Source organism: Hevea brasiliensis, chromosome 3, assembly GCF_030052815.1.
Source record: "Hevea brasiliensis isolate MT/VB/25A 57/8 chromosome 3, ASM3005281v1, whole genome shotgun sequence".
Taxonomy (NCBI): domain Eukaryota; kingdom Viridiplantae; phylum Streptophyta; class Magnoliopsida; order Malpighiales; family Euphorbiaceae; genus Hevea; species Hevea brasiliensis.
Window position 1 is genome coordinate 40,278,655 of NC_079495.1, and position 144,179 is coordinate 40,422,833.

Genomic DNA, 144,179 nt, shown 5'->3' on the forward strand with positions numbered 1-144,179 from the left:
CATGTAACTACTATATATGAGAAAGTCAATATTTTGACTTAAATGACTAAATGAATAGTAACCTTACATGTTAAATATAAATATTCAAAAAATAACTTTGTAATATGCCCTAGTAGGCCTAATGTGATTGGTTTGGATAGGCTGGCATGCCAATAGGGTTCTAATAGCAGTACTGCGTATGATGTATGACTCCATGCCATTCTGTGATATGATAGCCTATGACTATACTGATTATGATGTTATATTTGGCTTTATGCCTTATTGCTTTTATGGCTTATTAGCCATTCTGTCTGCATACCGGGAGACACATTGTGACCGATGGTGTGATGGCCCGAGGTACCTGGTACCCAGTGCTAGTTTACTCGTTTATCCAGTCCGGTCAATTTGTATAGGTTACTTGGGCATGGGAAAGTATAAATGTAATTGAATTGATTATTAAAGGAAGTAAGGAAATTAAATATCAAGATAAATAACAAGAATTATTACAATAAAATGAGGCTCAAAATCATAAAAAAAATGATTAATAAAAATGCTAGAACGAATTAAAATGAACTGGACTGATGATAAAAACAAAAAAAAGAAGGTTATCTATTATTGAATGCACTGGAAACTTTAATTATTATGAAATAATTTAAGATAACCTAGAAGGTATTGAATTAAATGATACAAAAAGATTAATATTAGAAATATAATTTAAATAAATGTTACAAATGTACCTTTCCTAATAATATAAAGTTAAGAATAATGCTATTAGAATATTAGTATATTGTATATTCTTACTGTAATCTTATGAACTAAGCACCTCCAAAGAGGACTAAATTATGATAAAAAAAAAAAAACGGATATTAAATTTTAGAAACCTTACTGAAGCATAGTTAGATCTAAATTTTCTGAACCATGTTTTGTTTCCATCTGTATTTTGTATCTTATTTTCTTGTTATATTATTGCACCACCAAGCTGCAATGCTTAGCACGATGGATTTGTTTCCTCGCGCAGGTACTGAAGATAAAGCCTAGTGAATATTAAATAGAGATTTTGGAGTTCTGATCTGCAGAAGTTTCAGAAGTGTATAAGTTTATCACCTCCTCAGCAATGCATGTAGATAGGGCCCATATAAGTTATTTTATGTATTTTGCATATTAAGTAAATTATGAACTTGTGTAATTAGTTTATAAATCATGTAATTTATGAAATTTGAAAATTTTTACATATAAATTGACTATGGATGGAAATGTATGGAAATGATTATGAAATTGAAATATGTGGATGAGATTTGAAATATGAGATAATTATGAGAATGATTGATGAGATAATAATGATTAGCATGGATAAGATTTTATTGTGAAAATATTATTGAAATTTTCAAACAGGTGAATAGTAAAACACGTCAATCGTTAATAAAATAGGGAAAACTCCGTTAATTTCTCTATAGAAAAATAATTGATATTAAAAGATAATAATTTGAGAATGATTAAGGGAATAAAGTAAAATAAGATAGGGTGCTCCGGCACCAAATGTAGCATGCCTTGCCCGGCTACACTGTAGTCGAATGAGGGGTGTTACACGATATGCAACCTAGTGGGAAGGTGCAGTCCTCGAAGCTAGGGGCCCTAAACCTGGGAGAAAATTCATGAAATAATTTTTAGGACTCTAAAGAAGAGTCATTGAGGTTTCAATGGCATTAGAATTCCAAGAAAATGCTTAGAAAAATTTTTAGATCGATACAGATGATTTTGGCTCAATAAGCTAAATAGAGGGCATTTTGGTCATTTCGTCTTTAGAGATGATTTTTGGCCAACTTGTCCAGTTAAATAAATAATTGTTATGACATAAAATATGAATAAATATTGCTAAAAATTTAATTGAAAATGAGTAGAAAAGAAAAGAAAATAAAAGAAAGTGAAAGAAAATTTGGAATTATGACATCATATGATGTCATTAGTGTGCTCTCCACCAATCACCATTTAACAACACCATTAAATTCATTTAAAAAGGGGAAAAAGAGTAAAAAATGAAACACAAATTATGCTCACTTTCTTCTCCATTTTCAGCGGCCTTCATTTTCTCTCTCTTTTCTCTCTTAACCTCCATTAAAGCTCCCTTGTGAGCTTGATTTCCCCCTTCATCCCACCATAAAACCCTATCATTATGTATGAAAAAGTTAACAAATTGAGTGAATAGTAACTCCAAAAACATAAGGAATAATAAAAGAAATTAAAGAAGCCATTATGATTGATAATATATAATATGATTAGTGAATTGTGATTTTTGAATTTGAGTGACCCTAGAACATAGAAGAATGTTTTAAGTACAATGGTGCATGAGAACCATTGATGAGAATTGTGATCATATGAATTATTAAATGAATATATAAATTATGAAATTTGTTATGAAATAATAAAGTCATAAAACACAATATATTAACATTTAATGGTACTATATGCCCATGTATTACCTAGACACGTGTGTCAGATTGGATAGATTGGCATGCCAATAGGGTATTGTTTTAGCAGTACTGCAAAAGGCTTTATGCCTGTATTCATGGCTTTATACCTGCACTCATGGCTTTACGCCTGCACTCATGGCTTTATGCCTGCACTCATGGCTTTTATGCTCGATTATGTGTTATCATGGCTTTTTACCCATACTTACTGCATACGTGGTTGACGTTTTGCATTCTATGGTATTACGGCCCGAGGCACCACGGTGTCCAGTGCCAACGACCCGTTATCTAGTTTAGTCAGCCTGTCATAGGTAACCTGGGCAGTGTAAATTATTAAAATTATTGAAATTATTTAAGCATATTAGCAAATAAAATTATTAGAAAGTATTAAATAAAATGTGAAAAAGAGATTAACAATAGAAACATAACAAAAATACAATTTGCACAATCGTAGACAGACCTCAAATACAATACTCCTAGAAAAAAATGTATATTAAATATTATTACTGTAAGACTATAAACTCGGTACTTCCAAAGAGGAACGAATTAGCATATAAGATAGTTAATACTAGAAATGTCATTTTAAATCAAATTAATACTTGAATATTTACAATGCTTGATTCTTTATTTGTATATATTATTTCTTGTTATATTATTGCACCACTAAGCAGCAATGCTTAATGCAATGGATTGTTTCCTTCACGCAGGTACTAAAGATAAAGCCCAGTGGATATGAGACTGGGATCTTGGAGTCTGGATCTGCAGAAGTGTCAGAAGTGTATAAAGTTGTCATCTCCTCAGCAATGCATGTAGATAGGGCTCACAAAAGTTATTTTATGTATTTATAATTAGTTATTATGTTGAAATATAAATTATGGAATTGTAATTAATTTGTGTATTATGTAAATTATAAATTATGTAATTAATGGAAATTTGAAAATTTTGATATATTAAATGAGCATGAATGAATATGCATGGTAATGAATAAGAATCGAAATGTATGGACACTATCAGAAATGATGAGCATGGATGAGATCTTTATTTGAAAATATTATTGAAAATTTCAAATAGGTGAATAGTGAATCACGTCAATATTTAATAAAATAGGAGAAACTCCGTTGGTTTCTCCTAGAAAAATAATTGATATTAAAATATAACGAGATCAAATTATTAAAGGAATAAAATAAGATAACATAGGATGCTCCGGCACTGAATGTAGCACGCCTTGCTCGGTTACACTGTAGTCAGGTGAGGGGTGTTACATTTATTGGTATTAGAGCACGGTTTAGGCATTCCTAGGCATCGATAGATAGAATAAATTTGTGTGCATAACATGCATTGCATTCATATGAGTCGAGATGACACTAATGCAGATCCATTTTCTTTAGTAAGGTGAAGAAATAAGGAAGTAGTAGCTCCTCAACTATTTACACCGGGTAAACTTTGAGGACGAAATTTAAATTAGAGGGGAAGAGTTGTAACACCCTCACTGTAGCAATTCCGTACATTCTACTGTTCCGGTGACCAGTGTCAATCTAGACAGCTAGAATGTCAGGAAAATATTTAGACCAGAATGAGGATTCATAAATAACTCAAATAATGACAAGAAAAATTTAGGAAAAATTTTAGAAATAAAATACAACCAAGTTAAATGAGCCGATGCCCTAGCGATGGAAAACCAAGTGGAAAGTTGCGGTCCTTGCAGCTAGGAGCCCTAAACATGGGTGAAAATTCGTGAAATAATTTTTAAGACTCTAGAGAAGAGTCATTGAGGTTTTGATGACATTAGAATTCTAAGAAAATGCTTAGAAAAATTTTTAGATCGGTACAGACGATTTTGGCTCAATAAGCCAAACGGAGGGCATTTTGGTCATTTCGTCTTCAGAGATGATTTTTGGCCAACTTGTCCAGTTAAATAAATAATTGTTATGACATAAAGTATGAATAAATATTGCTAAAATTTTAATTGAAAATGAGTAGAAAAGAAAAGAAAAGAAAATGAAAGAAAATTTGGAATTATGGCATCATATGATGTCATTAGTGTGCTCTCCACCAATCACCAATTAACAACACCATTAAATTCATTTAAAAAGGGGAAAATGAGTAAAAAATGAAACACAAATTCTGCTCACTTTCTTCTCCATTTTTGTGAGCCTTCATTTTCTCTCTCCTTTCTCTCTTAACCTCTATTAAAGCTCCCTTGTGAGCTTGATTTCCCCCTTCATCCCACCATAAAACCCTATCATCCCTTCACAAAAATTGATCCTTACCATTATCACAATATTTGGGCAGCAATTGGAAGAGGACAAAGTGAAGTTATACCTTGGAAAAATTCTGCACTCAAAAGGTTAGTGCCATATCTCTTTCTCCCTCTTATTGTTTCATGCTAAGACATCAAATTCAACTAAGAATTTTGGAAAAAGAAAGCAAAATATGCATGTTATAGCCACACTAAATTCCAGCATCCCTAAGGTACTATAGGGTTTCCATGATTCAAGTGAATTATAATTGTGTATTGATGTCATTGAATATGGTTTTGATGAATAGAACACTTGAATGTTTGTTGTTTGAGCAAATTGAAATTGTGGAGTTAGGGTTTGGGGAAAACCTAAGGTTTGCTCATGTTTTGGTGAATAGAAGTTCTAATGGTCAAATTAGTGACCATTTGGCTATGTATAATGAGAAAATGAAGTGAATTATGGCTTTAGAATTGAGGTTGGGTGTGCTGCCTTGAGTGACCTGTAAGGCTGGATGTGAGTCCAGCAAGTTTGGGCAGTTATAACTTGAGTTATGTTGGTTCAATTGGTGTAAGGCCAATTGGACATGAAATTAGACACATAATGGCACAACTTTAATACAGGAACCTTGTCCAGAAAACAAATTTAGGATGCCCTAAAAATTAACCAAATCCGGGTAACACACATTCTGCCTGGGCAAAATGACCAAATGAACAGTGTTCATTCATTTGGTCATAACTCATTGTAAAAATGTCCAATTGACCTGAAATTTATATCAATGGAAAGCTTAGACAATTTAAAACAACTTTTATGGAGAACAAAAACTTAAATTTTGAACCTAACCAATTGAAATTTCTAGCCCAAGTTATGACACTAAATCTGGCAGAAACAAATTCTGTCCAGAATTTCTAGACAAGACCAATCCGGCCAGTTACGGTATTTAGACCATAACTTGAGTTACAAAACTCCAAATGGAGTGATTCAGAAGAGAATTAAAGAAGACACATAAAAGAACAACTTTCATGAAGAAGGTTTTGTCAAAATTCTACTGTAACAATGACCAATGGAACGGTAACCTTAAGGCATGAAATCTGAAAATTTTGAATAACATAAAATAAGCTTTGAAATGGTATTGGCAATCAATACCAATAAATCTAGAATCCAAAATGTGGTATAATTATGTATCTATAATTTGTATATATATTATGTACGAAAAATTTAACAAATTGAGTGAATAGTAATGTGTGAATAGTAATCCCAAAAACATAAGGAATAATAAAAGAAATTAAAGAAGCCATTACGATTGATAATATCTAATATGATTAGTGAATTGAGATTTTTTTTAATTTAAGTGACCCTAAAACATAGAAGAATGTTTTAAGCACAATGGTGCATGAGAACTATTGATGAGATTTGTGATTATATGAATTATCAAATGAATGTATAAATTATGAAATTTGTCATGAAATAATAAAGTCATAAAACACAATATATTAATATTTAATGGTACTATATGCCCATGTATTGCCTAGACACGTGTGTTAGATTGGATAGATTAGCATGCCAATAGGGTATTGTTTTAGTAGTACTACGAAAGGCTTTATGCCTGTATTCATGGCTTTATGCCTATATTCATAGCTTTATGCCCACACTCATGGCTTTATGCCCGCACTCATGGCTTTTATGCCCGATTATGTGTTATCATGGCTTTTTAGCCATACTAATTGCATACATGGTTTACGTTCCACGTCTCATGGTATGACGGCCTGAGGCACCGTGGTGTCCAGTGCCAATGACCCGTTATCCAGTTTAGTCAGCCTGTCATAGGTTACCTAGACAGTGTAAATTATTGAAATTATTTAAGCATATTAGCAAATAAAAACATTAGAAAGTATTAAATAAAATGTGAAAAAGAGATTAGCAATAGAAACATAACAAAAATACAATTTGCATAATCATGGAGAGACCTCAAATAAAATACTCCTAAAATAAAATGTATATTAAATATTATTACTATAAGGCTATAAACTCGGTACTTCCAAAGAGGAACGAATTAGCATATAAGATAGTTAATACTAAAAATGTCATTTTAAATCAAATTAATACTTGAATATTTAGAATGCTTGATTCTTTCTTTATTTGTATACATTATTTCTTGTTATATTATTACACCACTAAGCAGCCATGCTTAGCGCGATGGATTGTTTCCTTCGCGCAGGTACTAAAGATAAAGCTCAGTGGATATGAGAATGGGATCTTGGAGTCCGGATCTGCAGAAGTGTCAAAAGTGTATAAGGTTGTCACCTCCTTAGCAATACATGTAGATAGGGCTCACAAGAGTTATTTTATGTATTTATAATTAGTTATTATGTTGAAGTATAAATTATGGAATTGTAATTAATTTGCATATTATGTAAATTGTAAATTATGTAATTAATGGAAATTTGAAAATTTTGATATATGAAATGAGTATTAATGAATATGCATGGTAATGAATAAGAATCGAAATGTATGGACACTATAAAAATGATGAGAATGGATGAGATCTTTATTTGAAAATATTATTAAAAATTTCAAACAGGTGAATAGTGAATCACGTCAATATTTAATACAATAGGGAAAACTCCGCTGGTTTCTCCGTGGAAAAGTAATTGATATTAAAATATAATGAGATCAAATTATTAAAGGAATAAAGTAAGATAAGATAGGATGCTCGGGCACCGAATGTAGCACGCCTTGCTCGGCTACACTGTAGTCGAGTGAGGGGTGTTACAACCCATCTATAATGTAGCCGAGCAAGGCATGCCTGAGCACCTGATCTTATCTGATTTCATTACAGTTCTTGATATATTTATTCAAAAATGGTTTAGGCACTAACGTTGTTTATTAAATCTCACTAGTGTAGTAAATATCACATATTTTCCATATTCACAATTTCAATCTCATTCATATTCAGAATCAACTCATATATCAAAATGTTCAATTCCATTAAGTAATAAAATTTGTAAACTAATTACACAAGTTCACAGTCTACATAGTAAATCACAGACTTATTCAATACAAATTCTTAATTTGAATTACAACATGAGAAATAATTAAAATATAGAAAATACATTATATGCTTAATGTGAGCCCTATCTACATGTATTGCTGAGGAGGTGACAACCTTGTATTCTTTTGACACTTCTGCAGATCTGGACTCTAAAAATCTCAGTTGAAGTACCTGCGCGATGGAACGTGAGGAAACAATTCCATCGCGCTAAGCATTTCTACTTAGTGGTGCAATTGTATAAAAAGAAATCATATATACAAATAAAGAAAGGATAGAGCATAATTTAAATATTTAATAATCAATTTGATTTACTGGAATGTTACTAGTATTAACCATCTTATATACTAATTTGTACCCCTTCGTAAATGCCGAGTTTACAACTTTACAGTAATAATATTCAATTGTGTTTCTATTGCTAATCCTTTTTCTCATTACATTCAATTCTTTCTAATGTTTTTAATTGCTAATATTCTTAAATTTATTTCAATCAATTACACTGCCGAAGTAACCTATGACAGGCTGACTAAATTGGATAATGGTAACTATGGCTAAGAAGCCACCAGAATGTCAATGATGTAATCAATGGCTATGGCTAAAGCCATGATAATAGATACAAACATTACGGCTAAAATGCCATCAGACAGATAATTAGATAATTTAGCATACAAGCCTCAGTAATACAGGCATAAAGCCCTACGTATAAAGCATGAAATATAGGCATAAAGCCTCACGCATAAAGCGCTATGCAGTACTGCTCAAACATTATCCTATTGGCATGCCAACCTTTCCAATCTGACACACGTGTCTAGGCAATACATGGGCACATAAGTACAATTAAACATTAATAGGTATTATAGTATCATTATTTAATTATAAGTTTTAATTACAAGTTGTCACACTTGATTCTGTTCCTAGTGGGAACATGGATTTCTAAGTCATAATTGCATAATTATTGCATTCCTTATACATTCATTATGTCATTGTATCATATCAGATGTTCAGAAGTACTATTGTACTCAAAACAGATTTCCTCTCTCTGAGGATGAGGACTAATGTCCTATGCACACATTCAGATGTTTTATCATGTCATTCTATTACTATTCACATCACTAGTCAACCATAAATGTTGAGCTTTTTATACACACTAGGTGAATTGGTTTTAATGTCACTAATATGCTCCATTTTTCATTCCTCACATGTTGGCAAATGTTGCAAATTTCACTTTTAGGCTTTATTGCATAGTATTGTCAATTTTTCAGTTTTGGTATGCTTGATTGATCCAGCTAAATGTCCTTTTTCCCTTGGTTTTTAGATTCTGGTCATATAAGCAAATTTATAGATCTATGTCTTATTGAATTTTTGCCACTGATTTCATGTCATTCTGAGTTGTATAGACCAAGATATGGTCAATTTACTAAATCTGGACAGATTGCATTCTCATTACAAATTTAGATCATTTTTAGGTCAATTTCAATTCTGGCAAATTTAGTACCCTAACTTGGGCAAACAATTTGACTTGGTTCTGGTCATTTCTAGGCATTGGTGTCTTCATAAGAGTTATAGCTCTATGTCTAATCTTTCCATTGCTATAAATTTTAAGTCATTTGGACCTATTTTGAGTGAGTTATAGTCAAATGAGTGACTACTGTTCATATGGTCAAATTCTAGGTTGCAATGGTTCTGGACAGTTTTGATACCTCAACTTGTGCAAGCAATTTAACTTAGTAAATGGCATTTCTGAGTTCTGTAATCTTCACCAAAGTTGTAGCCCTATGTCTAAGCTTTCCATCAGTATAAATTTCAGGTCATTTGGACCTGTCTATAGGGAGTTATAACCATTTACGTGAATACTGTTCATATGGTTAAAAATTTTGGGTTCACTTTTTAGGTCATTTTCTGGACAGAATTTTGGCAAGCTTTCTACATGAAAGTTGGTCCATTTCATGTCTAGTTGGTTTATTTTTTGTCTAGTTTTGCCTCTAATTGGCCTCATACCAATTGGGGTCACACAAATTAGGTTATGACTCAAATTATACACTGCCTTAATCAATCACACAACCTACACACAAATTGCACTTCCAATGTTTAATCCTTCTTCACCCAAACTGCAATACAGCATTCATATCACTTCTAATCTCATTCATCAAGTCTCAAATTAGTCAATTCCTAGCAGTATACATAAATCCTCAATATGCAATATACAACCTTAATTCAAGTAGGCAAAATTAACGTCTTAAACATGGGATTAAATTAGCTAATACCTATACTTCAATTAGCCATATACAATACATTTTCACTGCTCCATCAATACCATAATTCACCAAGTAATTTCATAAAATTATCAACCTTCTAAGCTCATCAAGGCTGCCAAAATTTACTACTTGTCCTAGGTCTTTCACAATTACTCAAACCCTACCTCAAAACATCAACATTAAACATACACATGAAATAATCTTTCTAACCCATGTAATACCTCAATTAACATCACAAAACACCTCTTTTACACATGAATAAATCAAACTCTAAATTCTTCCATGGCTATCAAAAATTGTACACATCAATAACTCATCAAAACCTTCAAATTTCTACACCATTCAACTCATCTCAACCTTAAAATAAAGTTTAATGAAGCAAGGGATGAAAAACTAACACTAACCTCAACTTGAGCTTGACAAAACCTTGAAATTTTCTCTTCTTTTTGCTGCCTATATGTTGCCCAAGGTGTGGTGATCAACTTTAATGAAGTGAGTTAGAAGAATCATAGCTTGAAGATGGACCATTGAAGCTTGCATGCTTGGCCGGCCATGGAGGTTTGGGAGAGAATTTGATTTGGGCTTGGAAGAAGAATGAGGAAGATGAAGCTTGTTTAGTGGAGAAATCTATCCTTAAATGACCTTATATATGTCCACAATCCCCCACTAACTTAGATTAATAATATTATAATTAAACTTTTAATTATTCTAATTCATACCCCTTAATTTCTCTTAATTTCATTACATTTTTAATTTCCTTTTTCATGGGGTTCCCAAAATTTAATACTACTTATTTTTAATGGACATTTAGGTCAAAAGTCCACTCTAAGTGTCAAATGACCAAAATGTTCCTCTTCGAGTTGCATTTACTACTTATTTTTAATGGACATTAAACTTCTTGAACTGCCGAATTCCTAAATTTTCATTTTTGTTTATATTGACTTACTAAATTTTCTTTCACATTTCCAATGTCAATTACACCTCAGTAGACCTTTAATTAGGTCCCGAAAATATTCCCCTGGGTTTTTCGCAATCCAGGACTAGTCAATGGTCATCACCGTAACTTCTCGATACGGTCACCCATCGCTACGGGCTTGTCTCGCTTAACTTAATCACATTTAATCTCTTTTATTTTTCATTAATTTTTCTCATCACATATTTCATTATTTTATGCTTCTTCACTGTCAATTAAGTATAGTTCTAGACATTCTGACTTTTCAGGGCAGACATTAGTCATCGAAATAGTGGAACATACGGACTACGTAAAGTGAAGATGTTACAAGAACTCTTATTGACTTTAATTATTAGCTGAATTGGTATTAAACAATCCGCATCAATTTAATAACTGCTTTAAGAATAAGAAGTAGTTAAGCTGAACAATAATTTATAAAGCATAAATCATTTAATTCACCTTATTGTTTTCTTAGGTTATTATCGAAAACTTAGATCATAATCAATAAAACCTAATTGCTACTCACATTCAATCTTATACAATAATTACAGATTATGAAGATGAACTAGCAATTGATCACATCAAACAATTGACTAATAGGCCTTTTTAGCAAATCATTCAATAGATAAAAAACAATTAAATCAGGAAACAATAGATATTTAAAAAGGCATAATTTAAATTAAGAACCTGATCTCACAAATCATGCATAAGAACTAGAATCCATTGAACTGAATTTAGAACTTAGCCACTCATGTTCATGGCTTATAGAAAATTAAAGAAAAATAAAGAAGAAATCTAAAAAGGGAATGGAGAATGAAGGTCTTCTATGGTGTTCAAAGGTCTGAATGGTGTATTTTGGCTTCTGCCCAAAGATGGTCTTTATACTAAAAAACCTAATCCAAAAATAAGAGCCAAACTTAGAAAAGTTTTGAAATTCAAAAGATATATTCTCTACTTTGCAATCATGGCCATTATTCAGCCACTTTTCTTTCGAATCTGTCACTGTCTTCTTCATGAAAGTTGTAGCCCTATTTCTTAGCTTTCCAACGGGTGCTCATTTACCCAAATCTGAGGTCTACAGCCCAAGTTATGGGCCAAAAACTGAGACTAGTTTTGACAGAGTATCCAGCCCATAATGACGACTTCATTACCATTTTTGACAATTAAAATGGCCTCATCTCGCTTCCAGCCCTTCATAGAAGTTGTAGAGGTGGTTCTTAAGGTTCAATTGGACTTGGGCTTGATTCATTTGGACATTTGGAACTCTAAATACAAAATAAATACTAAAACTAGTCGTGACACATCAAGTCTAGGATTTTATATTAGATTCACAACTAATTTTGAGAACCTTAGAGACTGATCTGGGCTTTGGTTCCTCTTTGTCATTTGTAGTGCTCTGACTTAGCTTTTCAACAAATTAAATATCGTTGCATTCGGAGACCTATAACTTCAGAAACACTTAAAAAATACAACAAAGGTCAAATTAATGCAAATGCTGAAAATTTATCTATTTAACATAATTATTCCAACAACTATCTAGAACTATGCCTAAATGATAATTATACTTTAATCAATTGAATTAGACATAAAAACACACTAGAAACACTAAATGTGATGGGAGTAAAATTAATAAATTATGCACTTATTACAATACATTCATATAAAGGCATTAGAGATTGCTAAATGTACATGTGCTTATTTAAGTAAAGCAATTTTTTGCAACTGATGTGGGTACAAATGTTTTGGGTTGGTAATTTGCTCTTTGCTAGATATTGATACATACAATGAATGTTTGACTTCTTAGCATTTTGATGAGTTATTAATATGTTAATCATTTTAAGGTTGTCTTTAAAATTCCATATTTTCAATTCTTGTTATACCCAAAATGAAAATACTTCTCATATTCATTTAAGTTTCTCTTTGCTTGAGGACAAGCAAAGTGTAATACCCTTATACTAAGTTGTTCCATAAATTTTACTATTCCGAGTACTAATGTCTGTTCGGACAGCTAGAATGTCTGGAACCATACTTAAATCACATAGAAAAGCCACAAATTAAACTAATAAAGATTAAATGAGGTTAGAGGAAAACAAAAGAAATAGAGTACGAATAAGTGAAATGAGCCTAGGTTCCCGGTGATGGGTGACCTACACAGCAAACGATTGTAAGTTCAGTTGCTATCCGAAATTCGTGTGGGACCCTATAGAATCCTTAACTGATGATTAATGAAGAATCATTGGAAAATATGAAATCATAGAAATAAAAAGGGAACAAGCACAATTAAATGAATCAAAACCTAAGGACTCATCGGGTATTATAGAAAAAGATGGATTATAACCCAATGAGGGATATTTTGGTCAATTCACTTTAAGAGTTGACTTTTGACCTAAATATCCATTAAAATGAGTGAGATTAAAATATTGGAAAAGAATTAAATTATGGAAGTGTGTAGGAAAATTAAATGGGACATGGAGATAATTAAGTAAATTGTTATAATTATAATAATTATAATTTAAATAATTATTTAAAATATGTGTATAAGAAGACAAAATACATAAAAATCAAATAAACTCTTCATCTTCTTCCTCAATTGCCGATTCACTCTCTCTCTCTTCCTTCCCCCATTTTTCCTCCATTGTTAAGTAAAATTGAGCTTTGAAACCCCACTTTTCTTCCATAAATCCCATACCAAATTAGTAGAAAACCTTAAATTGAGTCTTGATGAGAAGATTTGAAGAAAAAGGAACCAAGGAAATTGAAAGATTTTGAAGTTTGAAAAAGCACCATTAGAGGTAAGTGTCTTACAAGCTTTAATTAGTTACTTATTTATTGAATTAAGTTTGATTGTGGGGAATTGACTTGAGAAATTGATGAAAATCTTGCATGAACACCAAGAGGGAATTTCGGCCAAGATGAAGGGAGATAGGGTTTGATGGTTTAATTAAATTGAATATAAATTCTAGTGTTAAATGAAGTGTTCACATGAATTGTATGGTTAAAATTGCTTGAAATTGCTTGGAAGTAGAAGATGGAGAACTTAGGGTTTGGTGAAATTAGGGCTTTTGTGGTATGAAGTGAAATTAGGGTTATTGATGATAAATTATGGTCAACTGAGGTGTATTGAATGTGAATTAATGTTGGTTGGCGAAAGGAATTAATGAAATAGGAGTGTAGTCAATGTGCTGAAATCTGGACACTTGAGTCTAGTGTGTTTAGAAGTCCATAAGTTGAGCTACACTACTCCAATTGGTGTGAAACCAATTGGAAATGAAACTAAAGACATAATGCTCAAACTTTCATGTTTGGACACTTACCTAGAAAATGACCATAGGGAACCTTAATTAGAGCTTGAATCCAGGTTACCAATTCTGGACCTAAAAAAATTAACCAAATGAACAATACTTAGTTAATTAAGCATAACTTACTCTAGGAAACTCCAGTTTGGGTAATTCTAGAACCTATGAAATCTTGAGACATAGGAGAACAACTCTTATGAATATCATAAAGTCAATTTATGACCCTATCTTAATCAAATTTCTAGATAAAATTAGTCTAACAAATCTGCCCTGATTCTGGATTGAACCTAAAAATGTGTGTAATTTGTCATCTAACCAGTTTTGGCAAAATTGCCATAACTCAAGCTACACAACAAAAAATTAGGTTATTCTAGAGCCAAAATAACCATACGACATAGAAATACAAATTTCATGTTTTGACCTAAACCTAGTTCTTAGGGAAAAGTAGGGAAAATGCTGAGTTAAATCAGGAATGCTAAATCTGAAATCCTGCACTTCAACAAAATTGTCTTATAACCTGTGAATGGTTATTAGACCATAACTTCCTCTAAAAAACTCCAATTGAAGTGATTCAAAATGATTTAAACATAAAACTTTGTTTTAGGGACCTGGTCCAAATTTTGAGCATAGGATGCTCGGATATTGAATGCAAGTTTAAGGTAAAAATTTGGAAAATATGAAATTGCAGGGTAAGACACCTGAAATAGTGTTTAGTAATTTAGCCATAAATTGAGATCCAAAACTTCAAATTAAGTGATTCAAAAAGAAAATTAAAGCTAAGACATAGAGGAACAACTTTCATACAGATTACTTTATTAGATTTTGATTGAAACTAGGTTGAAATTGGGTTCTAAAGTTAGGTCTTAAATCTGCCTTAAACTTAGAAATTATTAAATTGCATGGTAAGTTAGGAAATTATTTGATTAGCTATTAGTAAAGGTTAGAATGAATATTAAGACTTTGAAATTGTGAATTTTCAGTGGATAAGGAGACCTCTAAGAAAGGGAAGAACTAAGTTAAGAAAAGGAAATTGAAAGAAGGTTTGCGCACAACTAGATTTCTCTTTTGTTTTAAAATTTGTAATTGGATTGAATGGACTTTATATGAGTCAATTATGCTTTTCTTTTGTATTTAAGAATTTATAAATTGTTTTGAGAAATTTGAATTGTGAAATGGATTTATAATGGTGAAAAGGTGGATGTTGGCTATTTGAACTTATTGTAGTAAAGGGGTGAGCCAGTTTTGAATGCGATTTGAAGTGTTTTGAGAATTTGTTGTGTTACCAACCATAAATGTGAATTTATAACAATTGAATGTGGTTATTCGATTTTTAATGTGATTATTTGAATGGAAATAATTTTAAATTTGTTTTGAAACCACAGTTGGCATGGCAATTTGATTTGTGTCCCTCATTATTTGAGGTGAGATTGATTATATTTGTGTCTCTCATTAATAACAGTTAGTGAGGTGAGATTGGATGAGTACTCATATTTGCTAGCTATCCTTTATGTCCCCCTTTAGCCTTAGTTATTGGGGTGAGATTGCTTTGTCGTGGTGTACAGCATTGATTGTGAAATTTTGTGTCATGGCCCTAGCTGTGAGATTGTTGGCAACACTATTGATTTGTGAATGCTTTAATAAAAATGTGATTGAAATAAATAATTTGTATGATTGAAAATTGTAACATTGGTTTTATGACTTATGGAAAATTTGGATATTTCAAATCCTTTGTTATGACTTGATAAAACACGTTTTATATTGAGTTTAAAAATTATAGTTGTGCACCACTGAATTCAATGCTCAACGATAGCTTATGTTTATTGTTGCAGGTAGGGGAAAAGAGAAAGCTGCAGAGTGAGAGACATTGGAGTAGTGTTTTGATTTGGCTTCGGGTATATAATAAGTATACTCGTGTAAATTCGTTTTGATGTATTTATGGCTCTACGTATGTGTGTAAAGACAATGAGCAGTTGTACATAAATTTTATAATAATGTTTTTATAATCTTGAGTATTTGTAAAGTGTAATTAAATGTTTCTTTTGGATTGTAATTGAGATAATATTATTTCTTGATTATGGATTGATTTTAAATTTATGTATATTAATTACTACAGGTTATTTTTAACAGGTGTAAATTTTTGTTTTTATGAAATTATAGCCATAACCACGTAGTTTTTTCGCAAAATAAAATTAAATAAGATTCTTTAAATTGTAAAACACTTAAATGATTTCTTTCCATCTCCTAAATTTCTCAATAATAATTTAACTTAAAAATGAGTTTGATTTGTTTAAAGTCCTTTGTAGTATATTTAATGATTTATTAGTAGGTGAAGTTTGGTATTTCATTTGGTATACTACGGGATCATGTCATATCTTATAGAGGGGTAAGGTATGACATGTTTTAGTGGTATCAGAGCAAGAGTTTTATATAAGTTTTGAATTGAAAATTTGAAATATTTCCTGATAAGTACAACAGCTCAAATGTCATTGATTGATACATATAGTGCATGTTGATGGGAAAATTGATGGGAAAATTCTTTGTGTTGGTGGTTTAGGAAGTAGAAACCCCTGTGAATTGAGATGGAAGAAAGGGATTATACTGTGGAGAAATCAGTTGCAGCTGAAACTCAAGGAGGGGCCCCGACCCTTCAGGGTGTATGAGGGTTGGCAGCACAGATTCCTCCCATGTAGTTTCTTACACAGTTTGTGTAGCAAATGGCTAGACTATTCCAGCAGATGGCTGGCAACAAACAAGTCCAAGACCTTGAATTAGAAAGAATAGAGTTGGAAAGGATAATTGAGAAGGGTGTGAAGACTATTAGCCAGAGTTCAGATAGTAGTTTGGGAAAGAGAAAGTATTTTAGGGGACCCCATACTCACAGATATAATAGAGGTAGACCTTCAGTACAAAGGCCACCCAAATCCAGTCAGTAGACGCCCAGAGGAGCATTATCAGTTCGCACTTGTAAGACATGTGGTAAGGTGCATGGAGGGGTATGTTACAGAGCTATGGGAGCCTGTTATAACTGTGGGGAAATGAGGCATTTTGCTAGAGATTGTGTAAGTGCATGCAAATCTATGCCACCTACCATAGCAAAAGGATCAATCCAAGGTTCTACCACGAGAGATTCACAGTCATTCAGCAGAGATAAAGGCCAAGGCCGAGGTAGCGATTCTAGCAGTCAGGGTTGTCACATCTTACCCCTCTATAAGGCATAACATGATCTCGTAAAATACCTAATGGACTACCGAACTTCACCTACCGATAACTCATTAAGTACCCTACAAGGGATTTTAAAATAATTTTCTTATGTTTGATAAGTGGTGAGCATTTTTTAATAAGTATTTAAAACATTTAGTTAAAATTAAAACTAGTTAATATTTTTTGTCCATTTTATTTTTCCGTAAATTTTATAAAAATTTTGGCAGAGTTCTATCTGTATTTTGAGAAAACAGTTCTTCAAATACCTGTAAAAAGCGCTTTCAAAAATTTTTCTCAGCCACTACTTCAAATTCTCAATCAATCTCCAATCACAAGATTCCACAATCAACATTTCTCAATTTCCAAAATTCAATAATCCTGAAAATACTAGCAATTCATCTCATTTAAATTAAATAAAATAGCTCCACTCATATTTCATTAGAGACAAAACAATTTATATATATATATATATATACATCATTACAAAATTTACATCAAAGGAAATTCAAACTAAATTTTTATTACATACTTCATACAAACTTTGTACAAGCTGCTCAAGACCCATTTACATGTCCATACTTTTATATGCAATACATACATCAAAAGAAATATTTACAATTAGGGTATAAATTATACCCGATGACTTCAAGCTGATAGCTCCTCAGCAGCTCAGTCTGCTACTCCTCTAGTCTCTACATCTGCGACAGCAATAAAAGCTATCGCTGAATACTAGGACTCAGTGGCGCACAACATACTAAAATAAACTTTATGCAGAAATAAAATCACATTTATTCAAAATTTGAACAGAGCATGCGAGTTAAACAAAAAACATAATTTATGAGATTTTAATCCCAAACAATTTCATTTTTAAGTATCTAATCACATTTCATAAAATCCACAGTTAGTTCATGCCATTCGAAACAAATAGAATCTCAATAGCCAGAACCTAAAGAGAAATCACATCACAAGGCTAGCTAGCTCAAATATATGGATATCTATTAACATCCTCTTCTACTGGCACACCTCAACACTTCTCCAGAGTAGGAATCAAAATTCGAAACTAATTACCCCCACTAGTCGTGCTAGTGAGGTTTTCAAATATATGGTCATGACACTGTGGTTTCAAAACTTATCTTAACAATTTGCTAAACATTGTCATTTCAAATATACATAATAACTTTCAACAATTTAAATCAAACATCATAAGAATGCTATTATCCAATATTTCAGATTATTCAAAACAGTATGTAAAAGATGATTATAAAAAGTATACGTTGTGCACAAACCTCAAACGAGTCGCCTGTTGGCCTTGACTTGACTCCTCAGGTTCTATCCCGGTATTCTTTTCTACTGAAACACACAATTTCACAGTATTTCAGTACCATAACTTAGCATAAATCCAAAAATAAATTTAACTTCATTTTTACCTAGCTCTAACGTGTTAAACTCGACATTCTTAAAATTGTGTGTTTTGGGTTACTATTCACTACACTATTCAAGTTAAATTATTGACTTTCTATGGCTTAATAGGTATAGGAATTCCAAATTTACCCACATACCACATTTTGGTCACCAAACTTGTTGTTTTTGGTCATTTTCTCAACACTTAAGTCTTTTAGGCAAAATTGTCAATTTTTAGTTTTTGGTGTCTAAGGTTGCACTATTCCATTGGTCACTTTTCTGTTGGAATTTGGCAAAACTTTCTTCATAGAAAATGTTCCCTATTGTCTTAAGTTTATTCTCCTTTTTGAATCACTCCAATTGGAGTTTTGTAGCTCAAGTTATACTCAAATGATAGTTACTATTCATGCTGTAGAATTTGGCTCTGCAGATTTATTGATCCAACTTCGTTCAGAAATTTGATCAAGTTAAGTCCATAATTTGGTCTAATTTTCTTCATATGAAATGTTCTAGTATGTCTTAGGTCTCCATTGGTTCAAGAATCACCTAAATCAGAGTTTTCTAGAGAGAGTTATAGCCATTGAAACTTTACTATTCGTATGATAAATCTACAATCCTGCAGATTCAGTGATTCAACTTTGCTCAGTGATTTGATTGGGTTAATGGCATAATTTGGGTTGGTGTTCTTCATGAAAGTTTTATGTCTATAGCCCATATTACCACTGGTAAAATTTCAGATCATTTTGACCTGGCTAGCTGAAGTTATGATCAAATGAATAAACACTGTTCATTTGGTTAGTTTGTACAGGGTAGCTTGCAATTTTCCAACTTTGGTCAATTTGTTCATTAGGTTTTGGTCACTTTTTGGGCATGCTTCCTAAATGAAAATTGTGTCATTTAGTGTCTATTTTCATTCCCAATTGGTACCATACCAATTGGACTTGTAAAATTTCATTTTTAGTCCTTCAAAGGAAATTTGGTCATGCTGCCAGCAGCATGACCACACTCCCTCCGAATTTGGCTTTAATTCAAACACTTCCAACACACTTAATTAGGTCACAAATGACCATTTCTCACTTCACATTAGGTCAAAAACATCATTTACAAGTTTCTCACATTTTTTGTCTCTAAACCCTAATGTCCAAAACCCTAACTTACTAAATTCTTCATAATTCATACAATTAAAATGTTCTAATCATCTTTACATGCTTAATCAAGCTTACATACATAATTAATTGAACTAAAACACTTCAACATCTCCTAATTCCATGGCTGCCAAATTCTCACTCCCATTATTCAAGCATAGTTTTCTTTATTTCTAATGAAATTTCATCACATTCAAACTTAAATACGTGCATTTGATAAAAATCTAAGCTTTAAGTTACACTTACCTCAATTTGTAAATTCCCTAATTCTTCAATTCTCCACTTTCCTCTTCCTTTTTGTTCACAAGATGCTTGTCAAGATCCAAGAACAGGATTTACTTAAAGGAGTTAGGGAGTTTATAAAATAAAATCAAGCTTTGAAAGCTTGAGATGGGTGTTAATGGTGGAAAGGAAATGAGAGAAATGAGAGGGAAAGGGGTGACAGAAAAATGGAAGAAGAAGAAGTAGTTATTTTTTTTTCTTTTTTGTTATTTTATGCCTTTTTAATAGATAGTTATCCCACAATTTTCAATTTCTTAAATTAGTAAGTTTATTGCATCATGCATGATGTCATGCATGATGTAATCAACCTTTTGAACTTTTTTTTTCTCTTTTTTTTATTTATTTTTCTTTAGTTCTTTAATTTAATTCCCGATTCTAAAATTTTCTTTTCTCCAATTTTATTTGACAGTTAGGTCAGGAGTCAGCTATCAGGGTCAATTGACCAAATTGCCCCTCACCGGTTCAACCCGGTTTGTAAATAATTCAATATTTCTTTCGGCTCCCTGACCTAATTATTTGACTGGCTTAACAATTCTTTTTCGTGATTTTCTCTTTTCCACTGTGTTCATAATGGTTCTAAGGACTGCAGCATCACATTTTACGGTTCGAAATTCGAGTTTAAAATGATTTCACAGTCCTTCCCGAGAAGGTCACCCATGCTATGACTCTCGGCTCGTTTAACCTCTTATGTTCTGTTTTTCTTATTTATACTTAACTAATTGACAATTACTAATTATTTGTGTTTATGGCTTATTTAGTTGTCTTAGATGTGGTTCTAATCCCCTTAATTGTCCAGACCGACTCCAATCATCGGAACGGTAAAATATACCAGGCTATGCAAATAGGGGTGTTACAATTCTCTCCCCCTTTAATAAATTTCGTCTCGAAATTTTTACCTGGTTTCAATCTCTGAACAACTGTGGGTGCTGTCTCCTCATGTCCTCCTCTCGTTCCCAAGTAGCCTCCTGGCCCGAATAATGGTTTCACAACACTTTTACCAATGGTATCTGCTTGTTCTGTAGCTGTTTCACCTCATAAGCCAGAATCTCTATGGGTTCTTCTTCATATGTGAGGTCTGGATTTACTTTAATTTCCTCTACTGGTAGTACATGAGATGGGTCTGATCGATACCTCCTCAACATTGATACATGGAAGACATCATGTATCTTTTCCAACTCTGGAGGTAGTGCCAAATGATATGCCAGAGGACCCACTCTTTCCAGAACCTCATATGGCCCAATGAAACGAGGACTCAGTTTCCCCTTTCTGCCGAATCTCATAATTCTCTTCCATGGAGAAACTTTGAGGAAAACTTTCTCACCCACTGTATACTCAATATCTCTTCTCTTCAAATCAATGTAGGACTTCTAACGGTCTGATGCAGTCTTAAGTCGATCTCTAATCACCCTGATTTTCTCTTCACCTTGCTGAACAATTTCGGGTCCAATCATCTTTCTTTCACCCACATCATCCCAACACAATGGGGTTCTACATTTTCTGCCATATAAAGCTTCATATGGAGGCATCCCAATGCTTGATTGATAGCTTTTGTTGTAAGCAAACTCAATCAAAGGCAAATGTGTATCCTAACTACCCTCAAACTCAAGCACACAAGCCCGTAGCATATCCTCCAAGATCTGAATTACCCTCTCAGACTGGCCATCTGTTTGTGGGTGGAATGCAGTACTGAAGTTCAATCTAGTTCCTAGGGCTCTCTGAAGACTACCCCAGAATCTAGAAGTGAACCTAGGATCTATGTCTGATACGATGGATACTGGCACCCCATGCAGTCTCACAATCTCATCAATGTATAACTTGGCCAATCTTTCTAAACTGTAGTCCATCCGAACTGGCAGAAAATGAGCAGACTTGGTTAGTCTATCAATAATGACACATACTGCATCATGACTCTTTTGTATCCTCGGAAGTCCCATTACAAAATTCATCGTTATTCTCTCCCATTTCCATTCTGGTACTGGTAGTGAATGTAACAACCCGGCGGGTACTTAATGTTCTGCCTTTACTTATTGACAAGTTAGGCATTTAGAAATAAACTCTGCCACATCTCTTTTCATACTCATCGACCAGTAATGCTCCTTTAGCCCTTTATACATCTTTGTGCCACCAGGGCGCATGGCAAAAGGAGACTCATGTGCTTCTTTCAAAATTATCTGCCTCAAATCAACATCATTAGGAACACACATTCTGCTCTGGTGTAGCAGTATACCATCATCTCTAATTGAGAATTCTGGTTTATTGCCCTGCCGGACTTCTTCTAATAATTTCTGATACTTCAGGTCATTCTAAGCAGCCATTCTAATCTGATTAATCAACACTGGTTGTACATGCCATGCAACTGCTGTCTGCCCATCATCATTAATCTTTAAGCTGGCATGCAATGATCTTAACTCATGTACCAAAGACAAAGGAGTAACCCATAGACTTGCCATAGTCTTGCGACTTAAGGCATCAGCCACAACATTAGCTTTCCCTGGCTGATAGTCTATCAAACAGTCATAGTCTTTTATCAACTCTAACCATCTCCTCTGTCTCAAATTCAACTCCTTCTGAGTGCCCAAATACTTCAAACTCTTATGATCTGTGTAGATGTAACATTTCTCTCCATACAAATAGTGTCTCCAGATCTTAAGAGCAAACACTATAGCTGCAAGCTCCAAATCATGTGTTGGATAATTCCTCTCATGCGGTTTCAGCTGGCGTGATGCATAGGCAATGAAATTTTGATCTTGCATCAATACACAGCCTAACCCATTGTGAGAAGTATCACCGTAAACGGTGTATTCTTTACCCAGTGTAGGTAAAGTCATGACTGGAGCTTTAGTCAAACATCTTTTCAATTCATCAAAACTCTATTGGCATTTATCCATCCATTGAAATTTTACATCTTTTCGGAGTAGCTTAGTCAATGGAGATGCCAACATGGAAAATCCCTTCATAAATCGATGGTAGTATCCAGCTAAACCCAGAAAACTGCGAATCTTTGTGACATTTCTGGGTGGCCTCCAATTAAGGATAGCTTCTATCTTACTTGGATCTACCTTGATGCCCTCTTTTGATACTACATGCCCCAAAAAAGATATTTCTTTCAACCAAAACTCACACTTCGATAATTTAGTGTATAGCTGCTTCTCCCTCAAAGTCTGCAGTACAATCCGCAGATATCTATCATGCTCTTCTGCATTCCTCGAATAGACCAATATATCATCTATAAATACCACAACAAACTGGTCGAGGTATGGTCTGAAGATAGTGTTCATCAGATCCATAAAAGCAGCCGGAGCATTAGTTTACCCGAATGGCATAACCAAAAACTCATAATGGCCATAACGGGTTCTGAAGGCAGTTTTAGAAATACTCTGCTCTTGTACTTTCAGCTAATAATAACCTTATCTCAGTTCAATTTTGGAGAACACAGCTGCACCCCTCAACTGATCAAACAAGTCATCAATGCGGGGTAATGGATATCTATTCTTTATTGTCACCTTATTCAACTGTCGGTAGTCAATACATAAGCGGAGAGTGCCATCCTTCTTCTTAACAAACAACACTGGCGCTCCCCAAGGTGACACACTAGGGCGGATAAAGCCCTTGTCAAGCAGCTCTTGCAACTACACTCTCAACTTTTTCAATTCTGCAGGTGCCATTCTGTATGGTGTTATGGAGATTGGGTCCACACCAGGCATAACATCAATCTCAAACTGCACCTCTCTTTCTAGAGGTAATCCTAACAATTCATCAGGAAACACATCCGGAAAATCACATACAGTACGGATGTCCCTCAATGCTGGACTACCCACTTAGGTGTCTATCACATGTGCCAAGTACGCCTCACACCCTTTCCTAATCATTTTTCTAGCCAGTGCAGCTGAAATGATGTTTGATGGCAGTAAATGCCTCTCCCCATGTATTACCACATCACCGTACAAAGGGAGACCAAAAGTGACTGTCTTTAGTCTACAGTCATTCATCACATGATGCTTGGCTAACTAATCCATGCCCAAGATAATATCATACTCTCTGAAGCGTATTTTAATCAAGTCTGATAGGAAAACATGTCCTTGGATCACCAAAGGACAGTCTCTATAGATTCTGTTGACCCAGACCTCTTATCCTAATGGACTAGTTACTAGCACTTTAAAGCCCATTTGCACACATGGAACAGCAAGTGAACTAACTATGCTAGCACTAACATATGAATGGGTTGAACCTAGATCAAATAATACAAATAGTTCTTAATCAAAGATAGAGAATGTGCCAGCTACCACATCAGAAGTCTCAGCCTCTTCTCACTGTCTCATCGTGTAAAATCTGGCTGAAGCACTTCCTTGTGCTGATTGACCAACCATACCCTGACTGCTAGAAGCAGTGCCTCTACCTCTGCCTCTTCCTCTGCCAATAGACTGTGAACCTCTGGGAGTAGGACTCTGAATAGATCCCTTGGCCGTAGTAGGAGCTGGACCATATCTCGGAGATGGAGCACTAGTGCAGTCTCTTGCTAAATAACCCTTGCCTCTGCAGTTAAAGCAGGCTCCAGTGGCCTAATAACACCGCCCCCTATGAATCTTGCCACAAGTCTTACTGGGGCGGGCAGAATATGAACCCCTTCTCGACTATTGACCAGACCTAGGGGGTCTCTGTCTGGAAAATCTTCCCCTACCAAATCTTCCACCTTGACCCCTGCTAGGTCCACTAAATTTCTTCTTTTTCCCATAAGTCCCACCAGAACTCGACTCTACTGATTTTTCCCCCTTGTCTTTTTATGATTTCTCAACTTTCTCTGATTTTTCTTTCACTGGGGTTGCTTCTGATTCTATTCTTTCTAGCTCAAGTGCTTGAGACATGAGTTTTTAGAAGTTGATGTGCCAGAATCCCACAATTTTCATTCTTATACTGGGCTTCAAACCCATCTCAAATCTCTTGCACCTTGCCTTGCTAGTGGAAAGGAGACTCCCAGCATAATGACTTAAGCGGGAGAACTCCCTCTCATACTCTGCCACTGTTCTATTCCCTTGTTTCAAACTCAAAAATTCTTGCAGTTTCTAATCAACATATGCATCTGGGATGTATTTCTGTCTGAATTCTCTGATGAAGTCATCCCAAGTCAGCACTGGTGGTTCAGCCAAGCTGTGGGGGATTGTCTTCCACCAATCATACGCATCCCCTTGCAGTAGCGACACAGAATACTCAAACTTTAGTTCATCTTGGTAGTACAGCTTTTTAAATACTCTTTCCATTCTTTCAAGCCATTGCTCTGCCTCTAAAGGGTCCACTGTACCCTTAAATTCTGCAACCCCATACTTCAATAATTTATCATACTGTCTGGCTGAAGGCAGTGGTTGTGCCACAGGTGTCTGAGGTGGAGCTTGAGCAGGCATACCCCCAGCCATTTATTGAAACATTGTCGCCATTTGCTGTGCGAACTGTGCAGGAAATTGCAGCATTTGTGGGGCTGGTGCTACGGATCCACTGGCATTCTGTAAAGTTGGGGCTTCCCCTTGTGCCTCTGCTTCAATAGACTGCTCAACTGAGCGATCCCCTTCTTCCATCTCAGTCTGAAGTTAGGGTATCTCCTAAACAAGTAACACAAGGAGATTTCCCTCCGTTAGTTCATATTTATGATGTAATGCACTATATGTAACAAATATGGACATTGGGCAATTGTACTTAACAAAGGAAGACACAAATTCTCAAGTTAAAACATACTTCAAAAATTTGCTTTGATACCACTAAAACATGTCACACCTTACCCCTCTGTAAGGCATAACATGATCCTGTAGAATACCTAATGAACTACCGAACTTTACCTACCAATAACTCATTAAGTACCTTACAAGGGATTTTAAAATAATTTTCTTATTTTTGATAAGTGGTGAGCATTTTCTAATAAGTATTTAAAACATTTAGTTAAAATTAAAACTAGTTAACATTTTTGGTCCATTTTATTTTTTTGCAAATTTTATAAAAATTTTGGTAGAGTTCTATCTGTATTTTGAGAAAACAGTTCTTCAAATACTTATAAAAAGCACTTCCAAAAATTTTTCTCAACCACTACTTCAAATTCTCAATCAATATCAAATCTCAAGATTCCACAATCAACATTTCTCAATTTTCAAAATTCAATAATCCTCAAAATACTAGCAATTCATCTCATTCAAATTAAATAAAATAGTTCCACTCATATTTCATTAGAGACAAAATAATATATATATATATATATATATATATATATATATATACATCATTACAAAATTTACATCAAAGGAAATTCAAACTAAATTTTTATTACAAACTACATACAAACTTTGTACAAGCTGCTCAATACCCATTTACATGACCATACTTTTATATGCAATACATACATCAAAAGAAATATTTACAATTAGGGTATAAATTATACCTGATGACTTCAAGCTGATAGCTCCTCAGCAGCTCAGTCTGCTGCTCCTCTAGTCTCTATATCTGCGACAGCAATAAAAGCTTTCGCTGAGTACTAGGACTCAGTGGTGCACAATATACTAAAATAATCTTTATGCAGAAATAAAATCACATTTATTCAAAATTTGAACGGAGCATGGGAGTTAAACAACAAACATAATTTATGAGATTTTAATCCCAAACAATTTCATTTTGAAGTATCCAATCACATTTCATAAAACCCATAGTTATTTCATGCCATTCGAAACAAATAGAATCTCAATAGCCAGAGGCTAAAGAGAAATCACATCACAAGGCTAGCTAGCTCAAATATATGGATATCCATTAACATCCTCTTCTACTGGCACACCTCAACACTTCTCCAGAGAAGGAATCAAAATTTGAAACTAATTACCCCCACTAGTTGTGTTACTGAGGTGTTCAAATATATGGTCATGACATTGTGGCTTCAAAACTTATCTTAACAATTTGCTAAACATTGTCATTTCAAATATACATATTAACTTTCAACAGTTTAAATCAAACATCATAAGAATGCCATAATCCAATATTTGACATTATTCAAAACAGTATGCAAAAGATGATTATAAAAAGTATACGTTGTGCACAAACCTCAAACGAGTCGCTGTTGGCCTTGACTCGACTCCTCGGGTTCTGCCCCGGTATTCTTTTCCACTGAAACACACAATTTCATAGTGTTTTAGTACCATAACTTAGCATAAATCCAAAAATAAATTTAACTTCACTTTTACCTAGCTCTAACGTGTTAAACTCGACGTTCTTGAAATTTTGTGTTTTGGGTTGCTATTCACTACACTATTCAAGTCAAATTATTGACTTTCTAAGGCTTAATAGGTATGGGAATTCCAACTTTACCCACATACCACATTTTGGTCACCAAACTTGTTGGATTTGGTCATTTTCTCAACACTTAAGTCTTTTAGGCAAAATTGTCAATTTTTAGTTTTTGGTGTCTAAGGTTGCACTGTTCCATTGGTCACTTTTCTGTTGGAATTTGGCAAAACTTTCCTCATAGAAAATGTTCTCTATTGTCTTAAGTTTATTCTCCTTTTTGAATCACTCCAATTGGAGTTTTGTAGCTCAAGTTATACTCAAATGATGGTTACTGTTCATGCTACATAATTTGGTTCTGCAGATTTATTGATCCAACTTCGTTTAGAAGTTTGATCAAGTTAAGTCCATAATTTGGTCTAATGTTCTGCATATGAAATGTTTTACTGTGTCTTAGGTTTCCATTGGTTCAAGAATCACCTAAATCGGAGTTTTCTAGAGAGAGTTATAGCCATTGAAACTTTACTGTTCATATGGTAAATCTGCAGTCCTACAAATTCAGTGATTCAACTTTGCTCAGTGATTTGATTGGGTTAATGGCATAATTTGGGTTGGTATTCTTCATGAAAGTTTTAGGTCTATATCCCATCTAACCACTGGTAAACGTTCAGGTCATTTTGACCTGGCTAGCTCAAGTTATGATCAAATGAACAAACACTGTTCATTTGGTCAGTTTGTATAGGGCAGCCTGTAATTTTCCAACTTTGGTCAATTTCTTCATTAGGTTTTGGTAACTTTTTGGGCATGCTTCCTAAATGAAAATTGTGTCATTTAGTGTCTCTTTTCATTCCCAATTGGTCCCATACCAATTGGACTTGTAAAATTTCATTTTTGGTCTTTCAAACGAAATTTGGTCATGCTGTCAGCTGCATGACCATACTCCCTCCGAATTTGGCTTTAATTCAAACACTTCTAACACACTTAATGTAACATCCTCACTTTAGCTAGTCCGTACAGTATACTGTTCCGGTGACCAGTGTTGGTCCGGACAATTAGAACGTTCGGAAAAATATTTAAACTAAAGTCAGGAACCATAATTAACTCAAATATTAATAAGAAAAATTTAGGAAAAATTTTTGAAATAAAATACAACCAAGTTAAACGAGCCAGTGCCCAAGCAATGGGTAACCAGAGGGAAGTTGCGGTTCTCGCAACGAGGAGCCCTAGACCCAGGGAAAATTTTATAAAATAATTTTTGGGACTCCAGAGAAGGGTCATTGAGGTTCCTATGGCATTAGAATGCCAAGAAAATATTTAGAAAATTTTTTCAATCGGTACAGACAATTTTGACCCGTTAAGCCAAACGGAGGGCATTTTGGTCATTTCGCCTTCAGAGACGATTTTTGGCCGACTTGTCCAGTTAAATAAATAATTATTATGACACAAAATGTGAATAAACATTACTAAAAATTAAATTGAAAATGAGTAGAGATGAAAAGAAAAGAAAATGAAAGAAAATACCTAATAATGACATCATATGATGTCATTAAAAACTTATCCACCAATCACAATTTGTTAAACTCATTAAAAGAGATAAAAGTGACCAAAAATTTGAAAAAACAATCTGCATCTTCAACCTTTGGGCAGCCTAAAAAACGTTGAGAGAGAGAGAGAGAAGAGGTTCCACCATTAAAGCTCCCTTAAGCTTCATTTCCCACTTCAAACCACCTTAAAACCTTGTCCTCCCTTCACTAAAAATTTCCCTTACCACTAGAGCAAGACTTAGGCAGCAATTAGAAGAAGGGAAAGTGGAAGAAATTGAGGTGTGAACAAGCTTAGAAAATCACCAAAGAGGTTAGTGCCATAACCTTTGCTTTTACATCTTTCTAATCATGAATTTGAGCTAAGTTAAGTTAAAAATTTGACAAAAATTGAATTAATGAAGCATGGTTATATTCCATGAAGTTTTGGCAGCCTTGACATGAGTTAGGGTTAGGAGAAATCTTTGGTTTAAAGTGACATATTACTGCCCCTCTTATAAATTATATGGTTAGTATAGCAAATTAGGAGTGGGATGCATGAATTGGAGGCTTGGTCAATTAGGGTTAGGGTTTTGGAGAGAAACTTGGACCTTGTTTAGGTAATGGTGAATGAACATTTTAATGGTCAATTAGTGACCATTTGAGGCAAGTTAATCATAATTTGAAGTGAGCTAATGCATGGCAAAGTGAAATGTGCAGGCTGCCTAGAGACAGAAGCAATGAGGCTGTGATTCCAGCCCACTTAGACAGCCATAACTTTGGCTGTGTAGGTTCAATTGGTGTTTGGCCAATTGGACATGAAACTAGACTTATAATGGCACATTTTTGCTGAAGAAACCATGCCCAAAAGACCAAAGCAAGAGGACCAAAAGTTGGCCCCAATCCGGATACCCTGCAAACTGATTCTGCAGAATGACCAAATGAACAGTAACTGTTCATTTAGCCATAACTGACTGTAGATATGGTCAATTGACCTGAAATTTTTACAGCAACAAGTTAATACATAGACAAACAACTTTCATGAAGAAAACTACCCCAAATTATGACCAGAACCTATCCAACAAGGCAGTGGCAGTTACTGTTTATGGTACTGTAGATTTGGTAAATTCTGAAAAATTGAAATCCGGCCAGCTGTGGTTTTTGGACCATATCTGGAGCTACAAAACTCCAAATGGAGTGATTCAAAAAAGGAAATTCAACTGGACAAAATAAAGAACAACTTTCATGTTTACCATTTCCTCAAATTCCCACTGCAACAGGACCCAATGGAACAGTAAATTTGGGTCACAAAAACTGAAAATTCTGCTCTCTTGGTTTTAGATTTGGAAATGGATTTTGTGGTTAATTCCAACAAGTTTTAAATGTAAAATGTGGTACATTGGGAGTGCTAAAACCAATATACCTATTTTCTATCCAAAAGTCAACATTTTTGTTGACCAATGAGGTGAATAGTGACACCAAAACTTGAAATTCAAAATTTGAAATTAGAAATGCATCTAGGGGACTTTAAATTGCAATTGGCAATTAATACTAGCAAATGTAAAACTCAAAATGTGAGATCTTGGTGTAATTAGAATTAATATATCCACTAAGTATGAAAAAGTCAACATTCTGGTTGACTAGTAAGGTGAATAGTAATCAAAATGATTAGTAAATTAAGATGAAAACCTAGAACCAATTCTAAGCTTAAATGCTTAGAATTGTATGACAAATGTAGACTATGCATCCTAGTCAAAATTGTTAAAAAGAAATTAAGGCCATAAATTAGAAATCCATGAAATATTCATGGATTACTTGAAACATGAAAAATAAGTCACCTAATTGATGTGAATAGATAGTTAGGGCTTATATGCCCATCACAAATGAAATTCATAAAATATTAATAACTCAACTTGAAATATAAAATTTGTAATTACATAAGTAGATTCTTGAATGTATAAATGAGAAAAGGGAAAATGTTCTGAATACAATGGTACGTGTGAACCATTGTTTAGAATTGTGATCAATATGAATAACATAATGAATGAATAAATGAACCATATTAATGTATGAATGAGACATTAGTTCTCATTATTGTAGAGAGGAGAAGTATTTTGAGTACAATGGTATAAAATGATAATTGATGTGAATTGTGATCACATAAATGATCAAATGAATGTATGAATTGTAATTGAAATTTATCATGAAATAATGAAGTCATAAAACACAATATATTAATATTTAATGATATTATGTTCCCTTGTGTTGCCTAGACATGTGTGTCAGATTGGATAGTTTGGCATGCCAATAGGGTATTGTTTTAGCAGTACTGCGAAAGGCTTTATGCCTGTATTCATGGCTTTATGCCTGTATTCATGGCTTTATGCCCGTATTCATGGCTTTATGCCCACATTCATGGCTTTATGCCTGTATTCATGGCTTTTATGCCCGATTATGTGTTATCATGGCTTTTTAGCCATACTGACTGCATACGTGGTTGACGTTCTGCGTCCCATGGTATGACGGCCCGAGGCACCGCGATGTTTAGTGCCAACGACCCGTTATCCAGTTTAGCCAGCCTGTCATAGGTTACTTGGGCAGTGAAATTTATTGAAATAAGTTAAGAATATTAGTAATAAAAAAATATTAGAAATTAAATAAATGAGTAAGATGACCTAAAATAAATTAGAATAGTTATTTATTAGAAAGAATCGAAATGAACTGGACAAATATTAAAATTTACTTATTATGAGATAATCTGAGACAACCTAGCAAGTATTGGGAAAATGCTAAAAGATTAGCAAAGAAAATTATAAAATAAATAAATATTGCAAATGAGACTTATATAATAATATAAGCATAAATTTATTATTTTCAGATCATTTTTTTTCTTGTACATTATTACTGTGCATTGGCGAAATAAACGCTTCCAAAGAAGACTAAATTAGGATAAAACATATTAAATTTTAGAAACCGCATGTGAAGTATAAATAGATCTTAATTATTTGAATGATGTTTTATTTCTATCTTTATTTGTATATTATTTCCTTGTTATATTATTGCACCACTAAACAGCAATGCTTAGCGCGATGGAATTGTTTCCTCGCGCAGGTACTGAAGCTAGAACCCACTGGACGTTTGACTAGAAATTTTGAGAGTTCAGATCTGCAGAGTGTCAAAGGTTGTCACCTCCTCAGCAATGCATGTAGATAGGGCTCACATTAAGCATATCATGTATTTTGTGTATGTTAATTATTTCTTACATTGTAATATAAATTAGCAAATTGTAATTAATTTGTATATCATGTAAATTATGAAATTTTGTAATTATTTTATAAATTATGTAAATTAAGTAAATTCGAAAATTTTGCTCATGAAATTTGAGAATGTTTACATATGAATTGAGTATGAATGGAAATGTATGGAAATGATTATGAAATTGAAATGTATGGATAAGATTTTATTTTGGAAATATTATTGAATTTCAAACAGGTGAATATTGAAATATGTCAAATGATAATAAAATAGGAGAAACTCCGCTAGTTTCTCCGTCAAAAAATAATTGATGTCAAATTTAACGAATTCAAAATTATTAAAAAAATAAAGTAAGATAAATTAGGGTGCTTCTGCACCGATTGTAGCACGCCTTGCTCGGCTACACTGTAGACGGGTGAGGGGTGTTACATTTAGTGGTATCAGAGCGCGGTTTAGGCGTTCCTAGGCATAGACAGATAGAATAAGATTGTGTGCATGACATGCATTGCATTCATATGAGTCAAGGTGACACTAATGCAGATCTATTTTCTTGGTTATTTTAGGTTAAGGTATGGACTCAGAATCGCAGAGGGCAGTAGAAGAGGAAGTAGTAGGCCGTATCCCGACTGGGAGTGATATTGGAAATTAGGGAGATCCTGCTCCACCAGTGCAAGAGGTGCCTGTACAACCCCAACTGGCCTTGTTTGAGCAGATGACTGAATTCTTCGGATAGATGACTGGGGTTATTCCACCACCGCTTCAGCGGAAATCACCTCTAGGAAAAATTAGGAAATATGGAGCTGTAGATTTCAATGGTAGAAAGGAAGATGATTCTTCAGCGGCTGAGTATTGGATAGAAAGGACTGAAAGAGTCTTGCAGCAGCTCCATTGCACACCGGAACAGAGTTTGGAGTGTGCAGTTTCGTTGTTACAAGAAGCTGCATATCGATGGTGGGATGTCGTAAACAAGGTAGTGCCACCAGCCGACGTAACTTGGGAATTCTTTCTGATAGAGTTCAGAAAGAAATATATTAGCTGTGTTCATGAAGAGAAACAGAAGAGGAATGGTAATCAGCAAAATAGGAAATTTAGACAGTCTAGTAATAAGAGGCCGAGAGAACAATTTAGTCAGACATCTGATCAAAGTAGGAGATCTAGACCCAGGCCTATACACAGAAGAGATCAACCAGAAACACTAGTAGTAAGTGCGCCAAGACTAGCAAGAAAATGTGGCCATTGTAACAAGTGGCATAAAGGTGAATGTAGGAGATTGACTGGAACCTGTTATAAATGTGGGGCCATAGACCATCGTCTCAAAGATTGTCCTAAGAAGAATTTACCACGGACCCAGATAGAGGTCGTGGAAGGACCAAGTACAACAGTAACACCACTTCCAAATGTTACCCAAGTCGGAGAGGAACAAGAAGCCCCAGATGTGAATTTGAGGTAAAGTATTTCCCTTCTGATATGCCTAAGTGTATAATGATAGATACGAAAAAAACTAAATAGTACCATATATATAAAAGAAGTAGACAGAGGGAGTAATAGAAAGGTAAAAGAGTTATCTCAGAACCTAAAACACCCAGTAAATTTCGAGGACGAAATTTAAATTAGAGGGGAAGAATTCTAACATCCTCACTTTAGCTAGTCAAATGCATCTCTTGTTAGGTGACGATGTCGGTCCAGACAGCTAGAACGTTCGGAAAAATATTTAAACTAAAGTCAGGAACCATAATTAACTCAAATATTAATAAGAAAAATTTAGGAAAAATTTTTGAAATAAAATACAACCAAGTTAAATGAGCCGGTGCCCAAGCGATGGGTAACCAGAGGGAAGTTGCGGTTCTCGCAACGAGGAGCCCTAGACCCAGGGAAAAATTCATAAAATAATTTTTGGGACTCCAGAGAAGGGTCATTGAGGTTCCTATGGCATTAGAATGCCAAGAAAATATTTAGAAAATTTTTTCAATCGGTACAGACAATTTTGACCCGTTAAGCCAAACGGTGGGCATTTTGGTCATTTCGCCTTCAGAGACGATTTTTGGCCGACTTGTCCAGTTAAGTAAATAATTATTATGACACAAAATGTGAATAAACATTACTAAAAATTAAATTGAAAATGAGTAGAGATGAAAACAAAAGAAAATGAAAGAAAATACCTAATAATGACATCATATGATGTCATTAAAAACCTATCCACCAATCACAATTTGTTAAACTCATTAAAAGAGATAAAAGTGACCAAAAATTTGAAAAAACAATCTGCATCTTCAACCTTTGGGCAGCCTAAAAAACGTTACGAGAGAGAGAGAGAGAAGAGGTTCCACCATTAAAGCTCCCTTAAGCTTCATTTCCCACTTCAAACCACTTCAAAACCTTGTCCTCCCTTCACTAAAAATTTCCCTTACCACTAGAGCAAGACTTGGGCAGCAATTAGAAGAAGTGAAAGTGGAAGAAAGTGAGGTGTGAACAAGCTTAGAAAATCACCAAAGAGGTGTTAGTAGTATGCCCTAGAGCATATCATTTAGTATGTATCTTGTACATATTTTATTAATAAATGGCATTTCCACTTTTCTATTTATATAATATATTTATGTGTAATAGAAAAGGTCCATTGATATTTTGTTAGAAATATTATTCTTAAGTTGTTAAGAATATGAGTGGCAATATTTCTAGCACAAAGTATCATAAATAGGTTCACAATCGAGGATACTTCATAATAAGGACATGACTTATCCAGAAAGATTGTATTCATGTTTGTTCCCAAGTTATTTATATGAGATATAAATAAGATGGAATGGTGAGTCTCATGCCATATAACAAACATGATAGGCACTTATAAATGATAAGTAGGCCGAACCAGTGACACTTATGACAAGCACCTGGAGTTTACTCTTGTCAATGTTTTGTCATAAATCATACCAGTGCATATAATCTTTAGACCTGAGATAGCACAGTTATCTTGTATATAGGTTTATATGGGCATGTGTTGGCTCCTACTAGTTATATATGGATGTAGGTGTTGATCAAGATGGAATCTGTTCCTCTAAGTAAATAGAGATAAAATCCTATGTTCATTTAATTGTTCTTGATGTTTCAAGTTCCTGGCCAGGACAGATAGATTTATTCAGAAAAGAGTTTCTGATGAGAAAATCTTTTTAATCAAGAACTCGAATTAAAAGAGAACATAATATTCATAGCAAATGGAGTTTGACATAAACCATGACTCCAGGTTGAGTTGGGATTTTGTAACAGAGAGATTCTAGTGCATGGTAACATATGATTATAGGTTCATTTAAGATAAATCTTATTACTAATTGGGTGGCCATGGCATGCTATGCTAGGTGTTAACCATGGTCTATGAGGTTCGTAAAATGATTTAGAGAAATCATTTATGGTAAGAAAGAGTTCTGATGATATTAAGAGTTGATATCATGTCTCATTGCCAATTAGTGATGAGCCTAGTAAGTCACACACATACACAAGTTATCACCTATTTAAATATGATTTAATTAATTAATTAAAGAGTTTAATTGATTAATTAAATAGGTTTGGTTGCAATTAAATTGCAAAGTCCTAGCATGACTTGAAACCAAATCTAGATTATTGGATGTGTAGTATAAATTAAATTTATATTTAAAGTGTTTAAATATGAATTTAATTGATGAGAAATTAATTAATAGAGATTAATTAATTAATTTATATTTGATATAAATTAATTAGAAGAAGAAAATAATTATTTTGGGTTAAGAACTCAAAATTAAGACACAGGGGCATTTTGGTCATTTCATTACAGGACACGTGGCACCATGAGATGGTGACACATGGGATTACACATAAGCTTGCCAAATGTTTTTTTAATCATGTAAGATGATTAAAATCAAGATTAAATATAGGTTTGACACTTGGCACAATGTGATTGGGTCACTTAAACCTAGAGCTAATCAAAAGGTGACATGTGGCTAGGGTTTAATGTGTTAACCTAGCTATTTAAGTGTGGTTATGAAAAGAAAAAATAACCAGCAGCCTCTCCTCTCATTTTTCACGCCACTTTGAGCCTCTCCAGCTATTCCTCTTCATCTCTCATCAATTCAAAGAGATTAGCCATCAATCTCTTGAATTAAGAACACTAGAAATTGTTTCTAATGTCCTGTTTACATCTCTAATCTCTTAAAAGGCAGAACTTGAATTTCTAATTAATAGAAAAAGCTTTAGAGGCTGTTCAAGGGCTGCCATAGGTGTTCTTGGTGTGGACAAGCTAGAGGGACAACATTTGGTGTCCTGAAGACGAATCTCAAAGGCGCAGACACTGCGATTGCATCAAGAGGTTAGTGTAATAGTTCTTGATTTAATCTAGGGTTCTAAAATTAATCTGATTAATTTTAAAATCTTAAATGGCAAATACAGATCCAAAAACATATTAAAAGAGTTTTAATATGTTGTTTATCATTGAAATCAAATAGATAAAAATAAATCTTGCATGGTGCATGTGACCCTAGGTGAAAATTTTTGAATTCAATGGTATAATCTTGTTTTTTTCACGCTTCCAGTCCTTCAATTGGTATCAGAGCCACTATATTTGCCATTTAGATTGTTGATTATATGATTTAATTGTGTATTTGATCATGAGATCAAAAGTTCATTGCTGGTTGCAAAGCAAGTTGGCGGCATACTTGAAAAAATACCATCAATGGTGCGCATGGTTTGGCTTCCATGGGTGGTTTAAGGTTTGACTTTTAATTCTACAATTGTTGTATGATCTAAGGCCTATTCTTTGACTAATTAAAGTGTTTAATTAGTAGTTTTTATCACACAATTAAATTATGATTCAAATCAGAATTTTAAAAATTGTTTGAATGTGATTCAAATCTGAATTTTAAAAGTTGTTTGAATGTGATTCAAATCTGAATTTTTAAAGTTGTTTGAATCATATTTAAATCTGATTTTTTAAAATTGATTGAATAAAATTCAGATCTGATTTTTTAAAAAATGTTTGAATGTGATTCAAATCTATTTTTTAAAAAATGTTTGAATGTGATTCAAATCTGAATTTTTTAAGTTTGAATGTGATTCAAATCTGAATTTTTAAATTTGTTTGAATGAGATTCAAATCTGAATTTTTAAATTTATTTGAATCATATTCAAATCTGGATTTTTAAGTTGAATATGAGATATTCAATTTAATTTAAGTATGTATGTTTTATTTAATTGTTAAATAGTGATATGCATGATGGATGATCATGGACTATAAAAGACCAATGTGATTGGATTTATTTCTTTTATGTTTCTTTGGGATTGTAAATTAATTAATTTATTTTAATTTTTTTTTGGGCATGTATTATTAAGTTTGTAATAATTTTTGGGTTGTAATTTCATTTATTTAAGTTCTTGCAAATTCGCCTTGGTATGCTAAGGACTACTATGTAATATTGGATTGCAAGAAGTTCAAGGAGGTCAAGAGCATTGGTGGGACCAGTGGGAGGAATTCAAGATCAAGTGTTGATTATGTACTCCTTCAGCAACTCTTGTAAAATGAATGAATGAAATGCACCTAGGAATGCCCTGATTCAATTCTTGGTGGCTCAGAATTGAATCCCTTAGAAAGTCCATGATCATACCATATTTACTGCTTATCCATGAATGCATGAGATGTATGGGAATGTATGCAATTATATGATATATGCATGCTAAATGGATAATGTGCAAAGTGAGACCTTAATAGTAATTAGGATGGCTATAAAATCTTCCGAACAAATGATTAAGTTGGAAATGGTATAATTAAAGTAATTATAACATAAGCCCTCCATTGGGGCAATTATTTTAAGAAATTTTAAATAGTTGCATGAGATACAATTAATTTAAGAGATTTTCTTAAGAATAATTGTTAAGCATGAGATGTTGTAAATATGAAAATGGTTTGGTGGCCAATATTGGATATACCTGAGGACATTAAAATTATTTGCATAATTACTGGCTCAATGGGATCAACTTAACTAATGCAAGATAAGTCAATAATGGATGTACCTGAGATTTTGAGCATTAGGGGCTAGGTAAAGGATTGAACCTCACATGGGATGTGATGGGCAAGGAGTTGCTCACTTATAGTTTATTATAATTCCAATAATGGATGTACCTGAGGATGATCAATAGAATTATAAGAATTCAATCACCCACTAGAAATCCATCCAACTAGGATTTCCGTTTTCCACTTTGGAAGTGTAGGATTCGCTAAGTTAGTGGGAGGACCAATTTGATTAAAAGACCATAATCATTTTGGTTAATTACATGATACATTTACTAATTAATCTGGTTATTTTCTCAGCTAATTTTCTCGATAAAAATGAGCACAAAACAACCACCACCATCCAATATCCTTGCAAGCATACTTGATCACAACAGGTTGACAGGACCTAATCTGTCTGATTGGCTAAGAAATTTGAAACTTGTCCTGAACCTTGAACATATAGGATATGTTCTAGATTCCAATGTTCCTGGTCCGTTACCTCCAGAGGCCACACAAGAGGAACATGAAACTTTGGACAAGTGGAACGAGCATGATATGAGAGCTAAGTGTTACATGCTTGCTTCCATGAGTAATGAGTTACAGAAGCAACATGAGAACATACAGAGTGCGAGTGAGATCCTCCTTTACCTACAAGAGTTGTATGGTGAGCACAGCAGGAATGCTAGGTATGAGATATCTAGACAGCTATTCCGTATGAGGATGTCTGAGGGACAGAATGTTGGGGATCTTGTCCACAAGATGATTCGACTGATTGAGCAGTTGGAACATCTTAACTTCAACATGGATTTCCAACTACAAATGGATTTGATCTTTCAGTCCCTTCCTAAGTCTTTTGGGAATTTTGTGACAAATTTCCATATGACTAAACAGGAATGCACCTTAGCTGGTTTACTCAACATGCTGGTTATTGCCCAAAAGAATATGCCAGGCAATAAAGGAAAAGAGGTAGCTTTGGTTGCATCTTCTTCTGCTGGAAAGTCCAACAAGAAGAAGGGCAATAAGAAAAAGATACTTTAGATTCCTGGTCCTTCCAAGAAAATAGCTAAACAGAAAAGGAAGACTAAAGCTGATAAAGGCAAAGGAAAGTGTCTCCACTGCCAACAGGAAAGTGTTTCCATTACCAACAGGAAAGTGTTTCCATTGCCAGTAAGAAAGTGTTTCCACTGGCCAGAGTATAGCAATCTAAATGAATGCAATGCCGTGGTGAAAACCAACTCAAGTTCAAAATATATTTGGCACTTAAGGTTATGTCATGTTGCAGAAGATAGGATTGCAAAATTGGAGAAAATGGGGATTCTATCCTCATTGGGCTCTGAGCCTACTCCAACTTGTGAATCTTGCCTTCAAGGCAAAATGACTAGATCACTCTTTGTTGGACAAGGGCTAAGAGCTGAAAATATTTTGGAATTAATACATAGTGATGTATGTGGTCCGTTTAAAGAAATGGCTAGAGGGGGCTTTCATTATTTTATTACCTTTACTGATGATAAATCAAGGTTTGGGTATTTATATTTGATGAAATACAAACATGAATCTTTTGAAAAGTTCAAAGAATTTAAATCTGAAGTAGAAAATCAAACAGGAAAGAATATTAAAGCTCTTAGATCAGATCGTGGAGGTGAATATTTGAGTACTAAATTTGATGAATACTTGAGAGAGCATGGCATTGTTTCTCAGCTGACTCCTCCAGGAACGCCACAGCTGAATGGTGTATCTGAAAGGAGAAATCGTACCCTATTGGATATGGTACGTAGTATGATGAGCTATACTGATATGCCAATCTTCTTTTGGGGATTTGCATTAGAATCAGCTTTGTATATTCTGAATAGGATTCCATCAAAATCAGGTTCTTCCACACCTTATGAGATATGGCATGGAAGAAAACCAAGTCTAAAGCATGTTAAGATTTGGGGTTGTCCAGCTTATATCAAAAAGCTGAACACTGATAAATTGGAGACCAGATCAGAAAAAGGTCGATTTGTTGGATATCCAAAAGATAGTTTTGGATATTATTTTTATTTGCCTACTTCACAAAAGGTTGTGATAAGTAGAGATGCCACAATTCTTGAACAACAGTTTGTTCAAGAAGGAGGCAAAGGAAGGCAAATAGAGTTAGAATTGGAGAATTTCGACCAACCAATGAATCGGATGGATATAGATCCATCTAGTCAACCTATACCCATTGATGAAACATCTACAACTGTTCCTCGTAGAACAACTGTGGTATCTCACCCACCAGTGAGATATGGTTTTCTTCATGAAGAAGAATAAGAGTTGTCTACTCATGAAGAAGTAGATCATGGAGATGATCCACTTACCTATGAAGAAGCTATATCAGATATAGACTCTTCAAAATGGATTGATGCTATGAAATCCGAGATTAATTCAATGTATAAGAATCAAGTTTGGGATCTTGTTAACCCACCAAGGTATTGTACCTATAAGGAACAAATGGGTTTTCAAGAAGAAAATTGGTTCGATGGAAAGGTAGAGACTTATAAGGCAAGGCTAGTAGCGAAAGGGTTTCGCCAAAGGCAAGGAATAGACTATGAGGAGACTTTCTACTTTGTTGCCATGCTTAAATCAATTAGGATTTTATTAGCAATAGCTGCATACTATGATTATGAGATTTGGCGGATGGATGTCAAAGCGACTTTTCTCAATGGATACATTGAAGAAAACATTTTCATGGAACAACCTAGGGGATTTGAATCTCAAGATGGTTCCAAGGTATGCAAGCTAAAGCGATCCATTTATGGGTTGAAACAAGCTTCGAGGAGTTGGAACATCCGTTTTGATGAAGCCATGAAATCCTTTGGTTTTATCAAAAATGAGGATGAGCCATGTGTATATAAGAAGATTAGTGACAGTGCTATCACATTCCTTGTCAAATAAGTGGAAGACATACTGATGATAGGTAATGACACAGGTATGTTGATGACTATAAAGGTATGGTTGTCAAATACATTCTCCATGAAAGACTTAGGGGAGGCAACCTATATTCTTGGGATTCGCATCTATAGAGATTGAGCGAAAAGAATAATTGGTTTATCCCAAAGTCTATACTTGGAAAAGGTGTTAAAGAGGTTTAACATGCTTGATTCCAAGAGAGGATTGTTACCAGTGAGACATGGTATCCATCTTTCTAAAAGAGATGTCTCCAAAGACACCTGAAGAAAGAGATAAGATGGCTAGGATTCCATATGCTTCGGCTATTGGAAGTTTAATGTATGCAATGTTGTGTACTAGGCCGGATATCGCATATGCTGTTAGTTTGACTAGCGGTATCAATCCAATCCGAGTTTAGAACACTGGATAGCAGTCAAGAATATCCTTAAGTACTTGAGAAGAACTAAGGATTTATTCTTGATTTATGGAGGTGGAGACTTGCAATTAGATGGTTATACTGATTCTGATTTCCAATCAGATATCGATGATAGAAAGTTTACCTCTGGATATGTGTTCATTTGTAATGGAGGTGCAGTCAGTTGGAAGAGTTCCAAACAGAGCACGACTGCAGATTCCACTACTGAGGCTGAGTATATTGTTGCATCGATCTCGCAAAGGAAGCTGTTTGGATAAAGAAGTTCGTGACAGAACTTACAGTAGTTCCTTCCATTGAGTCAGCAGTTCCACTACACTGTGACAATAATGGAGCAGTCATACAGGCTAAGGAACCAAGGTCTCACCAGAAATCCAAACACATAGAAAGGCACTACCACATTATCAGAGATATAGTTGGGCAAGGCGATATAACCATGCAGAAAAAAATAACATTAGCTGAAAAACCAGCTGATCCATTCACTAGGCCTTTGTAACAAGCTCAGTTAGACTGACATCTTGAGAAGATGGGTCTAAGGTATTGTAATGAATGGCTCTAGTGCTAGTGGGAGATTGTTAGTAGTATGCCCTAGAGCATATCATTTAGTATGTATCTTGTACATATTTTATTAATAAATGGCATTTCCACTTTTCTATTTATATAATATATTTATGTGTAATAGAAAAGGTCCATTGATATTTTGTTAGAAATATTATTCTTAAGTTGTTAAGAATATGAGTGGCAATATTTCTAGCACAAAGTATCATAAATAGGTTCACAATCGAGGATACTTCATAATAAGGACATGACTTATCCAGAAAGATTGTATTCATGTTTGTTCCCAAGTTATTTATATGAGATATAAATAAGATGGAATGGTGAGTCTCATGCCATATAACAAACATGATAGGCACTTATATATGATAAGTAGGTCGAACCAGTGACACTTATGACAAGCACATGGAGTTTACTCTTGTCAATGTTTTATCATAAATCATATCAGTGCATATAATCTTTAGACCTGAGATAGCACAGTTATCTTGTATATAGGTAGTTTGAGTTTGATACTGCTTTCATACTTGTTCTATGTATGGGTATATGGGCATGTGTTGGCTCCTACTAGTTATATATGGAGGTAGGTGTTGATCAAGATGGAATCTGTTCCTCTAAGTAAATAGAGATAAAATCCTATATTCATTTAATTGTTCTTGATGTTTCAAGTTCCTGGCCAGGACAGATAGATTTATTCAGAAAAGAGTTTCTGATGAGAAAATCTTTTTAATCAAGAACTCGAATTAAAAGAGAACATAATATTCATAGCAAATGGAGTTTGACATAAACCATGACTCCAGGTTGAGTTGGGATTTTGTAACAGAGAGATTCTAGTGCATGGTAACATATGATTATAGGTTCATTTAAGATAAATCTTATTACTAATTGGGTGGCCATGGCATGCTATGCTAGGTGTTAACCATGGTCTATGAGGTTCATAAAATGATTTAGAGAAATCATTTATGGCAAGAAAGAGTTCGATGATATTAAGAGTTGATATCATGTCTCATTGCCAATTAGTGATGAGCCTAGTAAGTCACACACATACACAAGTTATCACCTATTTAAATATGATTTAATTAATTAATTAAAGAGTTTAATTGATTAATTAAATAGGTTTGGTTTGCAATTAAATTGCAAAGTCCCTAGCATGACTTGAAACCAAATCTAGATTATTGGATGTGTAGTATAAATTAAATTTATATTTAAAGTGTTTAAATATGAATTTAATTGATGAGAAATTAATTAATAGAGATTAATTAATTAATTTATATTTGATATAAATTAATTAGAAGAAGAAAATAATTATTTTGGGTTAAGAACTCAAAATTAAGACACAGGGGCATTTTGGTCATTTCACAGTGTGACACGTGGCACCATGAGATGGTGACACATGGGATTACACATAAGCTTGCCAAATGTTTTTTTAATCATATAAGATGATTAAAATCAAGATTAAATATAGGTTTGACACTTGGCACAATGTGATTGGGTCACTTAAACCTAGAGCTAATCAAAAGGTGACATGTGGCTAGGGTTTAATGTGTTAACCTAGCTATTTAAGTGTGGTTATGAAAAGAAAAAATAACCAGCAGCCTCTCCTCTGATTTTTCACGCCACTTTGAGCCTCTCCAGCTATTCCTCTTCATCTCTCATCAATTCAAAGAGATTAGCCATCAATCTCTTGAATTAAGAACACTAGAAATTGTTTCTAATGTCCTGTTTACATCTCTAATCTCTTAAAAGGCAGAATTTGAATTTCTAATTAATAGAAAATGCTTTAGAGGCTGTTCAAGGGCTGCCATAGGTGTTCTTGGTGTGGACAAGCTAGGGGGACAACATTTGGTGTCCTGAAGACGAATCTCAAAGGCGCAGACACGCCAAAGGCATCAAGAGGTTAGTGTAATCGTTCTTGATTTAATCTAGGGTTCTAAAATTAATCTGATTAATTTTAAAATCTTAAATGGCAAATACAGATCCAAAAACATATTAAAAGAGTTTTAATATGTTGTTTATCATTGAAATCAAATAGATAAAAATAAATCTTGCATGGTGCATGTGACCCTAGGTGAAAATTTTTTAATTCAATGGTATAATCTTGTGTTTTTCACGCTTCCGGTCCTTCAAGAGGTTAGTGCCATAACCTTTGCTTTTATATCTTTCTAATCATGAATTTGAGCTAAGTTAAGTTAAAAATTTAACAAAAATTGAATTAATGAAGCATGGTTATATTCCATGAAGTTTTGGCAGCCTTGACATGAGTTAGGGTTAGGAGAAATCTTTGGTTTAAAGTGACATATTGCTGCCCCTCTTATAAATTATATGTTTAGTATAGCAAATTAGGAGTGGGATGCATGAATTGGAGGCTTGGTCAATTAGGGTTAGGGTTTTGGAGAGAAACTTGGACCTTGTTTAGGTAATGGTGAATGAACATTTTAATGGTCAATTAGTGACCATTTGAGGCAAGTTAATCATAATTTGAAGTGAGCTAATGCATGGCAAAGTGAAATGTGCAGTCGCCTAGAGACAAGAAAGAATGAGGTCGTGATTCCAGCCCACTTAGACAGCCATAACTTTGGCTGTGTAGGTTCAATTGTTGTTTGGCCAATTGGACATGAAACTTGACTTATAATGGCACATTTTTTCTGAAGAAACCATGCCCAAAAGACCAAAGCAAGAGGACCAAAAGTTGGCCCCAATCCGGATACCCTGCAAACTGATTCTGCAGAATGACCAAATGAATAGTAACTGTTCATTTGGCCATAACTCACTGTAGATATGGTCAATTGACCTGAAATTTTTATAGCAACAAGTTAAGACATAGACAAACAACTTTCATGAAGAAACCTCCAAATTATGACCAGAACCTATCCAACAAGGCAGTGGCAGTCACTGTTCATGGTACTGTAGATTTGGTAAATTCTACAGAATTGAAATCCGGCCAGCTGTGGTTTTTGGACCATATCTGGAGCTACAAAACTCCAAATGGAGTGATTCAAAAAAGGAAATTCAACTGGACAAAGTAAGGAACAACTTTCATGTTTACCATTTCCTCAAATTCCCACTGCAACAGGACCCAATGGAACAGTAAATTTGGGTCACAAAAACTGAAAATTCTACCCTCTTGGTTTTAGATTTGGAAATGGATTTTGTGGTTAATTCCAACAAGTTTTAAATGTAAAATGTGGTACATTGGGAGTGCTAAAACCAATATACCTATTTTCTATCCAAAAGTCAACATTTTTGTTGACCAATGAGGTGAATAGTGACACCAAAACTTGAAATTCAAAATTTGAAATTAGAAATGCATATAGGGGACTTTAAATTGCAATTGGCAATTAATACTAGCAAATGTAAAACTCAAAATGTGGGATCTTGGTGTAATTAGAATTAATATATCCACTAAGTATGAAAAAGTCAACATTCTGGTTGACTAGTAAGGTGAATAGTAATCAAAATGATTAGTAAATTAAGATGAAAACCTAGAACCAATTCTAAGCTTAAATGCTTAGAATTGTATGACAAATGTAGACTATGCATCCTAGTCAAAATTGTTAAAAAGAAATTAAGGCCATAAATTAGAAATCCATGAAATATTCATGGATTACTTGAAACATGAAAAATAAGTCACCTAATTGATGTGAATAGATAGTTAGGGCTTATATGCCCATCACAAATGAAATTCATAAAATATTAATAACTCAACTTGAAATATAAAATTTGTAATTACATAAGTAGATTCTTGAATGTATAAATGAGAAAAGGGAAAATGTTCTGAATACAATGGTACGTGTGAACCATTGTTTAGAATTGTGATCAATATGAATAACATAATGAATGAATAAATGAACCATATTAATGTATGAATGAGACATTAGTTCTCATTATTGTAGAGAGGAGAAGTATTTTGAGTACAATGGTATAAAAGGATAATTGATGTGAATTGTGATCATATAAATGATCAAATGAATGTATGAATTGTAATTGAAATTTATCATGAAATAATGAAGTCATAAAACACAATATATTAATATTTAATGATATTATGTGCCCTTGTATTGCCTAGACATGTGTGTCAGATTGGATAGTTTGGCATGCCAATAGGGTATTGTTTTAGCAGTACTGCGAAAGGCTTTATGCCTGTATTCATGGCTTTATACCCGTATTCATGGCTTTATGCCCACATTCATGGCTTTATGCCTGTATTCATGGCTTTTATGCCTGATTATGTGTTATCATGGCTTTTAGCCATACCGATCGTAGTTGGCGTTGACGCTCACATGGTATGACGGCCCGAGGCACGGTGTTCGAGTACAACGACCCGTTATCGGTTGCTTTAGCCACTGTCATAGGTTACTTGGGCAGTGAAATTTATTGAAATAAGTTAAGAATATTAGTAATAAAAAAAAATATTAGAAATTAAATAAATGAGTAAGATGACCTAAAATAAATTAGAATAGTTATTTATTAGAAAGAATCGAAATGAACTGGACAAATATTAAAATTTACTTATTTTGAGATAATCTGAGACAACCTAGCAAGTATTGGGAAAATGCTAAAAGATTAGCAAAGAAAATTATAAAATAAATAAATATTGCAAATGAGACTTATATAATAATATAAGCATAAATTTATTATTTTCAGATCATTTTTTTTTCTTGTACATTATTACTGTACATTGGCGAAATAAACGCTTCCAAAGAAGACTAAATTAGGATAAAACATATTAAATTTTAGAAACCGCATGTGAAGTATAAATAGATCTTAATTATTTGAATGATGTTTTATTTCTATCTTTATTTGTATATTATTTCCTTGTTATATTATTGCACCACTAAGCAGCAATGCTTAGCGCGATGGAATTGTTTCCTCGCGCAGGTACTGAAGCTAGAACCCACTGGACGTTTGACTGGAAATTTTGAGAGTTCAGATCTGCAGAGTGTCAAAGGTTGTCACCTCCTCAGCAATGCATGTAGATAGGGCTCACATTAAGCATATCATGTATTTTGTGTATGTTAATTATTTCTTATATTGTAATATAAATTAGCAAATTGTAATTAATTTGTATATCATGTAAATTATGAAATTTTGTAATTATTTTATAAATTATGTAAATTAAGGAAATTTGAAAATTTTGCTCATGAAATTTGAGAATGTTTACATATGAATTGAGTATGAATGGAAATGTATGGAAATGATTATGAAATTGAAATGTATGGATAAGATTTTATTTTGGAAATATTATTGAATTTCAAACAGGTGAATATTGAAATATGTCAAATGATAATAAAATAGGAGAAACTCCGCTAGTTTCTCCGTCAAAAAATAATTGATGTCAAATTTAACGAATTCAAAATTATTAAAAAGATAAAGTAAGATAAATTAGGGTGCTTCTGCACCGATTGTAGCATGCCTTGCTCGGCTACACTGTAGACGGGTGAGGGGTGTTACACTTAATTAGGTCACAAATGACTATTTCTCACTTCACATTAGGTCAAAAACATCATTTACAAGTTTTTCACATTTTTGGTCTCTAAACCCTAATGTCGAAAACCCTAATGTCCAAAACCCTAACTAAATTCTTCATAATTCATACAATTAAAATGTTATAATCATCTTTACATGCTTAATCAAGCTTACATACATAATTAATTGAACTAAAACACTTCAAAATCTCCTAATTCCATGGCTGCCAAATTCTCACTCCCATTATTCAAGCATAGTTTTCTTTATTTCTAATGAAATTCCATCACATTTAAACTTAAATACGTGCATTTGATAAAAATCTAAGCTTAAAGTTGCATTTACCTCAATTTGTGAATTCCCTAATTCTTCAATTCTCCACTTTCCTCTTTCTTTTTGTTCACAAGATGCTTGTCAAGATCCAAGAACAAGATTTACTTAAAGGAGTTAGGGAGTTTATAAAATAAAATCAAGCTTTGAAAGCTTGAGATGGGTGTTAATGGTGGAAAGGAAATGAGAGAAATGAGAGGGAAAGGGGTGACGAAAAAATGGAAGAAGAAGAAGTAGTTATTTTTTTTTCTTTTTTGTTATTTTATGCCTTTTTAATAGATAGTTATCCCACAATTTTCAATTTCTTAAATTAGTAAGTTTATTGCATCATGCATGATGTCATGCATGATGTAATCAACCTTTTTCAACTTTTTTTTCTATTTTTTTTATTTATTTTTCTTTAGTTCTTTAATTTAATTCCCGATTCTGAAATTTTCTTTTCTCTGATTTTATTTGACAATTAGGTCAGGAGTCAGCTCTCGAGGTCAATTGACTAAATTGCCCCTCGCCGGTTCAACCCGGTTTGTAAATAATTCAATATTTCTTCCGGCTCCCTAACCTAATTATTTGACTGGCTTAGCAATTCTTTTTTGTGATTTTCTCTTTTTCACTGTGTTCGTAATGGTTCTAAGGACCGCAGTGTCACATTTTGCGATTTGAAATTTGAGTTTAAAATGATTTCGCAGTACTTCCCGAGATGGCCATCCATCATTGTGACTCTCGGCTCGTTTAACCTCTTATGTTCTGTTTTTCTTATTTATACTTAACTAATTGACAATTACTTCTTATTTGTGTTTATGGCTTATTTAGTTGTCTTAGATGTGGTTCTAATCTCCTTAATTGTCCAGACCGACTCCGGTTACCGGAACAGTAAAATATACCAGGCTATGCAAATAGGGGTGTTACAAGGGCATAGTGAATTAATTAGAGCAAAGTGGTGCACCAGCTAGGGTGTACACCATGTGCTAGAGGGAAAAGGAAGAGACCTCTAATGTAGTTTCTGGTACATTCTTAATCTTTGAACAAGATGTACATGTGCTATTTGATCCTGGCTCTACTCATTCGTATGTTGATACTGGAATTGTCTGTTTTACTGTTATTCCTTTCATGAACATGGATTTTGTTGTGCTGGTGACTAGTCTTTTAGGACAAGAGGTTAGGGTGAACAAATTGTATAAGGATTATTCATTGGTGATCCAAGGACATACATTCCTGTCTAATTTGATTGAAATGCCCTTCAGAGATTATGATATCATCTTAGGCATAGATTGGCTAGCTAGGCACCATGCAATGATTGACTGTAAATTGAAGACAGTCACTTTTGGTCTTCCTGAGTATGCAGATGTGGTAATACACGTGGAGAGGCAGTTATTACCATCTATTCTCATTTTATCTACACTTGCTAGGAGAATGATTCAGAAGGGGTGTGAAGCGTACTTAGCTCATGTGATAGACACACGAGTAGGGAGTCCAGATCTTAAAGATATCCCTACAGTGTGTGATTTTTTGTATGTTTTTCCTAATGAATTGCCAAGATTGCCTCTAAAAAGAGAGGTGCAGTTTGAAATTGAGGTGATGCTTAGTGTGGAGCCAATCTCTATCACTCCATATAGAAATGGCACCTGCTGAGTTGAAAGAGTTAAAGGTGAAATTACAAGAGTTGCTAGATAAGGGTTTCATCAACCTTAGTGTGTTACCTTGGGGAGCACTAGTGTTGTTTGTCAAAAAGGAGGATGGTACTCTCCATCTGTGCATCAACTACAGACAGTTGATCAAGGTGACAATAAAGAATATATATCCTTTACCATGGATTGATGATTTGTTTAATCAGCTGAAAGATGCAATTGTGTTCTCCAAGATAGACTTGAGATCGAGATACTATTAGTTGAGGGTGCAGGACTAAAGTATTCCTAAGACTGCTTTCAGGACTAGATATGGCCACTGTGAATTTTTGGTGATGCTATTCGTGTTAATTAATGCTCTGGCCGCTTTTATGGACCTGATGAACACAATCTTCAGGCCATATCTTGACTAGTTCGTAGTGGTGTTTATTAATGACATTCTTGTGTATTCGAAGAAAGCAGAGGAGCATGATAAGCACCTGAGAATTGTATTGCAGACTTTGAGGGAGAAATAGTTGTATGCCAAACTATCTAAATGTGAGTTTTGGCTGAAGAAGATTGCCTTTTTGGGGCATATTGTGTCAAAAAAAGGTATCAAGGTGGATCCCAACAAGGTAGAAGCTATTCTTAATTAGAAGCCGCCTAGGAATGTCACTGAAGTTTGCAGTTTCCTTAGCTTAGTCGGTTACTGCCATAAACTTGTGAATGGATTCTCTATGTTAGCATCTCCACTGACCAAATTGCTATGAAAAGTTATAAAATTTTATTGAACTGACCAGTGCCAGAAGAGTTTTGATAAGCTGAAATGGTGTTTGACTGAAGCTCCAGTCTCAACTTTACCTACACCAAGTAAAGTGTATACTATATATAGTGATGCTTCTATGATGCCCCTTACCCATCTACAATGTAGTAGAGTAAAGCGTGCTACATTCAGTGCTGGAGCACCCTATCTTATCTTGTCTTGTCCATTGTTAATTTTAAACTTCATAGAAAACATGTGGTAAAAAAAAAAAATTTTTTTTTATCATAAATTATTTCTGTGGAAACCTGGATAGATCCTCCTCTGTTTTATTAGCATCTAGTGGGTTTCAATGTTTACCTGTCAACATAATCATATTCCATTCATATTTTTCTATGTCATGTTATGTCATCAAACATTCATGTAATTTACTCATAATCATTCATATAAAAGTTTATACACAATAACTCATAATTTCATTTACAATCTCAAAATGTAATTACATGATGTTTAAGTACAATAAACCAAAATACAAAATCTAATACATGAGCTCTACCAACAAAATATAAACTACTGAGGTGACTAGAAGACACTGGCAAATCTGGTCAATCTCGGTCAAGGCACTACTGCTGTGGCTGTATTTGGTCTCCAGTAACTATGCGATGGAAAACCACCGTGATAAGCGAATTGCTTAATGGTGCATAACTTTAAAGAAAAGTAACTAAATAAGTAAAATAATAATTTCTAGGCAAATTTCTTAAAGTTTAAGTCGTTTATGAATTTTTTGCACTTTGGAAACAATTAGATTTAACAGTATCTTATCTGTGCATTTATTTTATTTTTAGTCTTTTTAAAATCATATCAGTGCCCAAGTAACCTATAACAGACTATAAAGGAAGAATACATGGGAGTATACTAGTTAGACATCCATATGTCTACCCTGTATACAACTTCCATGTCAAGCACAAAGCTAGCAGGTAGGCTTTTAAAGCCAGAAATGAAATTAGGCTCAATGGCCAACGGGCAGCCATATAGCCTATAGAATAATCATATCAGACACATTTTATCGATCAATGATTATTCATGTAGGTAGTACTACTATCTGTAGTTCTTAATTGGTATACTAATTGATCCAAACTGTACATATAAGCCCAGGTCTACTTTAGGCAATTATGCATTATTAATTTCTTATTATAAATTTCATGTAAAATTGTAGTGGGAAAGTGAGTCCCACATACCTATTTCATGCAATTTAGTGTTTAGCAATATATTAGGGTTAAAACCCTACCATAAAATAATTTGTCTTGTGAACCTTTCTTTAGGTTCAGTTTTAATGCCTTAACTTTACCTATCAATTTGATCACTTTGTGGCCACTGTTTGGCCATACTTCCTTCATGGAAGTTATTCCTTTATGTCTTGTCTTTGTTTTCCTTTTTTGAATAATGTCTTTTGGATTTCTAGAACTCAAGTTATGATCAAATAATCATAACTGGTTCATTTCCTAATTCTGGCTCTTTAACTTAGTAGACTTTGGAGTTACATTTTACCAATTTAATTGGACAAGTTTCGGCCACATTTAGGCCTAGTATTCTTCATTGAATTTCTTTTCCTATCTCTTATGGTCACTCAAAATTTTGGAATGTAATTTTTAAAGTTTTGTAGAATTACTTATAGCCAAATTAATGGCTTAGACTCATGTATCCTATAGCAACAGGATTCCAGTTCAGGTCAGTAACTTTGACTCACCTTTAGGGTTCGTACATTCATAATTTGAGAAAAGTGTCTAAAAAAAAGTTGGAGTCCTATTTCTTAGGTTTCCAGAACAATATAGCTTATCCCAATCGGAGTTTTCTAGTGAGAGATATGACTTGAAGACTATTCTGGGTCAAATGGTCACTTAGGCAATTTCTAGAATTTGCGTAGTAACTTGATCTAGCCAATTGACCTAGTTCTCTTAATTTATGGATTTTGGTCAAAATACCAATATTGTAGATTTATATCTTGTAGAAATTTTGTCATTTGTTTCATTCCATTTGGATTTGTTTAGACCAAGTTATGGCCTCTTTGCCAAAACTAGTCAAGTAAGCTTATGTCTAGCAATTTCTGGGCAACATGGTTCTAGACAGTTTTGTGACTTAAATTGGGCCAACATTTTGGTTTGGTTAGAGACATTTTTGGGCTCTATGTCCATCATGAAAGTTGTAGTCCTATGTCTAAGCTTTCCAATGGTATAAAATTCACGTCATTTGGATCTGTCTAGTGGGAATTATGGCAAAATGAATGTGTACTGTTCATTTGGTCATTTTTCTGGGTACATTATATGGTCAGCCAGATTGGGATAGAAATTAGGTCAATTTGTGGACAGAATTTAGGCATAGTTTCTTCATGAAAAATGGAGCATTTTAGGTCTAGTTTCATCTCCAATTGGCCTCATACCAATTGGAGCAACGCAAATTCAGTCATGGCTCAAAACATATACTAGATTACAAAGTCCCAACCTGCAAAGAAATGTACACTTCCAAATTCCATTTCTTGTAACTCCCAAACTACAAATTGACATTTATGGCACTTCTAGACATCATCAACTCATCTCAACAAAGTCAAATTCTAGCAATTACACAATGTGTCTAATAGTTAGGTCAAAACCCTAACTCAAATAATGAAGGTCAATAATACACATGCAATCAAATTTCTAGCACATACAGCTTCATCTACTTATCCATCAACATCACTAATTACCATTTACATGCATGAATTTATCAAACTCCCATATTTTCCAAGGCTGCCGAAATGAGGGTTCCAAAGTTTCTTATCATTTGCTTTCAATTTCATGTTATACTTACTCATTTCAACCTCAATTCAAGATTTAACAAAGGAAAAGAAAACATGCACTAATCTTGTTCAAGAATTTCCTAAGCTTGTAAAACTTCAAGATTTCTCTTTTCCTTTGCTGCCTAGAGCTTCCTTAAGGTACGGGGATGAATTTTTATTAAGTAGACTTAGAGTTTTTGGTTGAGAATGGAAGAGATTTAAAGCTTGTAAAATGAGAACTCATAGAGGAAGAAAGGGAATGGGTTCGGCCATAAGAGAGAGTTTAGGAAGAAGATGAAGTTTTGAGTGGTTGAGTTTGTCACCTTATGCCAATTTATATTCCACCAAATAATTATTTATTAATTATAATAATTAAAGTTTTAACATTTCTAATAATTTCCCTTATATTTCTTTAATTACATTACATATGGTTTCATGTTTTCATGGGATTTTCAAAATTTTAATATCACTCATTTTAATAGACATTTAGGTCAAAAGTCAACTCTATGTGCTAAATAACGAAAATGCCCCTCTTCGGGTTATAGTCAAACTTTTTCAGTAATATCGACTAAATCCCTGACCCAATGGTTTTTTTATTTTTTATATTGTCTATTTCATTTTTATTTTCATCTGTACTGATTAACTAAATTTTCTTTGACATTTTTAATGTCATTTGTACCTCAGTAAACCTTTAATTAAGTCCCGAAAATTATTTCCTAGGGTTCCTCCCGGGTCTAGGGTCACCAACTGTCTTCGCAGTTACTTCCCAGTACGGTCACCCATCGTCGTGGTTTCGGCTCTTTTAACCTAGTTACATTTCATTTCTTTTATTTTCCCTTAATTTTTCTTGGTCTTTATTTCATCAATTTATGTCTCCTTACTCTAGTTTAAGTGTAGTTCCAGACTTTCTGACTGTCTGAACAGATGTTACTCATCGAAACAGTAGAGTGTACGGACTACCTACAATGAGGGCGTTACAATTCTTCCCCTCTAAATTAAAATTTCATCCTTGAAATTTTCTTAATGTGAAGAGCTAAGGGAACTGCTGCCTCATCATCTCCTCACTTTCCCATGTCACCTCTTCTGTGTTGTGGTGTCTCCATAGGCTTTCACCAATGGAATTCTCTTGTTTCTGAGCTCTTTTGCCTCTCTTGCCAAGATTCTAATTGGCTCTTCTTCATATGTCAAGTCAGGTTGCACAATTATCTCTTCTGCTGAGATGACATGTGAAGGATCTGATCTGTATCTCTTGAGCATCGACACATGGAACACATTGTTATTCTTATCTAGTTAAGGTGGTAAAGCTAGCCTGTAGGCTACTGGACCCACACGTTGAATGACATCGTATGGACCAATAAACCCAGGGCTTAACTTACCCTTCTTGTTGAATCTTAACACTTTCTTCCAAGGTGATACCTTGAGAAACACCTTATCACCAACCTCATACTCTATCTTTTCTCTTCAGGTTAGCATAGGACTTCTGTCTGTCTGAGGCGACTTTCAAGTTGTCTCTAATTAGTTTCACTTTTTCGTCTGTCTGTCTCACTAAGTCTAGGCCCACTACTTTCTCCTCACCCATCTCTATCCAGCACAAGGGAGTCCTACATCTCCTCCCATACAATGCTTCATATGGAGCTATTTTTATGCTGGCTTGAAAGCTGTTATTATAAGCAAACTCTACCAAAGGAAGATATTTCTCCTAACTTCCTTCAAAGTTAATAATGCAGCTCTGAAGCATATCTTCAAGCACCTATCATGTCATTCTTGTCATGTCATTATTATTAATCTTTTAACATTTATAACAATTTATTAAGTTATAAGGGTTACCTGAATCACCCTTTCAGACTGTCCATTAGTCTGAGGATGATAAGTTGTACTGAAGTGCAGTTGAGTGCCTAACGACTCCCGTAACTTCTTCCAAAACCTCGAAGTAAACCTTGGGTCTCAGTCAGATATAATCGATGTTGGCACTCCATGTAACCGTACTATCTCAGCTATGTAGATTTCTACTAATATCTCCGGTGAGTCGTCAGTTCTGATAGGTAGGAAGTGTGCTAACTTTGTTAATCTATCCACAATCACCCAGATGGTATCATGCTTCTTCTGTGTCAATGGTAGCCCAGTTACAAAATCCATCATGATGCAGTCCCATTTCCACTTTAGTATAGATATAGGTTGCAATAACCCCAATGGAACCTGATTCTCAACTTTAACCTACTGGCATGTCAGACATCTAGTCACAAAATCTCCAATCTCTTTCTTCATTCCAGGCCACTAATACTGTGCCTTCAGATCATGATACATCTTGGTACTTCCTGGGTGCATAGTATGGAAGCTACTGGGTGCCTCTTTCGGGATATTCTTCTTCAATTATTCATCTATTGGTACACAGATTCTGTAACACCCCTATTTGTATAGCCTGGTATATTTTACTGTTCCGGTGACCGGTGTCGATCCCGATAATTAAGGGGATTAGAACCACATTTAAGACAACTAGATAAGCCCTAAACACAAATAATTAGTAGTTGCCAATTAGTTAAGTATAAATAAGAAAAACAGAACATAAGAAGTTAAATGAGCCAAGAGTCACAGCGATGGGTGACCTTCTCGGGAAGGATTGCGAAGTCGATTTAAACTCAAATTTCAAACCGTAAAATGTAACGCCGCAGTCCTTAAGACTATTACAAACACAATAGAAAAGAGAAAATCACAGAAAAAGGTTGTTAATCTAGTCATATAATTAGGTCAGGGAGCCGGAAGAAAATATTGAATTATTTGCAAACCGGGTTGAACCGGCGAGGGGCAATTTGGTCAATTGACCCCGAGAGCTGACTCCTGACCTAACTGTCCAATAAAATCTGAGAAATAAAAATTTTGAAATATAGATTTAAATTAAAGAAGTATGAAAAAAATAAAGGAAAAAGAAAAGAAAAGAAAATTTGATTAATGACATCACATAGATGACATCATGCATGACCTCATAAATATTTTCCTATTTAAGTTATTTTTGACTAAGTCAAAAAGGAGAGAAATAAACATAAAATTAAAAACAAAGTGGTCATCTTCTTTACCCAATATGCCGTTCACCTCTCCTCTCTCTCTCTTCACTCTAATTCCTCCATTTGAGCTCAAATTCAAGCTTTGGTAACTCTAAAATTTCCCCATAAATTATTTCTAAAATTTGTAGAAACCTTTAAATTGAATCTCAACAAGAAATTGGGAGGAATAAAATTGAAGAAAAGTGAAGGAGAATCAAGCTTGGCAATTCAAGAAAATTTGACAAGTGAGGTTAGTATTTGTTTCCCTTTCTTTTCTTCTCTAAGCTTTGAAATTAAGTTGAGATGAGTGTAAATTGTATGAAAATTTAAAGAAAATGATAAGTTATGAAGGGACAAACAATTCGGCAGCCATGAGGGTTGGGGGAAAGTGATATGTTTCACTTCAATAAATCATGCATGCAAGTCAATCTAAGTGGGTAGGTGTTAATGCTACACTTTAAATTCATGAAATTGTGTAAATTAGGGTTTTTGGCACTTAGGGTTTGGGAAAAAATTTAGAGAATATTTGTAATTGATGTATTGGAACCTAATTGAGGTTTGAAATGGTCATTTGGAATCATTTGTGATGTGTTTGAATTGATAGAACCAAAGTGCAATTCGGATTAGTTAGGATTCATATTCTAGCAGCTTGACCAAGGTCCCTTTGAGGGACCAAAACTGAAAATTTACAAGTCCAATTGGTATGAGACCAATTGGCAATGAAAATAAACACAAAATGACACAATTTTCATTTAGGAATCATGCCCAAAAAGTGACCAAAGCCTAGTGAACAAATTGACCAAATCCAGATTTTCTCAGTCTGACCTGTACAAAAATGACCAAATGAACAGTGTTTGTTCATTTAGCCATAACTTGAGCTAGGCAGGTCTAAATGACCTGAAATTTTACCAGTGGACAGTTGAGATATAGACCTAAAACTTTCATGAAGAACACAAACCCAAATTATGCCATTAGCCAAGTCATTTGGCCACCCAAAATTGGTGACCTAAAACTGCCAGAACCAAAATTTGCCCAGAAAATCTGGGTTAAGTCCAATCCGACAGCCATGATTCAAATGGCTATAAATTAAGCTACAAAACTCCAATTGGAGTGATACAAAAAGGAGAATAAATTTAAGACAATAGAGAACATTTTCTTTGAAGGAAGTTTTGCCAAATTCTAACAAAAAATATAACCAATGGAATAGTGCAACTTAAGACACCAAAACTAAAAATTTGCAAATTTGCCTAAAAGACTTAGAATTTGAGTAAACAACCAAAACCAACAAATTTTGTGACCAAAATGTGGTATGTGAGTGAAGTTGGAATTCTCATACTTATTAAGCCTTAGAAACTAAACAAATTGACTTGAATAGTGTAGTGAATAGTAACCCCGAAACACAAAATTTAAAGAACGTCAAGTTGAGCACATTAGATCTAGGTAAAAGTGAATTTAAATTTATTTTTGGATTTATGCTAAGTTATGATACTGAAACACTGTGAAACTATATGTTTCAGTGGAAAAGAACATTGGGAAAGAACCCAAGGAATCGAGTCAAGGCCAAGAGGCGACTCGCTTAAGGTTTGTGCACAACGTATAATTTTTATAAATTATCTTCTGCATATTATTTTGAATAATTTGAAATAGTGAATTGTGACATTATTATGATGAAGTATTTATGATGCTTTTGATTTAAATTGTTAAAAGTTATTATGTATATTTGAAATGACAATATTTAGTAAATTGTTAAGATAAGTTTTGAAACCGCAGTGCCATGACCATATATTTGAACACCTCACTAGCATGACTAGTGGGGGTAATTAGTTTCGAATTTTGATTCCTTCTCTGGCTGAAGTGTTGAGGTGTGTGCCAGTAGAAGAAGAAATTGAATGGATATTTATATATTTGAGCTAGCTAGCCTTGTGATGTGATTTCTCCTTAGCCTCTGGCTATTGAGATTATATTTGTTTCGAATGGCATGATATAACTGTGGGTTTTATGAAATTGGTTTTGACACTTCGAAATGAACTTGTTTGGATTAAAATCTTATAATTCATATTTTGTATTTAATTCTCATGTTCAGTTCAATTTTTTGAATAAATGTGATTTAAATTCTGCATAAAGATTATTTTAGTATGTTGTGCACTACTGAGTCCTAGTACTCAGCGATGGCTGTTATTGCTGTCGCAGATTTAGAGACTAGAGGAGCAGCAGATTGAACTGCTGAGAATGGAGGAGCTACCTGCTTGAAGTTATCGGGTATATTTTATACCCTGACTGTAGGAATTTATTTTGATGTATGTAATGTACGTAATTGTATGGACATGTAAAATTGGTCTTGAGCAGCTTATACAAAATTTGTATAAAGTTTGTAATAAAATTTAGTTTGAATTTCTTTTAATGTAAATTTTTAGTATGATGTATATATAGATTGTTTATCTTTAATGAAATATGAATGAATGAAATTGATTGACAGTATCTTGATGATTACTGAATTTTTGGAAATTGAGAAATGAGGATTATTGAATTTTGAAACTTAAGAAATTGGTTGAGATTGATTGTGAATTTGAAGAAGTGGTTGAAATAAATAATTAGAAGTGTTTTTTTACAGGAATTTGAAGAACTGTTTTTTCAAAATACCGATGGCACTCTGCCGAAATTTTTATAAAAATTTGGGTAAAAATAAAATGGGCCAAAAATTTTAACTAGTTTCCAACTTTAATTAAATGTTTTAATATCTATTTAGAAATGTTCACCACTTATAAAAAGTAAGCAAAATGTTTTAAACTCCCTTGTAGGGTACTTAATGAGTTATCAGTAGGTGAAGTGCGGTAGTTCATTAGGTATTTTACCGGATCATGTTATGCCTTATTGAGGGGTAAGGTGTGACAGATTCTGCCTTTATAATAGAGGCACCCATTTTCTTTTAGCTTTAACTCTACCTATAATAGTTATAAACTTTTCATCCCTTATTTGTGCTTCCTGTATTTGCTGTAGCAAGCTTGGCTTTACACACAACTCAGCCAAAATAGTTCCATATGGAACTAAGGACAAGTGAACATTCAGTGCTCTCAAAGCCATCATGGATTTCCTGCTCAGTGCGTTAGCCACTGCATTTGCTTTTCTAGGGTGATAGTCAATCACACAGTCATAATCCTTATGGAATTCAATCCATCTCCTCTATCTCAGATTGAGTTCCTTTTGGGTTGGCAAGTATTTTAGACTCTTGTGATCAGTGCAGATGTAACACTTCTCACCATTTAGGTAATGCCTCCATATCTTCAATGCAAATATTATTGTCGCCAATTCCAAATCATGTGTTGGGTAGTTCTTTTTATGTAGCCTTAGCTATCTGGAAGCCTAGGCAACTACTTTCCCTTTTTGCATCAGAATACACCTAAGCCCATTATGAGAGGCATCACTATAGATCACATAGTCTTTCCCTGACTCTGGCTGTGTTAACATTTGAGCTTCTATGAGCATAGCCTTCAGTTTCTCAAAACTGATTTGACACTTATCATTCTAGTCAAACTTGACATTCTTATGTAGCAGCTTAATCAGTGGGGCTGCTATAAGGGAGAATCCCTTCACAAATCTCCTATAGTATCCAGCTAACCTCAAGAAGCTTCTGACCTTTGTTACATTTCTGGGAGGCTTTCATTCAACTACTGCTTCAATCTTCTTTGGATCTGCCCTGATCCCATCTACTAATACAATGTGTCCAAGGAAAGATATCTCATCTAACCAGAAGTCACACTTGGACAACTTGGCATACAACTGCTTTTCCTGCAGTGTCTGTACTACTACTCTCAGGTGTTCATCATGCTTCTCCCGATTCTTAGAATACACCAGAATATCATCTATAAAGACCACAATGAATCGATCCAAGTAGGAATGAAAGATATGGTTCATGAGTTCCATGAAATCCACTGGTGCATTTGTCAGCCCAAATAACATCACTAGGAACTCATAGTATCCATACCGGGTCCTGAAAGCAGTTTTTGGCACATCTGTCTCCTTTACCCTTAACTGATGGTAGCCTGATCTGAGATCTATTTTGGAGAATACACTAGCTCCCTTCAATTGATCAAATAGATCATCTATCCATGGTAAATGATATTTATTTTTCACAGTCTCCTTATTCAGCTGTCGGTAATCTATACAAAGTCATAGTGTACCATCCTTCTTCTTCACAAATAGCACCAGTGCTCCCCATGGTGACACACTTGGGCGTATGAAGCCCTTATCCAATAGGTCTTGTAACTTAACTTTCAACTCTTTCAGTTCAGTAGGTGCAATCTTATATGGAGCAATGGAAATCGGTGCAATACCCGGTATAACCTCTATAGCAAATTCCACTTCTCTATCAGGTGGTAAACCCGATAACTCTTCTGAAAATACATTCGAAAAATCACATATAGTGGGGATGTCCTATAAACTCAGGCTAGTCTTCCTGGTGTCGACCACATGTGGTAAGAAAGCCTCACAGCCTTTCCTCATCAATCTCCTGGCTGTTGTGGCTGATATAATGGTAGAAAGATAACTCGTTCCTTCACCCACAACTGTAATCTCATTGCCATCTATTGTCTGTAATGAAATCCTCTTCAACCGATAATTTGCCATAACCTGATGATGTGATAACCAATCCATTCCCAATATCACATGAAACTCATGGAATGGTAGTTCAATCAAGTCAGTTGGAAACTCATAACCTTGTATTCTCAAAGGATAACCCTTATAGATCTTATTCACCATGACACTATGGCCTAAAGTGTTAGTAACTTATATGTCCTCTTCTAGATCCTCTATCTGTACCCCTCTATCAACTGGCGGTGTAATACACACATATAAATGTGTGGAGCCGAGATCAATCAGTGCACATACTAGCATATCATAAAGAGAAAATGTACCTCTAATGATATCTGCTAGATCTGGCTCCTCCCGAGCCCTCATAGCATAAGCATGAGGTGCTACTCTGACCTCTTGCCTCTGGACTATCTCTGCAGTAGGCCTCTGTGATGTACCAGCTGTATTAGGCCTCATGGGTCTTCTAACCCTCTGTGCTGCAGGGGTAGACCTCTCTGTCTGGGGTGGAGCAATGGGAGCACTAGCACTCCTCTGTGGACAATCCTTTAAGAAGTGATCCGTAGACTCACATATGAAGCATCCCCTATTCAATAATCTACACTCTCCTCGGTGGCTCCTTTTGCAATGTGTACAAGCTGGTATTGGGGCTGCTCCCTGTGAAGCTACACCTGACGAACTACCCACTGATACACCAGACTGTCCTCCTCTCCTCAGAGCAAACCAAGATCTCTGCCTCTTACCTCGACCCTAAGTATGACCCTTAGACTCCTTGGGCTTCTTACTACCAGTGGCTGCTAAACCAGACTGACCAGATCTGGAACCCCTCTTACGCTGCCTGTCCCTCCTAGACTGTTCCTTATCTCTGAGTCTTTCAACATCTAGAGCTGATGCTACAAACAAGGAGAAATCTGTAAAGTGGTGAGATGTGACTATCTGTCTGATGTTGTCATTTAATCCATCCTCAAATCTCCTGCATTTATCAACCTTTGTGGGCATTATCTCCAATGCATATCCACTAAGTCTCATGAATTCCCGCTCATATTTGGAGACTGTAAGCTGCCTCTGTCTCAGTGCCAAGAATTCTCTCCTTCTGGCCTCTAAATATACATGGCTAATGTATTTCTTTCTAAACTTTGCCAAAAAGAAATTCTAGGTGATCTGTGCAGGCTGTATCACTCTTGACATTGTCACCTACCACTGATATGCATCCTCCTAAAGTAATAACAAAGCACACTCCAACTATTGCTCTGGGGTGTAGTGAAGTTGCTACAATACCCTCTCTGTCCTCTCCAGCCAATACTCTATAGTAGCTGAATCATCCTCCTTCTTACCCTTGAAGTCAACTGCCCCATATTTTCACAGTCTCTCCAATGGGGACCTATGCACATGTTGCAGCTGTAAGGGTGGTGGTGGTTGTACAGGTGGCGATGGCTGTGGCTGAGGATGTGGAGGTAGAGGTGGCTGTGGCTGAGGCATGGCTCCGATGACCCAATGGAGCAGCTGCATCATTTGTTCCAGGAAGGCCTGTTGTACTCTACCCGTAGCCCTCATAGATGATTTGGCTCTGCTGCTTCACTCCCTACTAAGAGCAGTTGCGGGTGCATAACTCTCTACCTCCTCCTCCTCGATCGGTCTAGGAGACTCGTGCTCTGAAGGATCAGATGCCATCGATTCTATAAAACAGACAAAGAACATATCTGCATTAGTGTCACCTCGACTCTAATTAAAGGCCCATGCATGTTATGCAAACTATTTCTTTCTATCTATCTAGGTTTAGGACTGCCTAAACCTTTGCTCTGATACCACTAAATGTGACGCCCCTTACCCGTCTACAGTTTAGCCGAGTAAAGAGTGCCACATTCAGTGCCAGAGCACCCTATCTTATCTTGTCCTGTCCATTCTTAATTTTAAACTTCATAGAAAACATGTGGTAAATGTTTTTTTTATCACAAATTATTTCTGTGAAAACCCGAACAGAGCATCCTCTGTTTTATTAGCATCTGGCGGGTTCCAATATTTACCTGTCAACATAATCATATTCCATTCATATTTTTCTATGTCATGTTATGTCATCAAACATTCATGTCATTTACTCATAATCATTCATATAAAAGTTTATACACAATAACTTACAATTCCATTTACAATCTCAAAATGTAATTACATGATGTTTAAGTACAATAAACCAAAATACAAAATCTAATACATGGGCCATACTAACAAAATATAAATTGCTGAGGTGACTAGCAGATACTGGAAAATCTAGTCAATCTCGGTTAGGGCACTACTGCTATGGCTGCTGCTGCGGCTGTATCTGATCTCTAGTACCTATGCGATGGAAAACCAACGCGCTAAGCGAATTGCTTAGTGGTGCATAACTTTAAAGAAAAGTAACTAAATAAGTAAAATAATAATTTATAGGAAAATTTCATAAATTCGAAGTCATTTATGAATGTTCTGTACTTTGGAAACAATTAGATTTAACAATATCTTATGTGTGCATTTATTTCATTTTTAGCCTTTTTAAAATCATATCAGTGCCCAAGTAACCTATAACAGACTATAAAGGCTGGATACATGGGAGTATATTGGTTAGACATCCATATGTCTACCCTATATACAACTGTCATGTCAGGCACAAGGCTAGCGGGCAGGCTTTTAAAACCACAAATGAAATTAGGCACAATGGCCAATGAGAGGCATATAGCCTGTAGAATAATCATATCAGACATATTTTGTTAATCAATGATTATTCATATAGGCAATACTGCTATCTGTAGTCCCTAATTGGTATACCAATCGATCCAAACTATATACATAAGCCTAGGTTTACTTTGGGCAATTAAGCATTATTAATTTCTTATTAAAAATTTCATGTCAAGTTGTAGTGGGAAAATGGGTCCCACAAACCAATTTCATGTAATTTAGTGTTTAGCAATATATTAGGGTTAAAACCCTAGCATAAAATAATTTGTCTTGTGAACCTTTCTTTAGGTTCAGTTTTAATGTCTTAAATTTACCTATAAATTTGATCACTTTATGGCCACTGTTTGGCATACTTCCTTCATGGAAGTTGTTCCTCTATGTCTTATCTTTGTTTTTCCTTTTTGAATCATGTCATTTGGATTTCTAGAGCTCAAGTTATGGTTAAATAACCATAACTGGTTCATTTCCTAATTCTGGCTCTTTAACTAGGCAGACTTTAGAGTTACAATTTACCAATTTAATTGGGCAGGTTGCTTCCACATTTAGGCCTAGTGTTCTTCATAGAATTTGTTTCCCTATGTCTTATGGTCACTCAAAATTTTGGATTGTAATTTTTCAAGTTTTTTAGAATTACGTATAGCCAAATCACTAGCCTAGACTCATGTACCCCATGCCAACATGATTCAAGTTCTTGTTAGTGATTTTGACTCAACTTTAGGGTTCTTACATTCATAATTTGAAGAAAGTATTTAAAACAAAGTTGGATTCCTATTTCTAAGGTTTCCAAAACAATATGGCTCATCCAATTGGAGTTTGCTAGTGGGAGATATGACTAGAAGACTGTTCTGGGGTCAAATGGTCACTTAATCAATTTCCAGAATTTGCATACTAAATTAATCTAGCCAATTGACCTAGGTTTCTTGATTTTTGGGCTTTGGTCAAAATACGAATATTATAAACTTATTTCTTGTGGAAATTTTGCCATTGGTTTCATTGCATTTGGATTTATCCTTCATGAAAGTTGTAGTCCTATGTCTAGGCTTTTCAATGGTATAAAATTCAGGTCATTTGGACCTTTCTAGTGGGAATTATGGCCAAATGAATGTGTATTGCTCATTTGGTCATTTTTCTGGGTTCATTATATGGTCAGCCAGATTGGGACAAAAATTAGGTCAAATTGTGGACAAAATTTGGGCATAGTTTTTTTCATGAAAAATGGAGCATTTTAGGTCTAGTTTCATCTCTAATTGGCCTCATACCAATTGGAGCAACACAAATTCATTCATGGCTCAAAACATATACTAGATTACAAAGTCCTAACCTGCAAAGAAATGTACACTTCCAAATTCCATTTCCTCTAACTCCCAAACTACAAATTGACATTCATGGCACTTCTAAACATCATCAACTCATCTCAACAAAGGCAAATTCTAGCAATTACACAAAGTCTCTAATAGTTAGGTCAAAACCTTAACTCAAATTATTAAGGTCAATCATACACATGCAATCAAATTTCTAACAGATACAGCTTCATCTACTCATCCATCAACATCACTAATGACCATTTACATGCATGAATTTATCAAACTCCCATATTTTCCAACGCTGTCGAAATGAGGGTTCTAAATTTCTTATCATTTGCTTTCAATTTCATGTTATACTTATTCATTTCAACCTCAATTCAAGTAATGGTAGCCAAATCCACAAAAAATTAACTGAAATTACTAATAATGAAATATTTTCTGAATGAATGTAATAAGTGGTAATCCAGGTCGAACTCTAGAGACTAAATTACTAAATTTTGTGCACTTGTGTAATAGAAAAAAAAAAGGTTGGGGGGGGGGGGGTGTTGTAACACTAAATTAGAAGAAAAGAAATTAAAGAACTAAATTTAGATATGAAACTCTCAATTTAAAAAAACTTCAGATCAAGGTAATTTATCATACCTTACCCCTCTGTAAGGCATAACATGATCCCATAGAATACCTAATGAACTACCAAACTTTACCTACCGATAACTCATTAAGTACCCTACAAGGGATTTTAAAATAATTTTCTTACTTTTTAGAAGTGGTGAGCATTTTCTAATAGGTATTAAAAACATTTAATTAGAGTTTGAAACTAGTTAAATTTTTTGCTCATTTTTATTTGTCAGCAAATTTTAGAAAAATTTCTGCAGAGTGCCATCTATATTTTAATAAAACAATTCTTCAAATACCTGTAAAAACACTTCCAATAATTTGTTTCATCAATTCAACAACTACAACAACAAACTTCAACATCATTTCTCAAACTCCAAAATTCAAATCAATAATTCACAACTCAATATTTCTATTCATTTTTCATTAAAGTAAAAACAAATTACATTTATCAACCACTTTACATTAGCAAATCCAAAATGATATTATTACAACTTTATACAACTGCTCATGACCAGTTTTTACATATACATATAGTTACATACACAAATATAAACATTACATTCAGGGTATAAATTTATACCCGATAAAACTTCAGGAAAGGTGGCTCTAAGACCCTCAGCAGCTCACTCTGCTGCTCCTCTAGTCTCTATCTCTGCGACAGCAATAATAGCCATCGCTGGGTACTATGACTCAGTAGTGCACAACATACTAAAATAATATTTATGCATAATTCAAATCATACTTATTCAAACACATTGTTGAAAATGGAAGGTAGATGCAAAACATGATTTATAAACTTTTAGTCCAACAATGTCATTTAGGAATTCTCAAATCAATTTCATAAAAACACACAGTTATATCATGCCATTTGAAACATATTTATCTCAATAGCCGGAGGCTTATGAGAAATCACAAGGCTAGCTAATATGGATATCCATTCAAATTTCTTCTTCTACTGGCACACACCTCAAAACTTCAGCCAGAGAATGAATCAAAATTCAAAAATAATTTCTCCCACTAGTCATGCTAGTGAGGCATTCAAATATATGGTCATGACACTGTGGTTTCAAAACTGTCTTAGAAATTTACTAAACATTTATTGCCATTTCAAACACATACAAGTAAACTTTTAACAATTTAAGTCAAAAGCATAATAAACTTTTCAATACAATTGAGTCACAATTTAATATCTCAATTCATTCAAAACAATTTGCAGAAGAAAATTTACAGAAATTTTATGTTGTGTACAAACCTTATATGAGTCAGCTCTTGGCCTTGACTCGATGCTTCAGGTTCTTTCCTAGTATTCTTTTCCACTGAAACACACAATTTTACAGTGTTTCAGCACCATATATTATTATAAGTCCAAAAATAATTTCAAATCTAACTTTAATATGCTTAATTTGACGTTCTTTGAAATTTGTATTTTGGGATTACTATTCACGATACTATTCAAGTCAATTTGTTGACTTTCTAATGCTTAATAGGTGTAGGAATTCTAATTTCACCCACATACCACATTTTGGTTACCTAATTTGTTGGTTTTAGTTGTTTTCTCAAACTTCAAGTCTCTTAGGCACAAATTTCAAATTTTCAATTTTAGTGTTCAGTTTTGCACTGTTCCATTGGTCATGTTGCTATGATAATTTGGCTAAGTTTTCTTTATAAAAGTTGTTCCTTATTATCTTAACTTTATTTCCCTTTCTAAATCACTCCATTTGGAGTTTTGTAGCCTAAGTTATGGCCATTTGAACATGGCTGGCTGGATTTGGGGTTGCCTAGAATTCTGGGTATTTACTGGTTAATGGCAGTTTTTGTAGGTTAAATACAGGTGAGTTTTTGGACAGCTTATGGTCAAATTTTGGGTTTGTTGTCTTCATGAAAGTTGTAGGGCTATGTCTCAGATTTTTACTGGTAAAAATTCAGGTCATTTGGACCTTCCTAGACCAAGTTATGGTCATTTACGTAACTACTGTTCATTTGGTCATTTTTGTATAGTTTAGTTTGCCAATTACGGATTTGGCCTAATTGTTCACTAAGTTATGGTCACTTTCTGGGCATGATTCCTAAATGAAAAATGTGTCATTTTGTGTCTAGTTTCATTCTCAATTAGCCTCACACCAATTGGGTTGGTAAATTTTCAGTTTTGGTCCCTGAAAAGGACCTAGGTCAAGCTGCCTGCAGATTGACCCTCTCCAATCCGAATTGGAACTTGGTTCCAACAATTCACACACATTACAAATGGTCACAATTGACCATTTCTCAACTCAAATAAGGTCAATAACATCATTTGACTAATTCTCAAATTTTTATCCAAAACCCTAAAGGTATAAACCCTAATTTTTCTAAACTGCACAATACATGCAATTAAAATGCATACTCCACCTTTTTACACTCATTCAAGCTTACTTACATACTTAATTTCATCAAAATAAATCAAATTCCCTTTCTCCCTAACATGGTTGAAATTTCTTCTTAACCTTTAGGCATGTTTTCGTAAATTTTTTATTCATAATTTCAACTAACTTCAACTATTATTCATGCATAGATTATAAATAGGGTGAGAAGATGTGCATACCTTATTTAAGCAATTTTTCCTCTTCTCAAATCTTCAATTTTCTTCTTCTTTTTTGCCCCCAATTGATGTATCTATGCCTAAGGGTAAGTTTTAATGTGGGGACTTAGTGAATTTATGGGAGGAAACCAAATAATTTCAAGTTTCTTATCCTTTAACAATGGTGGAACTAAGGAGAAAGAGGGAGGTAGAGAGAGATGGGCGGCTAATTGTATGGGAAGAAGAAGTGTATTTTCTTTTTAAGTTTTTATCTTTATTAATGTGTAATTATCCATATATTTTCATAAGTTAAAATTATAGTTTTAATGAGATCATGCTTATGTCATGCATGATGCCATAACCTTTGATTTTTTTTGGATTTTTCATTTCTTTTTTATTTGTTTTCCTTTTAGTTCTTTAATTTAATTCTTCATCCCAAAATTTTCTTTTCTCCAATTTTATTGGACAGTTAGGTCAGGAGTCAGCTCTAGGGGTGAATTGATCAAATTGCCCCTCGTCGGTTTGATCCGGTTTGCAAGTAATTTAATATTTCATTCGGATCCCTGACCTAATTATTTACCCAGCTTAACAACTCTTCTTCGTGATTTTCTCTTTTCCACTATGTTCGTAATAGTCCTAAGGACCGCAGCGTCATATTTTACGGTTTGAAATTTGAGTTTAGACTGACCTTGCAGTCATTCCCGAGAAGGTAACCCATCGCTATGACTCCCGGATCGTTTAACTTCTTATGTTTTGTTTTTCTTATTTATACTTAACTATTTGGCATTACTACCGGATCGTTTAACTTCTTATTTGCATTCAGGGCTTAACTAGGTGTCTTAGACGTGGTTCTAATTCTCTTAAATGTCTGGACCGACACCGGTCACCGGAACAGTGAAATATACCAGGCTATGCAAATAGGGGTGTTACAATTCTCCCCCCCTCCCCCCCCCCCCCCTAAAAATAAATTTTGTCTCAAAATTTTACCTGGTATCAATCTCTAAACAGTTGTGGGTGCTGTCTCCTCATGTCCTCCTTTCGTTCCCAAGTAACCTCCTGGCCCGAATGATGGTTCCACAGCACTTTCACTAATGGTATTTGCTTGTTTTGTAGCTACTTCACCTCATAAGCTAGAATCTCTATGGGTTCTTCCTCATATGTGAGGTCTAAACTCACCTCAATCTCTTCTACTAGTAGTACAAGAGATGGGTTAGATTTGTACCTCCTCAACATAGACACATGGAAGACGTTATGTATCTTCTTCAACTCTGGAGGAAGTACCAAATGATATGCCAAGGGACCCACTCTCTCCAGAACCTCATATGACCCAATGAAATAAGGACTCAGTTTCCCCTTTCTGCCGAATCTCATAATTCTCTTCCAAGGGGAAACCTTGAGGAATACTTTGTCACCCACTGCATACTCAATATCCCTTCTCTTCAGATCAATATAGGACTTCTGACGGTTTGATGCAGTCTTAAGTCGATCTCTGATCAATCTGATTTTCTCTTCAGTTTGCTAAATAATTTCTGACCCAATCATCTTTCTTTCGCCTACCTCATCCCAGCACAATGAGGTTCTACATTTTCTTCCATGCAAAGCTTCATATGGAGGCATCCCAATGCTTGATTGGTAGCTGTTGTTGTAAGCAAACTCAATCAAAGGCAAGTGTGTGTCCCAACTGCCCTCAAACTCAATCACACAAGCCCGTAGCATGTCCTCCAAGATCTGAATTACTCTCTCAGACTGGCCATCTATCTGTTGGTGGAATGTCGTGCTGAAGTTCAATCTAGTTCCTAGGGCTCTCTGAAGACTACCCCAGAATCTATAAGTGAACCTAAGATATCTATCTGATACAATGGATACTGGCACTCTATGCAGTCTTACTATCTCATCAATGTACAACTTGGCCAATCTTTCTAAACTGTAGTCTATCCGGACAGGCAGAAAATGAGCAGACTTGATCAGTCTATCAACTATAACCCATACTGCATCATGACTCTTCTATGTACTCGAAAGTCGCATCACAAAATCCATAGTTATTCTCTCCCTTTTCCATTCCGATACTGGTAGTGGATGTAATAAACCAGCTGGTACTTGATGCTCTGCCTTTACTTACTGACAAGTTAGGCATTTGAAAATAAATTCTGCCACATCTCTTTTCATACCCATCCACCAGTAGTGCTCTTTCAGCCCTCTATATATTTTTGTGCCACCAGGGTACATAGCAAAAGGAGATTCATGTGCTTCCTTCAAAATGATCTGTCTCAAGTCAACATCATTAGGAATGCACATTCTGCCCTGGTGTAGTAATAGACAATCATCTCTCACTAAGAATTATGGTTTCTTGCCCTGTTTAACTTCTTCTAACAGCTTCTGATATTTCTGATCATTCTGAGCAGCCATTCTGATCTGATCAATCAAACACTGGTTGTACATGCCATCTAACTACTGTCTGCCCCTCATCATTAATCTCTAAGCTGGCATGCAATACTCTCAATTCATGCACCATAGACAAAAGAGAAACCCATAGACTTGCCATAGTCTTGCGACTTAAGGCGTCAGCCACCACATTAGCTTCCCCTCGCTAATAGTCTATCAGACAATCATTGTCTTTTATCAACTCTAACCAACTCCTTTGTCTCAAATTCAACTCCTTCTGAATGGCCAGATACTTCAAACTCTTATGATCTGTATAGATGTAGCACTTCTCCCCATACAAATAATGTCTCCAAATCTTAAAAGCAAATACAATAGCTGCAAGCTCTAAGTCATGTGTCGGATAGTTCCTCTCATGCGGTTTCAGCTGGCGTAATGCATAGGCAATGACATTCTGCTCTTGCATCAGTACACAGCCTAACCCATTGTGAGAAGTGTCACTGTAAATAGTATACTCTTTACCCGGGATAGGTAAAGTAAGGACTGGAGCCTTAGTCAAATATCTCTTTAACTCATCAAAACTCTGTTGGCATTTATTCGTCCACTAAAATTTTACATCTTTTCGAAGTAATTTGGTCAATGGAAATGCCAATATGGAGAACCCATTCACAAATCGACGGTAGTATCCAGCTAAACCCAGAAAACTGCGAATCTCCGTGATATTTATGGGTGGTCTCCAATTAAGGACAGCTTCTATCTTACTTGGATCTACCTTAATGCCCTCTACTAATACTATGTGTCCCAAAAAGGATATTTCTTTCAGCCAAAATTTACACTTCGACAATTTGGCGTATAGCTATTTCTCTCTCAAAGTCTACAGTACAATCCGCAGATGTCTATCATGCTCTTCTGCACTCCTCGAATAGACTAATATATCATCTATGAATACCACAACAAACTGATCAAGGTATGGTCTGAAGATAGTGTTCATCAGATCCATAAAAGTAGTCGGAGCATTAGTTAACCCGAATGGCATGACCAAGAACTCATAATGGCCATAGTGGGTTCTAAAGACAGTTTTAGGAATACTCTACTCTTGTACTTTTAACTGATAATAACCCGATCTCAGGTCAATCTTGGAGAACACAGTTGCACCCTCAATTGATCAAACAAGTCATCAATGCGGGGCAATGGGTATCTATTCTTTATTGCCACCTTATTCAACTGTCGGTAGTCAATACATAAGCGGAGAGTTCCATCTTTCTTCTTTACAAACAACACTGGAGCTTCCCAAGGTGACACACTAGGGCAGATAAAGCCCTTATCAAGCAGCTCTTGCAAGTACACTTTCAACTCTTTCAATTCTGCTAGTGCCATTCTGTAACACCCTAGGTAAATCCCACATTGGCAAAACACGGGAGAGATGCTGGGTTTATAAGTTGGCAGTTCGAACGCATTTTAAAACCATGAGGGATTCGGTCCATAGCGGACAATATCACTAGTGGGCCGGGCCGTTACATTTGTGGTATCAGAGCTGCTCCGCGTGCAACCTTGAGCATTGGTGGGGCAAACCTCAGCGAGGACGTTGAGTCCCATAAGGGGGCTGGATTGTAACACCCTAGGCAAATCCCACATCGGCAAAACATGGAAGAGATGCTGGGTTTATAAGTTGGTGGTTCGTAACCCCTAGTGACGCATTTTAAAATCACGAGGGCTTCGGTCCAGAGCAGACAATATCACTAGTGGGCCGAGTCGTTACATTTGGGGACATCCGATAAAATTGGAACGATACAGAGAAGATTAGCATGGCCCCTACACAAGGATGACACGCACAAATCGAGAAATGGTCCAGAGCGGACAATATCACTAGTGGGCCGGGCCGTTACACATTCTATATGGTATTATGAAGATTGGGTCCACACCAGGCATAATATCAATCTCAAACTGCACTTCTCTTTCTGATGGTAATCCTGGTAATTCATCAGGAAACACATTCGGAAAGTCACACACAGTAGGGATGTCTATTAGTGCTGGACTCCCCACTTGGGTCTCTATCACATGTGCCAAGTATGCTTCACACCCCTTTCTAATCATCCTTCTGGCTAGTGCAGCCGAAATGATGTTTGATGGTAGTAACTGCCTCTCCCCATGTATTACCACATCACTGTACAGAAGGAGACCAAAAGTGACTGTCTTCAGTTTACAGTCAATCATGGCATGATGCCTGGATAACCAATCCATGCCCAAGATGATATCATAATCTCTGAAGGGAATTTCAATCAAATATGACAGAAAAGTGTGTCCTTGGATCACCAAAGGACAATTTCTATAGACTCTGTTAACCCGGACCTCTTGTCCTAACAGACTAGTTACTAGCACTTCAAAATCCATTTTGGCACACGAAACCGCAAGAGAACTAACTATGCTAGCACTAACATATGAGTGGGTTAAACCCGGATCAAATAGTACAAATACATATTGATTAGAGATAGAGAATGTACCAGCGATAACATCAGAAGTCTCAGCCTCTTCCCGCTATCTCATCGTGTAAACCCTGGTTGGAGCACTCCCTTGTGCTAACTGACTAACAGTACCCTGACTGCCAGAAGCATTGCCTCTACCTCTGTCTCTTCCTCTGCTAACCGGTTGTGAACCTCTAGTAACAGGAATCTAAATGGATCCTTCTACAGTAGTAGGAGCTAGACCAAATCTAGGGGCACTGGTGTAGTCCTTAGCAAGATGGCCTTTGCCTCCACAGTTAAAGCAAGCTCCTGTTGCTCAATAACATTCTCCCCTATGAATATTGCAATAAGTCTCATAGGGCGAGGAGGATGTGAACCCCTGGTTGACTGCTAACCAAATTTAGGGGGTCTCTGTCTAGAGAATCAGCCCCTTCCAAACCTTCCACCTCTACCTCTGCTAGGTCTCCCAAATTTCTTCTTCTTTTTAGATGAACCACTGGGACTTTGCTCTACTAATTTTTCTCCTTTATCTTTCTATGATTTTTCAGTCTTCTCAGATTTCTCTTTCGCAGGGGTTGCTTCTAATTCAATCCTTTCCGACTCAAGTGCCTGAGAGATGAGCTTAGAGAAGTTACTGTGTTTGAATCCCACTACTTGCATCGTCAAACTGGGCTTCAAACCAGTCTCAAATCTCTTGCACCTTTCCTTATTGGTAGACAGGAGACTCCCAACATAGTGGCTTAAGCGGGAGAACTCCCTCATACTCTGCCACTAATCTGTTACGTTGCTTCAGACTCAGAAATTCTTGTAGTTTCAGATCCTATCACACGCTACCCCTCTATAAAGCATAACATGATCCCGTAGTATACCTAATGAATTACCAACTTCGTCTACTGATAACCCATTAAATACACTACAAGGGATTTTAAAACTTTTCTTACTTCTTTTTACAGTGGTGCGCACTATTTACAGGTGTTAAAAATTTTTTTGAACTGAAGTGAAACAGCTAACACATTTGAATTATTAGTAATTTCTGTAAAAATTTTAGCGGAGTGCCATCTATATTTTGAATAAAACCATTCTTTAAAAGCCTGTAAAAAGCACTCCAAATATATTTCTCAATCTCAAACTCCAACATTTAATCAACACAATATGTTTCTCAACATTTGTCAACTCAAATCCACAATAATTTTTCAGTATTTTCAAAGGCTGAGATAAAAGAAATATATCACAATATTTACAACCAAAATAATTTACAATTTATTTTACAACTTCAATGTACAATTTTAATTTACAACTGATCAAAACCAAGAACACTATATATATACAGTGAACATACATTACAATACAAAATGCAAAATATGGTATACTCAATATACCCGATGAACTCTCACTGAAGCACTAGTAGCCTAGTCTGCTGCCCTGTCAATCTGTCTACCTGCGATAGCAATGAAAAGCTATCGCTGAGCCATTGTCTCAGTGGTACACAACATTAACACAATGTAACTTTAAATCACAAATCATAAGTCATATAAATAATGGATACTTAAAACCATAGTCAAATTCAAAGACAATGAATGTCATAAAGAATTTAAACTCCATTTCACAATATCACAATAAATATCAATAAATCACACACACAGCTTAATCATGCTCCAAAGTCCAATTCATCCCAAAAGTCGATGGCTAGTGAGGAATTCAATTCATCCCAAAAGTCGATGGCTAATGAGGAATAACATAGCTAGCTAGCAATAATATGAGTACTCATTCTATTCATCCTCAACAGGCACACACCTCAACACTTCAGCTAGAGAGGGAATTCAATTCATCCCACTAGACAAGCTAGCGAGGAATTCAATTAATATACATGATAGCTTTGGTTTGAAACCATTTACAATGCTTTTCAATCAATAAGTGTCCATCAAATATCATTCAAACAATTTTTCACAATTTAAACAATAATATATAAATAGTCATAATTTATTTCAATTCAAAAATTCAAAAGAAATAACTGTTGTGCACAAACCTCTAATAATTGTCTCTTGGCTCTGACTCAGTGTTTCCTTTTCCTTCCCCTTCCCTGAGTCTTTGCTAACTGAAACACACAATTTGAAGTGTTTCAGTACTCATTTAAACCGTTTCTAACAATAAGGCTTAATACTTAATTTATTGAATTCTATTATTTCCTTAGTCAACCTAAGATGTTGACCCTCGATGTATTCTAGGTGAATTAGGTTTTAATATAACCAATATGTCACATTTTATGGCCTTTTAGTGTTGGTACATGTTACCAAATTCATTTTCATGTATAATGCATTTTATTGCAATTTGTCGGATTTCAGTATACTAATTTGACCTAGCCGGATGACCTAGTTCCCTAGGTTTTCGGGTTTTGGTCAAAACTACAAACTTGTAGGTTTATGTCTTATTGCACAAAGGGCAAAATTTTAGGTCATTCTGAGCTATGTAGGTCAATTTATGGTCAATCTACCAATGCTGGTCAGAATGCATCAAAATTGTCACTTTAGGTCATTTTTAAGTCACTTTTGGTTCGGCCAGTTTTTGGACCAGAACTTATGTAAGCTATTTGACTTGCTTATGGTCATTTATGGGTGTTAGTGTCTTCATAAGAGTTGTAGATATATGTCTTAACTATTCATGGTAAAACTTTTAGGTCAATTGGACCTATTTTGAGTGAGTTATGGCCAAAAAATTAACTACTGCCCAAATGGTCAATTTTCAAGTTTACAAAGCACTAATCCGGATTTGGTCATTTTTCAAGTCACCTTCTAAGCAGAATTTTGGTAAGCTTCCTTCATGAAAGTTGGCACATTTTGTGCCTAGTTTCACCTCCAATTGGTCTCATACCAATTGGAGCCACACACTAAAGGTTCTAAGCCAAAACCTATACTGTCCTATTGCACATTATTCACCCTTTACCAATTACACATTCAACACTTACCAAGTTACACATCCATGCCAATTCTGGTTTGTACCATAACAGAAACACATTTTACTTCACATTGTTGGTCATCTTGGCAGCTTGTAACCACACTCAATATGCACATTATAGTACAGAATTTTCCAAGTCCAATTACAAACAATTTAACGGTATAACATAGCTCATTTACATGTCCAAACTCAAACCTCTATACACATATACATGCTGCCATAACAAGCACCATAATTCAACAATATAATTCCATAAACCAAACCATGAAACAATACATTTTGGCTCACACTTCAAGTTTGCCGAATTGTACATCCCTTTCAATTAACTTCCAAGCTTCTAAAATCAAGTGTACTATCACATACATCTAGTATACATTATCTAATTTATTCCTACACACATAAATACTTACATCAACACTTTAATCTATCACTTACATGCAAGGATAAACTGCTCTCATTGAAGTTCCATGGCTGCCAAAAATGTTCCTCTCCCTTAACTCATCAAACTTCAAAAATCCTTCCACAATTCAACTACCCATAACATCCATGCAAGGTTTAATGAAACAATAATAAAAAATACATACTTACCACTTTTGAAATTCTTCAAAACCTCACTAAAACTTGATCTTCTTGCTGCCTATCTATTGCCTAAGTTGTGTAGAACAACTTTAGTGAAGACAGTATTGAAGGATCATGGCTTGATCATGAGAAATGGAAGCTCAAAGGTGGGACGACCATGGAGGAATTCCTTTCTTGGTTTCGGCTGGTTTTTGGGAGATTGAAGAAGATGAGTTTCTGTCCAAAATTTGCTGATTACATGTCCACTTAAGTGGAGTTAGTGGACCACTAAGTGAAGATTTAATGTTTTTTTATTTTTAAATTTCCAAATTCCACATTTATCCTCCTAACTTTTGCTTTTTAGATTATGTACCACTATTTTAATTTTTCTTGACATTTTCCAAGTGTAATATCATTTATTTTTAATGGACATTTAGTTCAAAAGACAACTTAGGGTGTCAAATGACCACAATGCCCCTGTTCGGGTTGCATTCCCGATGTCTATTTAAGTCTTAAAAATATTTTTCAGGGTTTCCCGCGGTCTAGGGCTAGTCAACGGTCCACGCCGCAACTTCCTGATGCGATCACCCATCGCTAGGGTTCTCATCTTGTTTAACTTGGTTACATTTCATTTCTATTATTTTTCCTTTGTTTTTCTTGTATTTTGTTATTTTATGTCTCCTCATCAGTATTTAAGTTTAGTTCTAGGCATCCTAGCTGTCCGAACAACACTGGTCATAGGAATAGTAGAACGCACTACCGAACATAGGGGTGTTACAATCCTCCCCCCCCCCCTCTTTAAAATAAATTTTATCTCAAAATTTTACCTGGCATTAGTCTCTGATTAGCTGTGGGTGCTGTCTCTTCATATCCTCTTCATGTTCCCAAGTAGCTTCCTGGGCTGAATGATGGTTCCACAACACTTTAACCAGGTGTATCTGTTTATTCCTCAACTGCTTCACCTCATATGCCAAAATCTCTATAGGTTCTTTGTCATATGAAAGGTCTGGATTTACCTCAATCTCTTTAACTGATAGTACATGAGATGGGTCAGATCTGTACCTCCTTAACATGGACACATGGAAGACACTGTGTATCCTTTTTAGCTCTGGAGCTAATGCTAGCCGATATGCCAAAGGACCCACTCTTTCTAGAACCTCATATGGTCCAATGAAACGAGGACTCAATTTCCCCTTTCTGTTAAATCTCATAATCCTCTTGCAAGGAGAAACTTTGAGGAATACTTTATCACCCACTGCATATTCAATATCTCTTCTCTTCAGATCAACATAGGACTTCTGACGGTCTGATGTAGCCTTGAGTCGATCTCTGATCAATCTGATCTTTTCCTCTGTCTGCTGAACAATTTCTAGCCCAATCATCTTTCTTTCACGAACTTCATCCCAACATAGGGGAGTTCTGTACTTTTTGCCATACAAAACTTCATATGGAGGCATCCCAATGCTTGATTGGTAGCTGTTGTTATAAGCAAACTCAATCAAAGGCAAGTGTGTATCCCAACTACCTTCAAACTCAATCACACAAGCCCACAGCATATCCTCCAATTTCTGAATTACCCTTTCAGACTGGCCATCTATCTGTGGGTGGAATGCTGTGCTAAAGTTCAATCTAGTTCCTAGGGCTCTCTGAAGACTACCCCAGAATCTAAAAGTGAACCTAGGATCTCTGTCAGATACAATTAATACTGGCACTCCATGTAATTTTACAATTTCATATATGTACAATTTGGCCAATCTTTCCAAACTATAGTCCATCCAGATTGGCAAAAAGTGAGCAGACTTGGTTAGTTTGTCAACTATAACCCATACTGCATTATGACTATTCTGTGTCCTTGGAAGTCCCATAACAAAATTCATAGTTATCCGTTCCCATTTCCACTCTGGTACTGGCAATGGATGTAACAAACCAGCTAGAAATTGATGTTCTGCCTTTACTTGCTAACAAGTTAAGTATTTGGAAACAAATTCAGCTATATCCCTCTTCATTCCCATCCACCAGTAATGCTCTTTCAGCCCTCTATACATTTTAGTTCCACTAGGGTGCATAGCAAAAGGAGACTTATGTGCTTCCTTCATAATGATCTGTCTCAATTCCACATCATTAGGAACACACATTCTGCCTTGATGTAGCAATGAACCATCATATCTCACAGAGAATTCAGGTTTCTTGCCCTGCTAGACTCCTTGCAGTAGCTTCTGATATTCATCATCACTCAGAACAGCCATTCTGATATGATCAATCAACACTGGCTGTACATGCCATGCAACTACTGTCTGTCCCTCATCATCAATCTCCAAACTGCCATGCTATGATTTTAATTCATGTACCATGGAAAAAGGAGAAACTCTGAGACTTACCATAATCTTCTGACTTAAGGCGTCAGCTACCACATTTGCCGCCTTTTTTATTGTCACACCCCGGCTTAGTGGGCAAATCAAGATCGCTCAGGTGGAGTTGATTCGAACCCATATCACCTCACGGTCACCTCCTCTTACCAATTGGTAAAACCGTGAGGTGATATGGTTCGAATCCTAGCTCAGGCCAGGGATTAACTCCACCAAAGCGATCGATTTGAGCTGCGTGCCCGCTCTCTAAGGGTACGCTGGCAAGAAGGCTCACTAGAGGGGCTTGAGCTGGGGCCCACTAAGCCGGGGTGTAGTCTTTAATCAGTTCTAACCATCTCCTCTGCCTCAAGTTCAATTCCTTCTGGGTGCCTAAGTACTTCAAGCTCTTGTGATCTGTGTAAATATAGCATTTCTCCCCATACAAATAGTGTCTCCAGATCTTTAGAGCAAAAACAATAGCTGCTAGCTCCAAATCATATGTTGGGTAGTTCCTCTCATGCGGTTTCAGCTGGCGTGATGCATAAGCAATGACATTCCGATCTTGCATCAGTACATAGCCTAACCCATTGTGAGAAGCATCACTATAAACTGTGTATTCTTTACCCAGGGTAGGTAAAGTAAGGATGGGAGCTTCAGTCAAACACCTCTTCAACTCATCAAAACTCTGCTGGCATTTATCTGTCCACTGAAATTTTACATCTTTTCGAAGCAGCTTGGTCAGTGGAGAAGCCAACATAGAAAACCCTTTCACAAATCGATGGTAATATCCAGCTAAACCTAGAAAACTGTGAATTTCTACAATATTCCTGGGTGGCTTCCAATTAAGGATAGCTTCTACCTTGCTGGAATCTACCTTGATCCCTTCAGCTGACACAACATGTTCCAAGAAAGAGATTTCTTTCGACCAAAATTCACATTTCGACAATTTGGCATATAGTTGCTTCTCCCTTAAGGTCTGTAGTATAATCCGCAGATGTCTGTCATGCTCCTCTGCATTCCTCGAATATATCAAAATATTATCAATAAACACCACCACAAACTAGTCGAGATATGGTCTGAAGATAGTGTTCATCAGATCCATAAAAGCAGTTGGAGCATTAGTTAACCCGAATGGCATTACTAGAAACTCATAGTGGCCATACCGAGTTTTGAAAGTAGTTTTTGGAATACTCTGCTCTTGCACTTTCAACTGATAATAACTAGATCGCAAATCAATTTTGGAGAATACAGTTGCACCCTTGAACTGATCAAATAGATCATCAATATGAGGCAATGGATATCTGTTCTTTATTGTCGCCTTATTCAACTGCCGGTAGTCAATACATAAGCGGAGGGTGCCATCTTTCTTCTTAACAAACAATACTAGCGCTCCCCAGGGTGACACACTAGGGCAGATGAAGCCCTTTTCAAGTAGTTCTTGCAATTGTACCTTTAACTCCTTCAACTTTGCTAGTGCCTTTCTGTTTGGTGTTATGTAGATTGGATCCACACTAGGCATAATATTAATTTCAAACTGCACTTCTCTTTCCGGAGGTAATCCTGGCAATTCATTAGGAAACACATCTGGAAAGTCATATACTGTAGGGATGTCCGTCAATGCTAGACTCTCCACTTGGGTGTCTACCACATGTGTCAAGTATGCTTTACACCCCTTTCTGATCATTTTTCTAGCTAGTACAGCATAAATGATGTTTGATGGCAATAACTGCCTCTCCCCATGTATTACCACATCACTATACTGAGGGAGACCAAAAGTGACTATCTTCAGCCTATAGTCAATCATGGCGTGATGCCTGGCTAACCAATCCATGCCCAAGATGATATCATAATCTCTGAAGGGCATTTCAATGAGATTAGACAGAAAAGTGTGTCCTTGGATCACCAAAGGACAATCCCTATACATTCTATTAACCCTGACCTCTTGTCCTAGCGGACTTGTTACTAGCACCTCAAAGTCCATTTTTATACATGGAATAGCAATGCAATTAATGATGCTGGCAATCACATTGTGTAGGGTTGGGGTATCCCCTTGCACGTCAGCCTCTATCGATTGATCGACTGAACGATCACCCTCTTCCATAGTCAATTCGAGGATCTTAGACCTCCTGAACAAATAACACAAGGAGATTTTCTCTCGTTAGTGCATATTTATAATGTAATGTACTGTATGTATCAAACAATGACATTGAGCAGTTGTACTATGAAGAAAGAATATTTAAAATTACAGGTGAAAACACAATTTAAAAAACTAGCTCTAATATCACTTAAACATGTCACACCCTACCCCTCTGTAAGGCATAACATGATCCTGTAGTATACCTAATGAATTACTAACTTCGTCTACTGATAACCCATTAAATACACTACAAGGGATTTTAAAACTTTTCTTACTTCTTTTTACAGTGGTGAGCACTATTTACAGGTGTTAAAAAAATTTTTGAACTGAAGTGAAACAGCTAACACATTTGAATTATTAGTAATTTCTGTAAAAATTTTAGCGGAGTGCCATCTGTATTTTGAATAAAACAGTTCTTTAAAAGCCTGTAAAAAGCACTTCAAATATATTTCTCAATCTCAAACTCCAACATTTAATCAACACAATATATTTCTCAACATTTGTCAACTCAAATCCACAATAATTTTTCAGTATTTTCAAAGGCTGAGATAAAAGAAATATATCACAATATTTACAACCCAAATAATTTACAATTTATTTTACAACTTCAATGTACAATTTTAATTTACAACTGCTCAAAACCAAGAACACTATATACATACAATGAACATACATTACAATACAAAATGCAAAATATGGTATACTCAATATACCCGATGAACTCTCACTGAAGCACTAGTAGCCTAGTCTGCTGCCCTGTCAGTCTGTCTACCTGCGACAGCAATGAAAAGCTATCGCTGAGCCATTGTCTTAATGGTGCACAACATTAACACAATGTAACTTTAAATCACAAATCATAAGTCATATAAATAATGGATACTTAAAACCATAGTTAAATTCAAAGACAATGAATGTCATAAATAATTTAAACTCTATTTCACAATATCACAATAAATATCAATAAATCACACACATAGCTTAATCATGCTCCAAATTCCAATTCATCCCAAAAGTCAATGGCTAGTGAGGAATTCAATTCATCCCAAAAGCCAATGGCTATTGAGGAATAACATAGTTAGCTAACAATAATATGAGTACTCATTCTGTTCGTCCTCAACAGGCACACACCTCAACACTTCAGCTAGAGAGGGAATTCAATTCATCCCACTAGACAAGCTAGCGAGCAATTCAATCAATATACATGATAGCTGTGGTTTCAAACCATTTACAATGCTTTTCAATCAATAAGTATCCATCAAATATCATTCAAACAATTTTTCACAATTTAAACAATAATATACAAATATTCATAATTTATTTCAATTGAAAAATTCAAAAGAAATAACTGTTGTGCACAAACCTCTAATAACTGTCTCTTGGTTCTGACTCAGTGTTTCCTTCCCCTTCCTTGAGTCTTTGCTAACTGAAACACACAATTTGAAGTGTTTCAGTACTCATTTAAACCGTTTCTAACAATAAGGCTTAATACTTAATTTATTGAATTCTATTATTTCCTTAGTCAACCTAAGATGTTGACCCTCGATGTATTCTAGGTGAATTAGGTTTTAATATTACCAATATGTCACATTTTATGGCCTTTTAGTGTTGGTACATATTACCAAATTCATTTTCATGTATAATGCATTTTCTTGCAATTTGTCAGATTTCAGTATACTAATTTGACCTAGCCGGATGACCTAGTTCCCTCGGTTTTCGGGTTTCGGTCAAAACTACAAACTTGTAGGTTTATGTCTTATTGCACACGGGGCAAAATTTCAGGTCATTCTGAGCTATGTAGGCCAATTTATGGTCAATCTACCAATGCTGGTCAAAATGCATCAAAATGGTCACTTTAGGTCATTTTTAGGTCAATTTTGGTTCGGCCAGTTTTTTGACCCAAACTTGTGTAAGCTATTTGACTTGCTTATGGTCATCTATGGGTGTTGGTGTCTTCATAAGAGTTGTAGATATATGTCTTAACTATTCATGGTAAAATGTTCAGGTCAATTGGACCTGTTTTGAGTGAGTTATGGCCAAAGCACTAACTGCTGCCCAAATGGTCAATTTTCAGGTTTACAAAGCACTAATCCGGATTTGGTCATTTTTCAAGTCACCTTCTAGGTAGAATTTTGGTAAGCTTCCTTCATGAAAGTTGGCACATTTTGTGCCTAGTTTCACCTCCAATTGGTCTCATACCAATTGGAATCACACACTTAAGGTTCTAAGCCAAAACCTACACTGCCCTATTGCACATTATTCACCCTTTACCAATTACACATTCAACACTTACCAAGTTACACATCCATGCCAATTCTGGTTTGTACCATAACATAAACACATTTTACTTCACATTATTGGTCATCTTGGCAGCTTGTAACCACACTCAATATGCACATTATAGTACAAAATTTTCCAAGTCCAATTACAAACAATTTAACCACATAACATAGCTCATTTACATGTCCAAACTCAAACCTCTATACACATATACATGCTGCCATAACAAGCACCATAATTCAACAATATAATTCCATAAACTAAACCATGAAACAACACATTTTGATTCACACTTCAAGTTTGCCGAATTGTACATCCCTTTCAATTAACTTCCAAGCTTCCAAAATCAAGTGTACTATCACATACATCTAGTATACATTATCTAATTTATTCCTACACACATAAATACTTACATCAACGTTTTAATCTACCATTTACATGCAAGGATAAACTGCTCTCATTGAAGTTCCATGGCTGCCAAAAATGTACCTCTCCCTTAACTCATCAAACTTCAAAAATCCTTCCACAATTCAACTACCCATAACATCCATGCAAGGTTTAATGAAACAATAATAAAAAATACATACTTACCACTTTTGAAGTTCTTCAAAACCTCACTGAAACTTGATCTTCTTGCTGCCTATCTACTGCCCAAGTTGTGTAGAACAACTTTAGTGAAGGAAGTATTGAAGGATCATGGCTTGATCATGAGAAATGAAAGCTCAAAGGTGGGACGGCCATGGAGGAATTCCTTTCTTGGTTTCGGCTGGTTTTTGGGAGATTGAAGAAGATGAGTTTCTATCCAAAATGTGCTGATTATATGTCCACTTAAGTGGAGTTAGTGGACCACTAAGTGAAGATTTAATGTTTGTTTATTCTTAAATTTCCAAATTCCACATTTATCCTCCTAACTTTTGCTTTTTAGATTATGTACCACTATTTTAATTTTTCTTGACATTTTCCAAGTGTAATATCATTTATTTTTAATGGAAATTTAGGTCAAAAGACAACTCGAGGTGTCAAATGACCACAATGCCCCTGTTCAGGTTGCATTCCTAATTTTTTGGTAACACCGAGTTTTATCGTTTTCTCAATTTTTTGTTTTTCTTTGTACTAATTATTTTTTTTTTGATATTTCTAATGATATTTATGCTTCAATAGATGTCTATTTAAGTCTTAAAAATATTTTTCAGGGTTCCCCAAGGTCCAAGGCTAGTCAACGGTCCACGCCGCAACTTCCCGGTGCGGTCACCCATCGCTAGGGTTCTCGGCTTGTTTAACTTGGTTACATTTCATTTCTATCATTTTTCCTTTATTTTTCTTGTATTTTCTTTTCTTGTATTTCATTATTTTATGTCTCCTCATCAGTATTTAAGTGTACTTCTAGGCATCCTAGCTGTCTGGACAATACTGGTCACAGGAACAGTAGAACGTACTACCGAACATAGGGGTGTTATAGATCCACATATGCATCTGGGATATATTTCTGTCTGAACTCTCTGATGAAGTCGTCCCAGGTCAATACTGGCAGTTCAGCCAAGCTATGGGGGATGGTCTTCTACCAGTCATATGCATCCCCTTGCAACAAGGACACAGAGTATTCAAATTTTAGTTCATCTAGGTAGTGCAGCTTCTTAAACACTCCATCAATTCTCTCCAACCATTGCTCTGCCTCTAAAGGGTCCACTGTATCCTTAAACTCTATAGCCCCATACATAAGTAGCTTGTTATACTATCAGGCTGGAGGCTGTGGTTGCACCACAGGTATCTGAAGTGGAGCTTGGGTAGGCATGCTTTCAGCCATTTGTTGGAACATCACTACCATCTGCTGTGCAAATTGTGCAGGAAACTGCGGCATTTGTGGGGCTGGTGCCACTGACCCACTGACATTTTGGAGAGCTGGGGCTTCTCCTTGGGCCTCAACCTCTACAGACTGCTCAACGGAGCGATCCCCTTCTTCCATATCAGTCTGGAGTTAGGATATCTCTTGAACAAATAACACAAGGAGATTTCTCTCCGTTAGTTCATATGTATGATGTAATGCATTGTATGTAACAAATAAGGATATTGAGCAGTTGTACTTATCAAAGAAAAGACACAAATTCACAAGTCAAAACATACTTCAAAAATTTTACTCTGATACCACTAAAACATGTCACATCTTACCCATCTGTAAGGCATAACATGATCCCATAGAATACCTAATGAACTACCGAACTTTACCTACCGATGACTCATTAAGTACCCTACAAGGGATTTTAAAATAATTTTCTTACTTTTTAGAAGTGGTGAGCATTTTCTAATAGGTATTAAAAACATTTAATTATAGTTTGAAAACTAATTAAAATTTTTATCCATTTTTATTTGTGTGCAAATTTTAGAAAAATTTTGGCAGAGTGTTGTCTATATTTTCATAAAACAGTTCTTCAAATACCTGCAAAAACACTTCGAATAATTTGTTTCATCAATTCAACAACTACCACAATAAACTTCAACATCATTTCTCAAACTCCAAAATTCAAATCAATAATTCACAACTCAATATTTCCATTCACTTTTCATTAAAGTAAAAACAAATTACACTTATCAATCACTTTACATTAGCAAATCCAAAATGATATTACTACAACTTTATACAACTGCTCGTGATCAGTTTTTATATATACATATAGTTACATACACAAATATAAACATTACATTCAGGATATAAATTTATACCTGACAAAACTTTAAGAAAGGTGGCTCCAAGATCCTCAGCAGCTCACTTTGCTACTCCTCTAGTCTCTATATCTGCGACAGCAATAACAGCCATAACTGAGTACTATGACTCAGTGGTGCACAACATACTAAAATAATATTTATGCATAATTCAAATCATACTTATTCAAACACATTGCTGAAAATGGAAGGCAGATGCAAAACATGATTTATAAACTTTTAGTCCAATAATTTCATTTAGGAAATCTCAAATCAATTTCATAAAAATACACAGTTATATCATGCCATTTGAAACATATTCATCTCAATAGCCGGAGGCTTATGAGAAATCGCAAGGCTAGCTAGCTCAAATATATGGATATCCATTCAAATTTCTACTTCTACTGGCACACACCTCAACACTTCAACCAGAGAAGGAATCAAAATTAAAAACTAATTTCCCCCACTAGTCATGCTAATGAGGCATTCAAATATATGGTCATGACACTGTGGTTTCAAAACTGTCTTAGCAATTTACTAAACATTTATTGCCATTTCAAACACATACAAGTAAACTTTCAACAATTTAAGTTAAAAGCATAATAAACATTTCAATACAATCGAGCCACAATTTAATATCTCAATTCATTCAAAACAATTTACAGAAGAAAATTTACAGAAATTCTATATTGTGCACAAACCTTATACGAGTAACCTCTTGGCCTTAACTCGATGCTTCGGATTCTTTCCCGGTATTCTTTTCCATTGAAACACACAATTTTATAGTGTTTCAGCACCATAAATTATCATAAGTCCAAAAATAATTTTAAATCTAACTTTAATATAATTAATTTGATGTTCTTTGAAATTTGTATTTTGGGGTTACTATTTACGATACTATTCAAGTCAATTTGTTGACTTTGTAATGCTTAATAGGTATTACAATTCTAATTTCACCCACATACCACATTTTTGTTACCTAATTTGTTGGTTTTGGTTGTTTTCTCAAACTTCAAGTCTCTTAGGCACAAATTTCAAATTTTCAGTTTTGGTGTTCAGTTTTACACTGTCCCATTGGTCATGTTGCTGTGATAATTTGGCTAAGTTTTCTTCATAAAAGTTGTTCCATATTGTCTTAAATTTATTTTCCTTTTTGAATCACTCAATTTGGAGTTTTTTAGCCTAAGTTATGGCCATTTGATCATGGCTGGCCGGATTTGGTGTTACCTAGAATTCTTGGCATTTACTGATTACTAGTGAGTTTTTGTGGGTTGATTGCAGGTGAGTTTTTGGACAGCTTATGGTAAAATTTTGGGTTTATTGTCTTCATGAAAGTTGTAGAGCTATGTCTCATCTTTCTACTGGTAACAATTCAGGTCATTTGGACCTTCCTAGACCAAGTTATGGTCATTTACGTAACTACTGTTCATTTAGTCATTTTTGTACAGGTCAGTTTGCCAATTTCGGATTTGGCCTAATTGTTCACTAAGTTATGGTCACTTTCTGGACATGATTCCTAAATGAAAAATGTGTCATTTTGTGTCTAATTTCATTCTCAATTGGCCTCACACAAATTGGGTTGGTAAATTTTTAGTTTTGATCCCTGAAAGGGACCAAGGTTAAGCTGCCTGTAGATTTGGTTCCAATAATTCATACACACTACAAATGGTCACAATTAACCATTTCTCAACTGAAATAAGGTCAATAACATCATTTGGCTAATTCTCAAATTTTTATCCAAAACCCTGAGGGTATAAACCCTAATTTTTCTAAATTGCACAATACGTACAATTAAAATGCATACTCCACGTTTCTACACTCATTCAAGCTTATTTACATACTTAATTTCATCAAAATAAATCAAATTCTCTTTCTCCCTAACATGGCTAAAATTGCTTCTTAACCTATACGCATGTTTTCTTAAATTTTTTCTTCATAATTTCAACTAATTTCAACTATTATTCATGCATAGATTATAAATAGGGTGAGAAGATGGGCATACCTTATTTAAGCAATTTTTCCTCTTCTCAAATCTTCAATTTTCTTCTTCTTTTTTGCTCCCAATTGATGTATCTATACCTAAGGGTAAGTTTTAATATGGGGACTTAGTGAATTAATGGGAGAAAACCAAAGAATTTCAAGTTTCTTATCCTTTAACAATGGTAGAACTAAGGAGAAAGAGAGAGGTAGAGAGAGATGGTCGGCTGATTGTATGGGAAGAAGAAGTGTATTTTCTTTTTAAGTTTTTATCTTTATTAATGTGTAATTATCCATATATTTTCATAAGTTAAAATTATAGTTTTAATGAGATCATGCTTATGTCATGCATGATGTCATAACCTTTGATTTTTTTTGGATTTTTCATTTCTTTTTTATTTCTTTTCCTTTTACTTCTTTAATTTAATTCTTGATCCTGAAATTTTTTTTTTCTCCATTTTTATTGGACTGTTAGGTCAGGAGTCAACTGTAGGAGTGAATTGACCAAATTGCCCCTCGCCGGTTCGATCCGATTTACAAGTAATTTAATATTTCATCCGGATCCCTGACCTAATTATTTGACCAGCTTAACAACTCTTCTTCATGATTTTCTCTTTTCCACTGTGTTCACAATAGTCCTAAGGACCGCAGCGTCACATTTTACAGTTCGAAATTTGAGTTTAGACTGACCTCACAGTCATTTTCGAGAAGGTCACCCATCGTTGTGACTCCCAGCTCGTTTAACTTCTTATGTTCTGTTTTTCTTATTTATACTTAACTATTTGAAAATTACTAATTATTTGCGTTCAGGGCTTAACTAGGTGTCTTAGACGTGGTTCTAATTCTCTTAATTGTCCAGACCGATACCGGTTACCGGAACAATGAAATATACCAAGCTATGCAAATAGGGGTGTTATATAATTCACATTCCAATGCATGACTCGATCATAGACAAAAGAAATACAATTATCTCTTATTGAATACTTAACGTAGATTTACCAAACAGCGAAGTAAAACCCCTAACTTCCCTATACTCATTAATTCGAGCCCAGCACTCTTGTTGACTCTAATTATTAACTAAATTGGTATTAAGCAATCCTCATCAAATTAATAACTGCTTTAAGAATAGGAAGTAGTTATGTAACACCCCTATGTTCGGTAATGCGTTCTACTGTTCCGGTGACCAGTGTTGTCCGGACAGCTAGGATGCCTAGAACTACACTTCGATATGAGTGAGGAGACATTAAATAATGAAATACAAGAAAAGAAAATATAAGAAAAACAAAGGAAAAATAATAGTAAAAAAATGCAACCAAGTTAAGCGAGCCGGGAACCCTAGCGATGGGTGACCGCACGGGGAAGTCACGGCGTGGACCGTTGACTAGCCCTGGACCGCGGGGAACCCTGGAAATTAATTTTAAGACTTAAAGAGACATCAATTGAAGTATAAATATCATTATAAATATCAAAGAAAAATTAAATAATTAGTACAAAGAAAAGTGAGAAATCGAAAAACGGACAAAACCCAGTGTTATCGAAAAATCCGGAATGCAACCCGAACAGAGGCATTGTGGTCATTTGACACCATGAGTTGTCTTTTCACCTAAATTTCCATTGAAAATACATGATATTACACTTGGAAAATATAATGAAAAATTAAATTAGGGGTACCTAATATAAATAGCAAAAATGGGGTTCAAATTTGGTAATTAACACTTTTCACTTATTAAATCATTAAAAATGGGTGAGTGGAGCACTTTGGGGATTAAATTAACATCACATGGGCAGATTACTTCCACTAAACTTCATCTTCAACCTTGAGACTCACCATGCCGAATTGAACTCTCTCAAAACCTCCATTGCCGCAATTGGTTCAAGCTTCATCATCCTCTTCATTTCACCTCCAAACACCTAGGTTGCTTCATTAAAGTTTATCCCCACATCACAAGGAAGAGTTTGATACCAAAATCAAGAAGTTTAGTGAAGATTTGAGAAGTCTCATCCATAGGTAAGTTTGAGTTTTTGATTGTTGCTTTGTTAAAATTTGTAAGGGTGTTATAGGTGTTTGATTTATGAAGAAAATTTTGAGGTTTGATGTTGAATGGGAATGTGTACTTTTGGCAGCCATGGAAACACCTTGAAGATAGTTTACTCTTGCTTGTAAATGGTGGATTAGAAGGTTGATTAATTATTTATGTGTATGGGTAATCATTTGGGTGATGTATATTTAGAATATGTAAATGTGTATTTGAATTTGGAAGCTTGGAAATTAATGGAGTGTGATGTATGAATTGGTAGCTTGCATTGTGAACAAAAAAATGTTATTTCATGGGTTGGTTTATGAAATTACATGGTTGAATTATGGTGCTTGCTATGGCAGATTGTATATGTGTACAAGGGTTTGAGTTTAGGCATGTAAATGAGCTTGTTATGTAGTTAAATTGTGTGTAAATTGAAGTTGGTAAATTCTGGACTTTAATGTGCATATTGAATGTGATTGTAAGCTGCCAAAATGATCAACAATATGTGGTAAAATATGTTTAGGTTATGATACAAACCAGAAATGGGCATGAATGTGAGTTTGGTAAGGGTTAAAAGTGATCCTTGATGTGTATGAAGGAAATGCAATAAGGCAGTTTGTGTTTTAGGCCTATAACTTTAAGTGTGTGGCTCCAATTGGTATGAGACCAATTAAAGGTGAAACTAGGCACAAAATGTGCCAACTTTCATGAAGAAAGCTTACTAAAATTCTGCTTGTAAGGTAACTTGAAAAGTGACCAAATCCGGATAAGTGCAAATAAGGCCTGAAAATTTACCATTTGGGCAGCAGTTAGTGTTTAGGCCATAACTCACTCAAAACAGGTCCAATTGACCTGAAATTTTGACCATGAATATTTAAGACCTATATCTACAAGTCTTATGAAGACACCAAAGCCCATAAATGACCATAAGCAAGTCAAACAGCTTGCACAAGTTCGGGTCCAAAAACTGGCCGAACCTAAAATGACCTAAAGTGACCAATTTTGATGCAATTTGACCAGCAATAGTAAAATGACCATAACTTGGCCTACATAACTCAGAATGACCTGAAATTTTGCCCCGTGTTCCATAAGACATAGATCTACAAGTTTGTAGTTTTGACCAAAACCCGAAAACTGAGGGAACTAGGTCGTCCGGCTAGGTCAAACTAGTATCCCGGAATCCAGCAAATTGCAAGAAAATGCAGTATACACGAAAATGAACTTGGTAACATGTACCAACCCTAAAAGACTATCGAATGTGACATATTAGTAACGTTAAAACCTAAATTACCTAAAACACATCGAGGGTCGATATATTAAGTTGATTAAGCAAATAATAGCATTCAGTGAATTATTTATCAAACATTATCATTAGAGACAATTTAATTAAGTACTGAAACACTTCAAATTGTGTTTCTCAGTTAGCAAAGACTCAGGGAAAGGGAAGGAAACACTGAGTCAAGACTAAGAGACAGTTATCAGAGGTTTATGCACAACTAGTTTTTAAATGATTTTGTTTGAATATTTCATATGATTAAATGACATACTTTTCTTATGTATTATGTTTAATAAGCATTGGATTTAATTCAATGATTATTGAAATTGTTATAGTATGTATGAATTTAGCTTTGTGAAATGGTATTTCCACAAGTATTAAGCATTGTTATGGATTGAATAAATTATGTTTTGGAAAATTGTGATAGAACATGTTTTGAATTGTGATGGTAATTTTCATGGAAAAATGTAAATTTATGATTTGAATTGTGATAAGCATAAAAATTATTGGATATTGGAATTGACTTTGAATTGAATTATATTGTGATTTATGCTCACTAAAAGGATTGTGATATTGTTTTATATCTCACTATAGATGCTTGACTAGGTTATTACCCGTCTCTCTCATTTGTTGAGAAGACAATGGAGTTAGTTGTGTTTTGATTACCATGGTACGTGCACAGGCTTAGATTTTCCTCTAATTTGAGGTTAGATCTAAGTTTATTTTATCGTTATGGCCCTTGCGGAAGATTCATTATTGTGATGGTACTGTGCACGATGATTCGACCTCCCCGACCATAGGGAGTTAGAATCACATCGAATATGGACTTTTCGGATTAGTCTTGCATAGTTAGTAAGATAAAGATTGATTTTTGAGATACATAATGATTTTTGAGATACAGAATGGCTCTTGAATGGTAAAGAATTGTGATTTCAATTATGGTTTATGTATAATTGATTTTATTGGAATTACTTAAATGGTTAGTCATGATTTGATAAATTGAATTTTGTGATCAAAGTCATTTATACAAATGATTTACATTATTGGCAATGAATATTTTGAGTTTTGGAATTTGATGAGTATTCAGATTTTCAAATTATTTATTGTAAATTTTGTCAATGTATATTGTACTATGTTTTAAATTATAGTTGTGCACCACTGAGTTCACCACTCAGCGATAGCTTTGTATGCTGTCGCAGGTAAAAAGTGCATAGAGCAGTGAATAAGTTTATTGAAGACATATTCAGATCAGCTCTAGGTATATCATAGGTATACCCATGTACATAGGTTTTGATGTATGCATGTAATAATATGTATGTAAATTATTTGAGCTGTTGTATAAAAACTCTTGTAAAATATTTTGGTATGTAATTAAATGTAAATTATTGTAAATATAAAGTTGAGATTTCATTTACTTGAATAGTTTTGTATTATAAATTTTAAGTCTTGTAATCAATGAAATGTTTCTTTATGATGAGAGTAGTTTGAAAATGAATTGATTGTTTATTGAGAATTGAATTATGAATTGAAATGAAGTTATTGAAGTTGTATTTGAGAAAACATATTGGGAGCATTTTCTTTTGTAGGATTGAAGAACTGTTTTCTCAAAATACAGCCGGTACTTTGCCGAAATTCTGAAAAAAAAAAAAATTTATAACACCAGATTTTAACCGATTATTTAAATTTCACGAAAATCGTTTTAAAATCCCTTGTAGTATATCTAATGGGTTATCGGTAGGCGAAGTGCGGTAATTCATTAAGTGTACTACGGGATCATGTTGCATCTTACAGGGGAGTAGGGAGTGACATGTTTTGTGGTATCAGAGCAATAGTTTTAAAGTGAATTTCAAACTGTGAATTTGAAATCTTTTTGTCGGTAACTACAACTGCTCAAATGTTTGATACATATAGTACATTTACATCATAAATATGAACTAATGGAGAGGAATCTCCTTATGTTGGTTGTACAGGAATAGAAAATCTTGTGAAAAGATATGGAAGAGAAGAATGAGACAATAGAACAGTCTGTGATGGCAGAAGAACAAGTTGAGGCCCCAGCTCCACAAAATGTCAAAGACCTGACTGTACCAATTTTGCTAGTACAAATTACTGCACAAATGGCCCAGCAAATGGCCACTTTCTTTCAACAAATGGCTGATAATCACACCAAGCTCAATCTGCACCCAACCCCTACAAGGGCAACATGAAATAGAGAAGAGGAGAAACCTATGGGTCGAGCTCAAGCGGTAATTTGAGAAAGAGAAAAGAAATTGAGGAGCCAGAGCTCGTGGATATAACAGAGGTTGATCATCAAGGCGAGAGACCACCAAGGTCCAGATCGTCGAACAACTAGAAGTTCCTACCCTTCGTCAATATGAAGCTTGTGGAAGATATCATGGTGGGATATGCTATAAGGCTATTGGAGCTGTTATAACTGTGGAGGCACGGGACACTTTGCCAAGGACTGCACCGATAGTCGCAGAGTTGGACCACCTCCTACTCTGCGAAGGTCGATTGAGCCACCTGTTACTAGAAGTTCACAACCACCTAGCAGAGGTAGAGCGGGGGTAGAGGTAGCCCAAAGAGCAGCCAAGGCACAGTGAAACAATCAGAGCAAGATAGTGCTCCGGTTAGAGTCTACGCAATGAGACAGAGGGAAGAAGTCGAGACATCTGATGTTGTGGCTGGTACCTTCTCAACTTTTAACTAAGATGTGTTTGTGTTATTTGATCTGGGTTCTACCCATTCTTATGTGAGTGCTAGCATCATTGATTGCATTGCTGTTCCATGTACAAAAATAGACTTTGAGGTGCTAGTAACAAGTCCGCTAGGACAGGAGGTCAGGGTTAATAGAATGTATAGAGATTGTCCTTTGGTGATCCAAGGACACACTTTTCTATCTGATTTCATTGAAATGCCCTTTAGAGATTATGATATCATCTTGGGCATGGATTGGTTAGCTAGGCATCATGCCATGATTGACTGTAGGCTGAAAACAGTCACTTTCGGTCTCCCTCAGTACAGTGATGTGGTAATACATTGGAAGAGGCAGCTATTGCCATCAAACATTATTTCGGCTGCACTAGCTAGAAAATGATCAGCAAGGGGTGTGAAGCATACTTGGCACATGTGGTAGACACCCAAGTGGGGAGTCCAGCATTGAGGGACATCCCTATAGTATATGACTTTCCAGACGTGTTTCCTGATGAATTGCCAGGATTACCTCCGGAAAGAGAGGTGTAGTTTGAAATTAATATTATGCCTGGTGTGGATCCAATATCCATAAAACCATACAGAATGGCACCAGCAGAGTTGAAGGATTTGAAGGTACAGTTGCAAGAAAAGGCTTCATCCGCCCTAGTGTGTCACCATGGGGAGCGCCGGTATTGTTTGTTAAGAAGAAGGATGGCACTCTTCGTTTATGTATTGTTTGACCTGGGGTCTGCATACTTTTATGTTAGAGTTAGAACTATATGTTCTATTGTTATTCCTTTACAGGGGAATAAATTTTGATGCATTAGTGATTAGTCCTTTAGGATAAGGATTGTGATAATAAGTGAAATTAGTTTTGGAAGAGTTTATCGGCGAAAAGTATTTTCTGAGTTATAAAGCTAATTGGCGAGCCTACTTAATGTAAGGCAAAAGGACGTAAAAGTAAGATGCAGTAATGGAATTGCTCTAGATGAGGGCAAGGATGTTACTGTTAGTAATTGCTAATGGATATTGTAATCAGAATAAGTTCGGATATTAGTGAATTCGAAAAGGATAAAAGATAGGAAAGTTTGATCTATTGGAATGTATCGTAGTAACTATGCAATGTTCTTGATGTTTATACTGTAAGCTGCAGATTACAGTACTGACTTGAGATTATTGTGTAGAGCTACGTACTACCCGATAGTATACCTAGATAAGAATAGTTACCAACGGCATCTGTTTTGGTATAGTTATGCCAGGATAGAATTTAATTGTTAGAAATAAGTTTGAAAATCCTACTTAGGGATCTAAAACTCAAAATTTAGAATATTGAAAGGTTATATCTTAGTACAAAAGGAAGTAAGTTATAGAATATTGACAGATAAACAGAGTTATGAAAAAAAAAATTCGAACAATTGGTTCAAATATAACAAAGAAATGTTACGAATGTGAGGAAGACTATGGACTAGAATGGTCAGAGGACCAATGACTAGATAAATGATTCTAACATGACCTCAAGGGTCATTCAAGAAGGAACATGAATCGAAATATTAGACAGGACAATAGTAAGAGAAGATTGGTGATATACAAACAAATTAAACGTTGTATTAGATTGTTAAAAGTCTTATACAAATTTGAGGAAAAGCAGATTATACGATCGTATAAAAAGGAAAAAAAATAAACGTATGACTATTGTAAGATGACTATTGGGTAAAATTTCGTGGACGAAATTTATTTTAAGGGGGGGAGAATTGTAACACCCCTATGTTCGGTAATGCGTTCTACTGTTCCGGTGACCAGTGTTGTCCGGACAGCTAGGATGCCTAGAACTACACTTCGATATGAGTGAGGAGACATTAAATAATGAAATACAAGAAAAGAAAATACAAGAAAAACAAAGAAAAAATAATAGTAAAAAAATGCAACCAATTTAAGCGAGCCAAGAACCCTAGCGATGGGTGACCGCACGGGGAAGTAACAGCGTGGACCGTTGACTAGCCCTAGACCGTGGGGAACCCTGGAAATTAATTTTAAGACTTAAAGAGACATAAATTGAAGTATAAATATCATTAGAAATATCAAAGAAAAATTAAATAATTAGTACAAAGAAAAGTGAGAAATCGAAAAACGGACAAAACCCGGTGTTACCGAAAAATCGAGAATGCAACCCGAACAGGGGTATTGTGGTCATTTGACACCCCGAGTTGTCTTTTGACCTAAATTTCCATTGAAAATACATGATGTTATACTTGGAAAATATAATGAAAAATTAAATTAGGGGTACCTAATATAAATAGCGAAAATGGGGTTCAAATTGGGTAATTAACACTTTTCACTTATTAAATCATTAAAAATGGGTGAGTGGAGCACTTTGAGGATTAAATTAACATCACATGGGCAAATTACTTCCACTAAACTTCATCTTCAACCTTGAGACTCACCATGCCGAATTGAACTCTCTCAAAACCTCCATTGCCGCAATTGGTTCAAGCTTCATCATCCTCTTCATTTCACCTCCAAGCACCTAGGTTGCTTCATTAAAGTTTATCCCCACATCACAAGGAAGAGTTTGATACCAAAATCAAGAAGTTTAGTGAAGATTTGAGAAGTCTCATCCATAGGTAAGTTTGAGTTTTTGATTGTTGCTTTGTTAAAGTTTGTAAGGGTGTTATGAGTGTTTGATTTATGAAGAAAATTTTGAGGTTTGATGTTGAATGGGAATGTGTACTTTTGGCAGCCATGGAAACACCTTGAAGATAGTTTACTCTTGCTTGTAAATGGTGGATTAGAAGGTTGATTAATTATTTATGTGTATGGGTAATCATTTGGGTGATGTATATTTAGAATATGTAAATCTATATTTGAATTTGGAAGCTTGGAAATTAATGGAGTGTGATGTATGAATTGGCAGCTTGCATTGTGAACCAAAAAAATGTTATTTCATGGGTTGGTTTATGAAATTACATGGTTGAATTATGGTGCTTACTATGGCAGATTGTATATGTGTACAAGGGTTTGAGTTTAGGCATGTAAATGAGCTTGTTATGTAGTTAAATTGTGTGTAAATTGAAGTTGGTAAATTCTGGACTATAATGTGCATTTTGAATGTGATTGTAAGCTGCCAAAATGATCAACAATATGTGGTAAAATATGTTTAGGTTATGATACAAACCAGAAATGGGCATGAATGTGAGTTTGGTAAGGGTTAAAAGTGATCCTTGATGTGTATGAAGGAAATGCAATAAGGCAGTTTGTGTTTTAGGCCTATAACTTTAAGTGTGTGGCTCCAATTGGTATGAGACCAATTAGAGGTGAAACTAGGCACAAAATGTGCCAACTTTCATGAAGAAAGCTTACTAAAATTCTGCTTGTAAGGTAACTTGAAAAGTGACCAAATCCGGATAAGTGCAAATAAGGCCTAAAAATTTACCATTTGGTCAGCAGTTAGTGTTTAGGCCATAACTCACTCAAAACAGGTCCAATTGACCTGAAATTTTGACCATGAATATTTAAGACCTATATCTACAAGTCTTATGAAGACACCAAAGCCCAAAAATGACCATATATGTGATATTGTTTTATATCTCACTATAGATGCTTGACTAGGTTATTACCCGTCTCTCTCATTTGTTGAGAAGACAATGGAGTTAGTTGTGTTTTGATTACCATGGTACGTGTACAGGCTTAGATTTTTCTCTGATTTGAGGTTAGATCTAAGTTTATTTTATCGTTATGGCCCTTGCGGAAGATTCATTATTGTGATGGTACTGTGCACGATGATTTGACCTCCCCGACCATAGGGAGTTAGAATCTGATTCGACCTCCCCGATCATAGGGAGTTAGAATCATATCGAATATGGCCCTTTCGGATTAGTCTTGCATAGTTAGTGAGATAAAGATTGATTTTTGAGATACATAATGATTTTTGAGATACAGAATGGCTTTTGAATGGTAAAGAATTGTGATTTCAAATATGGTTTATGTATAATTGATTTTGTTGGAATTACTTAAATGGTTAGTCATGATTTGATAAATTGAATTTTGTGATCAAAGTCATTTATACAAATGATTTACATTATTGGCAATGAATATTTTGAGTTTTGGAATTTAATGAGTATTCAGATTTCCAAATTATTTACTGTAAATTTTGTCAATGTATATTGTACTATGTTTTAAATTATAGTTGTGCACCACTGAGTTCACCACTCAGCGATAGCTTTGTATCTTTGTCATGAGTAAAAGAGCATAGAGCAGTGAATAAGTTTATTTGAAGACATATTCAGATCAGCTCCAGGTATATCATAGGTATACCCATGTACATAGGTTTTGATGTATGCATGTAATAATATGTATGTAAATTATTTGAGCAGTTGTATAAAAACTCTTGTAAAATATTTTGGTATGTAATTAAATGTAAATTATTGTAAATATAAAGTTGAGATTTCATTTACTTGAATAGTTTTGTATTATAAATTTTAAGTCTTGTAATCAATGAAATGTTTCTTTATGATGAGAGTAGTTTGAAAATGAATTGATTGTTTATTGAGAATTGAATTGTGAATTGAAATGAAGTTATTGAAGTTGTATTTGAGAAAACATATTGGGAGCATTTTCTTTTATAGGATTGAAGAACTGTTTTCTCAAAATATAGCCGGTACTTTGCCGAAATTCTGAAAAAAAAAAAAATTTATAACACCAGATTTTAACCGATGATTTAAATTTCACGAAAATCGTTTTAAAATCCCTTGTAGTATATCTAATGGGTTATCGGTAGGCGAAGTACGATAATTCATTAGGTGTACTACGGGATCATGTTGCATCTTACAGGGGAGTAGGGTGTGAAAAGTTAAACTGAACAATGATTTATAAATCATAAATCATTTAATTCACCCTATTATTTCCTTAGGTTATTATCGAAAACTTGTATCATAATCAATAAAACCTAACTGTTACTCACATTCAATCTTACACAACAATTACGGATTATGAAAATGAACTAGCAATTGATCACATCAAACAATTAACTAATAGGCCTTTTTAGCAAATCATTCAATAGACAAAAAAACAATGAAATCAAGAAATAATAGATATTCAAAAAGGCATAATTTAAATTAAGAACCTATTCTCACAAATCATGCATAAGAACTAGAATCCCTTGAACTGAATTTAGAACTTAGCCACTCATGTTCATGGCTTACAAAAGAAAAATAAAAAAGGAGAAATCTAAAACTATGGATGTGAATGGAGAATGAAGGTGTTGAAGGCGTGTTGAAGGTTTGAATGGATATGTGTCTCCGCTGCTGCCAAAGGTATCTTCATAATAAAAAACCTAATCCCAACGATAAGAACCAAACTTGGAAATTTTTCAAAATTCAAAAAGACAGATTCTTTGCTCTACAATCATGGCCAAATTCAGCCTCTTCCCTTGTGATTCTGTCTCTAACATCTTCAGTAAAGTTGTAGCCCTACTTCTTATTTTTCCAACAGGTACTCATTTGCCCAAATCAGAGGTTTACAGCCCTAGTTATGGCCCAAAAACCGAAAATGGTTCTGATAGAGTATCCAGCCCGTAATGAAGACTTTGCTGTTGTTTTTGACAATCAAAACGGCCTTATCTTGCTTCCAGCCCCTCATAGAAATTGTAGAGGTGGCTCTTAAGGTTTAATTGGACTTGGGTTTGCTCCATTTGGACCTCTGAAGCTCTAAATATAAAATAAATCCCAAGACTGGTCGTGACACGTCAAGTGTGGGCTTTTATAATAGATCCATAGCTCATTTTGATAACCTTGGAGACTGATTTGGGCTTTGGTCCCTCATCGCTGTGGTTTTAGCTCCTTTAACCTAGTTACATTTCATTTATTTTATTTTCCCTTAATTTTTCTTGGTCTTTATTTCATCAATTTATGTCTCCTCACTCTAGTTTAAGTGTAGTTCTAGACATTCTGACTGTCCGAACAAACGTTAATCATCGGAACAGTAGAACATATGGACTACCTACAGTGAGGGCATTACAACTTCTCATAATGGATTAGGTTGTATGTTGATGTAAGATAGAAATGTCATTGCCTATGCTTCATACCAGCTTAAACCACATGAGAGGAATTACCGTACACATGACTTGGAGCTTGCAGCCATTGTCTTTGCTATAAAGATCTGGAGACATTATTTGTATGGGATGAAGTACTTCATCTATACAAATCATAAGAGTTTGAAGCATTTGGGCACTCAAAAACAGTTGAATTTGAGGCAAAGGACATGGCTAAAATTGATAAAAGATTGTGACTGTTTGGTTGACTATCAGCTTGAGAAAGCTAATGTTGTGGCAGATGCCTTAAATCGCAAGACCATGGCTAGCTTGAGAGTTTCACCTTTGTCCATGGTGCATGACTTGAGGGCATTAAATGCAAATTTGGAGATAAATGATGATGGGCAGATAATAGCTACCTGGTAAGTGAAGCCAATGTTGATTGAACAAATCAAAACAGCAGCTCAGAGTGACGACAAGTATTTGAAATTAGTGGAAGAGGCTCGGGATGGCAAGAAACCAGAATTTTCAGTAAATGGTGAAGGCTTGTTGCTATGCCAGGGCAGAATGTGCATTCCTAATGATGTGGGCTTGAAGCAGATTATTTTAAAGGAAGCACATGACTTACCATTTGCTATGCACCCTGGTGGAACTAAAATGTATAGGACTGTTAAAGAGCGCTACTGGTGGATGGGAATGAAGAAAGATCTTGCCAAATATGTAGCTAAATGCCTAACTTGTCAGTAAGTGAAGACAGAACACCAGGTGCCAGTAGGGTTGCTACAGCCATTGCCAATTCCCAAATGGAAATGGGAATGAATCACCATGGATTTTGTGACATGACTTCCGCGTAACCAGAAGAATCATGATGCAGTTTGAGTTATTGTTAATTGATTAACTAAGTCTACACACTTTCTGCCTGTGAGAATGGACTATAGTCTGGACAGATTGGCTAAGCTGTATATTGATGAAGTGGTGAGATTGCATGGAGGACCGATATCTATTGTGTCCAACAGAGATCCAAGATTCACTTCTAGATTGTGGGGTAGTCTTCAAAAAGCCCTAGGAACTAGATTGAATTTCAGCACAGCATTCCATCCACAAATAGATGGCCAGTCTAAAAGAATCATCTAGATTTTGGAGGATATGCTTCGAGCTTGTGTGATTAAGTTTGAAGGAAGCTGGGATACACACTTGCCCTTGATTGAATTTGCTTATAATAATAGCTAGCAGTCAAGCATTGGGATGCCTCCATATGAAGCTCTGTATGGCAGAAAATATAGAACTCCATTATGTTGGGATGAAGTGGGTGAGAGAAAGTTGATTGGCCCCGAAATTGTACAGCAAACTGAGGAGAAGATTAAAATCATCTGAGACAGACTCAAAGCTACATCAGATTGCCAAAAGTCCTACATAGACATGAAGAGATGGAATATTCAATACAATGTGGGTGATAAGGTGTTCTTGAAGGTTTCCCCATGGAAAAAGATCATGAGATTTGGCAAAAAGAGAAAACTGAGTCCTCGCTTCATCGGGCCGTATGAGATTCTAGAAAGAGTGGATCCATTAGTATACAAGCTTGCTTTGCCTCAAAAGGATCTATAATGTCTTCCATGTTTCCATGTTAAAGAGGTATAGATCAGACCCATCTCATTTCTTGTCAGTGGAAGAAATTGAAGTAAATCCAGATCTGCCTTATGATGAAGAACCCATAAAGATTTTAGCATATGAGGTGAAAAAGCTGAGGAATAAATAGATACCTCTAGTTAAAATGCTATGGAACCATCATTCGGGTCAGGAGGCTATATGGGAACCTGAAGAGGACATAAGGAGGCAGCACTCACAGTTGTTCAGAGATTAATACCAAGTAAATTTCGGGATGAAATTTCTTTTAAGGAGGGGAGAATTGTAACACCCTCATACTAAGTAGTTCCATACATTTTACTGTTTTAGTGACTAATGTTTGTTCGGATGGCTAGAATGTGTGGAACCATAATTAAATCACATAGAAAAGCCACAAATTAAACTAATAAAGATCAAATGAGGTTGGAGGAAAATAAAAGAAATGGAGTACAAATAGGTGAAATGAGCCTAGGTTCCCGGCAATGGGTGACCTACACGGGAAGCTACTATAAGTTCAGTTACTAGCCTAAATTCGTGTGGGACCCTATAGAATCCTTAATTGAGGAATAATGAATAATTATTGGAAATTATAAAATCATAGAAATAAAAAAGGAACAAGCACAATTTAATGAATCAAAACCTAAGGACTCATCGGGTATTATGAAAAAAGACGGACTATAACCCAATGAGGGGCATTTTAGTCAATTCACTTTAAGAGTTGACTTTTAACCTAAATGTCCATTAAAATGAGTGAGATTAAAATATTAGAAAAGAATTAAATTATGGAAGTGTGTAGAAAAATTAAATGGGACATGGAGGTAATTAAGTAAATTGTTATAATTATAATAATTATAATTTAAATAATTATTTAAAATAAGTATATAAGAAGACAAAATACATAAAAAAATCAAATAAATTCCTCATCTTCTTCCCCAATGTGCCGATTCACTCTCTCTCTCTCTCTTCCTTCCCCCATTTTTCCTCCATTATTAAGTAAAATTGAGCTTTGAAACCCCACTTTTCTTCCATAAATCCCATACCAAATTAGTAGAAAACCATAAATTGAGTCTTGATTAAAAGATTTGAAGAAAAAGGAACCAAGGAAATTGAAGGATTTTAAAGTTTGGAAAAGCACCATTAGAGGCTTTAATTAGTTACATATTTATTGAATTAAGTTTGATTGTGGGGAATTCACTTGAGAAATTAATAAAAATCTTGCATGAACACTAAGAGGGAATTTCGACCAAGATGAAGGGAGATAGGGTTTGATGGTTTAATTCAATTCAACATAAATTCTAGTGTTAAATGAAGTGTACACATGAATTGTATAGTTAAAATTGTTTGAAATTGCTTGGAAGTAGAAGATGGAGAACTTAGGGTTTGGTGCATTAAAGCTTCTATGGTATGAAGTGCAATTAGGGTTATTGATGATAAATTATGGCCAATTGAGGTGCATTGAATGTGCATTGATGTTGGTTGGTGAAAGGAATAAATAAAATATGAGTGTTGTCAATGTGCTGAAATCTGGACACTTGAGTCTAGTGTGTTTAGAAGCCCATAAGTTGAGCTACACTACTCTAATTGGTGTGAAACTAGTTGAAAATGAAACTTAAGACATAACGCTCAAACTTTCATGTTGGATACTTGCCTAGAAAATGACCATAGGGAACCTTAATTAGAGCTTGAATCTGGGTTACCAATTCTGGATCTGGAAAAATTGACCAAATGAACAGTACTTAGTTAATTAAGCATAACTCACTCGAGAAAACTCCAATTTGGGTAATTCTAGAATCTATGGAATCCTGATTCCATAGAAGAACAACTCTTATGAATATCATGAAGTCAATTTATGACCCTAACTTAATCAAATTTCTAGACAAAATTAGTCCAGCAAATTTGCCCTGATTCTGGACTGAACCTGAAAATGTGAGTAATTGGTCATCCGACCAATTTTGGCAAAATTGCCATAACTCGAGCTACACAATAGAAAATTAAGTGATTCCAAAGCCAAATAACCATAAGACATGAAACTACATTCTTAAGGCAAAGTAGGGGAAATATTGAGGTAAGTCAGGAATACCAAATCTGAAAATCCTCCACTTTAACAAAATTGCCTTGTGACTTCTGAATGGTTATCAAGTCATAACTTCCTCTACAAAAACTCCAATTGAAGTGATTTAAAATGATTTAGAAACCTAAGACAAAGGCCTAAAACTTTGGTTTAGGGACCTGGTTCTAATTCTGAGTATAAAGTGCTCGGATATAGAATGCAAATTTAAGGTAAACATTTGAAAAACATGGAATTGCAGGGTAAGAGACCCAGAATAGTGTTTAGTAATTTAGCCATAATTGAGATCCAAAACTCCAAATTAAGTGATTCAAAAAGGAAATTAAAGCCAAGACATAGAGGAACAACTTTCATGAAGATAACTTTATTAAATTTTGATTAAAACTAGGTTGAAATTGGGTTCTAAATTCAGGTCTTAAATCTACCCTGAACCAAAAAATTATTAAGTTGCATGGTAACTTAGGAAATTATTTGATTAGCTATTGGTAAGGGTTAGAATGAATATTCAGACTTTGAATTTGTGAATTTTCAGTAGATAAGGAGACCTCCAAGGAAGGGAAGAACAAAGTTAAGAAAAGAAAATTAAAAGAAGGTTTGTGCATAACTAGATTTCTCTTTTGTTTTAAAATTTGTAATTAGATTGAATAGACTTTATATGATTCAATTATGCTTTTCTTTTGTATTTAAGAATTTTATATATTGTTTTGAGAAATTTGAATCGTGAAATGGATTTATAATTGTGAAAAGGTGGATGTTGGCTATTTGAACTTATTGTAGCAAGGGGGATGAGACAGTTTTGAATGCGATTTAAAGTGCTTTGAGAATTTGATGTGTTGGCAACCATAAATGTGAATTTATAACAATTGAATGTGGTTATTTGATTTGTAATGTGATTATTTGAATAGAAATTATTTTGAATTTGTTTTGAAACCATAGTTGGCATGTCAATTTGATTTGTGTCCCTCATTATTTGAGGTGAGATTGATTATATTTGTGTCTCTCATTAATAACGGTTAGTGAGGTGAGATCGGATGAGTACTCATATCTACTAGCCAGCCTTTGAGTCCCCCTTTAGTCTCGGTTATTGGGGTGAGATTGTTTTGTCGTGGTATACAATGCAGCATTGGTCATAAAATTTTGTGTCATGGCCCTAACTGCGTGATTGTTGGCAACATTATTGATTTGTGAATGCTTTGATAAAAATGTGATTGAAATAAATGATTTGTATGATTGAAATTTGAAACATTGGTTTTATGACTTATGGAAATTTTGGATATTTCAAATCCTTTGTTATGACTTGATAAATCACGTTTTATATTAAGTTTAAAAATTATAGTTGTGCACCACTGAGTTCAACGCTTAGCGATAGCTTCTGTATGCTATCGCAGGTAAGGGAAAAGAGAAAGCTACAGAGTGAGAGACATTGGAGCAGTGTTTTGATTTTGCTTCGGGTATATAATAGGTATACCTGTGTAAATTCATTTTGATGTATTTATGGCTATATATATGTATGTAAAGACAATGAGCAGTTGTGCATAAAACTTTGTAATAATATTTTTGTAATCTTGAATATTTGTAAAGTGTAATTAAATGTTTCTTTTGGATTGTAATTGAGATAATATTATTTCTTGATTATGGATTGATTTTAAATTTATGTATATTAATTATTACAGGTTGTTTTTAACTGGTGTAAATTTTGTTTTTTATGAAATTACAGCCTTAACCATGCAGTTTTTCTGCAAAATAAAATCAAATAAGATTTTTTAAATTGTAAAACACTTAAATGATTTCTTACCATCTCCCAAAATTCTCAACAATAATTTAACTTAAAAATGAGTTTAATTTGTTTAAAATCCATTATAGTATATTTAATGATTTATTAGTAGGTGAAGTTCAGTATTTCATTAGGTATACTACAAGATCATATCATATCTTATAGAGGGGTAAGGTGTGACAAAAAAGTTTGAGCTTGGGGGCATTTGATGAAGTCAAATTATATAGACATTTAGGGTTAATATTCATTGCATTTTGTCAGTATTTATTCTCCTTTTATGTTTATTTTTATGTGTTTTTAGTAATATTTTAGAAAACTTGTTAATCCAACCCAATTCTTTGATTTTTTATATTTTATCAGGTATTTTTATGCGGTTCTTGTGCGAAGGACGAGTTTGGAAGAGATCCAGAGGACAAAAGTGAAGAATAAAAGGCCAGAAGAATTACACAGGCCGTGCAACCTATCCCGTGTAACTTCCTGGACCCCATGCAACCTTTTGGATAAAAGAAAACTAAAAAATTTAAGCTATAAAAAATTACACGAGGCACCCCATGTAACGTTACACGACCCATGTACTGTCCCTAAATAGTAATTCTGACTTTATTTCTCTTCCTAGACAACTTGGATGGACTTCTAAGGCTTTTAGGACTCTGAAACAAGGGTTTTACACTAGATATAAATATAATAAGTTAAGAATTGAGGGAGAGAACCAATCTACATTCAAGAGTGCACAATAACTTTAAGAAAGGCAAAAGGAGAAACAATATGCGCAAGATTGCTGAAAGAGAATTTCAGATGAAGTTCCAAAATTCCAAGGCTGCAATTCTCGTCTGGGTTCTTTCATTTTATTTCTTCTCATGTCTTTTCTTTATTTTATAAACTTGGTTGTAAAACTCACTATGTATAAGTAGTTTCTTGATTTTAGGGTTAGAGATATAGCACTCTTAATTTAATTATGGATCTGGTTTGATTTTACTTAATATATTAGATAATTTGCTCTTTGATTCAATCTCTTGTGTTCTTAATGCATACTATGTATTGGTACCCACTTAGTATTGATTCTAAATATTAATTGAAAGACTAAAAAGTGAAAATTAATATTAGAAAATCAAGATTTTGAACTTAGGATTCTTGATCTAGAGATAGAATGGAATTCTATGTGAATCTAATAATTAATTAAAGAACAATACGAATTTTAATTAATTTAATTGCCACAAAAGCAGGGTTTAGGTTAAGTAAAATACACCTTTAGTATCTTGAGAGAGGACTTAAGGTAACTTAGGATTAATTTCTTTCAAAGTAATAATCTCCCATTTATTGAATGAATTAAATTGATTCTATAATTGATTGAAATGTAAACCCCTAGCTCTAGAATTTTTTATTAATTAATATTCAAGTTTAGTTAATTGTTTTAGATTTTATTTCTTTTATTTTAAATTTAATTACTATTTTTATACAATTCGATCATTTAGATAATTAAAATCACTATAATTTAGTACTCAGCACGGTTCTCATAGGAACGATACTCTACTCACTACTATATTATTTATTCGCGATCCGTGCACCTGCAGGGTTGTAAACCAATAAACAATGACATTTTCCATACACTCTACATTGTATTTATGAATTTAATTCACATTTATTTAATTTTATGTGATTTGTTTTATTATACAAAAAATGGAGCATTATTATTAATTTTGTTTATGAAGGCATTTATATATGAAGGCAACTATAGGGGGTTAATGTAACATCCTCCCTGTACGTGTTCTGTACGTTCTATTGCTCCGGTGACCTAATGTCAGTCTGGGTAAGTTAGGATATCTGGAACTATACTTCGGTGATAGTGAATAGATATATAATGATAAAATAAATAAAAAAGAAAATACAAGAAAATTTAAAGAAAAATAAAAGAGAGAAAATGAAACTAAGTTAAACGAGCCGACACCGTAGTGATGGGTAATCGCACCGGGAAGTTACGGCGAAGGCAATTACCGACTCTAGGACTGCGGGAAACTCTCGGAATTAAATTTTGAAACATAATTAAAGGTTTATTGAAATGTAATTAACACTAGAAATATCAAAGAAAAATTAATAAATTAATATAAAGAAAAACAAAAAAATCAAGAAACTGACAAAAATCAGTGTTACCGAAAAATCAAGAATATAACCTGAAGTGGAGCATTTTGGTCATTTGACACTTAGAGTTGCCTTTCGACCTCAATATCCATTAAAAATAAATGGTATTACACTTTGAAAATGTCATGAAAAATTAAAATGTGGTACATTATATAAATAATAGAAGTTTAGGGCATAAAATGAAATTTGTGAAACTTGGAATAATTAAACATTAAACTAATCCTAGTGCTCCACTAACTACATCATAAGAGACATATAATAAGGTCTTAGTGGACAGAAATAAAGGTCATCTTCAACCTTTAGAACCTTGGCCGAAGTGAACCTCCATGGAAGACCTCCATGGCCGAATGAGCTCCACCAACATGCAACCTTGATTTAGCCATCATTTCCACTTGGATCCTTCATTAAAGCTTGCTTACTCACCTTGGGGAAGATATTGGGAATAAGAAAAAGAAGATTTGGTGAAGTTCTAGGGAAGCTCTCAAGTGGTAAGTGTCCAAATCCTCTCCCTTGCTTTAGTAAACTTTGTGTTTAGGTTGAGGTGAGTAATTTGGTGAAGAGAAAGGAAAAAAATATTGAGATATGAACTTGTCCATTTTCGACAGCAATGAAAGTTTGTGTTTGAGTTTTTCTTACCTCTAATGGATGGGAATTAAGGTTGATTAACTCAAATGGAAGTTGTAGTAGGTTAATGTCCAAGTATGTGCATGTTAGTGTTAGAATTAAGGGTTTGAAAATGGGACTTTGATACTTTGGTAAACTGCCATGTTTGGCAGCCTATAATATTATGAAATTGTATGTGAGTTTATGTAATTTATTGATGAGATGTGATGGTGTTAAATTGTGGGCAGCATGTGCAGTTGCCATGGAAGTGTATGTGTAATATTGGTATTGAGGTATGTTGAATTTCGGTGGAAGTAAATGTTGAACTTTAATGGTGTATTGTGTGCATTGAGCACTTGAGTGTTCTGCCCAAAATGCTTTGCTAGAATTGTGTACAATATATATAGAAGTGCCATGATTGAATATTGAAGTATTGGGAAGAGGAGGATTGTCAAAATTGGAAGTGTAATTTTCAAAAGCAGATTGTGTGTGTTGGCAATACCTAAATTAGGTTATAAGTGCAAAACTGTAAACCCAATTGGTATGAGGCCAATGAGGGGTGAAACTAGACACCAAATAGACCAACTTTCATGCAGAAATGTTGCAAAAATTCTGCCTAGAAACTGACCTTAGAAATGACCAAATCCGGAATTGATAAGTGCAGGCCCAGATTTTTGACCATATGAATAGTAGCCATTAAGATGACCATAACTCACTAAAAACAAGTCCAAATGACCTGAAATTTTTACCATGGATAGCTTAGACATAGAGCTACAATTCTTGTGAAGACACTAAAGTCCAAAAATGGCCAGAACCAAGTCAAATAGCTTGCACAAGTTCGGGTACCAAAACTGTCAGAACTAAATGTGACCTAAAATTGACCAAATTTTGCACTAAAGGTGCAATCTGTCCAGTTTTAGTAAATTGACCATATCCTGGTCTATACAACTCAGAATGACCTGAAATTTGTGTCAAAAGTTCAATAAGACATAGAGCTACAATTTTGCTTCTTTGACTAGAAGCTAAAAACCAAGAGAAATAGGACAATAAGCTAGACCTGTAACACCCCTCACCCGGCTACAGTGTAGCCGAGCAAGGCATGCTACAATCGGTGCCGGAGCACCCTAACTTATTTTACTTTATTTTTTTAAAATAATTTTGAATTCATTTAATTTAATATCAATTATTTTTCGATGGAGAAACCAGTGGAGTTTCCCTATTTTATTATCCTTTGGCGTATTTCAATATTCACCTGTTTGAAATTCAACAATATTTCCAAAATAAAATCTTATCCATGCTAATCATAATTATCTCATCAATCATTCTCATAATTTTCTCATATTTCAAATCTCATCCATAAATTTCAATTTCATAATCATTTCCATACATTTCCATTCATACTCAATTCATATGTAAACATTCTCACATTACATAAGCAAAATTTTCAAATTTTCTTAATTTACATAATTTACAAAATAATTACAAAATTTCATAATTTACATGATATATAAATTAATTACATATGAAAAAGCTAATTAATTAATTTAGATCGCATTTCTATTAATTACCGGTTCATAATATACATTACAATATAATATCTAAGCATTTTATACAAAATATAAAATATAATCTATATGGGCCCTATCTACATGCATTGCTGAGGAGGTGACAACTTTGAATACTTCAGACAATTCTGCAGATCTGGACTCCAAAAATCTTAGTCAAAATACCTGCGCGAGGAAACAAATCCATCGCGCTAAGCATTGTTGCTTAGTGGTGCAATAATATAACAAGAAAATAAAATATACAAATAAAGAAAGAAAGAAGCATAATTTGAATATTTAAGAGTCAATTTAATTTAATACCATGTGTCTAATATTAATTATCTTTTGTTCTAATTTGTTTCGCTTTGGAAGCGTTTAATTCCTAAATTCACAGAGATAATGTACAATATACAGAATTAATAAAAATACTCAGTTTATATTCATATGGCAATAAAAGGTACATTTAAAATATTTAGTTAAGTTATACCTATTTTTGTAACTCTTTTATCATTTTACTTAACAATTTTTATGTGGTTTGGATCATTTCATAATTCTAACTAATTCTTTTGAAGTCTTATTAACTCATTTATTTGATTTCTAATATTTTTAATTACTAATAGTCTTAATTTATTTCAATAAATAATACTGCCCAAGTAACCTACGACAGGCTGACTAAATTGGATAACGGGTCGTTAGCACTGGACATCGCGGTGCCTCGGGCCGTCATACCATGGGACGCGGAACGTCAACCACGTATGCAGTCAGTATGGCTAAAAAGCCATGATAACACATAATCGGGCATAAAAGCCATGAATACAGGCATAAAGCCATGAATGTGGGCATAAAGCCATGAATACAGGCATAAAGCCTTTCGCAGTACTGCTAAAACAATACCCTATTGGCATGCCAAACTATCCAATCTGACACACATGTCTAGGCAATACAAGGGCACATAATATCATTAAATATTAATATATTGTGTTTTATGACTTCATTATTTCATGATAAATTTCAATTATAATTCATACATTCATTTGATCATTTATATGATCACAATTCACATCAAATATCCTTTTATACCATTGTATTCAAAATACTTCTTCTCTCTACAATAATGAGAACTAATGTCTCATTCATGAATTAATATGGTTCATTTATTCATTCATTATGTTATTCATATTGATCACAATTCTAAACAATGGTTCACATGTACCATTGTATTCAAAACATTTTTTCTTTCTCATTTATACATTCAAGAATCTACTTATGTAATTACAAATTTTATATTTCAAGTTAAGTTACAAATATTTTATGAATTCCATTTGTGATGGGCATATAAGCCCTAACTATCTATTCACATCAATTAGGTGACTTATTTTTCATGTTTCAAGTAATCCATGAATATTTCATGGATTTCAAATTTATGGCCTTATTTTCTTTTTAACAATTTTGACTAGGATGCATAGTCCACATTTGTCATACAATTCTAAGCATTTAAGCTTAGAATTGGTTCTAGGTCTTCATCTTAATTTACTAATCATTTTGATTACTATTCACCTTACTAGTCAACCAAAATATTGACTTTTTTATACTTAGTAGATATATTAATTCTAATTACACCAAGATCCCACATTTTGAGTTTTACATTTGCTAGTATTAATTGCCAATTGCAATTTAAAGTCCCCTAGATGCATTTCTAAATTTTCAGTTTTTACTATCTAAGTTTACTATTCTATTGGACAATTTTAGAGTGGAAACTGGGCTAACCTTTCTTCATCAAAATTGTTCCTTATTGTGTCTTCATTAATTCCCTTTTTGAATCACTCCATTTGGAGTTTTGTAGCTCAAGGTATGGTCATTTTACCATAACTGGTCGGAGTGACCTGTAGCCAGATTTTCTAGGCAATTTGGTTCTGCCAGTTTGGTAACCTAAGTTTGGTTTTCAATTTGACTAGGTTATGGTCATAATTTGGGTTAGGTTTCTTCATGAAAGTTGTTGGTCTATATCTCATCTTGTTTCTGGTAAAATTTCAGGTCAATTGGACCTTTCTACATTGAGTTATTGGCAAATGACCAAACACTGTTCATTTGGTCATTTTGCCCAGGCAGATTGCAGGTCACCCGGATTAGGGCAAACTTTTGGTCAACTTGGTTTGGTTTTCTGGGCATGGTTTCTGCACCAAAGTTGTGCCATTATGTGTCTAGTTTCATGTCCAATTTTCCAAACACCAATTTAACCTCTACAATTCAAGTTATGGGTGCCCAAACCTGCTGGACTCATGTCCAATTCTGTAGGTCACCTAGGGCAGCCACACTAAACCTAAATCCCATCACTAAACACACTTCATTTCTTGTTTAACAATAACCAAATGGTCACTAATTAACCATTAAAACTCACTTTCATCATTACATGATCAAAGTCTCCATTTCATGCTCAAACCCTAACTCTAACAATTTCAATTCTCTATATACATACAATCCATGAATTAAAACACCAAAATCATGTTTAATGGCAGCCATACATAACTATTATGCAATCAAATTGTTGAAACCCTAGGTACCCTAAGGCTACCAAAATTTCATGGGGCAAGTTCATGCATCTTTAATTCGTTTTTCATCAAATTTTCAACTTAACTTAAATTCATGCTTGGAAAAGAATGGAAGCAAGAAAATTAGCACTAACCTCTTGGATGAATTTTCACCCTTCACTTTCCTTCACTTTCCTTCACTTTCTTCTCTTCTAATGGCTGCCCAAGTTTAGCTCTAGTGGTAAGGGAAATTTTTTGTGAAGAGAGGGTGAGGTTTTATAGTGTAGTTGGCTAGGGAATCAAGCTCATTTGGAGCTTTAATGGTGGTCTTCCTTCTTCTTTTTCTCTCTTTTTTCCTTTGTTACGGGTGATTGGGGAAGATAAGTGCAGATTGTTTTTCATTTTGTCTCTTTTTTTATTTAGTTTTTATCCCTTTTAATTAGTTTGTCAAGTTGTGATTGGGTGGGGGCATGTTAATGACATCATGTGATGTCATAATTCCTAATTTCTTTCATTTTTCTTTTCTTTTCTTTTCTACTCATTTTCAATTCAATTTTTAACAATATTTATTCACATTTTAGATCATAATAATTATTTACTTAACTGGACAAGTCGGTAAAAAATCAACTCAGTCGGTAAAAAATCACCAAAATGCCCTCCGTTTGGTTTAACAGACTAAAATTGTCTGTACCGATTGAAATTTTTTTCTAAACCTTTTCTTGGCATTCTAATGCCATAAAACCCTCAATGACTCTTCTCTGGAGTCCCAAAAATTATTTTATGAATTTTCTCCTGGGTCTAGGGCTCCTAGTTGCGAGAATCGCAACTTCCCACTGAGTTACCCATCGCTAGAGCACCGGCTCATTTAACTTGGTTGTATTTTATTTCTAAAATTTTTCCTAAATTTTTCTTATTAATATTTGAGTTATTTATGACTCCTCACTCTAGTCTAATTATTTTTCCAGACATTCTAGCTGTCCGGACCGACACCGGTAATCGAAACAGTAGAATGTACGTAATTGCTACAGTGAGGATGTTACAATTCTTTCCCTCTAATTTAAATTTCGTCCTCGAAATTTACTGGGTGTCTTGGATTCTGAGATAATTCTTTTACCTTTCTATTGCTCCCTCTGTTTACTTCTGTTATATATATGGTACTATTTAGTCTTTTCGAATCTGTCATTATACACTTAGGCATATCATAAAGGAAGTACTTTACTCAAATTCACATTTGGGGCTTCTTGTTCCTCTCCGGCTTGGGTGACATTTGGAAGTGGTGTTACTGTTGTACTTGGTCCTTCCATGACCTCTGTTTGGGTCCATGGTAAATTCCTCTTAGGACAATCTTTCAGTCGATGGTCTATGGCCACACATCTATAACAGGCTCCAGTCAATCCCCTACATTCACCTTTATGCCACTTGTTACAATGGCCACATTTTCTTGCTAGTCTTGGCGCACACACTACTAGTGTTTCTAGTTGATCTCTTCTGGGTATAGGCCTGGGTCTAGATCTCCTACTTTGATCAAATGTCTGACTTAACTGTTCTCTCGGCCTCTTATTACTAGATTGTCCAAATTTCCTCTTTTGCTGATCACCACTCCTCTTTTGCTCCTCTTTATGAACACAACTAATATATTTCTTTCTGAACTCTATCAGAAAGAATTCCCAAGTTACGTCGGCTGGTGGCACTACCTTGGTTACAACATCCCACCACTGATATGCAGTTTCTTGTAACAATGAAACTACACACTCCAAACTTTGTTCTAGTGTGCAATGGAGCTGCTGCAGGACTCTTTCAGTCCTTTCTAACCAATATTCAGCCGCTGAAGAATCATCTTCCTTTCTACCATTAAAATCTACAGCTCCATACTTCCTAATTTTATACATTTTATACAAAATACCATTAATATCTAAGCATTTTATACAAAATAAAAAATATAATCTATATGGGCCCTATCTACATGCATTGCTGAGGAGGTGACAACCTTGAATACTTCAGACACTTCTGCAGATCTGGACTCCAAAAATCTTAGTCAAAATACCTGCGCGAGGAAACAAATCCATCGCGCTAAGCATTGCTGCTTAGTGGTGCAATAATATAACAAGAAAATAAAATATACAAATAAAGAAAGAAATAAGCATAATTTGAATATTTAAGAATCAATTTAATTTAATACAACGTGTCTAATATTAATTATCTTTTGTTCTAATTTGTTCTGCTTTGGAAGCGTTTAATTCCTAAATTCACAGAGATAATGTACAATATACAGAATTAATAAAAATACTCAGTTTATATTCATATGGCAATAGAAGGTACATTTAAAATATTTAGTTAAGTTATACCTATTTTTGCAACTCTTTTATCATTTTACTTAACAATTTTTATGTGGTTTGGATCATTTCATAATTCTAACTAATTCTTTTGAAGTCTTATTAACTCATTTATTTGATTTCTAATATTTTTAATTACTAATAGTCTTAATTTATTTCAATAAATTACACTGCCCAAGTAACCTACGACAGGCTGACTAAACTGGATAATGGGTCGTTAGCACTGGACATCGCGGTGCCTCGGGCCGTCATACCATGGGACGCCGAACGTCAACCACGTATGCAGTCAGTATGGCTAAAAAGCCATGATAACACATAATCGGGCATAAAAGCCATGAATACAGGCATAAAGCCATGAATGTGGGCATAAAGCCATGAATACGGGCATAAAGCCATGAATACAGGCATAAAGCCTTTCGCAGTACTGCTAAAATAATACCCTATTGGCATGCCAAACTATCCAATCTGACACACATGTCTAGGCAATACAAGGGCACATAATATCATTAAATATTAATATATTATGTTTTATGACTTCATTATTTCATGATAAATTTCAAATTATAATTCATACATTCATTTGATCATTTATATGATCACAATTCACATCAAATATCCTTTTATACCATTGTATTCAAAATACTTCTTCTCTCTACAATAGTGAGAACTAATGTCTCATTCATAAATTAATATGGTTCATTTATTCATTCATTATGTTATTCATATTGATCACAATTCTAAACAATGGTTCACATGTACCATTGTATTCAAAACATTTTTCCTTTCTCATTTATACATTCAAGAATCTACTTATGTAATTACAAATTTTATATTTCAAGTTGAGTTACTAATATTTTATGAATTCCATTTGTGATGGGCATATAAGCCCTAACTATCTATTCACATCAATTAGGTGACTTATTTTTCATGTTTCAAGTAATCCATGAATATTTCATGGATTTCAAATTTATGGCCTTAATTTCTTTTTAACAATTTTGACTAGGATGCTTAGTCCACATTTGTCATACAGTTCTAAGCATTTAAGCTTAGAATTGGTTCTAGGTCTTCATCTTAATTTACTAATCATTTTGATTACTATTCACCTTACTAGTCAACCAAAATATTGACTTTTTTATACTTAGTAGATATATTAATTCTAATTACACCAAGATCCCACATTTTGAGTTTTACATTTGCTAGTATTAATTGCCAATTGCAATTTAAAGTCCCCTAGATCCATTTCTAAATTTTCAGTTTTTACTACCTAAGTTTACTATTCCATTGGACAATTTTAGAGTGGAAACTGGGCTAACCTTTCTTCATCAAAATTGTTCTTTATTGTGTCTTCTTTAATTCCCTTTTTGAATCACTCCATTTGGAGTTTTGTAGCTCAAGTTATGGTCATTTTACCATAACTGGTCGGAGTGACCTGTACCCAGATTTTCTGGGCAATTTGGTTCTGCCAGATTTGGTGACCTAAGTTTGGTTGGCAATTTGACTAGGTTATGGTCATAATTTGGGTTAGGTTTCTTCATGAAAGTTGTTGGTCTATATCGTATCTTGTTTTTGGTAAAATTTCAGGTCAATTGGACCTTTCTACATTGAGTTATTGGCAAATGACCAAACACTGTTTATTTGGTCATTTTGCCCAGGCAGATTGCAGGTCACCCGGATTAGGGCAAACTTTTAGTCAACTTAGTTTGGTTTTCTAGACATGGTTTCTTCACCAAAGTTGTGCCATTATGTGTCTATTTTCATGTCCAATTGGCCAAACACCAATTTAACCTCTACAATTCAAGTTATGGCTGCCCAAACCTGCTAGACTCATGTCCAATTCTGTAGGTCACCTAGGGCAGCCACACTAAACCTAAATCCCATCACTAAACACACTTCATTTCTTGTTTAACAATAACCAAATGGTCACTAATTAACCATTAAAACTCACTTTCATCATTACATGATCAAAGTCTCCATTTCATGCTCAAACCCTAACTCCAACAATTTCAATTCTCTATATACATACAATCCATGAATTAAAACACCAAAATCATGTTTAATGGCAGCCATACATAACTATTATGTAATCAAATTGTTGAAACCCTAGGTACCCTAAGGCTGCCAAAATGTCTTGGGGCAAGTTCATGCATCTTTAATTCATTTTTCATCAAATTTTCAACTTAACTCAACTTAAATTCATGCTTAGAAAAGAATGGAAGCAAGAAAATTAGCACTAACCTCTTGGATGAATTTTCACCCTTCACTTTCCTTCACTTTCTTCTCTTCTAATGGCTGCCCAAGTTTAGCTCTAGTGGTAAGGGAAATTTTTTGTGAAGAGAGGGTGAGGTTTTATAGTGTAGTTGGCTAGGGAATCAAGCTCATTTGGAGCTTTAATGGTGGTCTTCCTTCTTCTTTTTCTCTCTTTTTTCCTTTGTTACGGGTGATTGGGGAAGATAAGTGCAGATTGTTTTTCATTTTGTCTCTTTTTTATTTAGTTTTTATCCCTTTTAATTAGTTTGTCAAGTTGTGATTGGGTGGGGGCATGTTAATGACATCATGTGATGTCATAATTCCTAATTTCTTTCATTTTTCTTTTCTTTTCTTTTCTACTCATTTTCAATTCAATTTTTAACAATATTTATTCACATTTTAGATCATAATAATTATTTACTTAACTGGACAAGTCGGTTAAAAATCACCTCTGAAGGCGAAATGACCAAAATGCCCTCCGTTTGGTTTAACAGACTAAAATTGTCTGTACCGATTGAAATTTTTTTCTAAACCTTTTCTTGGCATTCTAATGCCATAGAACCCTCAATGACTCTTCTCTGGAGTCCCAAAAATTATTTTACGAATTTTCTCCCGGGTCTAGGGCTCCTAGTTGCGAGAATCGCAACTTCCCACTGGGTTACCCATCGCTAGAGCACCGGCTCATTTAACTTGGTTGTATTTTATTTCTAAAATTTTTCCTAAATTTTTCTTATTAATATTTGAGTTATTTATGACTCCTCACTCTAGTCTAATTATTTTTCTAGACGTTCTAGCTGTCCGGACCGACACCTGTCACCGGAATATTAGAATGTATGTAATTGCTACAGTGAGGATGTTACAAGACCAATCTAGCACACTAAAACTGAAAATTTGGTAATTACATAAAATGTTGCTTGAAGTAATTTAGCAATGAATGCCAACTTGTGAAAAGCGTAAATTGCATTATATTGACAGCATATTGAATTGTAAATTATGACATGTTGATGCTAGAAACAACTTATCTATATTATCTAAAAAGGTCAACATATGCATTGACTTATGAATTATATAATAGCTAGTAAACTCTAAAAAATTGAAGAATTGAACAATTAATTTATAATGTGCTCTAGTTTGCCTAGTTGACTAGGTTGGATAGGTTGGCATGCCAATAGGATTCGGACAGCTGTTCTGTAAATGGCTTTATGTCATACTGTGTTTTTATGGCATATTATGCCGCACTGTGACTTTAATAGCCTACGGCTATACATATTGTGTTATTATACTTGGCTTATTGCCAGATTGACTACATGGCTTTTTAGCCACACTGTTTGCACACCGGGACACACTTTGTGACCGATGGTGTGATGGCCCGAGGTATTAGATACCCAGTGCCAGTATATTCGTTTATCCAGTCTGGTCAGTATATAGGCTACATGGGCAGTTAATTTAAGCATTATTAAATTCAAATAGCTAAATTCAATTTATTGACATACAGCACCACCAAAATTAGCAAAAATGAAATGTTAGCAAATAAAAGTAGAATCAACAACTGTAAAGAATATCGATGTCATAAATTCATAAACAATTCATTTACTTTATTTTAGTGTATATTTCTTTATATTTGGCACCACTAAGTAAAATTGTTTAGCGTGTTTCTTTTGTAACGCATAGGTATTGGAGACACAGCTGGGGAGCCCAACAGACCTATTACCGGGTGAGACATCAGATCTGTACAGGAGTCTAGAGTCATCTGCACTACACTGCATACATGGTAGGACTTAGGATCTTGTCTAATGACTATCAGTTGTATTTTGATATTTTGTTATGTAATATGTATAGATATCATAAAACTTTAAAGTTTGTAATAATTTGTATATATTAAACTCCTATGGATAGTGTTTTGATGAATGTAAAATATGATGGACTGTATTTTGAAATTATAAAATTGTGAGACTAAAAAATTAGTTGGATGGTTGAGATTATCATATTGAATTGTTTTTTTTATAGGTTTAGAAGGACAGTTTGTCCGAAATACAGACGACACCTTGCCGGATTTTTATTATCATTTTTGAAACACTAATTTCATTAAAGTATAAAAGTAGAACCAGCGTAATATGAATTTTACATAAAGAACTTCTTAAAATCAAATTGAGTTCGGGAAATGAGATAATTACAGACTAGGTGCTCCGGCACGCATGTAGCACGCCTTGCTCGGCTATACTGTAGACGAGTGAGGGGTGTTACAGTGTATATTTGATAGGTTTTAGTATGTAATTTTTAAAATTTTTTAATATGTAGAAATGGATTAGAATTGGAAATACGTTTCTATACTGAAATGGACGAAAGGCTATTTTAGGAAATTTTGGAGATATAAAAATGAATTAGAAACATAAATTCATTTCAATCTAAAAATAGATTCTACTCCATTTCAAAACTTAATGGCATTTGTATTTAGAAACGAAATAAAGTTTTGTTTCGGTATACAAACGGATTAGAAATGGACTAACGCCTGCTTGTAAATTAGAAGCGGATTGACTCCGTTTCCATTCAGTTTCTGATTTTGAAACAGATTGCATTTTCCGTTTCTAACTCAATTGGCAATGGGGTTGACCGAAACAAACGCTTTCTATTTCAAATTCGTTTCTAATCTTATTTAGAAACGAATTGACTGTATTTAAAAACGAAAATTTTCATTTTTAATCCGGTTAATTCTTGTAGTGCCATATATGTTTAGATTGTGCAATCTATATTTAATATTAGTTAGAAACATGTATAATGTTGTGCATGATACAATATGAATAGAGCCATATTATTTTTTTTTTTAAATTTAATTATTATATATTTTTTAATATAAAATTTTGAAATATTAAAAACTGTTAAATTAATTAATAAAATTAAAAGAATAGGATAAAATTGATAATAAGCAATAATTTTGAATTATTTTTATTAATTGATGTATTTAATTATTTAATTAAATTTATTTTTAAAATTTAAAATAATATAAAAAGTTTAAAATTAAATTAATAAAATTAAAATATTTGATTCAAACGGAAAAAAAAAATTTTGAATTTTTTTATTTAGATATACTAGTTTGTTTACAACACGTGGAACGCACATGTGTTTTTTTTTTTTTTATCATTGTTAATAAGTGATTATTTTCTATAAATTCATAATGTCTAAAATATAAGTGTTTGTTGAGGCAGTGGGTGTAGAATAGGCTTTGAGGCGTGATGAATCACTATCTTTAAGGTATTAATTGCCCCCACTAGATTGCTGCAGGGTTATGGCAATATACCTCCAGGATACAACAAAGAATCTGTGAAAGATTTCCCTTAAGAACTCTTTATATGAACTGAATTTAGAGAGATTAGAAGAAAAGAAGAAGAAGTAGAAGTAGTATATCTGGATTAAAAAAAACTCATCCATATTTATAAAGAATGAAAAGTCATGGTACCTTTACTAGATAGACACATCTGTCTATCTCCAATAGATACAACTGTTTATGTAATAGACATGTCTGTTTATTAAAAGATACCTATACAAATAGTTGTGACTATTTGTATAGAATAGACATGTCTGTTTATTAACAGATACCTATACAAATTGTATAGAATTGATATGTCCACATCTACTTGTTAAGTGCCATAATAGAATAATATATATTGAATTATATATATATAATTCTATACATATTTCACTCTTTCCATTCCTTCACTTTCTTATATTTTAACAATATAGAAATTTTTTTTCTCTCTATACTATCTAACATACAAGCTATTTATAACAATCCCCCACTTAGCTTGTATTGTTAGATCCCATTGTTTCATGCATAATGAAAAGTATCTTTCGATTTAAACTTTTCCTAAGTGTAAGTATTTCAAAGTTCTAAAGAAATTATAGTGGTCTTAATTTAAACCTAGATTCCTATTAAATAGAACCGAAAGTACTACACACATGAATCAATTAGTTCGAATTAAAAGTTCACCAAAATACTAGCACGAATATGGCCTTGTGCTATCTCCTATTTTTATGAACATTTACAAAAGTTATTCTAACTTTTTGTTGAAGCGGCACCACTTCCTATATTCATATAGGTGGAGTTTCATTTATAATAATATTAAACTTCATTAATAGTATAAATACTCATTCTCATTCCATTAACTCAGTACACTAAGTTATTAAATATAACATTTATCAATAACTTGTTGTTACCCTTTAAACTTTATTTGGTAATAATACTATAAAGTAGGGTACCCATCATTAGTAAATTTAATGTAATATTTTTAATCCTAATCCAGCACACGTATTTTTTATAATATCTCTTGAGAGCCATTTTATAAACGGATCTGCCAGATTATTACAAGATTTGACATAAGTAATAGTAATAATTCCATCAGAGATTAATTGTCTCACATACTCATGTCTTAAGCTAATATATCTAGACTTTCCATTATAAATTTTATTATAATCTATAGACATTGTTGTTTTATTATCACAATGTAAGGAAACAACAACTTGATATCTAATAAAAATTTCTCAACCTCCTTACCAGAGCTATAAATTCGATTCCATTGTAGAATGGGTTATACAAGTTTGTTTCTTTGATTCCCAAGAAATAGCACATCCTCCTAAGGTAAAAACCCAACCTAAGTTGATTGATTATCATTAATAATAGTTATCCAAATAGCATCCAGATAACCTTCTAACACAATTGGAAATTTATTATAAAATAAACCAAAGTTTATAGTTCTTTTAAATAACCAAGAACTCTTGAAATTGCTTTCCAATGTTCAATACTAGGCTTACTAGTGTATCTTGATAATTTACATAAAGCAATATCGTGTCTAGTGCAATGCATAGCATACATTAAGCTACCAATTGCACTAGCATACTCAATTTGAGCAACTTCGAATTTTTTTTAATTTGGAAGAAACGTCATATGGAGTTTTGCTTCTTTGACTTTTAAATGATTAAATTTATTTAATATTTTCTCAATATAATGAGATTGGCTAAGAGCAAAACCCCACTATGTTTTTACTTTGATACCTAAGATTGTATCTACCTCTTTTAAATCTTTCATTTTAAATTTTGAGGTTAGATACTTCTTTGTATCATTCACACCTTCCATATTTGTTCCAATTATAAGCATGTCATCAACATAAAGACAAATTATCACACCAAAATGATCTAAATTTGGAATAAATACATTTATCAGACTATTATGTTTAAAGCCATATTCCAAAATTGCGAATCAAATTTCTCATGCCATTGTTTCTGCTTGTTTTAAACCATATAAAGATTTAATTAATTTACAAACTTTTCTTTCATTCCAAACAAATCCTTCTGGTTGCTGCATATATACTTCTTCTTCTAAGTCACCATTTAGAAAGGTTGTCTTAACATCCATTTGATGTACATATAAATAATATATTGATACTAAAGATAAAAGTACTCTAATAGATGTTATTCTAGTCACTGGTGCATATGTATCAAAGTAGTCAATTCCCTCTTTTGTTTAAAACCCTTTGCAACCAATCTAGCTTTAAAAGTTTGAATTGATCCATCGTGTTATATTTTCTTCTGAAAACCCATTTACATCCTATTGGTTTAGAACCAGGTGGCAAATCAACTAGAACCCATGTATTATTAAATAATAATGAATCCATTTCATCATTGATTGCCTCTTTCCAAAAGGCCACATCCCTTGTAGTCATTGCCTCTTGAAACGTTTTAGGATCATCTTCTACATTTAACAAAATTGGTATTTTGTTAAGGACAAATGACCTATTGCCTTCTACCGTAAAAACAATAGGAAGATATAAAATCTGGATGTAAATTATTTTCTTTTCTAATACGTTGACTTCTTCTAATTTTATTAGAAGAATCTAACTTTCTTTTGTTGCTAGACGTCGATTCAAAATTAATATCAATACTAGAACCATTGCTTTGACTTGAACTATTCATGGGCTCATGTATAGGGTCATTATGAAATTTATTTTCAATAAATTCAACATCCCTAGATTCTACAATTACATTTAAGTCTAAATTTAAAATTCTATAAGCTTTGGAATTTTATAACCAACGAAAACTCCTTTCAAAGCTCTAGGACCTAATTTAGTCCTTTTAGGATCTGAAACTCTATAATATGCTAAAACACTCTTAAATAGTTCAAGTTAGGTTTTCTATTTTTCCATAATTCATATGGAGAAATCTTAAATTTTCTAGAAGGAATTCTATTATGTAAGTGACAAGCGTAAAGCTTCTCCCCATAAGTTTGTTGGCAAATTAGATTTCACAAGCATAGAATTAAGCATATCCACTAAGGTTCTATTCTTTCTTTCTCAAACCCATTTTATTGTGGTGTATAAGGTGCACTTATTTGATGTATAATTCCATTTTCTTCACAAAATGAAGAAAATTCATTGGAAAAATACTCACCACCTCACTTCTCAAAATTTTGATTTTTTCTTTTTGATTCTCAACTTCATTTATAAATCAAACATTTGGAATGCTTGATCTTTATTTTTCATTAAATAAACATAAGTATATTTGGAGAAATCATCTATGAAAGTTATAAAATATCTATTTCCTCCTTTAGTCAATATTCCATTTAATTCACAAATATCGAATGCACAAGTTCTAATAACTTAGAAGATCTTTCAACTTTTGGAAAAGATTTCTTAATCATTTTTGCTTGAATACTGATTTCACAAGATTTTTATTATCATCTATATATGAAATTAAACCATGTTTAGCCATAAATTTTAAAGATTTAAAACTAATATGTGCTAAACGATCATGCCATAAAGATAAAGATGACTCAACAATATTCATATTATTATTAATCGAGTTTAAACATTCCATCACATGAGTAACCTTTTCCACAAATAGTCCATTTATGGACACAATTATTTTATCGGACTCTATAACCTTTCTTACTAGCAAACACAAGATTTTCCTTATTTCACATACAACACATTTACTAATAATAGCTTCTTTCCGTATGAAGTTTAATTCAACACTTCCTTTTCCCACCACTTTAGCGGAATCATGATTGCCAATAAGAACTTTCTGACCATTTAAAACATCTTCATAATTTTTAAATTGAGTCTTATCATTGCAAACATGAAATCATACCACCAATCATTGGATTTGGTTGTTGTAGCCATATTGAGTTTACCATTCCAATATGCAAATCGATATCATTGCAATCAATTCGTTTGTTCAACTATATTTGCTTTATTGCAATTCGAGCACTAATATTCGTATCTTCTTTCTTATGTTTCTTTAGAAACCTGCATTCACGTTTGTAGTGCCCTTTCTTGCCACAATTGTAACAAGTTCTTCCTTTCTTTGATTTGCCATAACAAAACTTTCTCTTACTTCTTTTCTTTGAAAATTCAAAATTAACTTTTGTAGTAGATTGAAACAAATTTCTTATCACGATTTCTTGTCTCTTCTTCAATGCGCAAGTGTTTAGAAAAATCTTGGTATGCTTTCTTCCTATAATCATTCCACCTCGGAGGAAGTTTTGCTATTATTCCTCCTACTTGCAATGATTCAGGAACTATCACTTTCAAATCTTTAAGTTTTGAAACCAGGACATGTAACTCATGGACTTGATCCATAACAGATATATTATCAACCATTTGGAATTCAAAATATTTCATGATGAGAAATTTATCCACACCTTGTTTTTCCGAGTTGTATTTGAACTCCGGTGATTTTTTCCATTGGAGACTTGTAAATAGATCATACAGCCTATCGACAAGTTGTTAAGAATATGACCTCTGCATAGCAATTCATCTTCTTCACGTTTGTCTCGACCGCTTTCACTTGTTCGAATCTTAGTTGGTGGTGAAATAGCACTTGGATCAAGTATATAAGAAATTTTTAATGTGGTGAGTAAGAATAGCATCTTGTCTTTCCAAATAACATAGTTTGTCCCATCAAAGCGATCAAGTTTCACAAACTCTTGATTCATCACGACTCCATTGCGATTAATACCTTTAAATTGTTGAGTGGGTGTAGAATAGGCTTTGAGGCGTGATGAATCACTATCTTTAAGGTATTAATTGCCCCACTAGATTGCCGCAGGTTATGGCAATATACCTCCGATACAACAAAGAGATTTCCCTTAAGAACTCTTTATATGAACTGAATTTAGAGAGATTAGAAGAAAAGAAGAAGAAGTAGAAGTAGTATATCTGGATTAAAAAAAACTCATCCATATTTATAAAGAATGAAAAGTTATGGTACCTTTACTAGATAGACACATCTGTCTATCTCCAATAGATTATGTAATAGACATGTTATTAAAGATACCTATACAAATAGTTGTGACTATTTGTATAGAATAGACATGTCTGCTTATTATGAGATACCTATACTTGTATAGAATTGATATGACATCTACTTGTTAAGTGCCATAATAGAATAATATATATTGAATTATATATATATAATTCTATACATATTTCACTCTTTCCATTCCTTCACTTTCTTATATTTTAACAATATAGAAATTTTTTTTCTCTCTATACTATCTAACATACAAGCTATTTATAACAGTGTTTTTATTTTATTTAATTGTTATTTAATTTTAAAAAGAATGATTGAAAATTAATAATAGTTAAAATTCTATTATTATATTAAAAATTCTTTAAAAAATAATTATCTTAATTATAACTACACCAATAATAATAGCAAAAATAATATATATATATGTTTTAATTTATGCTATAGTGCTATACATTTTTTTTTCTTTCAATGATTATCTTTTATGATATGATATAGATATATATTTTGGTTTAAGATTGGCCCTAGTATATTCATAATGCACTCTATGATAAAATGTATATATATAAATTATTCTTTATTTTTTTATTTATATTTAGAAGTGAAATTAAAAATTTTGACCAATTATTTTTTAAAACATAAAATTTTATTCCTAATATGTATAAATAACATGTTTATTTCTTTTTATTTTTAATTATTTCCTTTGATGCATTTATGAATTTGCCTCGAATTAATTCTCTCTTCGATTAAAAAAAATATATAAATATTTTTCGTAATTGTGAATTATATTAGCAATTGATTGAATATTAGTTAATTTTTATTGAATATGTCTTGTTTTATAATAATAATAATAATAATAATAATAATAATAATAATAATAATAATAATAATAATAATAATTCTTAATATCTCATAATTTTAAAATAAAATTAACATCTCCAAAATTTAGCATTATAATCAATAATAAACATTATATTCGAAATTTTTTATATGGTTAAAAGATTTGAAATTATTCTGTAAAAACGTGACAAAATTATATAAATAAAAAAATTTAATAAATTTTTTTTTTAAAAATGACTTATTTGTAAATAATAAATATAAATATATTGTCTTCTAAATAAACAAGAGGGAAAATTAGATTTATTGTAAAAAATTTTATAATCAAAATATAATTTTTATAAATTTGAATTTTCGTAAATACATAAATTTATTAATTTTTTTTAATTAATTCATATCTTATCATGTATAATTTATATAATCAACGTTCAAAATAAAATGAAAAACTCAATTTTCTCAACCTTTAAAAGTTTAAAATCATCAATTATCATTATCATAGGTAAACATTACACATATTACTAAGCATACAACTTTATAGTATATGTTTGATTTTTAACAATACTTAATTAGAAGCATATTTATAATATATGAGTTATCTAAATTGTATTAGATTAATACAAGCATTTGACACCATATTCAAATAGTATTATATATATATATGTGTGTGTGTGTGTGTGTGTCACACCTCGAACCTCCGAGTTATGAATGGTACTATTTTTTGTCCATGACTAGTACTATTCAAAGACACATTGAGGACCAAAAATAAATAGAAAATTAATTGAGATAGACAGAATAAAAATTCAAGTGACAAAAAAATATAAGGACTCACCGGGTATATTATAAAAGAGGGATTATGACCCAATAAGGGGCATTTTGGTCAATTCACTTTAAGAGTTGATTTTTGATCAAAATGTCAATTTAAGCAAATGAAAATAATAAATTTAATTATGAATAAATTTTTGAGGGAAAATTTAAGTAAAAATGTGTAAGGGGAAATTTAAGAAGTGAAAACTTAAATTTTTATTCTCATTAAGATAAAATTTAAAATTATGACTTATGGGTTTTTGATAATTAAATTTAATTGTTAATTAAAAGAAATAAAATGGGTATAAAAGAAGACAAAACCCTCCCTTCCTCTACCATTCATGCTACCCCACCTCCCCTCTCCCTCTTTCATTATTTCTTTCTTCTTCTTTCTTCCTCCTCCATAGACACCCATCCTCCAAGCTCAATCCCTTACTTATCTTTCATGAGTTTTCCATCTAAGTTATAGTAAACTTCAAAGAGATCTTTGATTGAGAGATTAAAAGCAAAGGGAAACAAGAGATTAAAAGAAAATTGAAGATTTGGGGAGTTAGAAGGAAGTCATCAAGAGGTAAGTTCTTTAATGCTCATTTAGTTATACAAACCTTAAATTAAGTTAGATTATGATGAAATTTCATAAGAAAATGAAAGAAAATATGTATGAAATCTAAACTAGGGTTTTGGCCAAATTGGAGAAAAGTTAGGGTTTGATGTTTTTGAATGAAATTGATGATGAAATTAAGCTTAGTTGAAGTAGTATACATGATTAGGGCAAAGAAATTGCATGAAATGTGTATAAATTTAATTATGAGAGATTAGGGTTAATGGGAAAATTGGAGCTTTGGTGCTAGAGAGTGAAATTGGGGTGTGTAGTGTTAAATTATGATCATTTGAGGTTTATTTAGTTTGAATTGACATTGGGTTGATGAATGGAAGTAATGAATGGTAGGATTCAGGAAAATTGCAAACTTTGGTATTTGAAAATTGTGCGGTTTATCCCATGAAGTGCCATTGATGTGTCAATGCTAAATTATAGTCATTTTGGGTGAATTAAATGTGAACTGAGGTTGGTTAGTGGGAATAATTGAAGAAATGAAAATTTGAACCTTGGGCAGAATTTGCACACTAAGTTCAGTGTGTTTGATAGCCCATAAATTGAGCTACACAACTCCAATTGATGTGAAACCAATTGGAAATGAAACTTAAGACATAGGGGTAGAAATTTCATAAAGAGATCCAACCCAGAAACTGCCCAGAAATTGCCTAAAACTTGGCTTGAACTTGGAGACAAAATTCTGGAACTTGCAGAATTAGGCATGTGAACAGTAAATTTGCATAGCCATAACTCTCTCTAGAAAACTCCTATTTAGGTGATTCTTAAACCGATAGAAACTTAAAACATAGTAGAACATTTTATATGCAGAACTTAAGGCCAAATTATGGACTTAACCCAATCAAATTGCTAAGCAAAGTTGAATCACTAAATCTGCAGAAAATCTAGAAATCTGCAAATTGACCATATGAACAGTAAACTTTGCATAGCCATAACTCTTTCTAGAAAACTTCAATTTAGGCAATTCTTGAACCGATGGAAACCTAAGACATAGTAGAACATTTCGTATGAAGAATATTAGACAAAATTATGGACTTAACTTGATCAAATTACTGAACGAAGTTGGATCGTTAAATCTGCCAAAATTGAAACCGTAGGGTGAACAGTAACGTAAACAGTAATTGTGTTTTGGTCATAACTTAAGCTACACAACTCCAAATTAGGCGATTCAAAAAGGAAAATAAAGTTAAGATCCAGATGAACAATTTTCATGAAGAACACCTCACCAAATTATGATCGAAACTAGGAAAAAGTTTGGTTCAAAGATTAGGGCACCAAGCTGTCTAAAACCAAAACTCTCTAAAATTTGCAAAGCTAATTTGGGATGTATTAGACATTCATGTAATGAGTTCTTGGCAGCAATTGAGATGCGTATTGAGACATTCTATTTGTGTATTTTCAGTAGAGAAAGAGGTTAGGACAGACAATAAATAGTGAGTAAAGAGAAAGGAGAACATTGAAGGTTTGTGCACAACTAACCTTTTCTTCATTTTTAAACTTTTAAATTGTTTGGAATGTGTTTATTTGAATGAGTTTGCTTTGAACAACTTTACTTTGACTGAAATATAGTTTTTCTCTTGCGTTTAAGAAATTTGGGTGTTGCCACCTTTATATGGATATTATGATGAATTTAAATGTGTTTATTGGTTTATAAATGTGATTGTTGAGTGGGAAATTTTTGTAAACTGTTTTGAAACCACAGTTAGCATGACAATCCCTTTCGGAACTCCCCATTAGTAACTGCTACTTGGGGTTGATAATTGATATTGATTATGCCTCCCATTAATAATGATTAGTGGGGTAAGACTACATGAGTACTCATTAGCTAGCTAGCCCTTCTCTCATTAATAAAGGTTAGTGAGGTTAAGATTGCTTTGTCGTAGTGTACAACACGGAACTGATCATGAAATTTTGTGTCATGGCCTGAACTGTGTGTTGATATTGGCAACACTAATGCTTTGTGAATTGTGATTTATGAAGGGTGATTTCTCATTTGAAATGTTATTCCAATAAACGGCTCTTATGAACTTAGAACTATTGTGATGTTTTCATGCTTAAGAAGGATGTGATTTATTATGCCTTGAAAAGTTTTACTTTATTTTAAGTTTTAAAGTTATTAGTTGTGCACCACTGAGTGATATATTCAGCGATAGCTTATTTATGCTATCGCAGGAATGGGAAAAGAGAAGGCTGTTGAGTGAGAGACTTGGAAGCAGCATTTTGGTGTTGATTGTGGTATATATTGTAGGTATACCCCTGTAATTTCCTTTTGATTTATTTTGTACCTATATGTATGGATGTACGGACATTGAGCAGTTTGTATTTAAAAGCATTGCATTGCTATCACATTTTGAGTTTGTAACTATTTTGTATTTTACTTTGAGACTTATGAAAATGTAACTTTTGTAATATTTAGTCTATCATTATTTTCAATGAATGTTTACATGGAATTTTAACTATTCTCATGCAGTTTTTCGCAAAAGAATTGATAAGATAAAAAGCTATGGTTGTTTTAAAATCCTTTGTAGCATAACTAATGGGTTATCGGTAGGTGGAGTTCAGTAATTTATTAGATATGCTACGAGAACATGTCATGCCTTACCAGGGATAAGGTGTGATAATATATATATATATATATATGAGTGGGTTAATAAAAAATAAGTACTTTTCTTGGTAGGCGATAGAAACACTATCATAAAAACTAAAATAGAAGGACAATTCAATATATTCCATAAAAACGGCATAATATTAGATTCTTAAAAAAAATAAAATTTTTACGTACTATGAGTCATCATAAAGTTTTATTTGTTTAGATAATTTTTAATTTTATCTAAAATTTTTAATTAAAATCATTTTAATTAATATTGATTTTTAATAACCTGAATTTTAAAATTATAAATTTTATATTTTTATATGATATTTAAATATTATTTTAATAGTATCTAACTAATTTATTATTTTTGTAAAACCCAATTTATATATTCTTAATATTATTTCTAAACATATTTTATAAATTATTTAATAGTCTAATTTAATTGGAATGATTAGTTTTAAATATTAACATTTAATCAATTAACAAGATATAGTATTACATTATTTCTAACCTTGGTTCTAAGATTGATTTAATTATTATTAATTTAATTATTATTTTGATTTAATTATTATTAATTTAATTATTATTATTATTATTATTATTTTTATCAATATCATTTATTGTATTTTCTTTATGATTTAATTTTTCATATACAATATTTCAGGGCTTACTTGAAAAACATAAAAAAGATCAAGTACATATTTGAAATTTTTTTCCAAGAATGAATCTAAACAAATGCTTGTCCAGATTCATTCCCAGATTAAAAAAAAAAAAAAAAAAAAAAACTAGCAGCATTTTTTTTCTCTCTCTCTCTCTCTCCATCTCTCTCTTTCCCTCCTCTTCTCGTCACTCTCCCTCTCCCTCTCCCTCTCCCTCTCTTATGGCCGGTGAGCTACCAGCCACCATGGATGGCTGGCAAGGAGTTCCCCCATCCTAGGAGATGCTGGCAAGCCACCAGCTGGCTGGAGCAGCACCTGTAGTGACACGAATGAAGGAATTTCCTCCTAAAACGCGTGAATAGGGGCAGAAAATTTTCGATGCAATTTTGGCTTCATTCGACGTCTGATCAAGGCGATTCAGGTGGCATTGGAAAATTTATTTTGAGAGCTTTCTTTTGACACTAATTTCGCAGCATTTGGTGGTCTGATGAGTGAGATATGGAGGAGAGAAGTTTCGAGTTTTTCAAGCTTTCCAATCAGATCTAGGATGATCTGACCATTGGATCAACGATACGAGGCCATCAATGGACTCAGTGCATTGAGACCTTCGAGATGGGACCACCCCCTCCGATCGGACACCATTTGAAAAAGATGATCATCGGATGGTCCAGATCACTTGGTGAGATTTTTGACTTTTTGATGCTCGAAAATTAAATATAATTATATGATAATTATTAACAATTTTTGGGCTTCATTTAGGTGTGATCAGATCAATGATAGCTCACTGGTGCTGTAACACCCCTTACCCGTCTAAAATGTAGCTGAGCAAGGCATGTCACACGGAGTGCCGGAGTACCTGATCTTATCTGATTTCATTACAGTTCTTGATTTACTTGCTCAAAAACTTTATCTAAGGTTGAGGCTATTTTTACTGTTTATCAAAATCTGACTAATTTGGAAATTTCAAAAATTTTAACGACAATTCAGCAGAGTGCCGGCTGTAATTTGGACTAATAGTTCCTCTAAACCTACCAAAAATAATTTCAATATATATACTCAAATTCACAACTCAGAATCATCATGATCAGATACTTGACTCATATATCAGAATTCTTACATTTCATTATCTTACATAATTTGCCAACTAATTACATAAGTTTGTCAAGTACAGGATATACAAATAATTTACAATATACTTAGAATGAACAAAATACATAACATGTGTAAATATGAGCCCTATCTACATGCATTGCTGAGGAGGTGACAACCTTGTACTATTCTGACACTTCTGTAGATCTGGACTCCAAATATCTCAGTCAACAGTCTGCTGGTTTTATCTTCAGTACCTGCGCGATGAAGCAATTCCATCGTGCTAAGCATTTCTGCTTAGTGCTGCAATAGTATTATAAGAAATAATATATACAAATAAAGAAAGGATAGAGCATAATTTAAATATTGAATAATCAATTTGATTTACTGGAATGTTTCTAATATTAACCATCTTATATACTAGTTTGTTCCTCTTTGGAAGTACTAAATTTATAACCTTTCAGTAATACTACTAAGTATACAAATTATTCTAACTGTATTATATTTTAAGTCTCCATGGTTCTGCAAATTATATTTTTGTTATGTTTCTATTGCTAATCTCTTTTACTCATTTAATTCAATAGTTAATTTTATTATGCTGAATTTTCATTATACTTAACTTAACTTAACTATTTGAATTGAATAATATTTTAATTGACTGCCCGTGTAGCCTATACACTAACCAGAATGGATAAACAGTTAAAATAGCACTGGGTACCTAGTACCTCGGGCCGTGACACCATTGGTTACAAAGTGTCTCCCAGTGTGCAAACAGTGTGGCTAAAAAGCCATGTAATTAATCAGGCATAAAGCCGAGTATAATAACATAATCCGCATAGCCATAGGCTATTAAAATCACAGTGTGGCATAATAAGCCATAAAACATAATATGGCTTAAAGCCATTTACAGAACAGTTGTCAGAACCTATTGGCGTGCCAACCTATCCAATAATAGGGCATTTACAAGCTTAAATATTTAATTCTTTATTCTTAAGATTTATAAGTCATTATGCCTTTCACTGGTCAACAAAAATGTTGATCCTTTTTATACATCATGGATAGGTTGATTCTAGTATCAACATGTCACAATTATTCAGTAGATCATCAGACATATCATATTTCATATCAATTGTTCTGAAGTACCATTGTGCTCAAAGCATTTTTTTTCTGTCTCTGATAATAAGGACCAATGTCCCATTCACACACTCATGTGATTTGTTAAGTCATTATAATTCTTATTCACATTACTAGTCAAACATAAACATTGACTTTTCCACACTGAATAGATATGTTGGCTCTAGTTGCACTAGGATTCCTCATTTTGAGTTTATACTCGTTAGCATTGCTTTCCAAACTTAATTTAAGGCTAATTACATGTGATTACAAATTTTTCAATTTTCATGGCCAATGGTTACTGTTCCATTGGGTAAGGCTATAAGGTGAAATTAGCAAAATTCTCTTCATCAAATTGTTTCTTATTGTGTTTTCTTTAATTCCCTTTTTGAATTACTCCATTTTGAGTTGTATAACTCAAGTTATGGTCATTTAACCATAACTAGGTCAAATCTAAATTTCGACTTCATTATTAGGCATTTTTGGTTCTGACTTTACTAATTTATTTGGACTATTTGTAATAACATTGATGTAACACCCCTCACCCGACTACAGTGTAGCCAAGCAAAGTGTGCTACATTCGGTGCCGGAGCACCCTATCTTATCTTACTTTATTCCTTTCATAATTTGATCTCATTATATTTTAATATTAATTATTTTTCGACGGAGAAACCAGCGGAGTTTCCCCTATTTTATTACCAGTTGACGTATTTTACTATTTACCTGTTTGAAAATTTCAATAATATTTTACAAATAAAATCTCATCAATTATTTTCATAACCATCTCATAATTCACATCTCATTCATATATCTCAATTTCATATTCATTTCCATGCATTATCTATATATTTCAAATCTGTCTTCGAATCCATACAATCTCATTCATGCTCAAATCACATAAGTAAAATTTTCAAATTTCTTTAATTTACATAATTTCATAATTTACATGATATATAAATTAATTACATATGAAAAAGCTAATTTATTAAATTACATTACATTTCTATTAATTACCTGCTCATAATCTACATTATAATACAATATCTAGCATTTTATACTAAATACAAAATATGATCTATATGGGCCCTATCTACATGCATTACTGAGGAGGTGACAACCTTGAATACTTCAGGCACTTCTGCAGATCTGGACTCCAAAAATCTTAGTCAAAGTACCTGCACGAGGAAACAAATCCATCGCGCTAAGCATTGCTGCTTAGTGGTGCAATAATAGAACAAGAAAATAAAATATACAAATAAAGAAAGAACGAAGCATAATTTGAATAATTAAGAATCTGTTTAATTTAATACAAGGTGCCTAATATTAATTATCTTTTGTTCTCATTTGTTTCGCTTTGGAAGCATTTAATTCCGAAATTCACAGTGATAATATACAACATACAGAATTAATAAAAATACTCAGTTTATATTTATATGGCATGTAACACCCTCCCGGTAACTACTCCGTACATCCTACTGTTCCGGTGATCGGTGTCGGTCCGGACAGCTAGAATGTCCGGAAAAATATTTAAATTAAAGTCAGGAACCAAAATTAACTCAAATATTAATAAGAAAAATTTAGTAAAAATTTTAGAAATAAAATACAACCAAGTTAAACGAGCCGGTGCCCTAGCGAGGGGTAACTAGAGGGAAGTTGCGGTTCTCGCAACGAGGAGCCTTAGACCCGGGGGAAAAATTATAAAATAATTTTTGGGACTCCAGAGAAGGGTTATTGAGGTTCCCATGGCATTAGAATGCCAAGAAAATGCTTAGAAAAATTTTTCAATCGGTACAGACAATTTTGACCCGTTAAGCCAAACGGAGGGCATTTTGGTCATTTCGCCTTCCGAGGTGATTTTTGGCCGACTTGTCCAGTTGAGTAAATAATTAATATAACATAAAATATGAATAAACATTACTAGAAATTAAATTGAAAATGAGTAGTGGAGGAAAGAAAAGAAAATGAGGAAAAGAGGTATTTATGACATCATGGTGATGTCATTAAGAAAACAATGACCAATCAAAATTAATCCATTATTTGACTAACTATTAAAAGAGATAAGAGAAGACCAAATTGATAAAATGCAGCAGCCATCTCCCTTTCAAGAAAACCAGCCGAAACTTCCTCAACTCCTCCCTCCATTGATGTTCACTCCAAACCTTCAATTTCCTCTTCAATTCACCCTAAAACCCTAGAAACCCTTCACTAAAATTTGCCCTAGCACCTTGCTAAAGCTTTTGGCAGCCAAGAAGGAGAAAGAAAGTGAGGTTTAAGGGCTTGGAAAATTTTGCCACTTGAGGTTAGTGCACTTATATCCATTAAACTCTTTATTTTCATGGTTTGGGACTTGAAACTTAGTGAGAATTGTGGTTTAAATGAACATAAACCTATGTGTTTGAGCTTGTGAATTTCGGCAGCCCTAGCTATGGAATAGGAGGAAGTGTTTTTGATGAGCTTAAAGTGAATTAGAAACCATGTTTGAAGTTTATAAACATAAGAATGGTGAATTAATAGCTAACTAAGGTAAAGTGTAGAAATCATGACTTTGAACTAGGGTTTTTGGAGTAAAATGTGAACTTGGCCTATGAAATTGTTAAAGAACCTTTTAGTGGTCAATTAGTGACCATTTTAGGTAATTTGACTAACAAATGGACTGAAAAATGAGGTTGCAAAGTGAGGTTGCAGGCTGCCCTAGGATAGCAGCATAGGGACTGAAAATTCAGTCCATTTGCACTGCCATAACTTGGGCTGTGTTAGTCCAATTGGTGTTTGGCCAATTGGAAATTAAATTAGGCTTATAATGGCACATTTTTTCTGAAGAAACCATGCCCAAAAGACCAAAGCAAGAGGACCAAAACTTGGCCCCAATCCGGATACCCTGCAACTGGTTCTGCAGAATTGACCAAATGAACAGTAACTGTTCATTTGGCCATAACTCACTGTAGATATGGTCAATTGACCTGAAATTTTTATAGAAACAAGTTAAGATATAGAAAAACAACTTTCATGAAGGAACCTACCCCAAATTATGGCCAGAACCTAACCCAAATGGTAGTGGAAGTTACTGTTCCTGTTACTGTAGATATGGTATTTTCTGCAGAATGGGAATCCGGCCAGCTGTGGTTTTTGGACCATATCTGGAGCTACAAAACTCCAAATGGAGTGATTCAAAAAAATAAATTCAACTAGACAAAATAAGGAACAACTTTCATGTTTTACATTTCTTCAAATTCCTACAGTAACAGTGTCCAATGGAACAGTGAAGTTGACTCACCAAAACTGAAAATTCTGCTTGTGTGGGTTTACACTTTGAAATGGTATTAACACTTAATGCCAACAAGTTTTAAACACCAAATGTGGTATGTTGGGAGTGCCAAAGTCAATGTACATATTTTCTATCCAAAAGTCAACATTTTTGTTGACCAATGAGGTGAATAGTAACACCAAAATATGAAATTCACAAATTGAAGAATTTAAAAGTTTCAAATGCCCTAGTATACCTAACAAGATTGGTTTGGATAGTTTGGCATGCCAATAGGGTTCAGTTAGCAGTACTGCACATGGCAATATGCCATTATGTGATTTCATGGCTTTTAGCCATTCTGACTTTGTATTGAGACTTGGCCTTGTACCTGATATTATTTACAGCTTGTTAGCTGTTCTGTTGCACACCAGGAGATGCATATGTGACCGATGGTGTGATGGCCCGAGGAACTAGGTACCCAAAGGCGCTTTACATTATCGATCCATGCCTAGTGTAGGTTACTTGGGGCAACCAAATGAATAAAAGTGAACAACGTTAATGAAATCACGAATGTACCAATACCAAACAAAGAAAGCATACACATTCCATACACATTTAATTTCTTGCTATTTTCTTCTATTATATTATTGCACCACTAAGCATCATTGCTTAGCGCGTTGCTTTTACCACGCGTAGGTACTGGAGATCCCGATCGTGAGCCCAGTAGACCACAGACTGGGTGAGTCCGTCCTGCAGTTCTGTTCAGTGTCCTTGTCACCTCAACTTCTGCAGTGCATTGGTAGGACACTAGGTGTCATTTTGGCATTCTGTAATTAATTTTGATTTTCTCATATGTATTTGGATCTATGTAATGTATTTTGATGTTTATGTAAATAATGAAAGTTATGGTTATAAATGCAAAACTTGAGCATTTATTTATTGTTTGTATATGAGAAATGAATGATTGAAAAATGTTGAGAATTTGATAAATGGAGTTGAGATGATGGAATATGAATATAGGAAGTGTTTTTCACAGGTTCCGAAGAACTGGTTTCTCCATTTTTAGCCGGTACTCTGCCGGATTTTCTATAAAATTTTCGGAACCTCAAATAAATTATAATTTCACTAATGACTTAAATAAAACATATTTCACAAGCTATAATCAAAATTATTGATGAAAATTTATTAAGGTATAATAGAGTGTGCCGGTACACCGTGTGACATAGCTTGCTCGGTTACACTGTAGACGGGTAAGGGGTGTCACATTTAGTGGTATCAGAGCACGGTTTAGGCGTTTCTGGGCCTAGATTGAGTCCATACCATGCATTGCATTTGTAAGAGTCGAGGTGACACTAACGCAGATCTGTTTATCTTTCTTATTTTTAATAGGATATGGACCCTTCATCTCAGAGGGCAGTTGAGGAGGAAGTGGAGAGTCATGCTTCACCTGTAGCAGCTGAGACTGGGGGTAGGGGAGAACCTACTCCGCCAGCTCAAGCAGAGCCTGCTCAGCTTCCATAGGCCATGTTCCAGCAAATGGCCGACTTCTTTAGACAAATGGCCGGAGTAATGCCAGCACCACCACCACCACCACCAGCTCCACAGCAGAAATCACACCTGGAAAGGCTAAGAAAGTTTGGGGCGGTGGATTTCTTCGGCAAGAGGGAAGATGACTCTGTTGCATAGAAAATTGGTTGAACAGAGCAGGCGAGTCTTAAAACAACTCCACCGCACCCAGCGTAACTTAGAAGCTGTTGTATCCTTGTTACAAGACGATGCCTACGAATGGTGGGACACTGTGTCCAGTGAAGTGCAGCCCGAAGCTGTAACTTGGGACTTCTTCCTCTCCGAATTCAAGAAGAAATATGAGGGTACTGTATACCTGGAAGAGAGAAGAAGAGAGTTCATTAATCTGAGGCAGAGGCAGTTGTTAGTGGCCGAGTATGAGAAGGAGTTTGTTCGATTAAGCCGTTATGGAAGGGAGATAGTCCCTAATGAAGCTGAAAGATGCAAGAGATTTGAAGAGGGACTAAATGACAACATCAAGATCCAGCTCACTGCCTTTGGAATCAGAGAATTTACCAAGTTAGTGGAAGCTGCAATAAAGGTGGAAAAAGTAAGAATCAGTGAGCAGACCAGAAGGGAGAGACAACAGAAGAGGGGACCGGGTCAGTCTAGCTCAGCCCCTGCATTTGGAAAGAAGTTCAAGGGTCCTCCTGCACAGAGTTCGGGTCAACCACAGGGTCAGGGTCAGTCTCAGGGGCCTAGGCCACAGTTCACCCCTAGGAGAGGTCAGTCCACACCATCAGTGGGCAGCTCTCCAGGGATGGGGTTCAGGGGACCAGCCCCAACATCTTCTGCATGTCCGCATTGCCTGAAATGGCACAAGGGGGAATGTTGGAAATGGCGGTGCTGCTGAGGTGTGGGTCAACGAGCATCGGTTGAAGAAGCGTCCACGCAGAACTACTACATTGCTCCAACACAAGCGAGACACTGCTCTGCACCACCAAGGGTAGAAGTGCAGTAAATCAGCTGTGGAACCATCTCGAGAGGCTGCATCGAGCCGGCGAAGAAGGCGAAAAGCAGACCACTGCGGAAATTATGCCACGAGCTCGGGAGGAGCAAGATGCCGGGCGTCATCGAGTGCGTTCTCCCTCTACAATACTCCTGTGCATGCATTGGTGGATCTAGGATCCACTCATTCCTACATTTGCATCAACCTACCCGTAGAAAGGGGGGTATTGGTAGGGGAGAGTGACCAAGACATTCTGGTCACTAATCCATTGGGCCACAGTGTGGTAGTGAACAAAGTATACAAGGGTTGCCCGTTGAGGATTCAGGGGTATGAATTCTTGGCAGACCTGATTGAGTTGCCTTTCCATGAGTTTGACGTGATATTGGGAATGGACTGGTTGTCACATCATCAGGCAATAGTTGATTGCAAATTGAAGAGAATTTCTCTAAAAACTTCAAAGGGTAATGAGATCACAGTTGTGGGGGAAAGGACAGATTTCTTGTCCAATGTCATCTCAGCCACAGTTGCAAGAAGAATGATGAGAAAAGGCTGTGAAGCCTACCTAGCACATGTGGTGGATACTAGGCAGGCTAAGCCAAACACAGTGACATACCCACAGTGAGAGACTTCCCAGGTATTTCTGAAGAGTTGCACAGTTTGCTACGAGAAAGGGAAGTCGAATTTGCTATTGAGACAACTGCAGATCTGACACCCATTTCCATTGCTCCTTATAGGATGGCACCTCTGAATTGAGGAGTTGAAAACTTCGGTTGCAAGAGTTGCTTGATAAGGGGTTCATACGTCCCGATGTGTCACCATGGGGAGCTCAGTCTTGTTTGTGAAAAAGAAGGATGGGACTTTGAGACTTTGTATTGACTACCTGCGGTTGAATAAAGTAGTATGAAGAACAAATATCTGTTGCCTAGAATTGATGATCTGTTTGATCGATTAAAGAGGCGGAGTATTTTCTAAGATTGACCTCGGTCGAGGATATCATCGGTTGAGAGTGAAGGATGCGAGATGTGCCAAAGGCGCATTCGGGACCCGGTATGGGCATTATGAGTTCCTAGTGATGCCCTTTGGCCTAACAAATGCACAGTGCATTTATGGACCTTATGAATCGTATCTTTCATCCATACCTAGATCGGTTCGTAGTGGTCTTTATTGACGATATTTTGGTGTATTCCAAGACCGATGAAGAACATGATGAGCATTTGAGGATTGTTACGCAAACCACGAGAGAAAAGAAGTCAGTATGCTAAGTTGTCCAAGTGTGACTTTTGGTGAATGAGATAGCATTCCTTGGACACATAGTGTCGGTGATGGGATTAGGTGGATCCCAAGAAAATAGAAGTAGTGATGGAATGGAAGCCTCCCGGGAATACAACCGAGGTCGAAGCTTCTTGGGGCTAGCTGGGTATTCTGAGAAGATTTGTGAAGGATTTTCCCTAATAGCTGCTCCAATGACCAAGTTGTTACACAAGAATGCAGTTGTTGGAATGACAAGTGTCGGACAGTTTTGAGAAGTTGAAAGCTATGTTGTGAGAGGCACCGGTATTAACACGGCCCGATGTCGGGAAAGGACTTTGTGGTCTCTGGTGATGCCTCTCATAATGGGTTAGGGTGTGTATTGATGCAAGAGGAAAGGTGGTCGCCTATGCTTCCGAGCGATTAAGGCCACATGAGCAGAACTACCCTACCCATGATCTAGAGCTTGCGGCAATTATCTTCGCCGAAGATATGGAGGCATTACTTGTATGGTGAAAAGTGCTATATTTACAGACCACAAGAGTCTAAAATATTTGCCAACTCGGAGGAGCTCAACCTTAGAGCGAGCGATGGATTGAGTTCTGAAGGACTATGATTGTGTGATTGACTATCATCACGGGAAGGCAAATGTAGTTCTTGATGCTTTGAGCAGAAAGTCTATTCTGACTTTGAGATCATTGAATGCCCGTCTATCTTTGATTCGAGATGGAGCTATTTTGGGTGAGTTGCAAGTGAGGCCAAACACCTCTGACAGATTTTAGATGGGCAAAGCGGATGAAAAGTTAATGGCCATTATGAGCAAGATCTCGGAGGAAAAATGGCGATTATGGGGTGAAAGCAAATGGGTGCTGTACTACAAAGGAAGGCGTGTGTACGGATGATGGGGAATTGAAGGTCGATGATTCGAAAGAGGCACACACTAGTGTATATGCTATGCACCGGGAAGTACAAAGATGTATCATGACACGAAGCTTGATATTGGTGGCTGGTATGAAGAAAGACATAGGTGACTATGTGACTAAATGCTTGACATGTCGGCAAGTCAAGGCGAACATCAAGTTCCATCGGGTTGCTACTCTGACCTATCGCATACAGATGGAAATGGGATCGGGAAACAATGGATTTTGTAACTCGTCCACCTCTCACCCGGAAGAAACATGATGCAGCATGGGTAATAGTGGATAGATTGACCAAGTTAGCACACTTTCTGCCAGTTAGGATTGACTACTCACTGGAGAAGTTAGCAGAATTGTATATCAGTGAGATAGTTAGACTACATGGAATTCCACTTTCCATCATATCTGATCGAGACCCAAGGTTTACATCGAGATTTTGGAAGAAGTTGCATGAATCCTTGGGTACACAACTCCATTTCAGCACAGCTTTCCATCCTCAGATGGATGGGCAATCCGAAAGAGTAATCCAGGTAAACAATTGAACCAATTGAATTAGTACAAATATTGAACTAAAAATGATAACAATAACATGAAATATATGTCAGGTCCTTGAGGATATGCTGAGGAGTTGTGTCATTGAGTTTGAGGGAAGTTGGGATAGATACCTCCCACTGGCAGAATTTGCATACAACAATAGCTACCAAGCTAGTATCTAAATGGCCCCGTATGAAGCATTGTATGGGAGAAAATGTAACACCCCTAAGTTCGGTAGTGCGTTCTGCTGTACCGGTGACCAGTGTTGTCCGGACAGCTAGGATGCTTAGAACTACACTTTAATATGAGTGAGGAGACATAAAATAATGAAATACAAGAAAATAAAGTACAAGAAAAACAAAGGAAAAATAATAGCAAAGAAATGTCACCAAGTTAAGCGAGCCGGGAAACCTAGCGATGGGTAACCGCACCGGGAAGTCACGGCGTGGACCGTTGACTAGCCCTGGATTGCGGGGAACCCTGGAAAACATTTTTAGGACTTAAATAGACCCTTATTGAAGTATAAATATCATTAGAAATATCAAGGAGAAATTAAATAATTAGTACAAAGAAAAGTGAGAAATCGAAAAACAGAAAAAACCCGGTATTACCGAAAAATCGGGAATGCAACCCGAACAAGGGCATTATGGTCATTTGACATCCCGAAGTGTCTTTTGACCTAAATGTCCATTAAAAATAAATAATATTACACTTAGAAAATAAAATGAAAAATTAAATTGGTGGTACCTAAAATAAATAGTGGAAATCATGGGTTAAATGTGGAATAAGTGGGAAGTTAGCTTAAAATATGATTTAATTTTTTAGTGGACCACTAAGGGGATTAATTAAATACATAGTGGGACATGTGTACACTTAAAATGCAGCTGAATAATCCATCTTCCTCATTTGCATTCAACATTGCCGTGAATGAAGGTGAGAGGAAACTCCATAGCCATTTTTCATGCAAGCTTTCTTAACTCTCCATTTTCAACTCCAACCTCTTAGGTTTCTTCATTAAACTTTGTCTACACATCACAAGGAAGATATTGATACCAATTTTGAGAAGTTTGATGAAGGTTTAGCAAGTTACAATTAAAGGTAAGTTTGCATTTTTGAGAATTTCTTTGTTAAAGTTTATGTTCATGTTATGGGTGTTGGTTTGGTGAAGGAAAATTTTGAGTTTGAAGGGTTATTGTTGTTTTCATTTTGGACAGCCATGAGTCACGTTTTTGATGAGATATTTGTGCATATAATTGATGAGAAATGGTGTTGATCATGATGAATTAGTAACCTAGTGAATTATTTCATGTTTATATGGTGATTTATGCACTTGGATGGGAATTGGTAAATTGGATGGCACTTTGATGTTGAAGAATGGTTTGCGGCAGCTTGGGGACACTTGAGTAATGGTATATATTGAAGGAAGTGTGGGCAGAATATTGATCTAGAAGGTTGATGAGATGTATGTAGATTGATATTGTAAAGTGTATGTAAAATTTGTAATGGTTAGGTGTGTTTGTAATGGTAATTAGAAATTGTAATTGTGAATGATATTTGGTGTGTTGAGGGTAATGGTAATCTACCCAAAATAATGTTAATGTAAAGTAGATAATGCTTTTGGTAATGTACCAAAACAGATTGGTAGGTTATGGAAGTAAACTTTGCAAGTTAAATGTGTGTTTAAAGTGGGGTGTGAAAGGCATAGTGAGGGCAGTGTACATTTTAGCCTATAACCTTAAATGTGTAACCTCAATTGGTATGAGACCAATTTGAGGTGAAACTAGGCACAAAATGTGCCAACTTTCATTGAGAAACCATACCAAAATTCTGCTTGCAAGGTGACCTAAGAAAATGACCAATTCGGATTAGGTGCAATTAGGACCTGAAAAATGAACAATTGGGCAGCAGTGAGTGTTTAGGCCATAACTCACTCAAACCAGGTCCAATTGACCTGAAATTTTAACCAAGAATAGTTAAGACCCATACCTACAAGTCTTATGAAGACACCAAAGCCCAGAAATGACCATAAGCAAGTCAAACAACTTGCACAAGTTCGGGTCCAAAAACTGGCCGAACCAGAATTGACCAATTTGACCTAAAATGGTACCATTTGACTAGTAAGAGTGTAATGACCATAACTCGGTCTACTTAACTCGGATTGACCTGAAATTTTCCCCCCCGTGCAATAAGACCTAGATCTACAAGTTTGTAGTTTTGACCGAGACCCGAAAACCGAGGGAACTAGGCCGTCCGGCTAGGTCAAACCAGTATCCCGGAATCCAGCAATTTGCATTAAAATGCACTAAGCAAGGAAATGACTTTGGTAAAACATACCAAACCTAAAACCCTATCGAATGTGACATATTAACGACACTAAAACCTAATTTACCTAAAGCATAGCGAGGGTCGGTATATTAGGTGATTAAGTGAAAAATTGAGTTCAGTGCATTATTTACCAAACATTATCGTTAGAGACAATTTAATTTAGTACTGAAACACTTCAAATTGTGTTTCTCAGTTACTAAAGACTCAGGAAAAGAGAAGGAAACACTGAGTCCAGACCAGGGAGACAGTCATCAGAGGTTCGTGCACAACGGCTATTGCTTTTGAATTTTTCAATTGAAATAAATATTGAATATTTGTATATTATTGTTTTAAATTGTATTTGTGCACAACAACTGTTTCTTTTGAATTATTTTCAATGGAAATAAATATTGACTATTTGCATATCATTGTTTTAAATTGTGGAAATGTGTTTGGTGGACACTTATTGATTGAAAAACATTGTGAATGGTTTGAAACTGTGAAAAATTGTTTGAATGATATTGATGGAAACTTATTGATTGAAAAGCACTGCAAATGGTTTTTGTGGGAATTGAAGTTAATTATGAATTGGGTTGCCATTTTATGAATGAAACTATGAGTTTGGAAATTTATTGGATTCTCACGAATCATTTGCATAAAATGTTTGGAATTGATTTTGTGTTCACACTTAGCATGACAGTATCGTATCATTCCTTCTCCATTTATGGGGTTGTGATCGTTTATTTTCCTTCTCCATTTATGGAGTCGTGATCGTTTATTTTTCTACCTCTCTGGTTT

The 144,179-nt window shown here is 34.4% G+C and overlaps 1 non-coding gene across 1 annotated transcript; it reads left to right on the forward strand.

Annotated features, from left to right (window-relative positions):
• The first annotated feature begins 72,090 nt into the window (after positions 1–72,090).
• LOC131178853 (U6 spliceosomal RNA) lies at positions 72,091–72,194 on the forward strand. Its single transcript, XR_009147861.1, has one exon. It is a non-coding gene; the product is annotated as a U6 spliceosomal RNA (small nuclear RNA).
• Positions 72,195–144,179: the final 71,985 nt, after the last annotated feature.